We start from the raw sequence: 121,025 nt of genomic DNA, 5'->3' as shown, positions 1-121,025 counted from the left end.
TAAGAGAAATCTCTAAACGTGTACAGAGCTTAACTTTTGTAAAAACCTTTCCACCGCACATGCCTATATTTGATTAAGTTAAGCCTTCAATTACATTTTACATTATTTAATTGTATAATTGTCAGATAAATAGCAGACACTGCAGGATTTCAGACTATTTTCTCTGAAATACACTAAACAAATTACTAGGATCTTCTAATTGCTAACATTTGTGACAGCTTTCTAAGAAACTGGTTGTTAAGCCACAGCCAATCAGAATGCTCCTTGTTGGCTGCTGGTGTGCAAAAGGACTGGAAAACAGCTGCTGGAGGACTGTGACAGAGTCAGTGGTATGTTTTTATGTCTTTTTTTTTCAAGTGTGTGTGAGCAGGCAGCCCATAAGAAAATACAAGAACTGTTGTTAATTTATCTCATACACAGGCACAACAACTCTGTTCTAGGCCCCGGGGCAGATTTTTTGTTTTTGGAGGGCCCCTTATTGCCACCTTATAGCATAGAAAATGCAGTGTGAATGTTGAGAGCTGAATGATTTGACCTTGCTTTGCTGTAATTGCTGAAATCTTTAGGAAACTTGTTGAAGCTCCTGGAATGCACTGAATTGCTGACCCACAAGCCTGAGTGTAAAACTGTCGAAAGCTGAATGTTATGCACAAAAATGCAGAAAAGTATGAACATTTAATCTGCATTTAAGAGAAAAACTCAGAAAAACTGCATCACTAAACACAAAAGTGGTTGCAAAACTTAGCTGCGAACAGCTTTACCCTTGAAATGGTGCAGAATGATACAGCAGGAAGCTGTAGGAACAATGGATACAAGAAGAATGAATACAGAAAGCCTGAAATTAGCTGAATCACAGAAACCCATGTTACAAAAAACCTGACTAATTGAAAAAACAAAACATGTAGAATCAAAAATTGTTGAATTGAAGTTTATGTGGTTTGAAGCACTGAAAGACTTGATACTGAAATTGTTATATGCTGGTTTTTGAAAATGAAATACTGATATGGACTGAGTAATGTGTTAGGAATGAAAGGATGCCACATCGTTTGATGGCACTTAAAATAATCAACCTACAGAAGGCTGAATTCAAAGACACCCTGAAAATCATAGTGAAAGAAATGATACAGCAGGCTAGTTCTTTTTGAAAAAATTTCATTGTAGCAACTCAAAATTATACTCAGTAGTTTGTAAGGCCCCCACGTGAAGTGGCAGTCCATTAAATATCCATGTCCCTACATGGATATGCCTCCCCAGACCATCACTGATCCACCACCAAACCGGTCATGCATGTTACAGGCAGCATAACGTTTTCCACGACTTCATGTCTGTCACATGCGTGTAGGGTGAACCTCTGAAAAGCACGGGGCACTAGTGGTGGACCTGCCAATTCTGGTAATCTGCCATCCTTGAGGAGCTGGACTACCTGTGCAACCTGTGTAGGGTCAAGGTATCGCCTCATGCTACCAGTAGTGCCAGTATTGACACTGACCCTGGCCAAATGCAAAACTAGTAAAAACTCATTGAGAAAAGATGAGGAGGGAAAAAATTCCTGTTTTAGGGGTTGTCTCATTGTTACCCCTCTTGTTCGTCTGTTGTTAATTTTGTTACCACCAAGGCAGCCGAAACAGATTAACAACCCCTTCTGCTACTTAACCAACTAGATCAAAATCACAGAAGTTTAACTGACTTGGTGCTGTACTTTGATTTAAAAGTGTTTCTTTACTCAGTGAGCAAAATTCTTAAAAAAAAAAAAAAAAAAAAAAAAAGTTAAATTGAGATCTTTCTTATCTAGAATTTTGCATTTGTCAGCATTTGGGTTTTTTTGTTTGTATAAGTTCATGTATTTTCTGTCTCAAAATCATTGTAAACTTTATTTTGAATTCCATTTCTTTATTTGTGCAGCCCAAACTGACCTGGGTAGACACAAATCCAGCAGTACATCACAAGAGGGCAGCAGATAACATGCTTTTGCTTTTCGAGCCTCCCCCCCAGGTTCAATGCCCTATGGTGGAAAAACAAAACTTAGAAAAGCAGCAATAGTTACAGATGTATACAGTTGTACTTAATGAAATCATTTAGTCTTGTCATTAGGTCATTTATTCATTGTGACGCACAGCCTCTTCATTATGTTCTCTTCTGTAGGTGTGTTTAAGGCCTTTGAAACAAAAGGGAAAAAAGAATGCCTGAACTGCTTTTGTTGCCACACCTATAGTTTTCCCCATGTTGCATACCTGTGGGTGAAATCCCTTACTGTGTAATGCATGTTTGAGCTCTTACACACTAGTTTCGATTCATCTTTTTAGGGTAAAACCAATAAATTAGCCTGGAATTATAGGTGGCACTAATTATCAGGGTGTTATCTGTTTAGAAGGGCACATGTGTTAATTGGTTCATAGCCACGCTGTGCCACATACCGTTTCAGTGAGCATGTGAAGTTTGAAATTGTTTGCAGCTCTACACACACGAGGCAAGAGTAGATTTAAAGATACTCTTATAATCTTATATTTCTGTTTAAATTTGTGTACAAAAAAATGGGGTCAAATACGTTCTTTCTTTCTTTTCTTGTTTGTTAACATATCAGGTCAACTGTGGTACTGTACCCAGATTTACTGTAATTTACAGAGTACTAAAGAGAAGACAACTGGTCAACCTGTTTGTGACATAAATACACTTCCGCCAACCTCTTTTACACACACACACACACATACACGTGCGCGCATGCAACACGAGTGTTAAATTTATTATGGCCTTCCTTCTACTGAAAATTGATTGACACAATATGCTCTTGTATACAGGGAAAGATCCAGTTTTTGTTTGGAATCTGCACATTTCATTGCAAACATTTATGTCACTCAACTGATCTGTGAAAATGTGCAATACAGTTTGGAGGACACTCAAAATGAAACTCATTTCAGGCTTTGTGTTTTCCCACTGTGAGGTTAGTGCTTTTGTTCCTCCTAATGGCTTTGTCATTTCTCTGTAGCTCATAGAATGTTTTACATGATTACATAAATTTCAGACTAACTGCATGAGTCGTGACCGTGCAGTCTTCCTCTTCTTCCTCGCAGTCTCACGTTAGAGGGTTTTCTTTTAAATCCGGAGAGGGAAGTAGCTACTGCACAAAGCAGCATCCAAAATATGTCAAAATACAATAAATGGCATTAAAAATGTATACATTTATTTTTTATTTAGATAGAAGCAATTGAATGTGTTAGTTTAGGGCAGACTTTTATCAGAGGCTGTTTGTTACTGAATCCTGAGCCAGTAGATGCATGTGAAGTTCAAATGGCACTTTTAAAACCAACATCATTTCTCTGCAAGCATGAATGATGAGGGACTTGTTTTCTGCTTTCCAGAAAATTGTGAGGAGGTGAAATAAACACCTTGGCACGAGAAAAAGGAAAGTTTTCACAATCCTGCATACAGTCCTGTGAAAAGTACACCCCATGATTCAATAGCTTGTAGAACCACCTTTAGCAGGAATAACTTGAAGTAATTGTTTTCTGTTTGACTTTATCAGCCTCTCACATCGTTGTGGAGGAATTTCGCCCCACTCATCTTTGCAGCTTTGCTTCAGTTCATTGAGGTTTGCAGGCGTTTGTTATGGACAGCTCTTTTAATGTTTTGCCACAGCATTTGAATCAGGTTGAGTTCTGGACTTTGACTGGATCATTGCAACACCTGGATTATTTTCTTTTTTAGCCATTCTGTTTTAGATTTGCTGCTGTGGTCGACTCAATGGCTCCAAGGTGCCCAGGTCCTGTGGTTGCAAAACAAGCCCAAAGCATCACCCTTCCACCACTGTGCTTGACAGTTGGTATGAGGTGTTTTTGTTGATATGCTGTGTTTGGTTTTTCATCAAACATGGTACTGTGCATTATGGCCATCATCTCTGAAGGACATTTCTCCAGAAGTCTTGTAGTTTGTTCAGATGCAAACCTACACCATGCTGCCACGTTCTTTTTTTAGAGGGAATGGGCTTTCTCCTGAAAACCCTTCCAAACAAGCCATACTGGTTCAGTCTTTCTGTAATTAGGATGAACTTTAACATTTAACACACTGATCGCTGTGGAGTCTGAAATGTAGCTCTTGGGTTTTGTGCAGTTTCTCTGAGCTTTTCAGAGCCTTAACTTGGGGTGAATTTGCTGGGATGTCCACTCCTGGGAAGATTGCGGCGTTGTGTTCACACACACACACACACACACACACACACACACACACACACACACACACACACACACACACACACACACACACACACACACACACACACACAGACACACACACACACGCACACACGCCTGAATGCTCCAGACCAGCAAACTGCCAAACCTTTGGCTTTTATAGAGACCCAATCCAATAAAATCACAGGTTCTGTGTGGGATTAAGTGCAGTCAGGACCAAACTTGAGAGTTCATATTGAAGACTTTGACACAGTTACCAACAAAGCGATGATATGACAGTGAGGACTGTTTCCTGTGGCTATGCTCACTGTCATTTTGAAACCTATCAAATGACAGATATTCATATATCTCGACATTCATGTCACAGCATACAGCAGACAGAGAAAGTATGTAATTCATGCAACTTTAAACTTCCCTTTTCTCTTTAAATCTCCAAAAAGCCCAGAAGAAGAAGCCACCATGGCTTAGTAATTTGCTAATTCCAGGAAATGCAAAGGAGTCTGGTACTGCAAAAACAGCATGCATCTGCCTGCATTCACCACACTGTCAATTCACATCCTGTGCCTCGTGGTCATGTGATATTTAAAAATGCCACTGTAAATGATAGCACAGTGCACGGTGGGTCCCCGATAGGCCCCTGAAGTGGACGGCAAAATTCCATACGCTTTGCATTAGTAGCAGCCATTTTTCCCAGCACTGAAGGAGCACAGAGCTCCATGTGTGCCTTTGATCGTGTGCATATCAGAAATGTTAATGCTTGAATTTAATGAAAGCTACTAACCCGTAGTTCTCTTTACACTGCTTTACCCTAGCCCTGCGCTGCACTGTATTTGACCTGGTATTTTAAAAACTACAGGTTCTTAATTTATTCAGATGTCTGATCAGAGCTCCGCAGATTAAAACTACTGATCAAGTTCAGCACTGTAACATCAAATCGATTGTTATCTATATCAACAGCCTCTGCTGTTGTGTTTTTATCAGATATTTATATACTGTTATGTAATTTATTTTGAAGGAGCAGTCAGAGTTTAACAATAGTAAAAAGATTAGAGAATATAACTAGTCCAGTGTTTGCCTGATTGCAGATTGTCAGACTGCACTACAATTTCCATCTTCAGTCCGCCTGGTGAAAAAGTGGACACTTTCAAATGTCCGGACCCAGTGTGCAAATATTGATGCCTATCGTACACTTGCTGTCTTTAGGCCTCTTAAAATTTGTCTTAAAAGACAATGAGATAAATTCTGCTTTATTTTAAAACTTCCATGTATGCAGTTCAGGATTGCAGGAGCCTATAGCAGGGCAAGAGGCAAGGTGCACCTTGGACAGGTCACCAGTCCTTTGCAGGACTAACACAGAGACACACTCACATTCACACCTACAGCCAATTTAGAATCACCAGTTAACCTAACATGCATGTCTTTGGACTGTGGGAGGAAGAGAACCCACGTGGACACAGGGAGAACATGCAGACTCCACACAGAAAGGCCGCAGCTGGCTGGTGGATTCAAACCCAGGACCTTCTTGTTAACCACCCCATGACTGTGCCGAACCAAACCTAAAAGTGCCAAGCTATCGTTCAGTCTGTTGTGAGAGATTTGGGACACTTGCGAATGTCTAGTGTAGTCCTGCATGTTGGAAACTTAAATAATCGATAATGGAATTAAAATGTTCTTCATCAATCAGCCAGCTGGGGCCTATCCTGACTTTCACTGGCCAAAAGGTGAGGAACAGCCTGGGCAGGTCGCCTGTCCATCACATGGCGAAGACAAAGAGATGGATGACCAGTCTCACATCCACAGCTGTAGCATATTTAGAGTCATCAGTTACCACTGATCATCAACCTAACGTACACATCTCTGGACTGTGCAGAGCAAAACCCACCCTGGCCTCAAAACTCCCCAGATTCCAATCCAGCAAGGATCTCTGGGTGGCACCAGAACAAAAGTTCAATCAATGCAGAACCACTAGATCCAAAAGGTCAAACGCCAGTGTCCTTGTGCCAGACACCATGCACCAAAGGCAGCACCGAGGGAACTGACACAATATTAGGCAGGTGGTTGTAATGATGTGGTTTATCAGTGTGGATTAAACAGGAAGTGATTTTGGAGATCCAGATTTAACAGTTTTGCTCTGTTGCCTGTGTTGATCTTAAGACTGAAGAATTTCTCAGTGCCTGACTGATGTAAATGTATAAAAAAAAATATCAAATTTCTTTGTTTTAAATATTTATTGCAAGACTCAATATGCAATTTTAAGATGCTTTCAAATGTATCGACTGCTTCTGCGAGCAGCCCTTGGGCAGTTTCTGATTTCTTGTCCCATCAATCAGTTGATGGTATTACATGACATTTAGCATGAGGCCTTTGTGTACCCCCCCAGAAGATCCTCCACCAGCTGTCCCTGCTTAAGAAAGATGGAGTCACTGGATCAGCATCTTTGGCCTCTTTGTTTGAAGTTTGATGGCAGTGTGTTATCAGCAGCATTGTAAATCAGCTGTGCCTGCGCTAATGTAGTACAGCTGTCAAACAACTAGAAGGAGACACACACAGAAAAGCATTCCTCTGATGCTTGTAGAAGGATCACAACACTAATCCGGCAGCAAACATTTGTCATTATGTTCTGTGGTAACACAACTCTTCAATAACAAAGAAAAACTCAATACACACACACACACACACACACAATGGGATTTATTGCTTTCCACTCTGATTGTTTCTTATTGTGTTATCTCTCTTATGAGCACTAATATTCAGCATGCAGTATTGTATTCCATAGAGATTTGAGAGTGGTGTTAATGGAAATTACTGTTTCTTGGAAAGGGACCACACCTTGGCTCTGTGAAATGAGGAGCTGTTCGGGCACATGCTTCACTGAAACATTTCATTTTTCTCCACGGCACTTTACTTTTAGTGTGTCTGTTTCTTTGTATCTGTTAATGAAACTATTGCTTCACTGCAGGCGGTTGAGGGAAACATGATGCATTGCTCTCTAATGTTGGGACAAACACAGAGAGGAAAAAAAACACACGTGACTGACAGGCTGTTTTGCACCCGTACTCTACTGTTCCTCTCGTTGACAGCAGATTGAACTGACAGACCCCACTCCCCCACCTCCCCGAGTGCACGCACACACACACATGCACACACACACACACACACACACACACACACACACACACACACACACACTGGAACCACAGGCCAAACAGAGCTCCATGACAAGTCCTGGCAGTTCAACCATAGTTAACTTAATGAGGGTAGTAGAGACCTCGACACATACACATACAAGGGCATGCTATCAAACATGATTATCATGCTGTTGAGTGAGACAACCAAAACATCATATGAGAAGACTTGATCGGGTTACCTCACTCTGCAGTCTGCAGCTGCAGAGCAGTGCAGCATATCATAATCCACTGAATTATTTTTGTTTGCTGCAGACTTAAAAAGATAACCTACTGAGCCACGTACATTGTAAAATAAGCTCAAGTCAATTTGCTTTCGTACCACAGCCACAGAGGTTTTGAACTTGTTAACACAGAAACAACAAATGTACATGAATACAGTGTAAGCAGTAGTGTTTGTTGCTGTTTATGCTTCTTTTGGCAGTAATCCTTTTATTTCAGTTTATTTGTACAGCAGTAGAGCAACAGAAAAACACATCAAGGAGAAATGAGGATCGTATCCATGGAAGGGTCATCTTAGGCTTGCAGTTAGCTGGGACATGACTAGAAATAGTCTGACTTATTTGGCAAAATCTGGTCTAAAGAGGAGTTTTAAAAAAAATGGGGGCAGATAATTAAAGAAAAACCACAAATGAAAAACAGAGAGAGAAAAAAAAAAAAGGCCTCCATATTAATGCAGTCCTCCCCACTGCCCCTCCCTTTGCAGGACCATGGTGACTTTCAGTGTTTAGTGCTGCTTCTGCTGCTGACACAAGGCTTTTGTCTCAGCCTGGCTCCAAAACAAGAGGAACCCAAAGGACCATTAGAGCACAGGAAGACAACAAGTCAACAAGTGAACCAAACTCGGTCGTCCCACTGACTTCTGTAACCCAGTTAGCAGAGGAAACTGTAGCACAAGCAGAAGTGCATGTCTGCAATGTGTCTACTTTCCCCATGTGAATGCCTTTTTTTTTTTTTTTTTTGCTGACAGTGGAGGACTGACTAATTACAGTCCAACTACTAAAGCCACACTTTGATAGGCAGCACATTGCTGCAGCACACAAACATGCTTTTTTTTTTTTTTTTTTTCCTGTTCTGCAGCCTGTGGTGTCTAGGGACAAAAACAAACTGTTTTCTGGTGAGAAACTGTTGATATGGTATGCATTAAAAAAAAAAAAAAGAACTGGCTGATATTGAAACATGAAGCCTCTTTTCCACTTGCGCTTTTCTATGCCACACCTGCTTTGGGTGCCACAACATGGAGGCATGCTTGTGAGGAATACTTTTGCAAACACCATTTAATTGTTTCTTTTTTAGCTCCTTTTTTTTTAATGACAAGACACTTCTCTCAAGTAATCTGGTGTCTAATTTTGCCCTCTTTTTGCTTCTGTGTGGATTCGTTGCTGCGCATTTCAGTCCATTGGATTCTTGGCTGCCCTCCACTGACTCTCTCTCAGTTTTCCCTTCTACCCTTTCTTTTTTCCCTCTTCTGGAGTCCTGAGACACAGTGACCCACTTCCAGTTCCTTCCTCTCTCTGAAGCAGAGTGTGTGTAAATGTTAAAGTTAACGGTTTTTGTTTTTGCAGCTTTTTTGCTGCATACTCCCCCCCCTCCATAAAACAAACCCAAGCCCACTTACTCTCTTTCTCTCTCTCTCTCTCTCTGTGTGACTGAGAGAAGCGTCCTGTTTGGGAGTGGGAGTGGATATAGGGAACTTTGCCATGGGTGATTACCAGGGGATCCCTGGCAGTCCACTGTACCCCTCCTCTGCATGCAAGGAATGCTGGCTAGATGCACTCCAGCCTTAATGAAAATGGGTGTTCATTATAATGGAGACAGAAGAATTTTATGAAAGTTTAGAATAAAAGATATGGTTATTTTCAAGTAGTAGTACGTTTGTCCAGAGAAGCAGACATTTTTTAGTTTTTCTTCTACCATTTGTCTTTCTTTTAAAAGAAAAAAAAAAAGATGTGCACATGTGCTTGTAGCTGTGATGGAAAGATGTGCAAGCACTCACACAGGTCTGGTTGTCTGACATGCCATGCAACCTTTTCAACCTATAGCTGTACTCTCTCTCTCACTCTGTTTTTTTTCCTCTTACTGTTTCTTTTACCCCTCTTGACTCCAGTGTCTCCTCCCTCTTGTTTTTCTCCCTCTACCTTCCCCCATGGCTGAGTTTGGCAGGGCCACGGGTTCAAAGATGTGCAAGCACCAGAATGTAGGTCAGCCATCGGTGCTGAGTTACCGATTAGAAACAGCTGTGTGTTTGTGGGCCATTTTCTCTGCTGAGGCCATTGCAGAGAAATGGTACAGAGAAAAACTTCACTGTTTGAACATGCTCTGCTGTGAAACTCCTACACTTCGTTTCATTCCCAGCCCCTAAAAATGATGAATCAGGAGATTGCATTGCTACTTTGGTTTTGTTAGGTCTTTTAATCTATTCTCCTAAACTGAAATATAAACAAATCTTGTCAGTTATTGCTGTCCTACCGGTCTCTCTGCATGCAAACACAATGAAAATCTGTTCACATGTTTAATTTCTTGTTACTCTTTTCCCTTGTTCATAAAGTACCCATGGTGGTTCCTTGCCCTTTTTTTTTTCTTTTTTCTTTGAGCACCTTAAAAATAGTCTGGCATATCTGTGGTTCTGCCTATTGTTTTCAAATGAAACCATTGCTCAACTGCAGAATGTGTTTCCCTCCTGGTGCTCTAGATAATAGCTAACGTGCAGCATGAATTAAGCAGCTGGGGGGGGGCAGAAGATGACACCAGTACTAGCATGTCTAGATTAGCCCTGGATGCCCCTCCAGTTGCCCTCATTGTCAATGCCAGTGGCCACACACAATAATTACCTTTCACAGGGGCTGTTGAAGCTACTACTGCTGTTGTGTGGGAGGGAAGCAGGGAAAGACTACGGCAGGAAAGGACCTGTGACTCTTTGCACATCCAAGCACTTCAACAGCCCTCTCAGCACAGGATATGAGCCAAACCCTGTACTTTGCAGCTGTACACCCAACATGTCAAATGGGGAAAATAATGCAGATACCCAAAGATATACATTTACATACAGCACACACAACAAAGCAAACATGCGTGCAAGCAAACAAAGAGCATATACAAAGGCTCACATGCAATAAGTGATGTAGTCATTACAGCGGCGTGTTGTCTCTGACATTTGTCCTGCCACGCCCTCTGACCACTTGTGAGCTGGCTAATGAAAAGCTTAAGATAGGCATTTCAGTAACAACAGTACACACATGAAAACACACACGCACACAACTAATCACTGGTATGGCACGTGTGCATTTTTTTTTAAGACTGACGGAGTCTAGCTGAGAAACTAATCCTCCACCAAAGAAATATTGTGCGCTGCTTTGTGGACTGTGTGGTTTGTTCTGGATCACACATCACTGTGCAGAAGTACTAAAAAGAAAATTCCATTGCAGAAGTAGTTGAAGCTGTTTCTGCTGAATATTAGATTAGAAACTTGATAGCACCTTTGTGTCAGTGCACGGGATATGAAGGCCTGATGCTGTCATCACATGCTCTGGGATGGTCCTAATTTCCGTGTTGGGAAGTTGCTCCACAGACTTCTGTGTGTTCATTTAAATTTACATTGGATTGTGGAAACAACACGATGGGTTTACATTTTAGTTTCTAGTAAAACATTACTTTGCAAATCAGGTGCCTAAAAAAAAAAATCCTCAATACTTTTTGAATAGTTGTTGAGACTTACAAAAGTATTTCCCCCCAACTTTTCTCAGTTGAGAAAGTTATTTGTAACCTTGTCCAGCTCCACATGAATGCACAATTAGCGTACAATTTGAAAACACTTATAGGTACTTGCCAAAAACTACAAATTTTGTGTGTGTGTGTGTGTGTGTGTGTGTGTGTGTGTGTGTGTGTGTGTGTGTGTGTGTGTGTGTGTGTGTGTGTGTGTGTGTGTGTGTGTGTGTGTGTGTGTGAAATTTGGCCTGTATCCAGATGAAATGAATGAGAATCCACTGTTTGACAGTTATTACTACAGTTGTTGATGGGTTCATTTTTGATCTCTGACAAAGCAAGTTTTTCCTGATTGGTCCTAGACTTTATGCTAAGCTAGGCTGGTGACAGTTTCCTAGGTTAATTGTCACACATACAGGAAGAAATTAACCTTGATGCTTTACAAGATTGTCTAATTTACTTAACTGTTTTTTTCCCGCTTTGCAAAAGCTTTGAAATATTCCACTCCCAGGCTGGCCTTCTTTTCTACAATTAAAAACTTCAAACCTTCAAAGCTGCCTTTTAAGCCTACAGGGGGGTGATACTCAGAAAGACGGATTTTGGGTGGTGTCTCGCTTCCAGTGAATACATGGAAGTGCACAGTCACAAGTCACAACAAGTCCAGAGGTTAGACGCAATGGCACAGCAGGGATCTGCAAATCCAGACATCCTGACAGGGAACCTCGGCAGGATATCAAACTCACTTCTGAATTGTGAGATGTGAGCCTCAGTTTTGCTTTTTGTTTCAGAAACAGAGTGCTTTCATTTACAGATATTCAGCCATTATGAGAAGAAAATCACATCCACTGCTGGGTGGTCTGTCCCCATATGTCTGTGCTGCCCACCAACAAGAGAAGATCGGCCTGGTTTGCATATTTATAGGGAGGATGTTTGCTGTTAGAGCCTGCTGTTTGAGTGTATGAATTAATGAATTAGCTTAAGTTCACCAGTTGCCATGGTCACCAATATGGTTGTTTTATTTGAGCCCCCCCCCCCCCCCCCCCCCCCCCCCCCCATCCCCCCAGGCTTCCTTGACTTTCTGTAGCTTGTGTTGTTGTCTGTGTTTCCGCCTGGTGGGACATTTTTCCTCACTACTTAACCACTCCAACATGAACATAAATATTTAATAAAACTGAATGAAGCAGAAAATCTATTATGATTTACACATCCTACGTGGCATATTACAAATGCAGCAGTGCCACGCACTCAGGCTTTAACACTGCATGAGATCATGGAAGACCCATGGAGGACATATGCCACAGCAACATGGTGTTGTCAGGACAGCACAGTGCCCAAGAGGAGAAAGAGGATGTGACAGTTGCTCTACCACATGCTAGGTAGGCAGAGGAACCCAGGAACCCAGAGGGAGTCCAAATGAGAAGAGCCAGACACGGAAAACGGTCCAGGTTCTACTGCAAAAAAGAGGTCGGACCATAAGACTGGGAAAGGCAAAGGATAGCCGAACAGTTTGTCACCTTTCAGCCTCTTGTTGTGTGGACAGCCGTCAGCTCTGTGGGAGGAAGTGCACAGACGGAGAAAGCTGAGCATACTGTATGAAGGGACATGGGCTGAAGAGGAGGAAAGACTCATTTTGGTGGTGTCAGTGGGCACGAATGAACCCAGTGCAATAAACAAAATTACTAACAGAGATATTTAAGAGCACTCACCTCTTAAATAATGAAATCCCCATCAAAATTCAACACGTATAAAAGATTTTTTTTTTGTAAGTTCCAAACCTGTTTCATCATCTGTTAAAAAATTTTTTGTCAAGACTTATACGCTCCTGAATTCATCCAATCTGCGAGCATGTGTACATCATATGCCCACCACACATGGAGAGATTAGCACGGATGTTATTCAAAGACATGTGACAGCCAGCACATTGACTGTGTACTTGGACTGGAAAGCTGACAGGGTGAATACTCACTTTACAAAATAGGATGTCTCCTCAAGTCATCAGTAACACGTGATAAGAACTGATGACTCGCCACAAGTATTGCAAAACAAAAAGATTGACAATGATGATTGTGGAACAAAAATGTCTAAAAAAAGAAAAGTCAATTAGATAAGGAATAGATATGTAATAGATACCATCCACAGAACAGTAGCATGGATGTTTAACACTATAGAAAATAAAGATGACAAAATATGAGCGCACGCACACAAAGAATAGGATGTGAGAGAACCTGAAACAACTTCAAGGTGAAACCAAAAAGATAGGATCTGAGCCACGTGACCTCATCAGGACCTGGAAAGTAGACTGAGAGACTGCATGAATACACAAAAGCCAAAACCCAACACACCACTTTGAACAGAAATAAAGAGAGCGACAAGGAGTGGCATTTGTGTCTGGGACTGCCCAACACATCTGAGAGAGTCTGACTGAAAGATGGTTTGAAGCCTGCCAACATCAAAGGTTTCAAGTCAGAGCTGAGATGAGTCTCAAGCATAAAGAGGTTTTGTTGTGTGACAAACTGCGATCTTCACCATGAGAGCGTCCTGCCTTTAAAGCAAAGTGATGTGACGCAATAGCTCTCAGCTCACGAGAGCATAAACATTTGTTCTCTTTTATAGTAAAATGTTAAAATATAAAACACTTTTTCACTTTTTTTTTTTTTAGCACTTCATTTGAATGCTAATATGTAAATAATACTAGATGATGCAATCAGACATTTGGCTTACAGTAGTGCCTGTTGTGGACACACCCTGCCTCACCCTTAGGAACATTTCCAGACAGTTATTTCATTGGTATTTCTCTGCTGCATCAACACCTATGACACACAAGATGCTTCAGAAAACACATCAGGATGGACAGAGGAACGTGTAATTTCTGTGACTCAGGCTGTTTGTGTCGGTGTCTGCCGCGCAAACCTGGTGGTGCGCTGCATCACGCTAATACGGAGTGGAAAATTTTGAATGGCAAGTGTGAAATCACACGAGGCGTTACTGCTTTTTAGTACCTGACTTAAGTAGTCATGTGAATATGAGGTGATGCTTGAAACCAATCAGAGCCTGCTCATAGTCAAAAAGAAATCACCTGCGTGCATAAGAATGAACACCGATTTTTTTTTTTTTTTTTTTTTTTTTTAACCTCAGCTTTAACCCTGCTGCTCATGAGTTTGTCTTTAAGGCTTGATTTTGTTTTTCTTGCAAAAATGACTTGTATTAAAAAAAAAAAATCTATTTTTTTTTTTTTCTTGCAAAAATGCCAGAAAGCAGATCACACTAATGACCTTTGGCGCAGAGGATGTCAGGGAAGATGGGAGGAGGGATGAAACGGAAGGAAGGTAGCCCGTAAACAATCAGTGTCAACAAGATAAACAACTCCCTAAGTCTGTAAATCCCTCTCCCCTTGTCGCTCATTAGCGTTCTTGATTTACAATCACACTGGAGACCCATGAGTACACTGTAGCAGGGCTGCAGGGCTGATAACACTGCAGATAGAGGATTTTAATACTGACACTCGGCCTTATATGGGCTAAAACTTTATGAAGTTATTTGCACATTAAATTATACATATATTTACTGAAATAACACCACCCTGGATAATGGTTAAGGTTAAAGAAAGATTAAATAACCAAACATTGACTGACATGTCTTGTAATTTCTTGGCACGTCTTTGCTCTTTGCTGGCTAGGCTGCTCCAGATTATTAATTATAGAAAACATCTTTATGACTCATAGACCCAACTGTAAGTGTTGCGAGACTGACATACAAGTCTCAAGTAAAAAAAAGTGACCGCAAATTCAGTCACATATTGAAGGCATTTTAGGCTGATTCCTGAGAGCGCCTCTCTGATTGGAGGATTATCACTTTGAAGCTGGTTGCGGTGGATGAGGAAGAATAAAAAGAAAATGTGTTTTTGATATTTCGTTTGTTAGTTGTGACTAAAAATGGAAAACACTGATTAATACTGAAACTTTGCCATTGTCATTTCACTGAATCTTTACCTTCTTCAATTTCTTGTCATTACGCTTCAGCCTTCACTTTTGGTTTTCAGTCATTATGGGTGAAAGGCTTCTGCAGATTTGCTGCATAGGCCTTGTGGAGCGTGTGACTTGAAACAGCCCATAATAATCTCTCTATGCTATGCAAAATGCCTGTGTTTGTTTCTTTGTCTGCAAAGTCCTCCTAGATCATCAGAAGTTGAGCAACCAAACGTGGCACACAGGTACATCTTGGGCTTCTGAAGGTTCTCATCTATATATCAGCTGCCATCATGTTGCCTGGCAACCAACAAAAATAACCCATTTTTAGCATTTATGTACCTCTAACACTTTTATAAAAGCACTATATAATTTTTAGTTCGCAACATTAACATCTCATTTATAGTATATCTACAAAGGCTAAATTATGCATGATATATTATGACGGCACGACGTTGCCTGGTAACTACCAAGCAACAGGCCAAAATGACCTGTTTTTAGACTTAATGCATGTGCAACATCTTTGGAAAGCTAAAATTACCATTTTTTTGAGCATATAAACAAGATCTACCATGTCTGTGTTTTTATTTTTTATTTATGTATTTATTTATATTTTTATTTTTTCTCCAATGTGATTAGGTATATCAGTTTGCCAGCAGTACAAACAAGCCAAACAATACTGTACTAGCAATAATAATATTCAAGAAAGCACAGGGAAGAGAAACAACTTGAAAGCCCCAAATGAAGAAGCAGGTAGTTTCATTTTAGATATATGTATAGAGATATGTATAAATAAATTTTTAAAAATTTAAAATCACAAGCAAATATCATAAATAGTGGCATACACAATTCTTTGTAGTATTATTACCTTAACAACATAAACCAAATTAAAAAAAACCCTGATATTAGTTCAAAGCAACCACTGTGAAAAATGTCCAAAAAAGGCTCTTCCTCAGTTGACTCTATGACCTAAATTTCATAAACAGTCATAATGCTCTTATTTACAGTTCAGCGCTTTTAATTTGCAGCACAAATACCATTGGTCTGAGGCCAGCTGGGGCTATAGTGTTGAGGCATTTGACTATGATGGATGAGGAAAAAAGAAAGAACAAGTGGAGAGACGTGTCATTTGTATGACGGGCCCGAAGCAATGAGCAATGCAATGCCTGGGCCACTGTGAGCATACAGCATGCAGATGATAAGTCTATAAATAGGCATGTGCAGCAGGAGGGACATAGGCTATTTCCTCTCAAATGATGCAAAGGGATAGTTGGACTTTTGTACTGTGATGAACACTTAAGAGGCTGACCTCGCTCTCATCACTTTGAGATTTAGGTTGAGATATACAAAATGCGTGATCCCAGTGACTGATTTGGCTGTATTTTTAAATTTAACATCACAAAATGAGACTAATTTCTGTCTGTAAAAGTACTCTGCAGATGTCTATAGTCTTTCCGGTTTTAATTTAAAATAAAATGATGTCAAATTCAAAGCATACATCTCACATTGTGCACAAAGAAATTTGCTTTAGTTTCCTTTATGTCTTCTGAAAAGTATTTACTAACCATACTAACCTCTTGGTGAAATACATATTGGCTGAATTTTCCACTGCAACGAAAAGGGTTGTCAAACTGTGCCACTGAATAATTACAGCAGCCAAAAAGCCACATCTTTCTACTTAAGTGCACTTTACCAAGAGAGGAAACAGAAGTGATAATATGCACAAGATGATGAATGCACGCTCGCATGAAGGATCTTTGCAGGATCGAGGTCAGTTTACTTGCAGACATTTGTTTTACAGCACTGACCTCCCCCTGAGGTCAAACAAATGCTCACACGACAAAACCCCAAAGAGGCAAACACCCACTGTGACTGCACACGCCCGTGGCCTTCTACGATCAGAAACAAGCTACAAGATACACAGAGTTCAGTGGCACAGTCAAATGGACATGTGGGCCTGTGATAAGAAGTGCTCATGTTGCATAACTTCTCTGTAATTACCCAAGGAATAGTCATGAGATGCAGTCCAAACGCAGCATCAGGCACGGCCGGAGAGAATGCAGCAACTGAGCTGTTGTGAAACACTTGCATTGTACGTGTGATGGGGTTATATTCTCGCTATGACTGTACACGGACGAAGCGTGGCTAATTTGGTCTCCTGTTTACTGTGTCTGCTGTGTCGATATTCTGCAGGGAATATCTCTCAGGCCTCCTCATATTATATACATTCAAAGAAAACATACAAGAAAAACAAATGCCTCCTGTTTTCTGATCTGTGTATAATTGCATGGGGGGAGAAATCTGCTCCCTCACAAGTGGCCCTGTCCTCATAAATGGGTATTAAAAGGACAAATAGCATAAAAACTATTCATGTGATCCTGACTTGAACATTTTTTTTCTGGAAGCAAAAAAATGCAATATTACACAAAACAAGAGTTATTTGAGATGACACTCAAATTAAGTCATGCAAAACACAGGAAATAAAAGCTCTGGATGCCCATAAATTCATATAAAGCTTGATTTGCAGCTGACTGTGGTTTCTGCATGGCTTGAGCCGAGTGAACCAAATTCTGAAACCATTTTTTCTAAATGTCAAACGATCTAAAATCACCCACGTCCTTTATAACTTGCGCAGTTTTGAGTGGACTGAAAATGTTCCCAGTGATAGCAGTGATAGTAGATTTAATGTAACGTATTAGTTTTAAATATGATACTCAGGTCTGTTCACCACGTGTTTCATAAAGATGGAAATAAATTTCAATTTGGGCTGGTTTGGCTGCTCACAGCAATTGTACATAGCTTCACACATTTTAGCTGTTGCTGTTTTTGGTTGTTTTTGTTTTTTTTGTCTTTGCACATCACTCTTGTAAACATGCTGACATTTCCAAAAGTAACAGCCAGCCTTAATGTGTACTGTATGAAATCTTGCAATTTATGATATACTGCCTGCAGTACAAGCCCCATGAGGACCCTGTGTGACACACAGTACCAGTAAAGTACAGCAAAAACATTGTTTGTGGTTCTCGAGAGCCTTTTCCCTCATCATCCATGCTGAAAGTCACTTCCCTCATTGGGGTTTCTTCAGAAAGCACTCCAGCATTCAAGTATCTGGCTGCTAGAAACATAAACTGCCAGCCATGCAAAGCATCTGCAGGCACCCGCTATTGCTCCGGCTATTGCAACACCCTGTCCACTCCACAGGTTCAGCTGCAAGCCCACACAGCTGAAAATTAATAAACACTAGGCTTTTGGTTCTGATAGAATTTTGCAGATGAAATTATATTGGTGCTGCAGCCACAAATAGCTGCTATCAGAGGTAAGACTTGAGTCACAGGATTTGGACGTTGTCATGAATCGTGACCTTGAACTTAAAAAAAAGAAAGAGAGAGAGAAAGAGAAAAGTTAATTTAATGGCACTACATTTGATTATTTTTAATTTTGAGGACTTGGATTGGCCAAAACTGGAGACTTTCTTTATAAACAACCTGCGTTTTTCTTTTTAAAACGACTTGAAAGTATTTCAAAGGAACTATCTTTACTATTTTTTTCTTAACATGAAACAAGAAAAGTAGCTCATCTTTTGCACTAGCAGCGCTGCATAGTTTTTGCAGCCTCATAAGACTTTCACAATGACTCGGGCAGGAAATGAACACAAAACACCCTGAGTAATTTTCTCATGTCACATACTCATACGTGAAATTGCTGACGTATATTTGAAGAAGGAAAAAAAGACTTGTTGACTGACAGCCTGATGAATGCAGTTTACGCTAATGTCCAAGCCCAAAAGCGTACGTTTTTTTGAGAAGTTATTAAATTTGGCAACCAAAACAACATCCCAAGTTCAACCGTGGTACACGCCTAGATTCCCCCCCCAGCCAATCAGAGGGCTCTGTTTTCATGTCAACCCAATCAGGGATGGCGTAGGCGGGCCGCTCGGGCTTGTTGCTAGGGCATGTCCCTGATGACTATAACTCCGCTTAGCCAATAATGTTGCACCTCCGAATTTCCACTACAATCATTGGTTGAGACGTACGCCAAAACCCCGCCTATACGCTTTTCCTATTGGCTAGAGTTTCCATCAGTCAAGTCCGTGAGTTTTAGTTAGCTGCTGTTGATATGTAGTTTGGAGTCACCAAAGACTCAGAAGTGAACGAAGCAGCTCATGCACATCGTTCTGAAAGAGTTTCTTTTTTAAAACGTTTTCATTCCATTCATTTTATGACTTGTACATCTGTGTAAATAGTTTTAATCTTTTTTTTAAAATAACAACAACTTGACAACAACAAGATGGAACTTAACTCGTTGTTAATTCTGCTGGAGGCTGCAGAGTACTTGGAAAGAAGAGACAGAGGTATTTCAAGATAAGCTGACAAGTTGTCAGCATTTCTACGCCAGTAATTATGTCGTGTTTGGGGAATTAGGACGGCAGCTAAATTCATTTTCTATCATTTGTTACGCTTTGACGTGCCCTGCCATAGTGCAGGTATGATGTCACTTTATAGACAATGGGACACAGACCAGGCGATGGGTGCAAGCTGGACCCAGGGAAGCTGTATGCTAAGGCAATAATAGGTGTAAATGTTTTAGTGTGTGTCATATGTTCATAAAAATGCGTTCGCATTATTTCTGGCAAAGACCATGTGCTCTGGTCACAGTTGAGTATGTGTATAACCCTAACCCTATATATATATATATATATATATATATATATATATATATATATATATATATATATATATATATATATATATATATATATAGCTTGTTTTTTGATACAAGAAAATGGGTAAACAACACTGACATTGAGAATAAAGGCCATAAATCGTTAATGCAGCGGTGGTTATCCTAAATATAGACCTCTGTGCTAAAAGGATGCACTGGAATCGATTATATTAATGATTTATTACGTGTTGTTCCTCTTGAATTGAGCCTCCAGTAGATATATTTCATATCTCACCATTTCTCCAAATGACTCATTGTCATCTATTATGATTATTTTCTTTTTGCAGACCTCGCATAAATTTAACACTCATGTTGCTTTCTGTGTTTACAGAAGCAGAGCACGGTTATGCGTCTGTTTTACCGTACAGCACCGAGTTTTCCCGAAAGAAAACGAAAGCCTCGCCAATTTCCAGAAAAACTCAGAACAATAGGTAAATATAATTCTTGTCCCTTTCTTCTTTCTATTTTTATGTCCATGCCAGCTTATAAAACACACGCTGTCTCCTTCTCTCTCTCTCTCTCACACACACACACACACACACACTCTCGCTCTCTGTGCTGCCTGGGTTGGGCTCTGTGTTTTGGGCTCGCCAATAAACAGTGCCACGCGTACACTGTCAACCCTGCTGCTTGCACTCTTCTCTGTTTCACTCACACCTATATCGCTGAGAGGAGAGAAAGCACCAGACATGCCTGTAACCTTTCGTTTCTGCACCTTGTCTCACACGGTTGCAGCTGATACTGGGACCCGTGCGAAGCTTCTTTTTTTTTTTTTTTTTTATAAAGAGTGTGTTTTTTATGTGGTTGCTGTGTTTAGCTTGGTGTTTCTGATGGAAGTAATGCCATTTTGCAAAAACAGAGGGGAACCCTCAGTCTAGTACGGCCAGAGTTCACGGAGGTTTCATTGCTGTTGGTTGGGGGGTAACGAAGTTGCTTTTACCGAGTTTGACCCCGTTATTGTGTTGAGCTGTAAGAAGATAAAGCGAAATATATTACATAAGTGGTTAATTTAGCTTTCAGTTTCGGTTTGTCTGTGCTTTTCTTTCAGACCAGCAGTGGCATTGCTGATTAAAGGTCATTTAAACACAATCGGGTTAACGTGTAGCTGTCACCTATAAAGTTAAAACACCTGTGCAGGCTGATCAAACTTATCCTTGCTTTCTCCAACTAAAAAAAACTCCCAAACCTTTAACTAAAAGTGGGCCATGTGACAAAGAAAAGCAGGAAATCCTCACATTTCAGAGGCTGGATCCAGTTGATGTTTGGCTTTTTTTTTTTTTTTTATTTACACCAGGCATGGGGACTTTTACTTCCTAGGATATATTCAAATTTGAGTGCCCTTCTGTCTGTCATTTACAGTAAATGAACTCTTGTTGCAACTTACTGGGAATTTGCATTATGTGTCAGTCTATGCCTGAGAAGAGATTAGCTCATCAAGATCTGATTTAATAAAATAAGAGATAAAAAAAGTTGGCTAATAATAGTTTAAGGAAGCAAAGTGTGGAAATAACTAACGCAGTGAGTCTGATGGTTACGACACTGCACGTAAAGCATGCTAGAGAGTAGTGTCACTACAAGGGGTGACACAGAGCATTGGTGTCAGCAAATGAAGTGGGAATTACTGACAGCAGTGATCATTTTTATCCATGTTTATCTTCCATGTTACACCTGTTTTTGCGCCAGCGGGCTGTGATAAAGGTCATGTGATAAAGAGGATTTAAATCATTGCAGTTTCATAATATTTTCATTTAAGTGGCACAAAAAGGAATAAAAATACCAATAAATAAGCAAACAAACAAACATGCATCAGGCAAATTATTATTCCAAACATCAGTATCAGTCTTTCACAGTTGCTGCATTCCTACTCTCTATTAACTTCCACTCCTGTTTAGGGTGTGTAGGTGTTTCAAGCTGAAAGTGATACTTGCAGTCGTACGTCAAAAATATGAATGCAGCCCCTTCCACATTCCTTTTATCCAGTTGCACTAGCATAGATTATATTTTCTGTATGTATGCGTGAGTGGGTGAGGGGTGTGGTACCTGAAACAGGCACCTACACCCTGTGAAAAACACCAGACCGGTCGTTGGGCTTCATGCACCAGGCCTGCATTTCCCTACTGTTGCTCTTGACAGAGCTTTGGGCACGTTCACCCCTGATTCCCTTTATTCTCACCCTCAGCTTTTTTTAAGCATGGGCAGGAGTTGATGTCGACTGCTGGTTATAGAACAAGAACAAAGCTGTAATTTTTTTTTGTCAGATCTCCAACTTAAGACAGATAATGTGTTTTAGTGGAGTTGAAAGAAAAAAAAAAACGTGGTGTTTCCTCATTTACTGTTGTTTCCGTGCTTCACCTCTCTGTTATACCACATGTGAAAATTTAGGTCAGCTGACTTCTTTTTCATTCTCTAATTCCTTGATTTGTATGTAGGGAAACTTTTGAGCGCTCTGAGTCTTTTGGCCATTTGGATCTCATAAAAAAGTGATAAAAAGCTATTTCAGAGGCCTCTGATCGTTAGAGGATGACTTTATGACATCCAAAAGTCCTTTTCATGCCACGCGGTGCTTTTACATAACATGTAAAGGTGTGGGTTAATCTACTGTCGTTACAGGTCTGTGAGCATTCCCTTCCCCTGAATGATTTCCTGGTCATGCCCTTTGCTTTGACTGGAACATTTCCCTGATTTGTGCAGGTTTGAATAGCACAACTTCCTCCATGATGGCTCTTTGTGAGCCTCTCAGATCGTCCGCCCCACATCCTGTGCCATTTTTCAGTATGATTTTGTACAGATGCCACATTATAGCAGTTGCACTGTTAGCCGTAACCCTTTTTTGGTGCAGCGGACGGCATCGCGGCGCACAGCTGTGGGAACCAGTGCTTCGTGAGCACAAGGGCTCTCAAACAGTGGAAAATCTGAAAAGGCTTGTTGTCAGTCTGGCTCTTTTGTTGTTGCTGTTTTTGTTTTTATTGCCGTGGTATCCATGACGGTCTCATGAACAGAGGGCCTGTTTCAGATGGACTGCAGTGCCCTCACTGCTCCCGGCGACATGTCATAATAGAGGCTCTCCTCGGAATAGCCCACACACTGAGGAATTCTGCGGCGTCCGGGCCTCCAGACGTCTGAGTGTGTTTTCATCCCATGTCCACGCTGGTGCTGGTGTTTGGCCAGAACGCAGCAGCAGCAGCAGCGGCGGCTGTGCGTGCACGCTGTTTGTATACGTGTGTGAGGGGGCAGGCAGGGAGGGGTGTGTTGTGTCACAGATACAGCTCTCTCTCAGGGCCATTTTTGCCCTCGTCTGCACACTCGCTGACAGATGTCGCATAGAAATGGAAAAAGATTTTAGAAGTCGTTTATCACATATTCCCAAGCCTCCGCATGTCAGTGCCCTTAATCCACCAGACTGGAATCCATATACAACAGATTTGTCCCGTTTTAAGCATTAAAATACTGCATTCATTGCATACGGTACAGCAGCTCACGTATTCAGAAGCCCTACAGCCACCTGAAGGCAAAAGAGAAAAATAGAGACAAATCAAGGTCTCTCTTTGATCTCTTGACATGTTTTTCTGATTGTTTCTCAGATCTGTTACTAAACATTTTTGCCCAAATTGCTTTCATCCGTCTTGCTTTCTGATCAAAACATGTACTGACTAATCCTCTCACTATTACACTGAATCTGAACTCTCATGTCAGATGTTTTTTATTTTGGCACTTCCTGTCCTGACACTCATCTTTGTCGTTTCAGATCATCACACAACGAGCTGGAGAAACACAGGTAAGATGACATCTGATGCCCTTCGACCTTCCCCATCTTTCATTTTTGTCTGATTGTGTCTAAGTGTGTGTTTTTTAGTTCCCGACATAGGTAGCGAGTGAAGAGTTTCAAGGTGGCAGGTAGATGTCAGATATTTTCCTCCAAGTCAGAAACACTAGTACGGCAGATCGGATCAGAGGTCATCTTCAAAGAGCCAAAGATTTAATCAATTAATTCCTCGTGTCTGAAAAACGGATAATAAGCTGATTTCAAAGAGCACCTTCACACTAATTAGATCTGTCTCAGTTTCACGCATGAAACTCGTGTCCTTGTATGGAAGGGGAATCCTGCGAGATAATCCTGCCCAGACACTGAAAAGTGTGAGCGGTAAATCTCGACTTCACCTATCATTCAACACCGAAATAGATTGTTTTCTCCATTGTGGGGGGGCCGGGTGTAACACTTATAGTCACAGCTCATGGTGTGTTTTTTTTTCTGGAATTTCTTGTCAGGAAGCAGACTTCTCTTTGATATCGAAAAGGCCTTGCTGCTTCGCAGTAGATTCTTAAAAAACTGCCTCACAGAGAGGAATAAGGAAACAGCTGATGTAACTATCAGCATGTGAGCAGTGGCTAAAAAGGGTGTGTGTGTCTGTGTCTGTGTGTGTATGTGCGTGTGTGTGTGTGTGAGCATGACACATGCTGTCACCCACGATGAGGGATTGGGGGTTTTGCCAGTCACATGTCTGGGAGTGAGTAATGGATGCGTGTGGCAGAGAAAAACAAGCCGGGACATATTCCTCTCTGACCTGCGAGGCACAGGAGGCCCCGGCTGATTACAGTGCAGGTGTTGAGACACAACCGTTTCCTCATGTCCGATGATGGGTGTGGCTGGTTACCCAGTGCCATGACGTCCAGTCAAACTGACAAAAGTGAGTGCCAGTAAAGCGTTTACTCACTTCCCTTGTCATCACCGCCACCACGAGTTTCTAAAAAAGTTTTCCCGACAGACACGGCAAAGATGCGAGTGCTCGTTATTCGCTGATTCCACGATGGAAGAGGCCCTTTGATGAATAAAGATACGTTCAAACACGCTGTCACATTGCATCATCTCCTGTGACAAGTGAGGAGTTCTTCTGTATACTTTTATGTGTGCCTGTTTGCGTGGAAAAATTTCCGCCCTCTTATTTGTAATGACAGGCCACACGGTCCAACCTTGAGTCAAACCTCGTCTGAAACCGTGGCTGCACATTACACCGTCATCCGCCGCGCAGGTGTTACAAGGTTCACACTCGGTCTTTGACACAACCATGTGTGTCACACTAGCGACAGCTGTGTGATACTGAAGCTACTAATAGTAGGTAACAAAATCACACTTGCTGAGATCATTTAAATGAAAATTCTCAGATAAGCGTTTGAGCTTCTAAAATGAGACAATTTGCGCTTGAATATCTTTTGATTTTTAAGGTAATGGTGGCACAAAACAAGCGTCTTGAAGAATGCTTTCCTAAAACTTGCAAGCAAATATTTGCACATGAATACCAATAATCTGTAGGTAAGGGAAGCTGTCTGGTTTCTCTTTGCACTACAAGCGCTGTTTTACAGTAATATTGATCATGGTCCGGCTTTGGTGGCGGTCACGTGGAAAGTCTGCATCTGATAACGAGCAGCTATCATCTGATGAAGATTTAGCTTTTAAATTTACTTTTGAATTTTTAAGACTTCCTCTTTCACTTCAACGGCTGGAACATGAAGTTTTGACCCAGATATCTGCTGGCGACACAGGAAGCCTTGAATATTCAGCCACTGCCCTCGTAGTCTGGTGACTAACTGATAGATACCTAGAATACGAAACTTGCGATGAACCTTTTTTGACAGGTTTCTCACATTTGACTCACAGTTTTAAAAAGATTGAGACAAGAGATTTAAACTCAAAGCGAAAACTCTGGTGGCATGCTCGACAAAGATTTTTAACTTCTGATTCATAAGAAAACCAAAAGTCTTAAAGTGTCCTGTTCAACCAGTTTAATGACTGTATGACCAGTTCGGGGCATCAGCTTAAAGCATCAGCCCTGTTTGATCTTCTACAATGCCGGTATCGCCTCAAAAATCTGTCCCTCCCACACGCCCTTGGATGTTACTCCAGGGAGGTGCTGCTGTTTGAGCCTTGACTCACTGTCTTTGTTTGGCTGTGTGTTTTTGTTTTTGTTTCCCCCCGCTGCTGCACAGAGCAATCCTTGTGCTATACATTCACGAGGTAGATAAGGTGACTGATGAACATCTGGTCTGGAGGCCGAAAGGCATTTACATGTAACAGTACTGAATTCACGTTTTTTTGCAACGAGGGACAAGAGCACGAGAATGTCCTCTAACCAGGTTTTATATAAGAATATCTAAATATACAGTTTTTAACTTTGAGCAATAGAAAAAAAAACCCACTAAGTTATTTTGTTTAATTAACAGGAGAACGTTAAAATCAAAGAGATAACATTTTGGAAAATGTTGGTTGAAATGGGGAAAGGCCTGATGACAAATGAATTGGTAAATTTGACCACTTTTGCCAACAACCAGCCTGTAAACCAGTTTACAGTGTACTGAATGATTACAATGATTGTTTTCATTGTCTCCTAAGATCATTTTTATATGGTTATTATCTGCTTATTTATGTATTTTAAAAAAAAAAGATATCTTTGCAACTGTCTGTCAACAAAGATACTGAACTTTCCCTATGTGACCAAGACAGAAACAGTGTTGATAATCGATATATTTGCTGAATAATCAGCTAATCAGTTATTCAACTAATCATTGCTGCTGTAATATGAAGTTGATTAAGTTGGCTCTTTTTCATTTCCTGTGCACAGCAGGCTCTCTGGCTGCTGCTCAGTGACCTCCTGCATGCTTGGTGCCTCTCATGAAGCTGACTGCTGCCTTGGCAGCCGGTCGGGAGGCACCCTGCATATATTTGTGTCCTGTTATCAGAGAGAGATGTCTACTCGGTGCGGGCGCTGTCCTGACACAGCCTGCTTGTCTGCTGCAGTCTGATTTTTAGCTGTGACAGCTCTGTTTAGACCATATCCTGGATTACTCTGCTGCCCCCCCCCTTCCCTCCTCAGTGCTACGACACAGCCGAGAGCTGCGGATCATCAGCTCGTAGCGCTGCTGTGTGGTTGGTCTCCACTGGCATTGCTTCCTTCCCATTTCTGACTTCAACCGCTTTTGATCACGCTTATGACAGCTCATCGTGCCACAAGTTTCCTTTTCGAGCACCGCCAAGAAATTACGAAACTCGATGTTTTGCTTTCCCACATATCACCTGTTTACAGGAAACCTGAGTCCAGTCGCGTAAAGCAGTGCGTCTGGTATGTTTGCCCTGCGTGCCTCGATTGAAAAAAGCATTTGCGGTTCTATTTTTATCCCCACTCCTCTTGGCTCTCAGGTGCTCTCAGTTTCACTTTTTTGAGATCACTGAGATCAGAGCGATGTTCAGAGTTTGCAGGCTAATTTCGACAAACAGTATTCTCTTACACTACGCTCTGTATCACACTGCAGATAATGTGCAGCAACCGTGGAGCACCCATTGAACACAGCTTTAGATTTACATGCACTTCATGGACACAGGAGCAAACGCTCCATTTGTCATGGTCTAATCTTCTCTAATTAAATTTACTCTCCATGTGTCTTCTACTCCCAGCTGCAATAAATCACTTATTTGGCAGTGAGGGGCTCTTTTTTCCTCAAGTGAAGCTCACCTATGTGTATCTGTGTAGGCTGGGCAGCACCTCGCCAAGCTCTTTGAGTTATGGCGGTATGCCGGTGGGAGGGAGGCCTGTCCACAGCCCTGCTACTTCACCTCCTTGCCAGCCTTTCTTTGTCCCCAGTCTTTCTCCCTGAGTCCACATCTGTTTTTTCTGCTATCTATCTGTTTTTTTCTTCCTTCTCCTTATTCTGGCTCTCCTTTCCGCCCTACTAAAAGTGCCTGAATCAGCAGAAACTTGAGGCAGCGAGGAAGAGGAGGGGGGGCTCCCTTTTTACTCTTTTTTTTTTTTTTTTTTAGTGATAAAACTCATCTGTGCCTGTTTCTCCTCTTCTGAGGTATAAATCTTTTTCATGTCATTTAGTTTATATTGAAGTTAATCCTGTTAATGTGCACAGGCATTCTGAATGTAGCTGCATTTAAGGGAATATTCCAGCCTGCTGTACATCCTGCTTCTGCTTACTCCTTTTTTTTTTTTAAAGTTAAATGTCATGTTTGCCTCTTAGGGACTGCTACGTAATTAAAGTTTGGAAAGTTTCTTTTTTCCTTCCAGTTTTGGTTTTAGTGTGACGTGCTCACATGATTGCATGTGTACTATAGTTCCCCAGCTGTTACAATACCAGTTAAATTCCCCCTTTACAAGCGACATGGAGCCATTTGGCACAATAATAAATGATGTCCTGTACGCAGCCTAATTACAGAACTTGTTGAGCAAGCATGTTGTAATTTGTCACAAGATTAAATCAGCCAGCGCTGATATCCCACTAGAGTCAACTGTATGGATATAACTTCCTGTCAAAGGGTGTGTGATTTTATGTTTTAAATTGTGTGTGTCAGGGTTTGTTTTTAAAATTATTTTTAATAGTTTAAAGGCCCAAATTAAAGTTTCCCTTATTTTAGTTGATGGTTTTGATTTTAAAATGTAGAAAAAAAAAAGGAAAGAAAAGAAAATTCATGGTGACAGAACAGTGTAAAAAAAAAAAAAGGGATGTGCTGGAACAGGAGGGTGTTTGGCATTTCTGCTTAAATGACTTGATTTTCAAAGAATTTGATTGACAAAGTAAATTTTCTAAGAAACTGTTTGCAGACAAAAAAGAACAATCTAAGTTTTTAGGGGATCTACTGAGTTAAAGATGCCATAGGAAAAAAAATCTGGAAAAGCCAAAAAAACACCCAACTTAGTTTGAACTTTGCCAGCCCTCCTCCTGCAGTTCTCTCCTCTCTGATCTCATGCTGTTCCATTTGAAGTGGGAAATCAGAAATCATGACTTCCAAGTCAGAAATTTCAAACTGGAACGCCCCCTCAAGTCAGATTTCCAACTGGGGAAATTGGAGAAGCCTCACCGACCCCGGCATCACAATCCGAGATGTCGACGGTAAACATTATTAAAACTTGTCGTCTGTGCTGACGCTGTTGTTTATTTATGACTTGCTAAATAAGCCACGCACAGAGCAGTGATCAGGCTCTATCCTGAAACATTATGTTGTATTTCCAGAGATGGATGAATGACTCTACATTGCAAAGGAGAAAAAGAAATCCCATCTTTCTTTGTTCTTCCGACTACTACTACTACTGGAACGCAGTCAACTTGGGAGTGACACCACTCCCAGTTCGACATCTGACTTTGAGGATTAAAAATTCCATCATGGATTTTTGTCTAATGACACTAAAATCATGTTGCAGCTTTAAAAAAAAAAAAGCAGAAATCCTGTATATCTATCTGCTCCCAATAGGAATGTAACATAATGTAGTCCTTATTAGTTTTCATCGTTACCTGCAAGAACAGAGATAAAGATAGTAAAGTTTGGCTTAGCTGATGCTTATCTAGCTCTACTAAAATATATATGGCCATATTACCTTGTGAAAGAAAAGGTTTGTCCAGACGGTTTTGTGTGTGTTTACTTATTTATACAAAGGACAGTCTGGGTCGTAACTGGGCTGTATGTGAATAAAGGGTAACAAACAGGCCACAGCTGGACGTCAGCAGCAGTGGTCCCATGTGGAATTTCTCCACCCTGAGGTCGCCCAGCTTTGAGAAGTTCACCATCTCACTGGGGTCAAACCCGGTTGCTGGTGCTGCACATATGCTGTCTGTTGACGATTGTGTTTGTGCACAGCCTGTGGACGATCTGTTCTGCCTTTTTAAAAAAATTTATGCATTTTCACATTACCATGGATATTTCAGGCCAGTGCAGACCTACATTTAGTTGAAAATGTTCCTACTCCATCTCAGGTGTTACTGCTGCTGCGTTCTCTGTAGTAAACTGGGCTCATTGGCACAAAACAGTTGGTGCTCATAAAAAACAACAGTATAGGATGCACTTTAACAAGGTGTGTGAATAGCTTTGGGGTTTCCAGGGTAGGGGAAAAAAAAAAAAAAAGTAATTAAAGAAAGATGCGAAGCCGAGGCGAGTGGGGAGAGAAGTGCTTCGACTGAACCATTCATGGTTCGGCCCCAGATGAGGAGGAGGAGACAAAGACATTCTTGAGCGTTGCTGAAGGGAAGAACTCGAGGCAGTGTAGGACGTGGCTGCTGTGTGTGTCAGCCAGGCACCCTGAAATTCAGGTCAGCGGAGCATACACACATACACTGGAATGCAGAGTTAAATAAGAGAGGCGGCTTAGGGGGAAAGTTTGAAGATGGATGGCAGGTGGGGTCACAGAACTAGCAGGCTGAGTATTACTAGAATGCTTCACATTCGGTGCTGCCTGTTTTTTTTTTGGCAACAAATGAATGTTTGTATGATCATGCATTGATAGATAGGATAATAGCTGCAGGCATTCTGGTTTTGTACTTTTGTACAACAGTAGTTTTAAATTTTTTTATTTTTGTTTACAAACTTTAAAGCAGCTCCTAGGAGAAGCATAATTTTTGGGCAGTGGAAATCTCTTCTTTCCTCTTTTCCTGACCCCTGAGATTTTTTTCTTAGGCAGGCCCAGACCTTCATACTGGACCCCACCCCGCTGCTCTAAAACCCTCCTTCAGATGTAAACAGCTCCAACTTTTACAGTCAACATGGAGCCAGGAATCCTTTCTCATGCTACTAGATTCCTGCATGTTAATCATTGACAAGGATCATTATAAAAGCGTCCCGTGTCAGGGGAATGTGTTTATTGTGCTTGCTGAACTTGTCTCTGCTAGTCTGTCCAAGATTTGCAGATGTTCTTTGCATGGCACGCAGTGGAAAGCAATTAATGTCCAGGTCTGTCATTTGACATTGGTGTTGAAATGGGATGCGCAGAGAAACCTTCCTCTATTTTCAGCCCCACCATCTCTGTCTCACTCGCACGCTTTCCCCTTTAAAATCTGTTTGACATCTGTTTCTCAGTTAACACCGCAGTAAGCTGGCTGTGCTGAGAAAGGGATTTTGTAATGATCCTCGCTCGCACGGGGGGATTGTTTCAGTACACGAAAACAATCAAATGAATCTAATTACTTGGCATTCCCAAGCAATGCCCCATGGAAATTCCAGTTTTGTGGAAATTCTACTACAGTGAGTGTGCAACAAACTACTTCTACTCTTTCCTGTTGTTTAATCACCAGAAAAGCACGCTGAGCCTTTCCTTAAGTAATTCACCAATAAGTGAGGTAACCTCCCTTTGCCCACTGTGCTGTGCTGTGTGTGTGCGTGTCTATGTGTGTGTGTGTGTGTGTCAGTGTGTTCAGGTTTCTGTTTGCTCCTCGCGTGTGAGAGCAGAGTCATGTGAGAGCGAGCTCCATGTTCCTGCCATCAGGAGAATGTGTTTACGGGGGACTTGTATCCGTCTGTCTCACCTTACAGTTGTCACTGCACACAGTGAGCATGTGGGTGTGGCGTCCTTGATGACAGAAAACAAACACAACTCATCCCAGACGACTGACATTTCATACAAGAGCAATAAAGACATCTTGTCCCTGCGCCTCGGTGCAAGTCTGTCTTCTCACTGGCGTGGGCAGAGTGGTGAACCACTCTGTTGGTTTCACATGAGCGCTGTCTTATTTTTCTACCATCTTGTTTTTCATGAGATTGCTGTTAAATGGGAACACATTCGGGGCAGGCCTACAGGGTGACAGTGAGAGTAATAAAGGGCTGCTGAAAGGTTGGGTGTGTTATGCATTTGGTCAGCTGGCCCCTGGGCAGGGTCTCTATCCAACTCAAACTTCCCTTCCCTCTTAATTCTGAAGATATCATCCAGCCTGACATTAAGCTACTCCACTGGCAACTGTCTGCCACCTCACTATACCCACACAACGCAACTGTTATTTTCATTTCCCATAGCAGAGACATGCTGTAAAAACAAGTGGGGGTGGAGGGCAGGGCAGAACCCTCCACCCCTCACTTCCTATAGAGATGTATATATGCAGAAACAGTCGTGGTTTATTGCAGCATCCGTGCCCATAGACTCCCATGTTAAAATGCAGAAACTAGCATGTTTATAACTATCAACAAAAAATGGTTTTGATCTCTTTGTCATTTTTTTTAATAACTCACCTTAAAGCTTAAAGTGATGCAGTACTGAAGGGCGTGGCCACTTTGAATGGTACGTTTATGCTGATTGGGCTGCTTATGCTTCGCTGCTAATTTGACTCCCTGAGCCATACCCATCGATCGTGTTTGTGTTACCTTTTTCTGACTGTTAATAAGATTACAACCAGGTATCAGAATCTGTGTGATTTATCCAGTCAATCTGATTACTTAACACTTCTGGCTTTGAAAAACAAGTAGCCAAAAGGCTAAAAGCAGCTTTAAAATGGGACTTAAACCGATGGGTAACATCACAGTGCCTGTGTGCATCTTTCTTTTACAGTCTGTGGTCATGTCATATAAAAAAAGCAAGCAGTCAGATAGTCACATGGGTTTTAAGCAACACTTCAGGTTAGAGAAACTAAAAAAAAAATTAAACGATTACCCAAACTGACTAATGCAGGTTATTTGGAGGTAACTTTGAAGTGAACATGTCTAAAATTTCAGTAATAAGCCCATGTGTTTAAAGAGGACAGTGTGCATGCACAGCTTTGATAAATATACTGTCTTTCTGTAATTTATTACTAACATAACAGATGTGGTTGTTGCATTTTCTGCTCTTTAAACCCAGCTCCTGGGGACCAAGGCAGCCCTGGCGGTGAGAGGAAGCATTGCAGCGCTGCTTCTGATGACCTTTGACCTTTGTTTAGTGGGGTTGGCTCTGTGCCAGACAAGCCACTCAGTCCTGTGCATATGGGTGAAGGAATGTGCTGGGCTGCAGTGAGCTCATTAAACAGCACAGTGAGTGAGGGGTGAAGGTCTGTTGTTTGCACTAACTCGCCTTCTCAGGCCCTTTGTGTGCCGATGGAGCCTCCTGAGGGACACTGTATCCACCAGGAAAGTGTGTGTGTGTGTGTGTGTGTGTGTGTGTGTGTGTGTGTGTGTGTGTGTGTGTGTGTGTGTGTGTGTGTGTGTGTGTGTGTGCATAAGCACTGCACAACTGGCCATTGCAGCCTTTTTCCTCTGGTGTACAATACATCAGTATCTCTAACTGCACATGCAGCCTGCTGCAGATGCGCTTGAGCTGGAAAACAAGATATTTCCCGGCTGTTTTCCTTCCAAGGCCCAAAGTGTGAGGAGGTCTGTGAGAATGGCCTGATCTGTACCCAGCAACCTTGGAGCATAAGTCAGCAGTTTAAATAGCTTCTTCCAGTTTCAGCAGTGTGCAGCTTTCTGAGCAAAAGTTCCTGTATTTTTTCTCAACCCCTCCTCAGCCTGTGCTTTGTTTTGGCTCCGAGCTGCTGATGGAGAGAAAAGATGGAGGGGGAGGGAAGGCCAGAGATCAGACACAATCATCCCGTGGTGGCAGCACGTGAGAACAGTCAGGTGGTGATTTCTGTGCTGAACAAAGCAAGTTGCAGATATGCTATTAAATCCTCAATTGAAGACAAATTTATGGGGCAGTCTGCTTTTGCAGTTTTAACAGTTTTCATTTGCAAAGGAGACAAAACTTTTCAGTGCTCCAAAATAAAAAAAAAAATCTGCCTTACCTCAAAATCCTGTGACATCACACCAATAGTCTCGCATTGTGACACCGCTCATGACTGGAATATCAAAGATCATGCTATTTTCAAACCAGACAAATTGGAAAATGATTCAGAACCATGTGGGCAAAGCCGCGTGGGCACAAGGGGTGAAGACTGTCTGCTTTCCATCACAAACGCAACACACACATTTATCTCGTGCCACGTTTTGCATGGCAGTTTTAGGCAATCTGATAAACACTGCGTGACTGGGACTTGTCTCAGTAATAACAAAAGTGAGTGAAACAGGGTCCTAAGCCCCACTCTAAATCGGTTGCGTGCTCTTGAAGAAAAATGTCTCGTGGTGGGAGAAGGCATGCCGCCGCCGCTCCTGCAAGGGAGCAGTCGTGGACGCGTGTGCCAACTTTAACTGTCTTAATTATATGCAACAAAACATGTGCTGACAGAGACATTTCCGTGCCTGATTTTTCTTGGCCGGGGCGGAGTGCATCCTGTTGTCACTTTAAGGGTAACAAGTGGGGATGATGTGGGACAGGCTAGGTGTTTCCCCTATTTTTTTTACCTTTTGTAATGCAGAGCTAAACATCTGCTGCTTTCACCTTCATAGTTAGCGTTCAGATGTCAGAGTGGTATAAGTCTTCTCATCTCAAATGGTGTCGCCCCCCCCAATATCAAACTGTTTGTTTCTTTGTTGTGTTTTGCATATGAACAGCTTCTGTTACAGTTTCATGAGCTGAAGATATGTTCTGTATTTTTCCTTTATTCCTTTTTTCTTTTTTGACTGCAGAGATCACATTTTCAAAGAGTTTGTTACAGAGCAGTCTTCAGGTGTAGCCTGCAGGTACCTGTCTCCACCAGTCATTGTCTATGAATGCAGAAAGTTAAAAACAAAAGCTTCATAAAGACTGGATGGCCTTTACACGATAGCAGAAGGGGACTGTTTACCCATATGCATCCAAGATTGGCTCAAACTTAATTGAACAGGGGCTGTAAATGCACTACCTATATAAACAGAAAGTTTCTCAAACCAAGTATTTTGTCTCTTGCCTACTAATTTTTAGATATTAAGGTTGGGCATATATAAAAACTGTCCCGACACCTGTGATATTTATTGCTGGTGTGTGTAGCACAAGCCAAAGTATTTTTAAAGGATGTAGGCCACCAAACTGGCAAAGTAAAGGAGCAAAAGTTGCACGTAAATCCCTCCTTAAAAAGCTTCTAGCCCACATATTCATCGAATTGCCAAACCCTAGCAGATATCTGTTTAAAGAAATAATATTTTCATTTTGGTCCTGGCAGATTTTCTATTTTTTCCCAGTTGTGGAAAAAGCAGGTGTGGTCTTCTCCTTTTATTGGCAAGTTTGTGCGTTTAACTCGTAGCGTGATTGGAAAAAAATGGTTTTTCTGAAGGCTTGAGTGCAAAATAGTGCAAAAGTTGTTTTGTTTCTTATGTGGTCGAAGTGCGCAAGAGCATGTCTCTCCTCTGCATGCCAGGTAAAATATGTGGTGAGCATACATGAAGGGCCTGAGGTGAATAAGTTGGTTTAAAGCAAAAAAAAAAAAAAAAAAGAAGAAAATGCGGAAAAACAGAGTTTTCTAGAGGTGGGTAGTCGGGCAGAGTATTCAGGGAAACGCCTTGTTTTTGTTTTTCGCTACATGAGAGTGGTGGGGGTGGGGTGAGGTGCAAGATGGTTGCCCATTGGCTCAAGTTACCCTTTGGATGATGTGTATGGAGCGCTGCCCAGTGCAGCTGAGCACACTGCACTCAAAGGGCCCTTTTTCAAACCCAAGAGAAAGTCATCCACATGCTCGGACCCCGCTCTCTTCCCCAAAAACACGCCCCTTCTTCCCCCTCTGCTGCAGACCCCCTGCTCCTTCCTGCCTGCTTCCCCTGGCTGCAAACCAAGCGCTTCATGTGGCTCAACTGGGGTAAGTTGGAGGTGGACCCCCACCCCTGTCCTCAGAAGACACTTGTTTTCCAGTGGGATGAGGGTGTGTTAGTGTTGGCAGGGTGGAGCAGAGAGTTGAAGGGGTTCAGCGAATGGGGGGTAGGTGGACTTGCCCCCTGGGAGAGGAGGTAATAAAAGACTGAGAGCACTTTCACATGCCCTTTCACACACCTATGTTCACCTGTAGAGAGAAGACGCATTGTTTAAGAGCATATTTTTTTTACTGATCTTAATATTTTTAAGATTATTTTTTATTGGTACAGTCAAATCCCTCAAAAAGAAACCTGTAATTGTGATCGGCACTACGTATGAACTGAGACACGTGAGGTTTGTTGCTTACAGGATGTCTCCGGTCGAGGTCTAACTGAAACAGACGGGGCTACTGAGAGGGTCTTACTTTATGTGAAAAACACAGGTGACGCCCTTCCTGAAAAAGAGTCAGGGAAAACACTGTGTGTGCATGTGTAAAGACTGTGTATGCTTGTGGATTAACTGTGGTCTCCTCTGTGCTCTGCAGTCAAAGGCAGCCTCGTTTCTCTGATTAGGTTTATCAAAGCTGTGGTGATGGCTGGTGGAGACCTTGTATTGTTGGAGTTGGTTTACCATTTAGTCAGTCAGTCAAGGGAACATGGGGGGGGATTCAAAGGCCTTTTTGAACAAGTCTGAATGGACCGAAATGAGAGAGGGGATCTGCTGATAGGGTCTTCCTTTAAATAACATACAGTATCCATAAAAAGACCCTCCGTATCTGCAGAAAGTTTAACTCTGTCTACACTGTCTCAAATAAACATCCAAATGGCGCTGTTTACTTGAGGATCCAAGGGGCAGGGTTGTTGGCCTGCGGGGCTTTGGCAGGGATGCAGGGTTCACAGTTTGTGTCTTGATTTCAGTCAGCGGAGCCACCAGAAAAAATCGCGAGCGTATCGCAGCTGCCACTGTCGTCGGTGACAATTTTGTTGCACACTTTCTCAGTTTTAGTGTACAGTGGGTTTGCCATTTTGCGCGCACGAGGTTTGGAAAATGTCGGTCAGACAGCTGCACTGGAAAGTATTGGGATTACTGTACTATGCGCAGTGATATTTAGGTCAGTGTGTAGCAGTATGGCACTCTGCCCTTACATTAGTGAGTGCGTGCACATGTGTTCAGAAAATTGTGAGCAGGTTTTGGGAATTAATATTTGCCTCACCTCAATGAACAGGATGAAATGAAAACCAGAAAAGGCTTTTGACTGTGTGTGTGTGTTTGTCACATGTTGGTGTACAGTGGGAACAAATGCAGTTTATGAGGCATAAATTGTGGCTTGATTATCAACAGTCTAATAATTAACATATTATCGCTCACTGCTTTTCCTTTAATATTTGCAGTATGGGCAGTTGCTCTTGAACTCTCAGCTGATTAGTTCACTAATCACACTTTGATGTCGCTCGTCTTAGGTCATTACACACCGCAGTGAGTAAATGTAGGCCGGTAAAAGATTCTGAGTGTTCATTTTGCATAAGTACAGCACAGCCTGCGCTTTGTTGCGGATGTGGAGTCTTTCTAAGCTTTGAACAGGACTAACCACAGAGACTGTGAACCCCTCAACCCTTTGAAAATGTCTCACGGTCAAGCCCAAAGTCACAAATGAAACCAAACTTGCAGAGCGCAAGGGTGTGATCGCGCAGCACGAGGAGAGGTGTCTGTTTCTTGCCTTTTGGGGGGGGGGGGCATGTGGATAAGCTCTTCCTGCCCTGTTTGTGGAGGGGCTCTCTCACTTTGTGTTGGTGGATGTGTGCTGACTCACTCTGTGCTTGTGTGCTTGCAGACGTGCCAAACTACGGCTCTACTTGGAGCAGTTGAAGAAGCTGGTGCCTTTGGGTCCAGACAGCACGAGACACACCACTCTGAGCTTGCTAAAAAGGGCCAAGATGCACATCAAGGTACTAAAATACATGAACCTTATGAATAAAGTGTTCACATGGCACATTGCATGTTTGATGTAAGTGACACATTCAGAACTGCAGTTTATTAGTCTTTTCATACTGCTGCATTTGTCCAGCAGTATGAATGTAAAGTGTTTTCTTTCATTTTTTTAAATAAACCATTGGTTCTCAGACTGTGGGGGGCGCCCCCCTGGTGGGGCACAGAGCCACTGCACATGGGTGTGGACAACCAGGAGAAAAAAAATTGCACTGAAATTAAGCTGGATAAAAGAAAAAAACAAAAAATGAGTTTGCTGATGCTACTGTGTTGACCTTATTTCAATAAAAATCAAGTTAAATCCCAGTGAGAGCACTTAACTTTTGCTTTCAAAAATGGGGGCATACCAGAATAAGTATGACAACCTCTAGACTAAGCAAACAGAAATCTAAAAATCTTCTCTCTCCCAGCTTCATGCTCTACTTCTCCTGTTTCCTTTTAACCTTTTCTCCTACTTTGTCTCATTGTTTTCTAATCTTTCAATCAGAATGCATCAGTGCCTGATAAAAATAAAAATCCTAACAAAGTGAAATACATGGGAGATTTCGAGGCTGATCTGCAGATACTGTATTTAATATTTGGTTTGGCTTGCTTCTCCTCCACGGTTCATCAACCGCTTCAGTTCACAGACACCAAATGACGTGTAGGATGCTTAAAAAATGCTCTGCCTCCGGCCCAGTGAGAGGAACTTAAAGAAAGTCGTGCCTGCAGACATTATTCGATTTTTAACACTGCTGCAGAAGACAAACTGTAAGCAGTGTTCAGGACACGCTACACTGATCTTGCTGTTTACAAGCAGCAACAGTGTGGTCGGTGGAAAATCCAGACGTAGCGAGTTTTAACCCTTCATTTCCTGTTTACTGTGCATGTCCTCTCTGCTCAGACGATCTGTGCTAATTCTCGTCATTGTGCCGTTTCTTCTTGTGTCACAAAGGGCCACATGTGCGAATTTGCTTTGATTCACCACCGAAAACTTTCATATACAAATAAGTGCAAAAAATCGAATCCCACTCTGAGTCAAACTTTGACTTCGAGTTCAGGTTTATTTTTAGTTTCCAGCCCGTGAACTTCACGTATTAATTTGGCTACTTCCCCATTAAATGTTGAAATTAGATGTTGTGTTGTAACTTTGGCAAAGATCTGATTTAAAACAGATAGAAAATAAATCTGGTTTTATGATTTTTTTTTTCACTTGATGACATCAAGAACAAGGACAAATGTCCATATTTCAGCAAAAGTAACACTACACACTATAGCACTTACAAATTTGGAAATACCCTAATAATAGGAGGAAGTGCTAACTTTATTTCATAGTCTTATGTTTTCTTTTACTGCAAAGAAAATGTTTTACAGAGAAAGCTTTCAACTTTTTTCAGCCTGGATTGTGAGTTTAATCACGCTTTACTTTATTTTCTGTTATTTGCACACATGCATGTTATGTGGTGTGCAGTAAAGATTGTGTAGCATTATTGGTGCTGTTTTTGGAGCCGGCAAACAGTCAGAATTGATTCTTCTTCTCCCTCATCAGTGCAATAGCAAGTTTTGGCATCCTACTGCATTGCCTTGTGAGTGAAACAAAAAATAGACCTGCAATAAAGTGGCCTCTTGGGGGAAGTGTACATTACTTCAGTCACATACATTTAAAGAAGAACGCAAACAGGGAGTTGGTCCTATCCAGTGAGCATCGGCAGTAATTCTTAGCATTTTTGTGTGCGTTTTGTCTGCAGAAGCTGGAGGAGCAAGACAGGAAGGCTTTAAATGTGAAGGAGCAGCTTCAGAGAGAGCACCGCTACCTCAAACGCCGCCTGGAGCAGCTCTCCGTGTCCGGATCCGTGGAGCGCATTCGCACTGACAGCATGGGCTCCACCATCTCCACCGACTCAGAGCAAGGTAGGCTGGGCTTAAAGACTTAATCAGTGGCACTAAAAAAAAGGGTTCGAGCCACCATAGATCCTTTTTATTTTGACCTTTTCTTTGCATCTCTCTGGATTGCATATAGATGCGTGCCATATTATTAGATTATACCGTAAATGCCCTCAATGAGCTACTTTTTGTACCAGTGAGTTCTTTGTGTCACCGACTTCACTGTAGTACTTACTTGGACTGTTGAGGTATATTTACTAATCCTGCACTAAGTAACACACATGCAGTTTGTCAATGGTTGGGATTATCTGCTGAAGCACAAAGATCTGCCTGTTTGCTCGGAGGTAATGGATGCCTAAATCCAGGTTTAATCCACAGGCACAGCAGGCTCCCTAATAAATATGCCCACATATTGGCTGGGTGGAAATAAACAGTTTCCCCTCTGTCTGTGTCTGTTTTGAGCACTGCTGAAAATAACCTTGTGTATTTTTGTGTCTTCTTGTGTGCAGAGGTGGACATTGAGGGCGTGGAGTTCACGCCTGGTGAGGCAGATAGTGTGGACAGCATCAGCGACGGCGAGGAGGAGGACCAGTACAGCCTCCAGAGCAGCTCCAGTGACACCAGCTACACGGGCACACATTCCCACAGACTGCAGCCGCACCACTGTTAGACACCCAGCGGCCACCCATCTCTCGACCAGCTTCCCACCCATCCGTGCTCACCCCCTGCCCTCCCCCGTTTGTGTTTGCCTACACCGCGCAAGACCACAATGGCGGTACTCCCTGAACCTGTTTTGTCCTTCCCAGGAAGCACATGTGGCTGAAATGCCACATAAGCCTTCCTGACTTTTCCTCCCTTCTCTGACCACTGACCCTACCTCACCCTACTGTATCCTGCCTGAACCTGCCCCTCCTTACACGCCCTGCCCTTTTTACCCCTAAATAGACCCACCGCCGGCTCTGAGAGCACAGAGCAGAGTTTGTAGTTTTTATCTGAGAGTTCTGTGGTAAGGTGGACAGCTTTGACCTGTTAATTGGTTTGAGAGAAGTAAAGGGTGAGAGTTAAGCCTCAGCCATTTCCACACAGTTTGTGATATAAAAGATGCACTAATTGTTCTGCAGTATATACAATATTGGGAACCTCAAAAGTCAATTTCATCATTCAGATTCTTCCTTTTACACAACAAGATTTACAGGAGTTGCTATTGCAGGTGTCCTGCAAGGAGTTCCTTGAAACATTTGATTGCTGAAAAATGACGAAACCTTAGAGTTTTTTGTCTGGGGGGGGGGTATCTCTTTCTTGGTGAGAGTTTGATAAGAAGAGGAAACAGCGGGGGAGAGCCAAGCATTTTAAAGCTAAAAAAATCCACTACCACCACCCAAGCTCACTTTTTGTGCACATTAAACAAAAAAGGCATGGTATTGATCGGTAAGCTTTGGTTGAAGATAACAAGCTTGCTTGCAGCTGTAATTTCATAGTCACTGTGCACATATGAAAACACTGTTGATTTCGTTAAACTCTCCACAGAGCAGAGATTAAGTGACCCCCCCTTTAAATTTCCAGCTTCTTACTGACTCAGAGAGGACATCTTCCAAAAGCAACTCTACATATGTAGTCACACCGGGCTGAAAATGGAGCCAAAGACCACCTGAGAAGGTTTGAGAGCTGCAGCAGAGCAGAAAGAATGTAAATAGATATACAGTGTACAGTTACTGTCCCAAACCCTCATGTCTCCCTCTGGTTGGGTCGCCTAACCACTACTCCACACTACTGACCACTACACTATACCACCCTATGGTGTGGATGGACTACTATGTCAAAAAAAAAAAAAAAAAAAAAAGGAGTTTCCACTCAGCTAAAACTCTACTCCTTACAGATTGACTCAAATCTTGTGTTCCTTTCTCAGTAGCTAATTGATGTAGCAATAAATACGAAAGGCGGGTGCTTCCTCTGATTCTGGTGGACCACGAGGTTTTTTTGGGAGACCTTTTTTTTGTTTTTCTTTCTAGATGGCAAGTTGTCGCTCACAGTAAACGGACCTGTAGTTAGATGGTCTGTCTCGCTTTTTTTTTTTCCTCATTCACTAACAGATGCTTCGCTGTGCGCGCACTGCCATCTACCCAGAACTTGCATTTCTCTGCAGCTCTTGTCACCTTCTCAGTTGGAAGTGGTAGTGACCAGATTTTGAGATTATTTTTTTAAATTGATTAACAAGTCAAAGCTGTAGACACGCGGGGGGGTGGGGGCAGGCTTGTAGTAATTTGTTCACTTTAGAGGCACTCATTTTCAGCTATCTTAGCAAACTAATCACAATCATAATCTTATTTCCTCTGTTACTTATTTCTGAAGATTTGGGCTGTGCTAAACACCGATGTAGGTAAACCTTCTTCTCTAACTTGTCTGTAACTTATGCACAGTAGTCACTGTCGACGAACGAGGCGCTTCTGTTGCTCTCTGACCGTTTAATAACCCTTAGCCCCGGTCTCTGGCAGTCCTGTAGAGCTTGGCACTTTAAAAACAAAAAGGGCCCGTCCACCACGACGGGTCTGACCAAAAAAATAAAAAACTACAAAAGACTCGACCGAAAACAAAAATTCTTGTATACAAAAGAAGCTACTTGTCACTAAAAGTGATCTTAGCAAGTGTAGTCTATATTTCTTGTATTAAATTTTGTATTATATTTTCCTAAATGTTCTCTTGTAATGAAAAGACAAAAAAGAGTGACTATATCTATCTTATATATTATCTTATATATACAGTACCAGTCAAACGTTTGGACACACTCAATAGGTGAGTGTGTCCAAACCTTTGACTGGTACTGTGTATGAGACAGCCAGACAGACAGGAGGCCAGGCTTATTGAAGGGAGAGTGGGGGCAGGGGAGCTGATACACTGGCCCCTCTCCCTTTGGGTGACTCTCCTGCTGTCATTCTGTGCCTTGGTGAGCCTTCGACCTCCCTCATCCTCCTCCTCCTCCTCTTTGGCCCCTACTCAGGTCACCCCCCCTGCTCACATCCTCTCTCCTTCTCCTCCTCTGGAGGGGCTTTTGATTTCAACCCAAGACCCTTCCATGTGCAAGGGCCGCATGAAGAGAAGACCTCATAAACGAATAAAAACCAGTTCCTGTTAGTTTCTACTGAAGCCGCTGTTGTGCTACACCCTGTCCAGGCACTCCCCTCCCTGCCCCCTCCACCCCCACCCCACCCCACACCCTCTTGATGCCCACCCATCTGCCAGTGCCGCCTCTGTCATGGAAAAAAACACACACACACACACTGGTGAACTCCCATGGCAGCTTCCAGTTGCCCCGAATGGTCACCAACGGGGTTAAAACCTTCTGGGCTTGAAGCGTGTTTATCTTTTTTTTTTTTTTTTGGTCATTTTACTATTATTGTATGTTGACTTTGTGTTTGTTGAGTGGGAGTCACTGGGAGAGGAGCGATAAAAAGAATAATCCAATCAATGGCAGCTTAACGGTGTTATCCTCTGAACTCCCGGTGGTTCATCCCAAACAAAGTGTTACCCATTGATCAGGGGACCTCTTGAGACACAGCAATATTACCATCTTGTGCTTTCTGAGGGAGGGTTGGGGCGGGCGGGGCAGGGTTTTTAAGACAAGCAGGTGGTTTTGCTTTTGACTCTGTGGTGCATTTTTTTTTTTTTTTTGTGACCAACTTTTTTTTTTTTTGACCTCCTATCTGCACTCTCTCCATACACTGCAGGAGGGCAAAAAAAAAAAAGAAAATTAACTACAGATGAGAAAACAGCTGTTTGGTTTTCTTTTTTGTCATCAAGTTTACATTCATGTCAAAGAATTTGTACATGACTGTTTGTAGCAAAAATGTCCTTTTCAGTTTGTTGGTCAAATGAACAACTGAGTAAACCATTATTAATGGCATATTCTCTTGCACAGAACCTCCCAGAGCGATAATTGGCTTAAAGAGGGAGTGAATGGGGACGAGCACAATGGGCCAGATGTGAGATTATAAATTTTTCAGTGGCATCGTTGAAAAATGTAAACACACACACTCAGAGGGAGTGGGGTATGAGCAGCTGATTGGGCATGTTAACATTATGTTTGAATGTTGGATGGATAGTGTTTATGGAAACATTTTTAATGATGTGCCTTGGAAAAAGTTATTTTCTTTGAAGAGATTGTACCACTTAATGAAGACTGTTGGATCAGTTGCTCTTACTTTAAAAAAAAAAAAAAAAAAAAAAAAGATGTTCCGCTTCCCTTCTCGTGACAAAAGAAGCAAACGGTTACGCCAAGAAGAGAGGGGGCGGGCGAGGGCTCTTCATCAACATCAAAGTAGGATTTCAGAGTGGTGGGGCAAGATGGCCCCCCCCCCCCCGCCTAAAAAAAAAAAAAAAAAGAGAGCGAGAGAGAGTACAGGAGAAGAGATTTGATGTTTTGCTTTCATGCTACTGTTGCACAGAGATTTCTAAGAGCACAAAAGTTTGGGGAAGTCAGCAGGTGGAGAAGAAAGAGGGTGGTGGGTGTGATGAAGTAAGGACTGTCTGCACACACAGCCAGCTCACGTGCACACAGATGAAGTGAGAAACACATCTTTCTATCCCTTAGCCTGCTGGTTAATGGTGCTTCTAAAAACCCACAGAATGACTTCCACGAAATCTTATTCCTGCCAAATAAATAAGTCACTTTTAATCTTTCTGTGATTAATACGAATAGCTTTAACTACCTGTAGGCTTTAGGACAGCTTCCTGCTTTCTGCACTTCAGACTTTATGCATTTTCCTCCTTATTTTGTCCTACAACAGCGTTATAGTTATTTTATTTTTTTGTATCCACAATGAACCTAGAGGCTGAACTGGATTGGATTTAGCTGAGGGGAATGATGAGGGGTTTGCTTGGGCTGAGAAGGGGGAGTTCTGTGCCAGAGACCTGTGAATATGTTCCTTTTTAGCAGATGTTTAATATGCATTCAGATGTATAAGTTCCTTTTCCTTTTTTTTTTTTTGTGCATATGTACACGAGACCTGGTGCTGTTATTATTTTAGCAAATGCATCGAGGAGTCGTCTCATTGTAATATAATAAAAAAAGTTTTATACATAAAATCTGTCTGTGCCAGAGTCATAAGTGCCTGCTGGAAAACGTTGCTTACTGGGTGAAGGTAGCAAAGAAACCTGACAACCTACAGCTGAACAAAGCAGCAGGAAAATATCGGTGAAGACGTTGAAATGTTTTGGGGTTTCCTGTTTGGTTTATGCAGCTGTGAAACTGGAATATTTTTTAAAGTTCAGAGTTCATCTTTTGTCAGTGTGCCAGCACAGAGACGTTGAGTGACAGCATCAACAAAGAGGCACAAATAACTTGACAAATAGCTCGTCAAATTTTTTATTACATCTCAGATTGATTAACTAGACAAACACTGACAAGCTTCAAAACAGCTTTAGCTCTTCGAGATTCATGGACATCTTACAGTCTGGTTAAAATAAATCTGCATGAACACAGAATTACAAAGTCCTAATTCTAAAGACTTCTTAAAAATACATCACATTATTTTCATCACATGAATTATTTTCAACCATAATTCAAGTCTTGCAGCAAAAAAACAAAACAAAACAAAAAAAACTTTCAGTCAATTCCACCTTGAAGGGAATGCAGTTGTTAAAAATAGTTTACAACAGGGGTGTCAAACATAAAGCCCGTAGGCCAAAACCGGCCCGCCAAAGGGTCCAATCTGGACCGCTGGGTGACTTTAGAAAGAAGAAGGGCATAAAAGTTTGACTTTTCACTAGATTTTGGTCAGTGTTACTACCTTCTTACTAACAAAGACATCACCCATGGCCTAGCATGATGCACCTAAGCAAGAAAATAAAAAATAAACCATTAAATAACAGAACATTTGTTTTTTTTTTGGTTTTTGTTTTTTACCATTACTAAAATAACAAAAGTTCTTGTTTTTATTTATTTATTTATTTTTAAACAGTGGGTTCACTGTAACATTTTTTAAAAATAATGACATTCTGCAAATTACCAGAAAATTTCAGTTTTTACTTACAGAACAAAGAGCTGCCAATTCTTTTTCTGTAATTTTATGCATTTGTTTCTTAAAGTGAGGCATGCTGGCAGATTTTGTTTCCTATAGTTTCTTCATAATGCAGAAAAGCTGAGTTATATTGTTGACGTCACACATCTCAGGTATTAAACGTGCAGTTAAACTTCTTTACACTGAATGAAAGGGGAGACAGCTGGCAGTGTGTTTTTTTTTTAAAGACATTATGAGGCAGTACTGTAGTTCCACTGGTCCGGCCAACGTAAGATGAAATTACCCTCTATGTGGCCCGTGGCATAAAATGAGTTTGACACCCTTCCTATAACCCTTCCTTCCATAAACATCATATCAACAAGCAGAAAGGATCTACTCTCACGCATGCACCTTAGCGACACAGTCGTACAGTTAAAGTCTACTCACATTACACCGTTGCTCAAGGGTTTGGAGTTTATCTGCAGACAGATTTAGTACATGTACTACTCCACTCATATCACAGAGGCTGATGCTCCAGACACCACTATTTAATTACCACAACAGTTTCTAATGAGCCATCGACCTTTTAACCCGATAGACACAATGAGCCGTCATAACGCAACTGAAAATGAGATTTTGAACACCTACAGAGGCTTTTTTTTTTTTTTTTTTACATTAAAAATGATTCATGACGAATCAATCCTTGTTGTTGAAATAAAAAAGAACCATGATTTCCTTAAAAAAAAAAAAATAGAGAATTTCAAAGTGACTCCAAACTTTTGAGCAGCAGTGTGGTAAAAGTGCTCATTCTCACTTTTTTGTGATTATCCATACATCAGTACAGACCTGCCAGCAGAAGCATTTATGCTGTCTAAACATGCACGCACTATCACAGCATAGATTGTGTACTCAAACTTCAAACAGATAGTTATTTGCAGTTTGTTGTAGTCTCAAATCCAGTAAACGTAACCATTTAAATATTTCCTGCAAGCACATTAAGCATTCAATATAATCCTAGTGTGAGCTTTTAGCTGGAGCTCAATAAGTCCTTGATATGTTGAGGAACAAACTGGAAATACCCAGTGAAAAGAAAGCATACATGCTGATTATAAACGTAATTAAACAGAAATACTATTGTCTTTGACAGCAGATTTCAAAATTAATATAAATAAGACGCAGCATCCACAAGTTAAAGCAGAGAGAGGTGCTGCTGGTTTGAAAGGCAGCAGGTTTCACGTGAAGGCCGAGGACCTGAGATTTTCCAAAAGCTCAGAGAGACGCGAAGAAAAAAAGACAAAGTAAAAGTCAGTCAGCAGAGGTAACTCCACAGAGGATCCAGACTGTAGAAAAATAAAGACTGCCTTTCTTATTAAGAGAAATCGTAAACAACGACCATACAGCAAAACTTCATGATGACCGGGGTGATTGAAAGGCATCGTGCTGAATCCATTCTCTCACTCACTCACACACATGCACACGCACGCACACACACACACACACACCTTTCAGACAAACTGCCGGGGTTTCTGTGGGACAGCAGCAGCTGAAGCCAGTGTCTTGGCTGCTTCCTTGGCCTTCTCTGACGCGCCCTTCACTGTGTCCCTGAGTAGCCGCTGGGGCGTCTCTCCTGTGGGAACAGAGCGAGGGTGAGACAGGAGAGAATGAAGCAGACAGGGATGTGTAACACTTCGAGCTTCTTGTTTGAAGTCATGTGCTCACTTACACTTTTTAGGTAAATTTCTTGTATTTGACTCTCTTGAGTTTCATCATTTACTAGCTTGAAAATTCTCCTGTCCTTTTTTTTTTTCCCCCCTCAGCCACCCACAGAAAACAAGCACACAAAACAACCTTCTGTCTCCATTGACCTGCCAGAGGAAGACCGATATTTAAAGGCTGACCTGACATGAAAAGCATCAAAGAGGATCCTTTTATTAGAGTGAATGCAAAGTGAGCTCCTCTCTGTGAACCTTGTTAACCTTTATATTAATCTGAGTGTTCAGTGCAGAGCTGTGTCAGGTTACTAACTCAGACTGAATAAGGGAACAATCATGACTTTTTCCTGACAGCTGTACAGGATGGAAAGGTGACAAAAATGAAGAAGGACCTTCATAAAAAAATGAGACAAGGGTTCTCTGAATCAGTCTGCAAGTGGTGCACACTCCTCATCTGTATGCTGTTAGGAACTGCCTCATACTGGATTCAGAGCCAGAGGCTGCACAGTCTATTTGTGTCTGCCCTGACTATGAACCCCACCCCCCCAACCTCGTACAAGAACAACAACAACCTGAGTCACAATACGACACAGTGATTTTCCCACAAACATGAGATGATAAGGAGAGCCGTTCCCTTCCATTCTACACGTTTATTCTTTTTAAACCGAGACGCACACACGAACTGCGAGGATGTGTTAGTGCTGCCGCAGGGAGAGAAGGGCTCGTCACGTGTCTGAACGCTGACAACAGCAGCAGGGAGTGACCCTCAGGAATTCATAAGGGCCAAAAAACAAAATGTCACATTTTTACAAAGAAGCAATAATAAAGCAAAAATTGCTTATCAACTTTAAATGTTGCAAGCAATATTTAAAAAAAAAAAAAAAAAAAGTGTGTATGCAAGTCCAAAAAGCATTGATCAGTGAATCTATCAGCAAACCAGTACTATCACTAGTACTAGCAAACTATCAGTAATCCATAAAAGAGCTTCTGGAAACACAAGGTACTTTCTGATACCCAAATTCTACCCAAAGCCACCTGCCTGATAAAAGCACCTATAGGATGTCACAGAGGAAAAAAACAAACACATGGAAACATGGAGGAACAGGTTGCTGTACATGGAGACTTTCTGGAAGCTAAATGATTTCAAACTACCTGGGCACCATCATCAGGAGAGATGGAGGAGCGGAGAATGACATCAAGAACAGGCTGTGCAGGTTGGGCAGGTGAAACAGTTCAAGTTTGCCCCGGACCATTTCCTGTGCGTCACCCCCCCCCCCGGCTCCTGTCTACCATCTACTGCACTATGCAAAACACTGCTGAAAATACATTTCTTCTTTATAATGCCAAAGTGATGAATATCCATAAATGAGCTATTCAATGACACAAATTTCAACTTAGAAAAATCTGTTTCATCACATAACAAGATTTTAAAAATTTCTTAACCCCAGAGGTGTGGCTATTTCTGCTGTTGCAGGATTCTCCCATAGATTTCCATTTAGGACTCTTTCAGTGCCATGCCGCTCTCTTTTAAAATCTCTGATGCTGCCCAATCACCCGTAATCAAATAACTGCAGGTGGTGATACTGCTAAACAAAAAAATTTCCTCTTCAATAAATCACATTTGAGTCCACTGGAGTCAAACTTTAGATAAACAGGATCATTCTGAGTACCAGCTTTTCAGATATCATTTAATATTTTTTGATGGTAACAACAATGCTAATTAACTGATATCAGCATGAAGATGCACTGACTGAATGTTGAAAATAACACAGAAGTAGTGGGTCTGACACTCAGACGAAGTGCACTTGTGTTTTGGATCAGCTGGCAGCAGAGGCACACGGACTGAAGAGCACTGCACGAGCTCAGAGCCTTCTTAAATTCATCGTTCCCACATCGCTCCAACTTTCCCTGTCATCATCCCGTAATCAGAGATTTTTATTTTGTAAACAGGGCCGTTTCATATAAAATGCATACACAACCCAAACAAAGAAATAAAAACAATGGCTTCAAGCTTTTCAAAAAAATGCTGGAGGTGTTGTCTCTGTTTTGCATCACACATCATTGACAATACTGCCATACAATGGTAACATGCAGTAACTGTTGCCACTTCCCCAAATGGTAGAAGGTCTTTCTTTTGCCTTTAAGTTTCATGTAAATGGACAGTAATGCCCGACTTTTACCTTTTATAAAACCCCAAAGTGAAATAAACTAAATTCCTATAGCTGCAAAAACAAGAAGAGAAATCCACAACAAACTGAACACTTGTAGTGCAATTTGGGTTTATATTCTGGTAAAACAGCACTATTGTTTGTTTGGACTTTCGCTGTAGATTTTTAGCTGGATATTAATTAGAAAATTAATTTGACATAAACATAGTCAGTGACATATTGTGTGTGGGGGGTGTCACTTTTCTCCACTTAGAGATTTATTATGAGGATATTCTCCCTGAACTCTGTCACAACTATTACTATGGCCTCTATTGTTTTGTGAGGTCATAGTTACTGTGACCTATGATCACCAAAATCTAAAATGTGTAGTCACTGGTTACTGTGTTAGAATCCCTTTTTGCCTTCAAAACCACCTTAATTCTTTGTGGCACAGATTCAATGAGGTGCTGGAAACAAAGAATCAAAGATTTTGGTCCACATTAACATGGACCAAAGCATCACAATTGCTGCAGATGTGTTGGGCTGCACATCCATGAAGTGAATAATAATAATACTCAGGTAGGGTGTAGCATTTGAATGATGCCAAGTTGGTACTAAAGGGCGCAAGTTGTGCTAAGAAAATATTCCCCACACCATTACACCACCACCATGCTTTCATGTTGTTTGTGCCAAATTCTATTTTCCAATATGAGCCTGTGTGAATTGTAGCCTCAGTTTCCTGTTCATAGCTGACAAGAGTGGAACCTGTTGTTCTTCTGCTACTGTAGCCCAACTGCTTCAAGATTTGATGTGCTGTGCATTAAGAGATGCTCTCCTGTATATCTTGGTTGTCATGAGTGGTTATTTGAGTTACTGTGGCCTTCCTATTAGCTCAAAGAAGGCTGTCCACTCTACTCTGAACTCTGGCATCAACACGGCAAGCTCACTGGATATTTTCTCTTTTTCAGAACATTCTCTGTAAACCCTAGAGATGGTTGTGCGGGAAAATCCCAGTAGATCAGCAGTTTCTGAAATACTCAGACCAGCTGGTCTGGCACCAACGACCATACCACGTCCAAAGGCACCTTTCTTCCCCACTCTGATGCTTGGTTTGAACTTCAGCAGGTCATCTTGACCGTGTCTACATGCCTAAATCTGATGAGCTGCTGCCATGTGATTGGTTGATTAGATATTTCCATTAACAAGTATCTGCACAGGCCAACCTAACAACGTGTCCGGTGAGTGCAATCTTCTCTATGTGAAGGTTTGTGCCAAATTTGAAGGAATTCCTTCAAGGCTTCAATGGCCTGACGATCCAAAACTTCGCACCCGTGTTTAATTTATTCTAAAATAAGAATAACATCAGGACTAACTAAACAACACGTCATCTACTTCTATATGCTAAACTACTATTTAGGCCAATTGCTCAGACAGGGTAGAAAATTACTACCTCAGCTACACAGTCTACTCTGTGTGGCATCATGTGACAACCCTGGGCAAGGCCTGGGATGGCAGATGGATGCCTCAGTCCTAACACACTTACCATGACGCTCAGCCTGATGCCGATCCCTGCAGCGCCATGAACAAAGGGGCAACAGGACAGAACAACAACAATGGGAGAACACTTTCAGAGAACCGCACGCTGCATCAGCACAACACACAGTTTGGAATAAAGTAAACCTCACTCATCAGGGATCGGGGCTCAAACTGGGCACTAGCCTTCTCATCCAGGGCTTCATATTCTTATTTGTGGGAGGTTAAAATTGACTTTCCACACTCAGTGTATAAATTATTTGAGCATAACAACATAGGTGGTGAATAAAGTTAAATTTAAAAATTACTTCTATGTTCTTGAATGTGAGTATTTTCAGGTTTTCCTGGTCTTCCGTCATTTTAAACTAAATATCTTTAAGTTGTTTTTTTTTAATCCAAAAACAAGAAACTAATGAATCAGTACTATATATATAAAAAAAAAAGACTCATCTGAAGATGCATTCATCTCTAACTACTGCTGTTGTTTTTGTTTGTTTGGTTTTTAAAATACATTTCTTCAAGGACTTCATTATGATTTGCTCTATGATTTTCTGTTTACGCAACACTGACTACCTAAATTATTTTTGTCTGAGCCTAAATTAAGAAATTGTAACCATTTGTCACTGTAGCTGTCATGGTTTCACAGCCCCCTGCCTTTACACACGGCACACAGCGGAGTGACTATCTTCAAACTATTTAGTGCAAATGAGATGTTAAGACACAGAAGGGTTATTTATTTATTTATTTATTTACTGTTAGCTGTGTCAGCATCTCGGGAACATTAGTGTTGAGTCCTGAGTGCCAGGAGTGAGACACTTCAGGTTTTTTTTCTTCTTCTTTCAAGAAGCTGTTATGACAGCGGTCCTGTGTTTCTGGGGGGAAAGAAAGCTCTGTTTCCTGTTTAAGTTTTTTCCCCTTTCCAGAAATGGCAACAGTTAAAAATAAGCTGTTTTGTTTTCCTCTACTTTTTCTCTTGCACTCTGCCCTGTTTCTGCTGGAACACTCATGAAGCAAACATACCCTGCAGGTTGGACAGCGCGTATTCCAGCCCCTTCATGGCCTTCACCTGGTTGCTCTTGAAGCGAGCCAAACCAAATTCCTGGGAGAAGACAGAACAGGAAATGGCTTTACACGGGGGAGATGTCTGGGAAACAACACGGTCTTGTCACTTCGAGCCTCTGGGGATATCAAAACAAGTCTGACACCCTTCCATATTTAATGATACCAATTTTAGGCTGATGTATTTTTTGCCTCAATTTCATTTCTCCCACAACTTTATTTTAGCATGTGCACTGCACAAACTAAAAAAAAGATCTGAACATTCAGTATATCAACCTCTACAGTAAAAATAGTAGTATCTATTCTATCTGAACCACAAACATATATTCATACACCCTAGGTTAGATGAAAGTAGGTGAATTTAATTCATTCTAAGAGTACTTTGTTACTATCCTCATGCCATTACCAACCTGTGCTGATTAACTGCCATCTAACTCACATTAAGGATATAAAAACTCTTATTCAACAAAAAGCATATATTTAGGACCTTGTGTATATTTCACATAGGACAGCCAGAGTGCAGATCACATATATAAGATGGGAGAAGCCACCATGACATCATAGATTCTCATTTTGAATTTGCAAATTAAGTTATGCTAGACAGGTTTTGATGGTTTGAGCAAGGAGGTGATCTTACTAAACTGCACACTCATACAGTAGCGACTGGTCAATTAAACAGTAACCACACCCTAAATCACACCTCTCAATCTTTAATGTTCATTTTACTCTATATAGGACCATAATTCAAAAAAAAAGATCATCATGACTTGAAACTAGCAACTGAGACCTAAAACTTAGAAGGAAAGTGCTAACTCTGAAGTCATAAATCAATGAAGAAGTGTTGTAATTTTCTCAAAGATTTCTGTACAATCTGACTTCTTTATGCAGCTACATGAGCTGCCCTCTGCTGGCAATTAGAAAGAATGCAGATCTCAGGCACACTTATACACAGTCTATATTAGGTGGCGTCTGTCTGTACCTGAATAGGTCTGGAGAAGCCATAAATGCTCGAGGATATCCACGCCTCACGCTTCAGTTGTGTGGTTGCTGGATGCTCCACTGAGCCTTGGAAAACACAGCGCTCTTCAACAGACTGTTTGGGAGAGAAAAGTGACAGCAGATTACAGTAAATTAAGATGCAACTCGACAGATTTACTATGGAATTCATAATCTCAGGATTTTAAGGAACTTGTAGCCTTGACAACAAGATCCCTGGGGTCATAAATTTTACTAAAGACAATATTTCCTTTTACCATTTAAAACTGCAACAACTACAACTGAAAAAAGTGTTTTTATTTAAACATTTTTGTCAACAACTGCACAGAAATACTATTTCAAAATGTTTCTCACATTTTTCCATCAGTGTAGCATCTCTCAGACTGAAGTAGATTAAAAGCAAAAGTATAATAAATCCACGCTGCAGTGCAGTAATGCAGTACACAGCAGTATGTGAAAATAACACACCTTAAAGCCATAATGTACAAGCCATGGTGAGATTCCTTCTTTCTTAGGTCATTATTACATCTGAACAGCCTTCAAATACTCGCTTCCCATGAAGCTCAGAATAACTGAATATGTATTTGCTCCTACCAGATACGCCTGATTGCACTATGCAGTAATAGCACAGAGGTCAGTCCATGAGCAGAGTGGGCATGGTGTGAAGTATTAAGTAAAGACAATAAAAATATAAAATTTATTTGCGCATACAAATTAATGTGCAAAATAAGGACCTCTGTTGTTGTGTGAATTGATTTCTTTATTCCTGTTATTGAGTGTGCCAGACTCAGACAACCCACAGCACTGTTGAGTGCGGTCAGAAATGTGCTCTACAGCACCTGTAACCACAACAGTGATGTGAGACAACGTTACTCTCCTCATATCACAGCAACAAGATGAGAACTCTGAGAGGAGTCCTACACAGTTTCAGGTGTGAAAAAAAAACAAAAAAAAAACATCTTTGCTTTCACAGCAAATTCAGCAGAAAAACTGAGCGAATCAACTGGAAATCAGATTTCTCCAAAACACAGTGTCACAAAGGCACTGATGAAAACTGCAGGGAAAAAGACAACACATAGGAAATTGGCTGCACGTTACTTAGAATCTCAGTCAAATAGCTCAACAAGCAGACAGCAAAAAACAAACAAACAAACAAAAAAACAAAACAAAGCCTCACCATGAGAGTTGTGTGGTTGAGGTTCCAGGTGTAGGTGGTCAGGGTCCTGTTCACAGGGTCCACGATGGAGTCCTCGATGATGTACACCGAGCGAGACATGCCAGTGGGGAAGAACCGCTCCGCCCAGCGAGGCAACCGATTGGTCTTCATTAGAAGCCGTCTGGAGAGAAGCTGGTGGTCCGGTGTTACCTCTCGGTACACAACATCTTCGGTGAGAACATGGGTGCTGGGCAACACACAGACACACACACACGTCAGCTACATGGTTACTGTCAGATTTCTCATTTGTTTCTAGGGTACACTGTGTACTATCAAAGTATAAATTGAAACAAAAAGTCTTTCCTAAGACCTATCAGAAACTTGTATATATTATATATCCATCCATCCATTCGCTTCTGCTCATCCTGTTCAGGGCTGCAGGGGGGGGGGGGGGGGGGGCTGGAGCCTATCCCAGCTGTCATAGGGCGAGAGGCAGGGTACACCCTGAACAGGTCGCCAGCCTGTTGCAGGGCCAACACAGAGAGACAAACAACCTTTCACACACACATTCACACCTATGGATGGAGATTATATATATATATATATATATATATATATATATATATATATATATATATATATATATATATATATATATATATATATATATATATATATATATATATATATATATATATGCAACCAAGAGTCAAAACCAAGTGTCCAAATATTTTGATGTTGTATAAGTAGTACCAAAAAAAAAAAAAAAAAGGAATAAGCATAAATCACCCGCCCCTTAGATCAGCTAAACTTAGTTTTACTTCTCTGATGCATTGTCTCACTTCCCAATCTTTGTTTTTTTTTTTTTACTGCAAGCCTCCAAAAGTGAAACAATATGCATGTATTACCTGTAGGAGTAACTACTTCTGGAGATTGATTAAACAATCCAATAAAAAAAAAAAAAAATTGCACTTCATCCTTATTTTAACCTTATAAACTAACAAGACTGCTGCAGGTCTTTTTGCACAATTAATGTAATTCATACTTTCTGAATGAAGAGGAGATTTGGGAAAAAAGTATTTTAAAGATATGACAGCATTCAAATATAAACAAAAACTATCAGTCAGCAATGATAATACTAAAACCAAAATGATTCATCAGTAATTTATTAACTATCAGTAAGGAATTTCATGGCACTCCATGTGATAGCTAGCAAAATATTTCATCACACTGTTTTTGGTAACGTTTGTGTGCACGGCATTCTATTTACAGATATAGTGCTTTTCTACTCTACCTGAGCACTCAAAGCACGTCATACAAAATGTATCATTCACCCATTCACGCACATTCATACAAGCACTTATATATCCAGATTTCTGTCTAACATTCACACTGTATGCATCAGGAGCCCAAGGCTACTTTGGCATGCAGATGGCAGCAGCCAGGGATCACACCATCAACTTTCCACTTAGTAGATGACCTGCTCTACCTCCTAAGCCACCCTAAATATCTCAAAATGTTTTGTAGGGATGTAGAGTGGGGTCAAATAAGCACCTGAGAACAAGTTCTCTGCAGACACTACAAAACTGCTAAATATGCCTTATAATTACCATAGTTATGCATTCCAAAAACATTTTTTTCTTGGTGATAAAATGCTGATAATGAAAATGCTTGAGTACCTGAATGGGTTTGGGTACCTCTGCCAGAAAGCAGAGACAACATGGTCCCATGTACTCTTGATGTCGGTGTTATTACAGAAATACTTGACCATTTTCCTCTTGTTGATGTGCAGGATGGTGTGAATCCCAAACCCTGAGGTCCCTTGTCGTGATTAAATAAGTGAAAACGTTTGGCGCTGACTCCATCCACAGTCTGGTGTGATCCTGCAAAAGTGAAAGGAGCAATCAGTAAGAAGGACAAAGAAACTTTCTAGATTTTGAGTGGTGCAGTTAAGTTAAACTAAGTGACAAGCAATATTGGTTAGTGTTAGTTTGTTGTATAAAAAAAAAAAGTTTCACTTGATTTTTGAGAAAATTCATTTTAAAGTTTATTCTGCTTACAAGTTTTAAAATAGGATGTTAAATGTTCTTCATCTTGGATGCTTTAATCCAGCATCTCTATTAGCCTTCTCAGAATTTTGCTAGACTGTCAAAGCACGTTTTTGTTTTTAAAGGCAGTTTTACTGTTTCCTTCATTCCCTTTGTGCACTGTGTGCAAGTACACAGTCAAAGTTGATTCTTAATTCACTTCTGAAAGTCTTAAAAGGGTGCTCTGAATAAAGAGTATTTTACTGCACAGTGCACACTTACTGGTCACTTTATTAGGTACACTTGTTAGGTTGGACCCCTTTTTGCCTTTGGAACTGCTTTAATTTTTTGTGGCACAGATTCAACAAGGTGCCAGAAACATTCTTCAGAGATTTTGGTCTATACTGACATGACAGCATCACACAGCTGCTGCAGATTTGTTTGCTGTTCATCCATGATGTGAAACTCCCGTTCCACCACATCCCAAAAGTGCTCTATTGGATTGAGATCTTGTGACTGTGGAGGCCATTTGAGTACAGTGAACTCACTGTGATGTTCAGGAAATCAGTTTGAGATGATCTGAGCTTTGTGACATTCTGTTGCTGAAAGCAGTCATTAGATGATGGGTACAATGTTGTCACAAAGGGATGGATGTGGTCAGTAACAATACTCAGGTAGGCTGTGATGTTTAAGTGATGCTCAGTTGGTACTGAGGGGCTCAAAGTCTAACAATGAAATACTCCCCACAACATTACACCACCAACAACAACCTGGAATTGCTGACAGAAGGCAGGATGGACACATGCTTTCATGTTTATTCCGATCCTACCATCTGAATATTGCAGAAGAAATCAAGACTCATCAGACCAGGCAATATTTTTCCAATCTTCTACTGTCCAATTTTGGTGAGTCCGTGTGAACTGCAGCCTCAGTTTCCTGTTCTTAGCGGACAGGAGTGACAACCAGGTGTGGTCTTCTGCTGATGTAGTCCATCTGCTTCAAAGCTTGATGTAGTATGTGCTCTTCTACATCCCCTGGTTGTAACACGTGGTTATTTGAGTAGCTGTTGCTTTCCTGCTTCAAGCAGTCTGGGTTTTCTCCTCTGAGCGCTGGCATCACAAAGGCATTTTCACCCAGAGAACTGCCACTCACGTGATATTTTCTCTTTTTCATACTGTTCTCTGTAAACCCTAGAGATGGTTGTGCGGGTAAATCCCAGTGTCTGACACAAACAACCATGTCATGCTCAAAACCACTGAAATCACCTTACTTCCTCATTCTGATGCTCAGTTTGAACCTTAGCAGCTCGTCTTGACTATAATCTACATACCTAAATGCACCGAGTTACTTTACTGCCAGTGCATTTAGGCATTAAGGCCACTCATTAAGTTAATGAGACGTCGAACAGGTGCTGCTAATGTATGTGCTCCAATTTTGTTTTTAAGAATTGAAGGTCTCTGAAATATTTTTAAGTCAAATTACAGCACTAACTAATTAAATATTTTTGTAATCTTATTTATTTTTCATAACTCCACAGATCAATATTAAGTTGGTCCTTACGTAATAAGTGCGTATGTCACCTTGACGTATGGTTGGCTGGCTGTCGTCAACGTTAGTTTGCTGAATAGCTAAGAGCTACCTGGTTAGCTTAAGAAACGACTTAATTTGCCAAATAATTCAAGTGATTAACTTCTAAGTGCTATACTGAGCGTAAGTAAAAAAAAAACTACTACGACTTTTTTTTCACAGCCTAATGATCACTGCGTTGAGACTTTGACAAGTATTTCACAGCAATAATACCGCACTTCAAGTTTCGTTAGCCGTCCCACTATGTTTATGGGCAGTAACCGAAGTATAAAAGGGTTCCGGAAATAAGATCATCTTACCTGTAGTTGCTGCTACTGATATACTGTTCTAATACATATTCACTGTCTGTTTGTTGAGCCTTGAGCCAACAAATTAACTGACGTTAGCTAATTATATTCATAATGCTGTGTGAAATAGGCCGGTCAGTCAGCCCAGAGCCGTGTGGGTCGGACCGCTTGACAGTATTGCCACTTCCGGTTGTTGTTTAAAAGTAAAAGCATTCATAAACAGTTCTACTGCCACAGGTTAGAGGCAGTTGAGTGATGCAAAGACCTAAGTACTGCTAATCCCCGAACTTTGAACATTTAAAAGAAGACAATTAACGAGAAATCTATACAGTTTTCGGAAAAGTGCGCATGAAATACTTATATTTGCGTTTACAGTGTGAAGCGTCGTTGCAAGCGTAATATACGACGTCACTACACACGTGATATCACAAACCCCAATTATCAGCAAAACGTCATCACAATGAGTTACTGTGACATCATCAATGATGTCATGAAAGAGTCCGATTTCTATTTTAAAACGTCCTTTTTCAAAATAGAGGCCATTAAAGTGAGGAAATTCTCCCCAGCCAGGGTCACAGGTATGTTTCTCAGAGACCCGGAAGACCTCCAAAGTCTTCTGTTATCTGCAGGCCAGGTAGTGGTGCCCAGTGCAGGCATTAGTCAGAAAAAAAAATAAACATGAACTGCATGAATGACAATGTAGTGAAGTCACTCATTTCTAGAAGAATAGTGACAAGATGAAGCTAATGAACAAATTTTACAGTTTGCTTATTTGTTTATTTTGAATTCAAGTCCTTATGAGGTCACAAATCACCCTACTGTAGTATCTATGTGATTACATAGAAGCCCTTCCCCATTCGTTACCTCACACATGATGAACTTACCGAACCATCATCTGCAAAATAACACATGATGAATAAGCACCTACAATTTTACTATAAGTGTGCTTATACAGTAGATGAAGCAGCCTCTGTCCATGATGAGTATCAGTACAGGTGTTTGGTTTTTTTTTGTTGTTTGTTTGTTTGTTTTTTTCTTGCAGTCTTTCTGAGAATTGCACAGTCTGACCGTGGGATAAATTTGCTGGCACGTTTACTCCTCAGGAAGATTGTGGCATTGTGTTAACCCACACCTGAATGTCCGAGCAAACAGCCAAAATTTCTGCATTTATAGAGGAGCTCACATTTGCTGATGATCATTTAATCAAGTGCATTTGATTAACAGCACCTGGCTGCTACCTACCCTCTTAATTGCTATGGAAGAAATAAGAGTGTACTGCAGTGTCCTGTGAACATTTTTCTTTTTCATGTGTCTTTCAGCCCTCTCTGCCCAGACTCATAGCACAGTTTGCAACACAGACTTTTAGAAATCCATGGACTATTGTTACTACATTGTTCTTTTTTGTTTGTTTGTTTTGGTAAAACTCCTCCAAACCCACAAATGCTTACGACTATGGAGACACAGCACTGTCCCCTTAAAAGGCCTGTTAAAACTGGACGCTGTCAGTTTTGTGTTTTATTTTCTAGTGGATTGGATGACGCATAGACATGACAGTACCAAACATACAGTATCAGTATTAACTGTTGATGAAAACCACATTAATTCAGGTTCTGATCACTGCGAGGCTCTTGTTTGTACAGTGTTGTGTCATGAATATGTCATCAAAAACCAGTTTCTGGATCAGACCATTCACAGATGCTTGCACCTTGCTATCATTCTTATCAGCACATTTTTATGTTGATTTCCACAAAAATCAATGAGTTTTCTAACTGTAACTGTATTATAATGAACCAAGCAATCAAAGCAGCTTGGAGAGCCCTGACTGCAGGCATCAGAAGGGCAAAAGTCACATGGGTCCAGAGAATTAAGGGACCCAGCTCTGCCTGATGCTCTTAATAACTTTTGCACCTGCTTCATGGACTCCACAGACTTTGGTGCAAAAAATTTGCAATGATTGGTCTGAGCACCTCCCTCTGAAATTGTGTCCTGGACTTCCTAACCAACAGGACACAGTTTGTCAAGATCCATGACATCTCCTCCTCCCCCATCATCCTCAGCACTGGATTCCCTCATGGCTGTGTGCTGAGTTGTCTCCTGCTCACCCTGATGACTGTTCAGCAAAACTCCCCATCCACCCCTGCACACTGAGGGAGCAGCTGTGGAAGTGGTCTCTGGGTGTACATCTCACTGAGGACCTTACCTGGAGTCACAACACTTCCTTCCTGGCTAAAAAGGCACACCAGTGCCTCTACTGTCTCAGGAGGTTTGGCGCGCTGAACTCAGGAGCTCAGGCCTGAATTTATTCCACAGATGTGTGGTGGAGAAGAGTGTCCTGTGCTCTTGCATTACTGTGTGCAATGGAAGCTGCTCTGCGGCAGTAAAAAAAAAACCTGCACTGTTGACAGCAGCCCCCCAACAGCACAGACATCTACAACAGCAGATGCAGGAATAGAGTCTCCTGTATCTTGAAAGACACTGATTGTCCCTCTCCCCTCAGGCAGGAGGCTGCAGAGCATCAAGAGCAGAGCCACCAGCCTGAGGAACGGCTTCTTCCCGGAGGCTGTAGGACTGTTGAAATCTGGTGGTGCTCTGTAGTCTCGGCTGCTCCCAACCAAAGGTGACAAACATGAGAAACCACTTGTGTCTTTGAACTGTCCACCACATGTTCTTATTTATCCAGTCTCCAATCTCATTGTATGTCCTGTATAATGTCAGTAAAGGCATTCTATTCTATTCTATTATACTTAATTTATGTATATATTGCTATTGTGTGTTCTCATTCTTGTCAGCTTTTAACCGGGACCTGACTGCAGAATTTCATTTCATCTCATGTGAATGCATGCATTTGAATGGCAATAAAATACCTGAATCTCCCAATCTTTGAATCCTTTAAAAAATTGCATATGTATTAGTCCTCCAGTTTCAGCTCATCCAGTAGGTGGGGCACTAGAATGACTCGAATCGTACAATACGTGTCGCGTTTCCGGCTCTTCTTCTTCGTTGGTGCACTTGCCTGCAGAGACAAGTGTCCTCCATGGTGTCATTGTAGGTGTTTTAAGGTTGAATAACAGTAAATAAGAGATGTCTGGGTACACACCAGACGAAAAGCTCCGTTTCGAGCAGATAACAAAGCTCCGGAGGCAGTGGCTGAAGGACCAGGAGCTCAGTCCGAGGGAGCCCGTGGTACAGGCTAAACCACCGGGCCCTGTCGCCAAGTTCTGGGCTGGCTTTCTGGAGCCCAAGAGCCTGTGGAGGGTCTACGTGAGTTTTCATAAACAGTTTACCGCTTGTGATGGCATTTTGAATGTAAAGTAGCTGGAATAAAACCGACCGGTTTATACTGTAACTGTTGTTACTGTTACCGTTTTATTAAGGATAACAGCCAGGGTAGCTGTTTACGCTCCATACTATACACACCGTCTCTACCTTCAAAATACAGCTCACATTGTGATGTAAGGTAAAATGCCTCTGTTATAGCACGTAGTGTCGGTTCTTTTATTTTAGATGATCATTTAAACATCTGATACATATGGTATCGGTACACATGTAGGAAAATGGGAAGATTTGAGTCAGAATGATAATTTTATGCAAATGTCTTCCTTAGTTAGTGGCCCAGTCAGTTAAAGTCTTAGTGAGACTTTCCCCCCCTGATTATTAAAGGAAAACAGTTTATTTAGTCTACCCTGGAGTATCTATTGTTATATAAACTAAGTTGCGTTTTTAGTGCAACGATGGAATGATGAACTGCAGAAACGTAAATTTTTTTGTAATGAATTATTTGTTTACTTGCAACAAAAAGAAATGAGCAAAAAAATATTGTCCAAATTGGAGTTTTTAAACTTGGCATCACTAAAGTCTGAGGCGGCATTGACAGTGTACTCTGTAGTATAGTACATAGAACATATTTATGGTTTCACTGATGCACCGCTGAGTTTTGACTTGTGGCCTTCATCAGGGTCATTGTCAAACATATTACAGGCGAAACTTTAAAAATAATTGGTGTATATAAGAAAATGCAATGCACAATGCTATACCGAGCCTATTAAACATGTTCTTTGTAATATTTTATGATGATCCTGATGATGGCCACAAGTGTATAGCAGCTTTTACCTCTACAGATTTAGGTAGGTGAACAAACTTGCTGTATTCACGATTGGTGCATCCCTAGGTTTTAGAAATAGTGAGACAAGGATAGTCATTTAAAAGAACATTACACAGGAGGTACACTCTGGAGAGAAGAGGAATGAAAGTCAGTATGAGTAAGAGAGACTATACCTGTCTCCCTCTCATTCACACACGTAACTGAAGCTGCAAGGAGTAGAGGTAGTGAAGGTGGACGTGTTTAAATACCTGCGCTGAGCCATTCAAAAGCAACAAACAGTGCACAGGAGACATGAAGGAGAGAGTACAGGCAGGATGTGATTTATGACAGAAGGATAGCAGCAAGAGTGAAAGGGAAGCTTTACAAGATGGTAGTGAGACCTGCTATGATGTTTGGTTTGGAGACAGTGACGCTGAAAAAAAACAGGTGGCAGAGCTGAAGATGCTAAGGTTTTCATTGGGTGTGACTAGAAGATTAAAAATGAATACATCAGAGTGGATATACTGGAGAAAGGGTATTGGAGATGGAGCTGCCAGACAGGAGGAAGAGAGGAAGACCACAGAGAAGATTCCTGGATGTAGTGAAGGAGGACATGCAGAGGGTTGGTGTGACAGAAGAGGATGCTAGTGCTAGGGTGAGGTGGAGGCAGATGATCTGTTGTAGTGACCCCTAAAGGGCCCAAGCTGGAAGAAGAAGATGGTATTTAATAATATGTCACAGAATATCACAAATATGCTTGAGAGGGCTTACTTAAAGTCTTTAGGTTCTTGGTTTAAGTTGTATATAATGCAGAAATGTATCACAGTGATACATATTCTTTTATTTATATCAAGGTAAAACTGTATTATGTATTTTTGTTAATTTGATTTCATTCATACAGTTATACATATTCCACCTGTCTTTAGTAAACAAGTTCAGTCACTGTAAATGTTATGATTCATTATGTAGTACTCTTTGCTGATATGTGTCTGTGTCCTTACAGACCTACAAAGCATACAGAGGTGGAGTTTTCACATTAACACGGCTGTTGATACCTGCTTGGATTGTTCACTACTACGTGAAATACCACATTGCTGTAAGTTTGCACAGATGTTTGAGATTATTTGTGATCATTTATTGCACACATGTACATCTAAACTCTTGAAATTAGCCTTGGTTAAGTTTAGAAAGGGAAAGGGAAAATAAGTATCAGTATACACATCATGCTAAATATCAGTGTCATTGTTTCTCACAGCAAAGGCCATATGGCATTGTGGAGTTGAAACCCAAGCTGTTGCCAGTAAGTGTGACTCATTTATTACTTCCAACAATAGATCGTTGTTTCTCATGTAATAACTTTTCATTAATAATTATTTCTTTATATATTTGTGTAAATGCATCTGAATGTTTGACCAGCCATAGCTAAGACTTTTTTTTTTGGTTATTGTTTTTGTGCTCAGGGTGACAAGATCATGGAGACGGGCGAAGTTGTTCCAGAGCTCCCTGAGACCCACGGCCATCACTGAAGATGAAAGATTTCAGTTATTTCCTTGAATTTCTGTTGTAAAAATTCTGTATATGCAATTAAAATATTCAAAAGTTATGAGTGTGAACTTTCCTTTGCAAAATAATGTAGTGATATGTCCTATTAGAATTTTTTTTTCTTAGCGATTATACAAAGTGTACAATTTCTGTCAAGGGACGGGTATGTCCATAGAGTTCTGGAAAAGGGCAGCATGAGGACTAAACCAGTGCATGAAATTTTGAAGCATATATATTTTTTTGGAGGGAAAAAAATCTTAGTAACTGATGTAGAGATCAATAGTCATGAATGGTTGTGAGCTTTTATTTTGGGATTTATGAGCACACTGGATTACCAGGAAGGAAACATGGCAATTAAATTGAAAATGTGTGGTTGGTAAAATTCAAACTTTACAGTTCAGCTTGCAAATACAAACATGACATATTAAACCATGAATCGCTGCACTGAAGGAATCCTGTCATCAAACCATCCATCCATCCGTGAGGTTTTACCTTTCTGGTCTATAGATGCCAAACCCACAAGGAGTTGAGCCATGAAATTGGGCATATGTATTCTTTACTCTTCAAAGATGTGCAACATAATATTCATATTCCTGGATGTTTAGTACCCTTTGTATACATTGGCTGTATATATCTGAAGTGGGGAGTTTTCAGGTTGCTAATGCTATGGTAATATATGCTAATGATATGGAGTCTCTTTCACATGTCTAATTGGCTTAGCATAATCATGTGATCATATTGTGCTGTGTGATTGGCTTTACCTACTTGATCATTATTGACTAAAATGGAGAAAGTGGGGGTTCCCCATATCTAACTGACCTAGGTCACTGAACAGGTGGCAGTAGCTAGGTAGTGAGAAACTGGGGAAGCCCAAATTTCCAGTTATTAAAGAGCCAGTCTATTTATACTAACAGGTCTAGGCTGCAACCTTATTAGTTAGCCTGTGATGCCAACTTCTGATTGGCTGAGCATTGTTTATCATGTTGTTCAGGGATGACTCATCATTGAGCAATATTAAAGCCATACCTACTGCTCAACAATATTGCTCAAATGTAAACAGCATGGTTGCATGATGATTATAGTGCTGTTGCACATAATTCATTGATATCAGTAGATTATGTAGTATCAGTGCATTATGTAGGTATATTCCTGTATAGACATGATGTGAATACCTTATAAGTGAATGTGAGCGTCGATGGTTGTCTGTGTCTCTGTGTTAGCCCTGTGACCTGTACCCTGCATCTCGCCCTATTACAGCTGGGATAAGGTCTAGCCCTCCAGCCTTGAACAGGATACGCGGAAGAGAATGGCTGGATGGAGTACTGTTGATACTGAAAACACATTTTTGTGTGTGTGTATATATATATGTATATATATATATATATCTTTACTAAGCCAGTGGTGGCTAAAAGAATTTGGATCAAATGTTAGGGCAAGGCCTCCAAATGAGGGTAAAATAGTTTTGCAGAAGGTAATAAGATGTCTGTTGAAGGGGTTTCTGTTATGAAATGGGGCTGTAATATCTGCATTTGTTTGATATTTTTATTCATCATGGGAGGATGCAATCCCCTATTAAACTAAATTGAGAAAACTTGAGAAAAAAGAAAAACCTGAATATTTACAGTATATGTGCTGATCATAAAAATGATAAAAAATCAAACTCAGTGCCCTATTTGTAGTTTCATAGAAAATTATCCCATGCTTCACCGCTCCCTAATGAAACTGTTGTATACTCTTGCTACAGGTCAAGGGCACTGAAAATATACCAAACTAGAAGGGCACTCACCCCAAATGTTCTATGTGCCAATATTACTGTACACTCCAGTAGATACCACCCAATGTTGTCATCCTCCATCATAAATTACAAGATCAGAAGACTAGAAATTTATATACAGTAATTGGCTTTTAAAAAGTGTAAAATATGTTGCTCTCATAGTGGTAAAGAATCCTTTTACAAACAGACAAACGCGACCAAAAACATAACCTCTCTCCACCTATCGGTGAGGGAGGTAATAAATATGAAGATGGCGCTTAATATTATTGTGAAGGGCGCAAGTTATGTTTTTTTTTAAATCTGAAAATTGCGCTTTTATTGTGAAGGGCGGAAGTTGCTCGTTGAATTCACCGACTCAGAAAGAGGGGTTCACAGTCCTGTCAACAGACGCTCTAGGAATGACAACTGTATAGTAACTAATGGGTTTCTACAAGAAGGGAAGGAGTAATCAGTTGCCAGCCGTGTTCGTGATTGTCTGAAGGATTCAGAGGTAAATATTACCCAACTTTTTTCACACGTTCTGAGTAGCCGCAGAGTTCCCAGCCTCCGTGTAGCCTACGCGGCTAGCCTGCTAACTTGAGCTAACCAAGTTAATGTGTGCTCGAAGTACTGTTGGCAGTTTTGGTAGTTCACGTTAGTGTTTATGTAACAGTTTATATAACACAAGCCGTTATTTTCTATGTACCAGCTCTTAAAAAGTCGAGATTTGTGCTACAGTTTCACGACAGTTTTCATTTCTCTAAAGGAACCATAACTGATTGTAGCTGCTAAGCTAACAAAATGATAAAGAGAAACAAAGTGGAAAACGTGGAAAGAAACAAAAAGAGTGTGGAGTCAGCCAGTATTAGCGTCATTGCGATATATACATGTCTGCCAAAATTAGCGATGGCTATGGAAGAAATTTTTGGGCTGTAATAACGGTGATGTAGCTCCTTAACAGTTGCTGCGTTTGGCTGACTGTAATAACATTACTGTTAACAGTGTTGCTCGCCATGTTCTCCTCAAGCCATACTACAAATAAATATAACGATATAGCAAAATAACAATGTTATTTTGCTATAATAACATGTTATTTTGCTATGTTATTTTGCTCATGTTCGCTGAGCAGGAAAACAACACTTTAGTTTAAGTTAGCTTTTAAGTGTGGACATACACATCTTTTTTCCTCCATACCTAGAGGGCCACACGTTAAGATTGTATGTGGTAATGATGTGATATTGCAGCAATTACAGATTGTTTGAGAATAAAAGTATGGGTGGAAAGTAATTGCTTGTTTTCTGAAAATTAGAAATAGTTTATTATAAAATTTAACATTTAAGCCTTACCAGTATATCAGTGATCAGATATGATCCTGTCATGATGTGGTGTCTTTACCTTAAGTTAATACTCTGAGAAATCCTTCACTAGACTGACATTAACCCTATCATTTACTCTTTTAACAAATATTGGCCAAAACATCAGAATTTCTTTACTTACTCAGCCGTAAAAAGTCCACTACAAGCTAGAGTGATAAACCCTGTTTTAGGATCATAATGCTCAAAGAACAACAAAGTTGTTGTAAAAGTCTTTGCAGCCAACAGAAAGATGGTTCTAAGAATATATATATTTAAATTTTTATTAATACTAGTACTGATCACCAGGGAAAGAAAGACTTTAGATGCTGTTTTAGGTTATGTTCAAGAGCATAAATTACCATGGAGAAGTGAGCCTCCTTCATATTAGAGAAACCCAGGGTTAACCCTGAAGTTACCTGGATAATCTGCTGCTGAAAAAGGTGTATACAGTATATGTGAAAAAATGTTTTTAACTTTTTTATTGTTTTCTGTGTTAAGTCTGACACAGAAAGCAACTGAAAAGTCAGCACATACATGTCTACAATGTAAAATGTTATCAATGTATAATTTAAAGTGACCCACTCAATAACGTTGACTGTATAATTTAGTCACAGTGGAATAAAGTGCATAAAGTTATACTGTTGTAACAGAGTTAAAATAAATATAAGTAATATAAAATTAAGCTAGTAAAGTTTATAACGCTCAAAACTTAACTCTGCGACTGCCTTTTTAAAAATGTTCGCAATTGTATTTCCAAATTGCTAATTATTTTAATTTGTTTTTGTCATCATGTCAGATCATGTCAGCAGTAAAGATTGCCCTGCGTCTGAGCCAAAAAAATGGCAGAAAAAAACCCTCTGAAAAGACGTCTGCGGAGGTGTCGCCTGACTCCAAGTGTCCCATCTGTTTGGACACATTCAGCAACATTTCCTGCCTGGACCGTTGCCTTCACAGGTTCTGTTTCCGCTGCATTCTTGAGTGGTCCAAGAACAAAGCAGAGTGTCCACTGTGTAAACAGCAGTTTAATTCAATTTATCACAGTATAAAATCGGAGCAAGACTTCAAGAAGTATGACCTGCAGCCAGTGGACAATGGCTCTTTTGGTTATTTTCAGGGAGTGCGGTTTAGATACCGTACAACTCTCACCGCAGCCCAACGACAGATGCGAGGAAGGATGTCTCCAGCTCAAGACATTGGTATAATGTCTGAAGGCCCAACAAATTCTTCCCAACAGCGGCCAGACCGTTACATGCGGCGCATGATGATGAGGCTGGCAACCCAAAGGAGAGCGGCGAGGGAAGGCAGGGCGGTGGCCAATGTCCGAGAGCAAGAAATGATAAACTTTAGACGGGAGCTATACCGACGCGGGGTGAGGGTTCGAAATGTTCGGGATGGTGGCCGCTCCCGAGACACCTCAGCTGAGTTTTACCGAAGAAATCCAGCCTGCCTTCACAGACTAATCCCCTGGCTGAAAAGAGAACTAAATGTGTTATATGGGACCCATGGCTCTTTGGGCAACATGGTTCAGCACATCATCATGTCACACATTACACGTTATGACATGGAAGATGGAGCTATTCAGGAAGAGCTCAGGCACTATCTCCATGGTCACACAGAGCACTTTATGCACGAGTTCATCAGCTTTGCAAAGTCCCCATTCAATATGGAGGCGTATGATCAGCACGCTGTCTATGACTGCCCAGCCCCTTCCTCAAATGAAGACAGCAGCTCCAGTTCATCTATAATTGCCATCTCAGAGGATGAAGAGAACTCTATGGAGGTGAACCATCCAGAAGACTCCACTTTGAGCCACGCTGTGTGGGATGATGAGACACCTGGGCCGTCATATTCTACGACAGCAGAACAGGGCAGAACAGAGCGTCTGTCAATCCCAGACTCAGACTCTGACAGCAGTTTGGAAGAAGAGACACAAGAATTTGGGACTTCTCCACAGCAAATGAGTTCTCTTAACCAAACAGACCTGACTCAGGGCGAACGCAATAATGAAGAGTGTGTGTTTTCTGACAGTGATGACTGTGTCATCGTGGGTTTTGTTAAACCAACAGCAGATCGGACTCCTGAGGTGGTTCAGCTCTCCTCTGACTCCGAGTGGTCTGCCAATGAAGATACTCAAGAAGTGCCTCTTCAACCTCAGCATATTCGTTTCACCAGTTGCAGTCCAGCAACTTTACAGAGCAGTGATCGCAGTGGGGCTGGATTATCAGAAAATATAGAAACCGATGATCATCGCCACTTGGGTTCAAAAGAAAGATCTAGCAGCTGCAAGACATCCAGCAAGTCAGACAGAAAAGGTTCGGGTAGAAGATTTGACAGTAAAGAGAGATCTAGGGAGAAGCACAGATCAAAGGACAGACACCATAGGAGAAAGAGGTCAAAAAGTAGAGAACGCAGGCACTCTAGCAGAAGCCCGATGATCTCCCACAGCAGTGTCAGCACTTATTCTGCTGAAAGAAGTTATTCTTACTCCGGTGGCAGAGACCACTCCAGATGTGACAGATATAATAGGGACAGTGATTACACCTACCAGTCATATAGCCATTACACCCAAGAGAGAAATGATAGTGGCCTGCATTACACACAGAGGCACTCCTACTATTACAGTAGACGCAAGTGCTCAGTTTTCCGTTCTCGCTCCAGGAGCCGCAGCAGAGACACTCAGAGGTGGGACAGGAGGCGCTCTCGATCCAGGACTTATTCCAGCAGTTGCTCCCCTTCTGCAAAAAAAAAATATCACCATGACAAGCCTGGTGGGAAGAGGAAATACAAAAGAAGACATCTAGAGGATCCTTCCAGTACCACAGTGTCTAACCCCTATGCAGAAGGCGACTCCTCAGCATTAAAAAAACATAAGAAAAAAAGCAAAGAGAAGCACCGTAAAAAATCCAAAGAGAAGTCTCGAAAGACCAGCAGGAGTCTCAGCGTGGAGCTCCTCAATGAGGAAAAGGCACACGAGCGAAGCAGGCGTCACCATAAGAAAAAGAAGAAACATAAGAAGAAAAGCAAAAGGCACAAGAGTAATGAACTCACGGAGAAGCACTCACCCGCTATCATTACCATTGATAGTGACAGCGATTCTTTTGCCAATGATACTATCATTCAGGCCAGTAGTGCTGATAATAAGCCCATGGAAAATTGTACAGATGACACAGCAGACCCTGCCGTTACAGATTCACTGTTGTAATCATATTTCAGATTTACCCTCAGCTGCTAAAGCCTGCCACCAGTGTTTTAAGATCACAACAGTGTTCAGTAGGGTGAAAGCACATATCATTTAAATGCCACGTCAAATGTTTGCTACAGTGATGTTTCACAGGACACTGAGACAAAGAAAGAATGATGTATACATAATAAGAGATATGATCTTTTTAGGTCTCAGTGGTCTGATTTCTTCACTACCACTTGAAACAATCCTTTTTATGTGCTATGTGCTACTATAAGTAAGACGAATGGAATAATATTGAGAATGTCCCATCTTTTTTTTTTTAAAGTCAGTTCTTATTCTGCGAATTCTGTTGTATTATGTGCTGAGGTTTTCTCAGGGTTAATGTTGATTACAAGTTGTGTGTTGTCATAACTCAGCTATAATCTGGAGACAAAAGAATATGATGATTTGATTTCAGAATAAATTCTTTTGTATTAAATTTTATTTCTAAATAAATTTTAAAGAATCATTGTGTGTCTGGGAAAAGAGTGTTTCCCCTCGTTTATTATATATCAAGACATCTAATAAACCACACTATTAATCTTTACTTTAAAATGTGGCATATAGAAGAGTCCACAGTTGAATCAACAACTGAATGGTGCCCAGGTCCTGTGGCTGCAAGGCCAAATCATCACCCCTCCACCACTGTGCTTGACATTTGATATGAGGTGTTTGTGCTGATATACTGTGTTTGATTTTTGCCAGACATCTCCACTTTGGTTTTATCTGTCCAAATGACAGGATATAGAGGAGATATATTTTCTGATTTCTCTGAGCACTGCACAGTCTGACATTGGGATGAATTTCCTGGGTCCACTTCTGGGAAGATGGGAAGATTGTGTTGAGATAAACCTGAATGCTCCAGACCAGCAAAATGGCCCAAACCTGCTTTTATAGAGGTGCTCACACTTGCTGATCAGCAATTAAGTGCATTTGATTAGCAGCAGCTGGCTGCTACTTACGTAATTCTTAATTCCCATGGAAGCAGTAAGGATGTGCTTAGTTTTTCAGAGGACTAAATACAATCACATGATTGTAGGTAAATGTAAATATGCAACCAAAATGAAAGTTAGTAAATCGTCTTTATTGATCAAACAAAATCTTGCATTACCAGTTTTTCATTATATATTTAATGGATGTAGACAGTGTCTGGCTGATGAGTGTAGAAGTACAGTTATTTTTTTGGCAATGGACGTTTGACGTGATCACTGAGTAATATACAGATGTAAATTCTTTGTGTGAAATTCAAACATACAGTCAATGGCATATTTAACTTCTTGTCATTTCATATATACAACCCTACCTTTTTTCTTTTTCTTTCTTTCTTTTTCTTTTCTCTGTGACTGAGTTTCTAAACATTACAGCAGCAGAGATATTTACTAGTATAGATAAAAATTTTAAAAGTTGCTTTTATTTTGAAAATTAACAAGCAGGAAGAGAGATGTGATGCTGTGCTTGCTAACGGATGTTGTAAAAGGTAGACTATAAAGCATCGATTTTTCATACTTCATTGTTAACGGCAAGAAAACTGTCACAATGGCGTCCCCTCTGCCTATTAAGGTAGTAGTATACTTTGATATCGCTTAACAAGTTTTAGTAATTGAATGTTGTGTGTTTGCTCGCTCTGACAGAAAAATCCATGAAGAAAGGGAACTTAAAGGCAGATGGGTCACTGAGGAATGCGGGAAAAAGCTGTTAGCATCGTGTTAGCAAAGCTTTACCGGTCGGTAAAGTACACGCCCTGGGTTAATAACACAAGCTAACATTCAGGTACTAACGGACTGATTTTTGTGCAAATGTGGCACTGTTACAGAAAGAAAGAGAAAAAGGTTAATCGTGTCAATTACAGTTGATGTGGCACGTGGCCAAACTAGGTGCACGCTGTAAGGTAACAGCTGTCAGCAGGTTGTTTAAAAGTGTCCAGGCCACAAAACCTCAGTAAAATAAGCAGTTGCACGTGGAAAACGTTGCATGACTGCAATTCTTATAAGTACGAGTTGAAATGGGTAGCTGTGTTTATTTAGCCCGTTGTTAGAGGCATTTAACCTTTATTTTACCAGGAAAGATCCCATTGAGTTCATGATCTCTTTTTACAAGGGAGGCTTGGCCCAATCTGGCAGCAATATAAAAAGATTTATAAACACAAACAGTAAAAATAAAAATGAATTAAAATTGTTATACTTAAAAAAAAAAAAAAAATCTATTTTTAGCCAAAATATCGTAACAATTACAACCAGACACCTTCACCTCAATTAAAAAAAACAAAACAAAAAACAACAACAACAAAAACAGGTCTTAAAAACATTTAATTATACCAACTCCTCCAGATTCAGATCAGTTTGTAGTTTATTCCATGAGGATGGAGCAGTAAACGGAACTTTTTGTTTTCTTTTTTCCCCTGAAGCTGTGTACACACTTTAGGTACTGCCACTAAGGAGTAATCATGGGAGCAAAGAAAGAATCCAGCGTAGATTTCCAATGGATATATGACACAAGATGGGAAGGAAGTCCCAGATCAGCCGTGTATATAAGAAAATGGCAGTGATTCAGTCTGTGGGTATACAAGGAAGGCCATCCAAACTGAACGTACAACACACAGTTATGTGTCAAAGTTTTAAAGTTGGTGATAAAACGCAGAGGTCAATGGTAAACCGAATCCAATGACTGTAACCATTGGGAAGATGCAGGCATGTGTAAAACATCACCATAATCTTTATTTCCATGGCATTTAACATATAAAAACTAATGTTATGACATGTTACTGAGTTAAGTAGAATTTTAGTCAAACTCCTAAGGTCATAAAGGAATGTAGACCTGTAGTTCTTACCATAATAATGCCAATCACAGAAAGTGCCTGTATCCGCAGCAGTTTATAGTTAAGATTTTAGCATTTCTTATTCCTGGTTCTTACTTAGCCATTTGCTTTTGAATGTATATGGTGAATAAAATCACTGAGGCTAATATGCACCCCATTAAGATGTACTGAGACCTGGTGGTAATGTGTTTTTAGACCTTTTACTTCCAGGGCATTTGTTCCCCCTAAAGATTCTACTGCCAGGGGGCTGAGGGGTATCAATGGTGGCTGACAGTATTTTTAAAATTGTTTGAGGGATGCTGTTGATCATTTTGGACAATGTAGGTAGTGTTTTAAATAAAGGCACCTGACAGCCTAACACAATACAGCTCAACAGCACCACAACCTATAGCCTTCAAATGCTACAGGTTGCATCAATACCTTCATAAAAACAGGATTTATTGTAGGATGGCTGTGTTAGACATTAGCTGTAGGCCATATGTAGCAAGTAAACGGCCAACTAAGTGTAAATCTGCCGGAGTAGAAATAGTTTATTTTTCTAGAGGTGTAGTGATAATGAAACAAGCTGTTGGATGCAGTATTTTTTTTTCCTTTTGAAATGTAATAAAAGCTTAAGTATAAATACAGTAATTAAATAAGTAGACTTGCCTTCAAACATTGCTCATAAGATGCTGTTGTTTCCTCTAGAGGAAATACCATCAAGTCCCATTTGGCAGAGTGTTTCCAACACCACATCTTTCTCTTCTGTGCATATAAATGAAGGGTGTCTGCAAATGTTTATAAGCCTTAAAGAATTTAGTCTCCTCAAAGCAATATCGTAGAGAGCATTAAAAAAAGACTTGCATGTTTTATCACATCTGCTTTAATCAGTAATGTTGATTTACAAAATATGTTATATCTCTATTGGGCTGTTTTCCTATTACTACTAATAACTAAAAATAGGATTGTTGTGTCAAATATATTGCATGCAAGAGATTTATTCCTGAAGTTCCAGACAAGACTGTCTGAAATGTTACTATTGCTAGCTGCTGTTTTCTTTTTTCTTCTGGCCGCTCCCTTAGGGGTCATCACAGCGAGTCATCTGCCTCCACCTCACCCTATCCCTATCATCCTCCTCTGTAACACCAACCCTCTGCATGTCCTGCTTCACTAGATTCATAAACCTCTGTGGTCTTCCTCTTTTCCGCCTGCCTGGGCGTTCCAGCTTCAACATCTTTTGCCCAATATATTCTCTGTACTTTAATTCTTTGTAGTTATGATAGCAAATATGTCTTTAGCTGCTTTCTGATGAACTCTGTAGAAACTGGTTAAGAGATTAATTCTATTAAAATGAAGATGTGAACTGTTCTCACATTTTTCATACAGATTGGAATAATTGGGGGTTCAGGTCTTGATGATCCAGATATCTTGGAGGGAAGAACCGAGCGCTATGTTGACACACCGTATGGAAAGGTTAGTTGTAGCTTGTGAATTTGTGATGCAAATAAAGTAGTATATCTATCTACTTGGGTTATGCCCTGTTTTGCCAGTGAAATATTCCCCTACAATGAAGTTTTATGAATTATTCTGCTCCTTTTTAAACAGCCATCAGATGCCCTGATATTGGGGAAGATTAAAAATGTGGACTGTGTGCTACTGGCGAGGTTAGAGGTTTTCTTTTTCTTAAATTTATTTTTTGCAAGAGAGATGAAAATCTGTCCATTTGCGCCATCTAGTGGAAAGCTATATGCATGTCCTAGATATTTCATATAATAATGAAATGCATGTTAAATCTGTGTGTATATATTTATTTATTTTTAATCATTCTCACACATCAAATGCTGAATTTTGCCATTCTTAGACATGGGAGGCAACACACAATAATGCCATCTAATGTGAACTACCGAGCCAACATTTGGGCCCTAAAAGAAGAAGGCTGTACACATCTGCTGGCAACCACTGCCTGTGGCTCTCTGCGGGAGGAGATCCAGCCAGGAGATATTGTCCTGATTGATCAGTTCATTGACAGGTTAGTGGGATGTGAGTCCATCAGTAGGTTAAGATTCAAGCATGCAGATATGTTTTCTGATTGATCTTGAAACTAGGTTTTCTTTCAGGTAAAGGAGAACATTAAAGGTAGGCAGTGTGTCTTTTGTAGGTAGAATAAAAACCTGGTAATAATTCTAGAGAGCAGTTCCCATATAGAGTGGAAAGTTGATCAACAGTATATATGGATGGCAAAAAAATAATGAAAATAGTACCTACATCTTTTTTTCTAAAATGGGCAAAGCAGACCTCCACTGTTCAAATGTGTAAAGTAGCATTTCACCAATTTCAGGAGACTCAATCAAACTTGTGTTCAGACATGTATATAACCCAACACAGGCATTCTTGTGTGGCTGATTTGGTCTTTTGTAGCATTAAAATAAGATTGTAATGTGCCATACCACACTAACACTGAGCATACATTGCATCTCTGCCTATGTGTTTGAATTCACCTCACAAAACCGGTTCATCTTTTTGAGTTTTGAAGAGTATGTAGAGAGACCAGTTTTGCTAAATGTTTTATTTGTGTTCCTTTACCTAGAGCAAACCTGCCAGAGACTGTTGTTAGTGGTTTTCCTGTCAGTCAGTTTTGCATCTTCACACATATCACATGGATGTAGCACCGAGTGTCCAGGAAGCTGAGTAATAAATGGGGAAGGAAGGATTAGTTTACTATCCTGTGCTTTTATTGTTATCTGTGCTTAATATTTTGTCAGGCTCTCATATATCACATTTTATTTGGGGCTTTGCTGAGAATGAAAAATCTTCATGTTACTGTCCATCAGTGGCATCACCAATATATGTTGATGGATAATCTGGAGCCCCAAACTTGGCTACAGAGAGAGTTCTGTGACTAGAGTCATTGCATAATAGTTTTCACAATTTTTATTTTTTTGTGTGTGTCAAAAATGGCTCTTCTGGTAGTACAGGTTGTCAACCTCTGACTCACAGTTGATTATGTTAAAATAAATACAATTTGTTCAGCCATGGCTAACGACATATTAACCAGGTTGAATGTTTAGTCTTTATGATCTATCGTAAATACCTGTAGCTTGTTGCTGGAGCGGTTAACAGACTAATCCTGGACTTGGTCTTCTTGGTGTACATGCTAAGTCATTTCTAGCTACGGCATAAAATGTTACAGTTTTGCAATAGGAAACATTAAACATAGCCACAGAAGGCTGGCCTCATAAGGCTGCGTACCGCAGTGACAGAATGCACCTGGGAAGCTTCTCTAAGGGACTGTTTCTGACTTTGTCCCCTTCACTGTCTAAACAAAGCTAATAATGGTCATTAAAAAGACATTTCCTCTTTGAGTTCACTGATGCTTTGATAAGCACAGAGAGACAGTCTTATATTATCAGATATAGATTATTTCTAGGCCTGGACTATTGTATCATTATTATCAGGCTGTCCTAAAAGCTCCCTGAAAAGCCTTCAGCAGATCCAAAATGCTGCAGCTAGAGTACTGACAGGGACTAGAGAGCGCACATTTCTCCCGTATTGGCTTCTCTTCATTGGCTCTCTGTTAAATCCAGAATCTAATTTAAAATCCTTTTTCTTGTATACAAGGTCTTGAATAATGAGGCCCCAGGTTATCTTAAAGACCTCAAAGTACCATGTCACCCAAATAGAGCACTTCAGACTGCTGGCTCACTTGTGGTTCCTAGGATACTTAAGAGTAGAATGGGAGGCAGAGCCTTCAGCTTTCAGGCCCCTTTTCTGTGAAACCAGCTCCCAGCTTGGATTCGGGAGACAGACACCCTCTCTATTTTTTTTTTTCTTTTTTCTTTTTTCTTTTCTTTCTTTTTTTTTTTTTTTTTTTTTTCCTTTTTTTAAGATTAGGCTTAAAATTGTCCTTTATGTCCTTTATAAATACATTGGATTGGATTTTCTCTGTATTACTATTATTTATTTATTTTGCATTTTTGGCCACAGCGGCTTTTATTGGCAGTGGAGAGAGACAGGAAATGGGGGAAAGATACAGGGGAGGACACGTGGGCAAATTGGCGACGGGCCAGGATTCGAACCCACGCTGTCTGCACCGCAATGCCGCATATGTATGTGGTCGCCGGCTTTGCCACTAAGCCACCCAGGCGCCCCCTTTTCTCTGTATTATTGTAGGAACTTTACTTAACAATATAAAGCACCTTGTTGCTGTGATTTGGCACTATATAAATAAAATTGAACTAAATTGAACCAGTTGAAAATCTAAACGTTCTTTGAATTGCCACATAAGGCTTCAAAATAGAGTCAATCCCCATAGACTCCAGTGTCAAAATTGTCAAGTTTAGAATAAAAATAATGTTTCCTACTGAGATGGAGAAAATCTCACTTTCGTTTTTGGAAGAGCTCATCAGTTATTTCATCCTTAGTTGAGCAAGTGTGGGAAGTGGGAGGAGGAAAAAAAAAAACCCAACTAATAATCATGCTCCAGTAGCATGATTCATGATATTGCCAATGGGCAAATACAAAGAAGAGCCTCCATTTTAATCTGGTGGAGCTAGAAATCTGAATGTGTACCCTTGCAGACCATAACTTATACCATTAAAAACAAAAGTGGAAAAATAATAAAGTAACACCTTTGCATTTTATTCAGGGCAATCTGCTCCTTAAATACGTGACTTCAGTTTTCCTTACTAGATTATTTAGATGGTGAATTTAGGTGGAATCATACCATATAGTTTGGTTATTTATATTTTTATATTTATTCAGCTGTAAGAGAATAACAGCTGGATAAAAAAAAATGGATCAAACTGCTGGACCTGTGATTTTTGAAGTGCTAGTCTGGTTATAAATATTTAGATTTCCATTTAAAAAAAAAAAAAAAAAAAAAAGAAAATGTCAAGGCTCAGACTGATAACTAATAAAAATACATTAAGACTGTATGCCTCTTATGTGCAATCCGGTTTTAGGATGTTTGTTTCCATATGCAGACTGTGACAGAAATGTTCAGTATCCGTGCAGCCGGTTGTAGCATGACAAGTGACTCTGTCTAAAGCCACGTACAGTAAATATTCAGGTGCAGGGGAACTGGTTAGATTGGTTTACAACCTGATGGTTTCCATTCATGTCCACAGAGTCACAATTTTACTCAAGTAAAATTTTAGTTTTCCCTAAGAATTATTGGATAATAAACTAATATTTCGCCAGGATTGTGGTTATTTTATAGATGTAAGCTTCTGTAAATGAATATATTCAGATATGCACTTTGTATTGAATGTTTGAATGAGGAAATGAAAGGTGAGACACAGCTGTTTCAGGCTTGGGAGGAAGATTTAGAAAGAAACACTCCAGTTTTTCAGTAAAACAATTTTCTGGAATGGACTTAAACATTCTAGATCGCAAAAACCATCTAGCCTAGTATTTCTTTGTTTTATCGCTCTCAATCCACAATAATTCACAGCTTTCCCTTTAACCCTTATTTTAAGGTGAGTTATATTGTTTAGTAAAGACCCTACATTACTTGAGAACTAACGATCTCTGAATGAGCATATGGTGACATTGGGGGAGGAAGAATACCATTTTTAACAGTGGTTAAAAGTGGTTTAATTCAGAGTACGTTACTATGAATTCTTGCTTAAACACACTTGCTGGTAAAACCTGATAAATTCTTTGTTTCATGGGGAAAAATAGTTTGTCAGCAGTTTCTGACCTCAAGGCATACACATGCACACTTCTGCTGTAGCGTACATGAACATGACCTCGTGGGAGTGTTGTGCTTGGCTGCAAATTAAATGGCACAATGTGTGTATTGAGAGGTGCAAACATTAAGTTTTATTACCCATGAGTTGGCATGCAGCTGGTTGAATTGAGGCAAGTTGCAACTCGCCTTCCTTAATTTATGTCAGTGTGTTCTATTATGAATTTCAACATGAATGAGTCTGCATGTCGCTTTGTCTGTTTTGGTGAAGTCGATGAACTACCGACGAACAAGACCCATTTATCTGAAATGAGGAAGTTGCTTGTTGGGACATGCACAGACTTGTCCCACAGCATGTGACAGCTGATTTTAATTGTGTTTAACACTCTGCTAAATTGTACTTTTTAAATACGTCTACAAATTCTCAAGTACTTGGTTTAACCCTTGAATGACGTTCTTTTAATGTTGTTTTATGCATGCTTAATAATCCTGGAAAGGAAGTCCCAGAAAGTTGAGTCTGTTTATAGCGGTAGAAAAATTTCTTCACTCATCCAAGTGAATTTATTTTTTATTTTTACATATTTATTTATTTTTAAGTCTCATGAAGAAGTGATTGGCCGGTTTCCCCAGTCTCATAAAGTTTAGTTTCATAATGACCAAAATTAGCACCATTGCAGTGGGATCTGCTTCATTATTATTAATATGCAAATTGTGTATTTTTCAGAGAATGGCTGGAACCACAGCATTGAAAGATGGGGAAAGATGTACTATTAGGCCCCCTCCATGGTCTTGATTCCCTTCTCAAACCAGCGTTCCTCCCTGACTAGGATGTGCGCATCCTCATCATTGAAAGAGTGGCCACTTGGCCGGTGGTGGTTCAGTTTCCCCAATATATAGTTTACAGCAATTCTCTTGGCATTTAATCACGTACACTGGATTGCTCTATTTGTGCTGGGGGACCCAATACTTGGGGTGGACCAATTTTTGGCATAGTTTGTTTTGGGGTTTGAAACCCACAGCAACATGGTGGTCTTTGAGCTAAGATGCAACACACTGGTTTGTGATCACCATGTCATGACACTGAGCTTGTGGCCTGTCGTTAGGCAATAGTGCTAGTTTCTGTCATTATGCAACTGTACTGCTCATGTGGTTGGGGAAACCTGCAGTCAGCTGAGACTGAAGAAGTGGATGAGTGACAAAATGTTTTGTCACTCATCCACTTCCAAAATGTTTTGTCACACTGAAAACCCCGTGTCCAGATACTCAGAATCAATGTTTTGCAGCTGATCTTGTAATTTTCAAAACAGTGAACTTTTTTATACTGGTCTACTGGAGGTTCAGTGACATTAACATTTAGTTGTTTTAGTATATACACTATATTGCCAAAAGTATTCACTCACACATCCAGATCATTGAATTCAGGTGTTCCAATCACTTCCATGGCCACAGGTATATAAAATCAAGTACCTAGGCATGCAGACTGCTTCTACAAACATTTGTGGAAGAATGGGTCGCTCTCAGGAGCTCAGTGAATTCCAGCGTGGTACTGTGATAGGAGGCCACCTGTGCAGCAAATCCAGTTGTGAAGTTTCTTCACTACTAAATATTCCACAGTCAGCTGTTAGTGGTATTGGAGCAATTGGGAATGACAGCAACTCAGCCATGAAGTGGTAGGCCACGTAAAGTAACAGAGCGGGGTCAGCAGATGCTGAGGCATACAGTGCGCAGAGGTTGCCAAATTTTTACAGACTCAATCACTAAGACCTTCAAACTTCATGTGGCTTTCAGATTAGCTCAAGAACAGTGCACAGAGAGCTTCATGGAAGGGGTTTCCATAGTTGAGCAGCTGGATCCAAGCCTTACATCACCAGTATGCAATGTGTTGGATGCAGTGGTGTAAAGCATGCTGCCACTGGACTCTAGAGCAGTGGCGACTGGACTGTGTTTGACCGTGTTTTCTGGAGTGATGACTCACGCTGCTCCGTCTGGCAATCCGATGGATGAGTCTGGGTTTGGTGGTTGCCAGGAGAATGGTACTTGTGTGACTGTATTGCCTCAAGTGTAAAGTTTGGTGGAGGGAGGCATTATGGTGTGGGGCTGTTTTTCAGGAGTTGAGCTCAGCCCTTTAGTTCCAGTGAAAGGGATTCTGAATTTCATCCCAACTTTGTGGCAGCAGCCTGGGGATGGTGCCGCCCTGTTCCAGCATGACTGTGCACAAGTGCACAAAGCAAAGTCGATAAAGACGGTTTTGTTCACATCCACAAGTAGAGTAGAGATTTTATTTTAATCTGAGGATGCAGCCACGTAAGTGATCCAACTACATTCTTGATACATTTTTGGAATAATTACACTATTTGATAATTGGGGCATGGGAACATTTTCTGCAACAATGATTCAGAAGTGAAAATGCTAATGAAACACCAGACCACGATAACTTCATTTCTGTAGCATAAATGAGCATTGTGCTCAGCTCCCTGTTTATTCCACACACCATTGTTGATGGCTTTAAGCAGAGCAGAGTTGTAGATTTCTGGAGGACTTTTCAAACACTGACTTTATTCTTCCACTGCCAAAGTTATGAGTAAGAGATTGGGTTGGGCATCAACTTAAAAGACCGTTGACAGAGACATTCATATTTTGCATGCCTGAGATAATTATGGAATTAGGATTTGGTAACCCCCTTGGAAAACAAAAATAAAATCAAAGCTGTGCCATGAATCAGCTCTACTGAAAAAGGCATTATAACTATTAAATGACACATCTGGATTTATGGATGGAGTTATATTAAAAAAAGGATTAGAAAGCATAAATGTTTTCAGATATTTATTTTTTTTTATTCTTTAATGCTAATGGTGGTTCGATTTCCCAAATTGCAGAATGTTAGCACAACTTGTGATCTGCAGCAGAAGGAACTCTGTCTTCTGTTTCTTGTTTTTTGTGTCTTAAAGTAATGATGGAGTGAGATTTCTCTTAAGGTGTGCACACGCTTAAAAAATAAGCTTGAGTAGGGTGCAATGTAAGTAGGGTGCAGTGAGACCTGAATTGTCAGATTTGACTGGAATTCCTCTGCTTTTTGTTTTTCTTCTTAAAAAAAAAAAAAAAAAAAAGTGCTGGTATCCCATTGACGAGCATATGATTTCAGGCTGCATTTCTTTTGGTTGGTTGGTTGGTTGGTCTGAATCTATCATTGCAAGACTCTTACTTATTTGAAGCCACAAACAAAGGTGTCGTCACACTTCTTTCATTTAGGCCAATGGATTACTAGCACTCACACGGGTCTGTTTGCTGTATACCAACACAACCTCAGCATGATGCAGCTAATGCTCTCAAATACATTAAAAAGGTAATGATGGGAATGTGCACCAGGTGACTTGGCAAGCTGTATAAGATGTGTAGACGACAGCGTGTAAAGCTGTCATGAAGGCAAATGGTGGCAACTTTGGAGAATTAGTAATCTGAAACACATGGATAAGCAGAAGAGAATGGATGGATTTCTTCTAAAAAATGAAGAAAATGGTTGCTGTGTCTTAAGTTTTGACCAGTAATATATGCACGTCATAGTTGCACCCACACAGAATTCATTTTATACAAAAGAAGCTAAGAGGCTACATGGGAGCACAGAAATCCTGATGTTTTCAGGTCACTGGGAAAAGTGAATCAGTCTCTTGTGCACTCCTGACCGATCTCCATAAAGAACGATGGGGAGACAGGCTGGCACTTTGCCTCTTGCAACAGTACTGACTCAGCAGAAGGGGAAACTGGAGGACAATTGTTATAGTGAAGCTTGAGACCAGGCTTCTGCCATTCCATTAATGCTTATATGCCCGAGTGCTGTAAAACTGATCACGTCTGGTTTCAAAGATTTCTGCCAGCCAAATAGTCGTGATTATGGCATAAACAATGAAGTTTGCTGCTTGGTTCTTGACATCATTCATGTCAACGTGTTATTTAGAATATTTTGTTTCTATGTAGACATCTTTTCACTTTTTTTTTTTTTTTTTAAATTTGCTGAGTTCAAATTTTCAGTCATTTTTTAAAAATTACCATAAGTTTTAGAATGGTATAAAAAATAAAGAAGGAATTTGCTTTGTGGATTTGACTCATTGACTCACTAATGCATCTGTGTTTAGGCTGGATTTTGACTGACCACAGGTTTCACTACGCCCCATCAGCTTGTTTTAAATTTTTTGTTTTTTCCCAGGACGACCAAGAGATCTCAAACACTCTACGATGGGCAGCCCACCAGTCCCCCAGGTGTTTGTCACATCCCTATGGCTGAGCCTTTCTGCACCAAAACTAGAGAGGCAAGTACATAAACTAAACCTGTCCCATGTCAAATGTGTAATTTCTGTCCCCCAGTATTTAGTTTTATTGAAATATTCTGATGAGAACATTTTAATTCAATGCCAAAATGTTGTTATTTATAGTATTAGACACACAATGTCTCTTTCTAACTGTGTAAAGGAGTTAATTTTTTTATTTATTTATTTTTTTAATACTTTTCTAGACATTACATGACTGAGGTGCATATGAGAGCACAAATATCCAATGCAGTCATACTGGACATTAAATGGTCTTTAACCTGCCAGCTCTCTAGTACCGAGTCTATGTGATATCCTATTGGATGGGAGATTAATACAGGTAATAGTCTGAGTGCTGTGTCCCGCTGCCTGTCAGCTTTTCTCTGACTGCACCCTCAACTGAGCCAAACGCACCCATCCTAACAAATATTAACCTAACAACATTTCCACATGTGAAAACTCGACTAACATCAAAGATCTGCTGCTGAAAACTCTTAACAGTCGACTTGACAGACTACAACTGTTTCCATACTGTTTCTTAGGGTCACAAAATGCACTAGGTTGACTCAAACCATAATTGTCTTTAAGTTTTCATTTCATTCATTATACTGAAAACTTCTCCTGGTCACAAAACATAATGGGCCCACAGAGATCATGTTTTCCTGGGGTAGCATCTGTGTTTAGAATCAATATCAGCTTATCTGCAGTAGACTGAAACGGCATACAGATAAGCAGTTACCACCCAGCCTAGCAGGCAGTGATTTATTCCAGGATGAATGGCTGTTTAAACCATGTAAACGGTTCTCACCGCTTCTCTTATTAGCTTAATGAAGACCGTTACTGACTCTGTGTCCTGGTGCAGGTTTTGGTGGAGGTGGCACGGAGTCTGGGGATCAAGTGTCACGTCCGAGGGACTATGCTGACTATCGAGGGGCCTCGCTTTTCCTCACGGGCAGAGAGCCTGATGTTCCGCCAGTGGGGTGCTGACGTCATCAATATGACCACCGTGCCAGAGGTGGTCCTCGCCAAGGAGGCCGGCTTGTGCTATGCCAGCATCGCCATGGCAACAGACTACGACTGTTGGAAGGAACACGAGGAGGCGGTGAGTGGCGGGCCAGAGGTCCTAACTGTCGTTTTTATTACTTTGATGTTTTGAGGATCCTTTATTTGTCTTGTGAGTCAGTGGCAAAGGATGATGCCCTGTTATTGTTTGAACGACAGCACATCCTGCCTGATCTGTCCCACTGCACAACAAACAAACTAAACAGAATTTTGATTTTATCTGACATTTAGATCGCATTATTTGACAACTTAATCAAGTTGACAGTGTTTAGCATAAACCATCTACTTTTAGGCCTGAAGATAACTGCAGAACTTTGAGGAAAGGGGGTACCATTAAGCTAATGACATTAGGTAGCATTTGGCAGCTCACTGATTTGCAGCTTAAGCATCAGCTGTTTTTTTTGTTGTTTTTTTTTTTGGTTTGTTTTCTGAGATCCTCAAACTGGCAATCTGGTTTTCCTGCTTTATTTTTACTAAGCTGTGATCACCAGTGTTTGCAGATGGAGTATTTCTCAGTTTGTTTAAAACAAATAAACAAAAAACAATTTACCAGTTTTTTTTTTTTTTTTGGAGATAGATTGAGGAACAGGGACATCATTCTCCTGTGCCAAAGCCCAACAAATGACACAGAAATTGCTTTACAAAGTATGGTGAGCCATAATAGTGAGACTAAAAATTGCTGAGTCATAATATTCAGCTAAATTTCAACTGTTCCAGTTAAAATTTACATTCAGAAAGTGCAGCAGACTGTTTAGGAGTTTGCCTTTCAAACCCCCTAAATGGTAGTTCTCAAATTCAGTCTGATCCAGTGCATGCCCTGTTGACCTATGACTTATGTTGATTCATTAAAAAAAAAAAAAAAGAGGACACTAGCAAGCAAAGTCTGGCTTATCAAGGCATCTTTTTACTCAGTGCACAAAGTGGTTTCGTTTCTTCACTTATCAACAAATAGAAAACTGCTGTGCACCACAACATCAGATCTGGGGACTTTCCTGCTGGCTGGTCAGCCAGGTAGAAGCGGTGGCAGCGCCAGAGATCATCAGCGTGTACAAGCTTTTTTCTGCAGTCATTCTCAGTGTGCTCTCCAGAAGCTCATAAAAAGGCCATCTTGGAAAGCTGTGTGATGCCAGGCTTGGTCAGGTCACACGATCCTGGAACAACTGAGATACTGACAGACAACCTTTTATTGTACAACATGGCTCCCTCAGATACAGTTGTGCAGCATAATTTAAATACACGTGGACCTCTTGCGCTAAATTATGCAGTAAAACAATTGTAGTGCAATTATATCCAGTCCTGCCAGGTTAACTCTTGAGATAATAGGTCTGATATGATTATGACACCAAGGCAATAATCATTGGTGTCATACAGAAAAATGTTGGCACATCTGCAGTGTTCAGCTCTGGGATCAAAATAAACCTTGTCTTTTTAATAATGAAAGCGTTTAAATGACTTGGAAAAACTATTTTTTTTTACGTTTCAGTGGTGTCTGTATTTTTTTTAAAGTTTACTGTATCACTGAGCTTCTTGATCAGCTGGTTTACTTAGTATAAATGATGGGTTACAGAGGTTTTTACCAATCTGTGCTCCATAAGTAGACAAAAGTATCTGTGGCTTCTTATGGCTTCCGAGTGACCTGCCCTGTGTCAGGCTCTCTGGATAATGCAGTTGATGTACTGCGTGTGGGCGAGCTTTGGCTTATGTCTAACTAATCCAGCCCAGCTCACAACTCCACTTCCGAGTTCCTGCAGCTGACCTCTTCCCCCTCCTGTTAGAGAAGGCTCGCCACATCCTTCCGCGCACCCCCCCATCCCCGCTCCCTCGCAGCTTGATACTACCTCCCAGCCCCCCCGCCCCTCTCCAACCAGTCGACTTGCCTGCCAGCCTCCGGTGGAAGCCCTGCCAGAGGAGGTTGAGTCACAGTGAGTCATCGGCTACACTGTCTTCATCCTGACAAATACCACAAAAACATGAACCTAATCATTGACTGTGACATAAAAACAAGCACTCAAGGGAAGGGTTAATGAAGGTTACAGGAGGTACACAGGATGGAAGTAATGTTGTGCAACTTACTGTAATGTACACTGTAATTCTGGTCAAGTAAATTTTAGAAAAATGTAGATGTCTAATATTTAATCACATATATACAACAATTATGTAACTCAGCGCTCCAAGTTTGAGCAGTATAACTACTTACTGCCCTATTTTTTTACATTTTTTTTTAAATGCCCCTATTGTATCGCATTAGACATGTGAGTAAAATGATTGCTAGTGTCATAGATATGGTTCAGGTGGCTCAAATCTGAACCATGCAATGAGTCACCAGAGTACAGAGCACAGGTGACTGTTGTAAAATGTACGCAACAATCCAAACACAGGTGCAAAGAGCAAAATATTGTTTTTCTACCTACTGCTGTGGCTCACTCACAGGTCCTGACGTGACTGTGATTTGGTTTAAGATGGGACTTTCACAATCAACTGCTCTCTTTGTTGTCCAGGACGTAGCTTCACTTAACCTACTGCACACATGCATGATGGTGTTTCTTTTTATTTTATTTTTTAAGTGAAGTGGTATTTCATTTAAAGGAGTTATTTTTAGTAGTTGTACAGTGATGTTAGTTTACATAATTCTGTTTTCTAATGTCAAAATGCGTTGTTTTTACTTATGACCTGTAGAAGTGGTCTTTTTTTTTTTTTTATTTAACTTTAATTTTTTTATACCTACTTGATTCTTTCAGTCATTCAAATATATTTTCATAACCTCATTTTAATGTTTTGTATTTTTTAAATGGTGATAATAAACAAATACCATTTACAGTGCTGGTGCAGGTTAGTTCGACCTTGGTGCCAGATTCAGATTTTTAATTTATTTTTTTTTAATATAACATTACCAAGAAGAAAAGGATGGGCTCCATTTGGCAGACACTGGTGAATTTCTTGCTCACATAGCTCTCATTTTGGTGGTTTCAGCTTTGAGCTCAGCAGTTCTGTGATGCTATATTGATGCCAGCTTTTTAGCTTCAGTTCCAGTCATTTGAGGAAATGCATGGAGCCGATCCCACACTGGGGACTACCTATTGTACACAATGGTCTTGTTAATTAGAGCCACACACTGCCTCAGTAATTCAGAAAGTATTTTCCAATTAAGATTGTGTTTTGTTTTAAAATTGTTACAAATGACACATGTAGTCCATAATGGCAAAATAAATGGAGTGCTGTGGCATGTAGAATATGAAAGTGCATCTTTCTTGAGAAAAGCAGACTTTCTCAGTAACCACACTTGCCGTTTGCCTTTTATGGGGTGGGGGGGTGGGGAGGATTTTCTAACAGAGTGCAATTATTCAGTTATGTTGAATATTGTGTCACAGTAACAGCTCTGATCTTACAGGACGGTGTCTCTCTTTACATCGTGCTTTTCATCAAGATGTGTATTGATGTCTGTTTACTTCATACAAAGCGGACAAAAATACACCAAGATGCTTATTTTCTAAATGTGTGGCTGTGAAATTTTAAAGGAAGTGAAATTTGCACCATTTCAAGTGATTCCTCTTACTTGGCTGCTGTTTTTTCTTTTCTTTTCCTGTTCTTCCTGTCCTTAGGTCTGTGTTGACAATGTACTGAAGACGATGAAGGAGAATGCAAACAAAGCTAGCAGTATCCTGCTAACGGCAATACCCCAGATTAGTCAAATGGACTGGGCTCAGACAGTAAATACATTGAAAGTAAGTTGTCAGCATTATGATGATTCATTTCCATTCGGCAAATAGTGAAAGAGGGTCTGTCTGCTTGCTATCTGGTTATCTTAAACTGTGACCTCAGTTATATTTTTGTCAGTATTTTAAAGAATAACAAAACCTGATGGTGCATGGCCACTTTGGAGTGGGGGTGGGGGGTGGGGGTGTGACTATGATTATGAAGAGTCTATAAAGGGGAATTCACTCAGACAATGGGAGACATTGTGCTGCATTGCACCTTTTACATGCACTGTAACTGACTAACGTAATGCATATTCTTAGTATTACTTGTACCATGATAACCAAGTATTACTTGAACATTTGAAAAACACTTGACATTCCTGTGTTTTTTTTGTTTTGTTTTGTTTTTTTGGCACTGAATATACCTGTAGGACTTCTTAGCTTCTATTCAAAACTTGCTTTTCTTTAATGGAAATGCTTTCTCTTTAAAAAGACGAGGGCTTGCTAAAGAAAATGTAAACAACTTTTCCCTAAATATAGAAATTGTTGCTCAATACTGTGTCCGTGGCATATTTTGGGAAAAATGTTTTCTTCTCTTTGTTACAGTCGATGGCCCAATCTTCAGTAATGATACCAAAGCACTAAACAGGGCGAAAATACCAGGAAAGAGACCAGACAACCGGCCACATGGAATCCAGCACGACTACAAACTCAGACCTGCCCGTCGAATCGCCATCAGTGAATCACAAGAAAGTGCCTCACATTAAATAATACAAAATTTCTCTTTTTTTTTTTTTTTTTTTTTTTCTTTTCCCTCCCAGTGTTTTGTGGTGACTCAGAACACACAAATAAATCCCCCCCACCACCACCCTGATTCACAGATCACTCATTACATCTGGAGCATGTTTCCTCTTGCCCAGTTTTAGGTAGGCTGGACCCTCCAGCTTACCCCTGGTTGGAAAAAAAATGGATGTCGTTTGTATCCGTTATCACATATTTAGGGCCAAAACATTTCAGGGTAGGATAAAAAAGATTGAAAAAAGATTTAAAGTATTACATTTATATTCAGTATTTTGTGGATTTATATTTGTGGCTGGAAAACATTTCAAATGTATGGATTTGTTGGCTATGGGCTACTGGAGTCTACCTTTCTGGTAATCTTAAAAAAAAAACAAACAAAAAAGCTTTGCAAGTTTAGCACATAAATACTCTGTTACTGCCTTAGTTACATTTACACTTTTACTTTTCAAAGTTGAATCCGTTGTCTTCAGCACATTTGAGTGACAGTAAAATCTCATGTTACATCATTTGGACCACTTTTTTAATATTTTATGGAATCATTTCATTTCTGTCTGTTCTTCATGGCTGTATGTTTATTTCATTTAGGACAGCATGCTGCTCTGTACATGCAAATACTTTTACAGCTTTTCACTGACTTGGGCGACCGGCAGTAAACATGTACTGACAGTGACGGTGGTGGAAAAACACACCCAGAATGTTTGCTATACTAAGATGTTTTTCCAGCATGTATTGAAATGGGCATTTTTATATGTGCTAGAATTCATGTTAACATCATGTTAGTCATTTCAAGATTTTTCCTGTTTACATTTTCTATCTTGAACTTACTCTGCACATTGCACAACATATTTAGCCTCTTCTTCCTTGCCTGATTTTAGCAGTATGAATCTCAATAAAAACTGAGATTTTGATCAGACTTGAGTTTGTGTTTAACCAAGTAATTTGGACTTGAAGCAGGAGTGTGCTGGAAATCAGTTTGCCACTGATTTAAAATTAAATACATTAAAGACACTTTTTGTTTTACAGGATCAATTAAACAATCACTAGAAAGGACTTACCACGGTTACTGTAAAGGTGAACACTGGACCCACGGGTGGCTTTCTGTGTGCTGTCAAATACCCATTTGGTTATTAGCTGAAACTAAACTATTCTAATGTATAACACAATTATAGCCCTTTTTTAAAAAAAAAAAAAAAAAGTTTTTCTTTTTTGAGGGAGTTGGTAATGTGAATATTATACTCCAGGTAATTATACGACTATACTGCACAAACACGACTAAAGCACCTTTAGGCAAGCTCGATAAACGTTCTTCACTGAATAAATGTTTGCAGTTACCTCAGGCCACAAATACCGGTATTATAATCCCTATCGTGTTGTGTGCATTCTGCAAAACCGTCTGCTTTATTTCGAACATGTAAATAAAGATAAGCAAAATAAGCAATAAAGATGCATCGTAAACAGGTAAACAACGAAAATGGACAGCGAGTTCCCTCCAGCAACGCTATACCGCTCAGTTCACATGCTCGAAAAGGATTGGGATGAAGTATAAACATTTAATCCTACCCCAACTTTAGGAAAGTTTAAATTATCCAAAAGCCGTTAAACTAACAAGTCACGTATTTGATTGATTTTCATGTATTTTTTTTTATTTCTCCAGTACGCATCCTACAGCAGCCCAGCCTTCACAAACCAGTGTTTCAGTTTATCAAAGTGCATAATAACCTTGATTTGTATTGCCAGATAATAGGACTCAGTAGTGCGCATCCTGGATAAAATGTTCACATAAATCCCGCTAAACACGTATGTCCAAATGTGCAAAACAAAAGTATTTTGTATTACAGTATTTAGTTAAATATCTGACACGGAAAGACGCGATAATATTGAGATTTTAGCAAATAAAACAGCACCAATATCTGGGTAAAACTGTACATTATAATTACATGAAAGTTTCTTAAAAAGAGAAACCAGGTTGTCTCTGATACAAATTAAAACTGCATGAAAACATGTAAAGCTTATCCTTTAACACCAACAAGTGTGGCGATTTGTAGTCTATATTTTTACGGACCGGCCCATTGACAACCCTGATTTCGTTAGAAATAAAATAATGATACACACTGAAGATAAAAAAAAAAGACATAAATAAAAATCATCTTAAATTTTACAGCAAAAGTTTCAATGTGTAATTTCGGCTTCAGGCCTCTCTTAGGCCCCTGTTCCGCAAAGTCCCCCTTCAGAACCAGCAGCAAGGAGTAAAAAATATATATCACAGTCAGGGATTATACCCATTTTGCAGACTCTCCAGGAAATTAACAACATCTCCATGACCGCGCAGTCTGGCCAAATCGATAGGCAGACGGTTGAGCTTGTCCTTGGCCTGTGGGTCAGCATGGTGTCGCTCTAATAGGCGTACAGTGTCCAGAAAGCCCTCCCTAGCGGCGTCGTGCAGCGGGGTTGTCCCTGTGCTGTTGTCCGCCACGTTGGGGTCCGCTCCATGATCCAGTAACAACTGCGCCACCGACGTGCTCCCCATCATCATTACCTTCACAAGAACATGACCGGGAATTATATTACTCTATTTTAATTTAATTCAATTAATTTACTTCAAAACACAAAAATATTTGATTTAGGCCCACCCTTCCACACTAAAACAGACGCACTTTATTACGCAGAGGGATAGCGCCAGTTTGCCTTCAGATAATTGCACAATTTTGACAGAAGTCTTTTTTTTTTTTTTAAATCATGCAACTGATTTTTAGTTTTCGGCGATGGCAGTCCAAGTAATAGACTTCTTCCTGAGAAGCACAGAAATCGCATATGTTAAATGTTATCTTCGCTGACTTTCACTTTACCTGGACCTTAGTTTAAAATGAAAACATTAGTGACTCTTCTACATCTAAACAAAACAATGCAACTGCAGTACAAACCCTACACACTATACTGTGACTGACTCAACAGGTTTTTAAGAGCTCCTACAAATGTGGTTATGATGCATTATTTTCTGTAGTGACAAGAAAGGAAAGGACAGCAGTGTTTCACCACGCAACTTTAACCTATTAGTCTACACTACTGATCAGTGCAGCCTGAATTAAAAATGTAAAAAAATCTAAATTTATATTATTATGCATCATAATATTAAAATATTTTCCCGATTTAAAGTCTTCAGATTCCAGTCTTTTGCAATCAATACGTGCCAGATATACTAATATAGCCTAACTTGCGCTGCCATTCAAAAGCTAGAAACAAAATGATAGTTTCGTTTTACTTGAACGAGATTATTGTTTTTCCTCAATTAAAAAATACGCGTGATTTCTCTAAAGCCCACAAAGCGCGTCATTTTCAGATGCGTCGCGTCTTCATCATCTTCTTCTTCTTTTTTTTTTTTTTTTTTTTTTTTTTTTTTTTTTTTATAAAAATACAAATTTATTTTCCAGAAAAAAATATCTCTAATAGCTCGGCTATAAAGCTGCTCTTCTGTGGAAAGTTAGGACCTATGCTCGCGTTTACCGTTTGAAAAGTTTGTGTTTAAGAGCGAGAAAGTGTGCTGTTCCGGTGGCACTGACCTGCAGAGCGCTTTGTCCAAAACGGTTATTCCCGTTCACTTGAGCGCCTTTCTCCAGAAGAGCCCTCACATCTGCCGTGTTTCCCTTCGCTGCGGCTGAGGTCAGTTCATCCTCAAGAGTCATTGTGGTGTCCTGAAATCTGCTGCGATAACCTCAGTGACGGGCTGCTCTGACAGGTAGCCCGGTGATGCTCCTATGAGGAACAAAAACAGCTCTAAAAAGCAGTACGGCGCGCGTGGAATCGTCCCGGCTCCTTGCCGGTGTGGTCTACGGCTTGGTCTTCCACCGTCCCCGGGTCAGCAGTTTTTCTGGGTCCCCGCCGGTTGCCTGTATCGGATAAGTAACGCCACACATCGCCTGCCGGTGTGTGTCCGGGCTTGCCTATCGCTTGAATTGGGCGACGTCACCGTCTCGATGCCGACTGACTGCAGTAGCGCGATAATGCGCATGCGCCTCTGCAACGGCGTTTGACAGAGCAGACTGCAGCTCCCGGTTCCCACTCGGCTTTTCACTGTTGGGTTGCGGGAAACTAACTTTTCCCGATAAATGTGACTAAACTCGCTTAAACGGAACTGTTTTCGGGGCATTTTTTCTGGTTTGATAAAAAAAAAAAAGATTATCAACGGATTAAAGTAATTAGTGAGGCTACGTTTTATCAAATACTGCTGTAGACTAATGAGGAAGGGTCACTTTAGGCCGGTTTATAATTTTGGCCATAAAGAGGCTAAATGTCACTGTTCTGCTGTATATTTCATTCAGCATGTTAGTGGAAAAATATCGTACTTTTTACTCCGCTAACAATACTGGTGTACATGTATCTATCTATCCACCATTGGGCCAAACATAATGGAATAATGAATTGAATTGAATTCTATAGCAGCACCAGGGATTTCAGTACCACATGATCTTCATTAAGGTGGGCATTTATGCTCGGATGGCATTAAATAGACATTTAGATTATCAGAATCATCAAATCCAGGAATAATGTCAATACAGTAAGGAAAAAAGATAGTAAGAATTAAAAGTCATTTTTTCAATATAATGGCAACTGCTGTCATAGTGAAGCTGAAATGCTGTGCTTCTTCATTTTTGAACCAGCTTTACCACATGTGGTCATAGTGGTTCTACCTGTCAGATGACAAAATCTTTTCTTAACCTGTTCCTGTCTCATTCATTCAGTCAACTCGACTGCTCTGTAGTGTCTCTCAAATTCTTTCTCACCTCTAACTTGTACCCCGGATAACCTTAAATTCCTCCTTGAAAAGGGAAAACCTCAGTGTGCAGGTGTTTCCACAGAGGGCAATACCATGTCAAGTTTGGACATGGTTCATACTTTAATCTTGACCTTGTGCTTGGCATGTGAATGGCCATGATGGAGGAGGGGCAAACACAAACAACATGTAAACAACCTCTATAAATAATATAAAAGGTTAGGGTTAGGATTATGCTCTGTATGAAAATAAAATACACCATGCCATTCACTGAAAAGGTTCTGGGTTTAGACTTGAAACGTAGTTTACACCCAGCGTGTATGAAGGCAGAACGGGGAAGGTGTGGTTTGTGTTGCTCTCTGTCACGCCATTAATGGTCTTATTTTGTGTTTTGGCCAAGAGTGTCTTAAGAATAAACAGTTTTGAAACTCTCTTTCGCAGCATGTCACACACAGCAAGTCTTGTGATTTGATGAATGATTAGTAATAGTTTTAGGATGCTGACTATTCAGCATTGCTGTGGGTAGTATGCAGTTCCTGATTTCATTCTTTGAATGAGTAGTGTTGAGCGGCGCTGCATTCAGATTGATACATACAACCACACAAATCGAGACAGAATTACTTCAGGGTATTTTTTTTCAGTGCGTAGGTATCCAGAGAGCTTTAAAAACTTCAAGCTTTCTCTGGGATTCAAACAACGTGTTTCTGATGAAACCCTTCACTGTGTCCCAGTGTCTTACTTCCTCGTCTCTGTGTATACGACTTTCACCTCGTCTGAAAAAGTCTCCCTTCTGTGGCCAGATTTTCTTAAGCCTGAAAACAAAGCCTGAAGATGTGTGGGAGTCTTTGTCTCACTCAGAACAACTGAATTGCCAAAAGTGCACCACAGTTGTGGTTGTGGGGAGCTGAAGTAGTTCCTGGTTTCATTTTTTGAATGAACCGTGTTGACCATTACTTCATTCAGGCTGATTCACCATACACAAATTAAGAGAGAAAAGCTGAAGTGATCATGCAGGAAATCAGACGTGTTTCGGCGCTTGGTCTCAGTGGTACTGAGTGTGTTCAAGGCAATAAAATGCATCTAAAATGAAAAGCAAATTTTAAACTTCTCAGTTAATTCTGGGCTTTGGAAATCACTGTAATCTACAGGCCAAGAAAGCATCAATAGTAACTTATAGTTTTGACTGCACAGATTAAACTCCTGAGATATATTGTTGTGTTGAGTCATTTTTACTACACGTTTGTGCACTTTATGCTGAGTAGCTTATACCAAATACACTTCTCATTTTCATAACATGTTCATACGGTTTGCAAGCAGAAGTTTGCCTTCCCCGTGAAAATTCTGTATTTGGTTGATTTGTGAAGTGAAGTGAAGTGAAGTGAAGTGAAGTAGGCACAACCTCTGCAGTAGATGCACCTTAAAAAGGAACCGTTCTTCAAATATTTAATACATGCAGTAACGACTCCCACAGTTTCCCCTTTCTTAATGACATTTTGGACGAAGGAAATTGCAAACTGAAGATATATGGACTTCTTTTTCAGCACTAAATTCCCAGCTGACAATTCCTAATGGCAATTTTTAGCTCATCCGGCTGAAAGAGTGATGAGCTCACCCTTTGTCTGTCCATCCCTCTGCAGTTCACAAGAATGGCTACTGCTCCTACAGTGTTAGTCAGAACTGAATCAAACTCACACACAGTGATCACCTGACGGGTCTCTGCCCAAACTGTGCTCACGGTCAAGGTCACATCTGTTGCTTTATGCTTCTTTTTACGGCTGTGGTTACTACTGACTGTGTGGTCATAACACTGAACTCAAACACTTTAATGTGGCTGTGATCTGACTGTTTGTGAGGCTTCCTAACTTCACAGTGGATTTGAATCCTCGTAAGTTAGTGTAATACAGCACTAACTAATGATGACAACAAAACTTTCATTCTGTACTTCACACATTATAATAACCTGTGAATTGTGACTGACTGATGAGCTTACTGTGTCTGTTGTACAAGACCTGACGGGCCGAATATGGCCTGAGAAGTTAACTTAGGTTCAAAGGAGTTTCCAGGCTGCAGGTGGCCAAACTTTTACACAAGTCACCATTGTTGTTAGTTAAAAAAAAACAAAAAATAAAATGAACTTGCGTAATCATTTGAATAAAGTCTTCTTTTATATTTTTTGCTGCAGGTTTTTTGCTGAGGGTGACTACATAACTGTTCAGTAACTAGGGCATGCTTTTTTCCTCTCTCTTTAAAATAAATAAATACGGTGTGGGCAGTGTAGTGTGTTATCTGTGTAAATTGAAAGCCGGTACATAGGGCTGCAGTGAATGTGTCATCATTTAGTTGAAATACTGTTGAGTGTGGGTGTAGGTGTGTTGGCCTGGAAGTCCCCTGTATGCATGCACACGTGTATTTGTGTCTGCTTGTAAATGTATGTGTGTGTGCATATGTGTTTGGATACTGTGACTGAATGGCTCATGCACAAATTTAAAGTATGAAAAAGTAAACAGGTCACACAGATTTAAAAAAAGAAGACATTTAAAGTTGGCTTTATAATAATAACGAAGGCCATGATCAAAACATGTCTTATTCAGCGGTTTTTCTTTGTAGGGATTAACTTTGTGACATCATTGCAGCTGGAATGTCCTTCTGGTCAGAAAAATGCTTTGAGAAGAAAGGCCTCCTTTTCAAAGGTAAATTTAGCGACTTAGTTTGGGGGAAAACCGGTCAGTAGTAATGTGGGCATCATTGCAATCTGTTAATTATACATAGAACTAAATGGTGTTTCCCACACAACCTCATCCAAGTTATATTCCTCGGTTTAGGAATTTTGTGCTCTGTTTGATGTTTGCTCTCGATGGCTTCTGAACATGAACAAATCCCTTATTGATTCATTTTTTTTTCTTCTTACCATTTACACTTTGCTCTGTGCCTGCTAATATGGCTTCTGTCCTAACCACAGTCCTCGACAGTAGAGAAGGGGAATACCTTCGCTCTGATTCCCGGCGAATGAAATCACCTCCCGCTGACGGTTTGAAATCCCCCTTTTTTTTTTGTTGTCTGCTTTGACTCGTGTCTCGACTGCCTGTTTAATTGCGAAAGCTGCCAGCTAATGAATTTAACACAGATTTACTCAAATATAATTATTCTGATTGCACACATTGCTGGTTTGCAGAGGCAGGTCTGTCACACACCACCTTCATGTTGCCTCCACCCAGTGGCATCAGCACACACTGTGGAGCTGTTTTCTTTATAGAACCACATTTCTATTGATAGCCTCTCAGAGCTGGTAAACAGCTCTGCACAATATGTGGTATTTCACCATGCTGTGATGAATCCCCGCCCTGCTTTTTTAATTGTTTCACTTTATTGCATCATCTCGGTGTTATCGGCGTGTTATGCCTTTCTTACACTTCCCCGAAAATTAATGACCAGTGCAAACTGTTTTCAGGGTGGCATTGGATCGGTGACTTCTCTGTGACTTGTGTACCGGCTGAGCCAGCCTTTCCTCCAATATTTACAGACTGCACATGACATCAAAGACACATCTAAAAACCACGACTAAGTTTAAGCACACATAATTCAGTAAACTGTATTGCTGATAAAGACTCTGTTATGTCTGTAATTTTGCTTTGAAGTCTGTGCATGAGCAGAGGAGTAAAAGCCAGACAGAGGGAGGCTTTTGTGTATTGAGGTTACTTTTTTTAATACCAGCATAAGCCATTCACTCAGAGTATTCAGTTAGTCTTACATTCTTTTTTGCTTGCTAATCGACCTCATCACCCCAAGTACAGTAGAGCTAAGAATGCTATTTTGGACATTAAATGCTTTGTGGGAGTTCTTTTGAAAATGATTAATATATATTTAGTTAAGGACGATAAATTAAAAATAAACAGTACTTATTAGATTGAAAGACCTTCAGTAAAGCCAGTATATGTAAAAAAAAAGTGGAAAATACTCAGGGTTATCTACCTGCAGTGTACTATTTTGTGTTTCTGACACATACTTTGAACTGTTTACGTCTAAAATGACAGTTATCCCCTATTTTGAATTTTGCTCACAAGGTACTTTAGAGTAATACAAAAGTTTATGGTGGTTGTAAATGACACTGGCACATTTACTGTCCACTGAGGACAATAATAGAGTAGATGTTGTTCTAGTGCACATCTACTGGCTCCCAGTAAAATCCAAAAATTCTTCCCATAGTTTTCAAAACTAGAACTGAAGGTGGCTCCTCCCACTATCAGGCCTCTCTCCTGTTTAACCAGCTTTCAGTTTAGGTTGAGGGGACACACACCCACTTTATTTTTAAGATTCTGCTGACAAGTTTCCCTTTTGATGAGGCTCAGTTAGGCCTGGATCGAGTGCCCCGGTTCATCCCTTTGTTACGCTGCTATAGGTTCAGGCTATTTGCCCCGAGCACTTCTCTTCTGCTATCCACTCTTCCACTCCTCATGAGTTTATATGTCACTATTGCATGCCATTAACTTTGCATTGTCTCTGCTGTGCTGCATCCTCCCTGATCCTGGATCTGCTGGAGATGTATTGCTGTCAAACGGGAGTATACTCTCCACACTGCTGCCAACACTCTTGCTCATAGGAGTTTGTGGAGATCCTCTCTGTACTACTTGAGATGACTATTGTTAGGCTCCAAATATCAAGCACAATAAAAAGGTTATCTGTCCTCCCGCAGTGACTGATGTGACTTCACACATTCATCCCTAATATTTTTAATTTGCTCTAAATATGTTTTCATGTTGTAAAAAAGTACACCTGAAATGACTTCTGGTCCTTTTCTCTTTAATGCAAAAAACAAAACAAAAACAAAAACAAAAAAAACCAAACAAACAATCTCTGTGTATATTAATTCATGGCCTTAACAACAGTGTGGGTAGTAACTGGTGAGCACAAAAGAGCGCTCCACCCTTTATCTCATTTCATCACACACAGGATATCAGTGTGCTGTTGGAGGCATATGAGGTTGGAGATTTTCGGGACTCCAGATGGAGAGCAGAGCGTGAAAAGAGGGAAGGATTTACTTCCGCTGACATTTTCATGTTGTGCTAGTCACACACATACTCAGCAGCCACCACCCACATATGTATGACTGCACTGAGGCATTGGGCCACCCTAATAATGATGCTGAAATAGATAGACAAATGGAAAGAATGAGAAAGCACATGGGAAAATAATTAACCGTCAAAATGCTAACTTACAGTTTTTACCGTGTTTAAACATTTGACCGCTCTAACAACGAGTCTATTGTGCATCGGCATGAAGCATCTGCCTGGGGTCACAGTTAAGGCACATGTTAATATTTTAGTCCTTTTACTCTTACTAGAGTTATTGAAATGTACTTCATAGTCTGCTTATAGCTGCGTGTTTTCCAGATTTGGAGAGGATGAACACACACTCGGGGTAATAAAGGCAGCATTGCTTCCACTGTTGGTTAGTGATTAACAAGGTGACATCATTCCTTCTTATTTTGAGAGTGGTTACTGGCAGCACCTTAAGATATGCTTACACAAACAAAACCAGCAGCTTTATGAAGTCTTTATAACCCGGTGGAAGCTCTTTCTCATATTGTATCCTTATAATAAAAGTTTATTATACTGAGTTAAGTTTTTGTGCAGATAAAGTTGCAGTTCTTCAGATATTTTTGCAACAAAACAAAACAAAACAAAACAAAACAAAACAAGACAAAATAAAACAACAAGGCCATACAACGCCACACACTTAGTTAGCATCTTGCAGCCTTTCCTAAAGTTAATTTTAGGGCATGCACATCCTCACTGTAATTATGCTAGCAGAGAAGCACATAGGCTGGGGCTGTAAGGACTCAAGTTGTAGATCTCGCTGTCACCTTTAAAAAAAAAAAAAATCTACTCACTTGTTTCCAGCAAGTAGACAACGTGGTAAAATAAAAAAATTACAGTCCTCCTAATCTGTGTTAGGAGTTATTCCATACTTGGAATCTGTATTTTCCTCCACAGTCCCACAGATGTAAAAGTATCTTGAGGTTTTTTTTTGTATACTGTTACATCAGCCCTTCCCCTCAATGAGTTCCTGCCAAAAGCTAGTCATGTCCGCTCTCAGCGTTGTGTGGGTGGCCAGAGGGCCTTCATGTTCAGCTGAGAAGCAGCTTTATGGATGTGTGTCATATAAATGGAGATTCACAAACAGGGAAAGCTGTGAGTATTTTTATGAAGTTTGGGGAGGGAAATACCCCTGTGAAAATAATTATGTGGAACCCATATTTTCTGATAATATCCACACGCCACCCTTTTTTTTGCATTCACAGATTAAAGCATGCTGAGATAATGGGTAGCTTTGATAAAAGGTGGGGTCCAGTGGAGGTGTTTGCTCTGTGGTGAGGGTGTGTCAGGCAGTTGTGTGTGTGTGTGCCCCTTTGTTTATCCTGCCGCCAGAATTTGTACTCTACTCTTCATTCGTCTAAAAGCAAAGAAAAATATCTCTGCCTCAGATTTTTGTCCACGTTTTCTCCGAGAAATCTAGTTCCGCACTCTCTGTACTCCGTGCTGACTTCCTGTGTGTTTGTGGAGGCGTTTAGTCAGTGCGCTCTGATCGAGGCTGAATTATTACCCTAAAAATGATATCAGACATGGAGGAAGTGAATGTAATAGATTCACAAAGAGGCTGACAAACACCATGAACAACACCCACTATTGAAACAAAACTGGAAATAATATTTGAAATAAATAGGTCAGACATGAAATGTGTAGGTACTGATTTACCTTATTATTAACTGGCTGAATAAAGGAGTAGTGATAGGGGACAGTTTGTTGTGATTTGGCGCTATATAAATAAAACTGAATTGAATTGAATTGAATTGAATTGAATTGAATAGTGGGGTGTATTAATAGTCTCCTGCTTTCTTGTGATAGTGTGATTTCTAAGATGAACTGAAAGAGAAACCTATGGCTCTAATAGAAAATAAGGTCACATGATAAACCAGTCTCATGATTGCCTTTAAAGGTGCCATCACGCATACCGTTCATGCCATCACAGCTTGTTATCAATAAAGACCTTTGCTTTGTGATAAGAGCTAACTATTTATATGGGCATTTATATGAATAATTCCCTAACAACAGTCATTGCATTTTAAATGGCAATTATCTTTTATTATCATTATTTTACAGCCAGCAAACCTTAGATTACCATTTCACTGTTATGGTTGACTATGGGGATTTTTTTTAAATCACGTGGCCACTAGGGGGCAGAATAATGACATTCATTTACAGTGAAGGCGTTCAGTCGAGGTCTAAAAGGTCATGTATGGTGGAAAGTGCACTGGTTTTTGGTGAGGCATACTCTGCTTTGAGGACCAGCCATGCATCCAGGCTGCTGATTATCTAATTGAGCTTTCTGAAATATAATAAAGGACCTCACCGTTGTCCCTTATTTGCAATTGAGAGTAAGAATGAGGAGGTACAAAAAAAATATATAGAAGTCATTGTTTTTATCTTTACATCTGTGTCTCCTGAAAGGAAGAAGAAACCTGTTCTCAATATTTCCATAACAGCCAAAAAGAAAATTGTATCATAAATAATCTGCAGTTGCATACACGCTCACAGGACACTTTATTAGGTACATTTTATAAGTATAGGGTTGGTGCTGCTTTTTGACTTCAGAACTGCTTTAATTCTTTGTGGCACAGATTCAGCAAGGTGCTGCACACATTCCTCTTAGATTTTGGTTCATACTGGCATATATTTTGTCCTGTCTCTCTCCCCTCAGCCCCAACCGGTTGTGGCAGATGACTGCCCCTCCCTGAGCCTGGTTCTGTCGGAGGTTTCTTCCTGTTAAAAGGGAGTTTTTCCTTCCCACTGTTGCCAAATACTTGCTAATAGGGGGTTGTTTTGACTGTTGCGTTTTCTCTGTATTATTGTAGGGTCTTTACCTTACAATACAAAGCGCCTTGAGACGACTGTTTGTTGTGATTTGCTGCTATATAAATAAAACTGAATTGAACTGATCATATCACAAAGTTGATTTGCCAGCTGTACAGTATGAGTCTCCTACTCCACCACATCGTAAAAGTGCTCCATTGGATGTAGATCTGGTGACTGCGGAGGCAATCTGAGCTTTGTGACATGGTGTGTTATCCTGCTGGAAGCAGGGACATGGATGGACACGGTCAGCAACAATACTCAGGTAGGCTTTGGTGTTTGAGCAATGCGCATTTGGTATTAAGGGGCCCAAAGTGTGCCAGGAAAACATCCTGCACACCATTACACCACCACTACTGGGCCAGAAAACATGTCTCCTGTCTTCTATTATTCAATTTTGGTGAGCCCACGTGAAACTGTAGTCTCAGTTTCCTGTTTGTAGCTGAAGTTACACCCAGTGTGGTCTTCTGCTGCTCATTTGCATTAAGAAATGCTTTTGGACATACCTTAGTTGTAAGAAGTACTTGGGATTATTGTTGCCTTCCTATCAGCTCGAAGCAGTCTGGCCGTTCTCCTGTGACCTCTGATCAACATGGCAATTTTGCCCAAAGAACTGCCGCTCACTGGATATTTTATCTTTTTTGGACCATTCCATGTAAACCCTAGAGATGGTTGTGTGGGAAAATCCCAGTAGATCATCAGTTTCTGAAAAACTCCAGCCTATCTGGCATCAACAACCATGCCACGTTCTGAGCTACTTAAATCACCTTCCCTCCCCATTCTGATGCTGGTTTTGAGCTTCAGCAGTTTGCCTCGATCATGCTTACATGCTTAAATCCATTGAGTTGCTCCCATGTGATTGACTGATTATGCAACTGCATTATTGAGTAGGTTGAAAATATGTACATAATAAAATGGCCAGTGACTGTATCTCTAAGAAAAGTAAAATATACTAATGAAACACAGTCCAGTAAACTCTCATATGGTTATGAAAGCCAATTATCTATATTTGTACAGGATGAAGGTGGTGCTCAGTGGTGCCCCTTCATTCATTTTTGTCTCAGCGGGTAATGGATTTATCGGTCATCAAAACAAACAATTCGCAGTTCGCAGTGAACAAAAGCAACGTGAGATTACTGGGTCCAAATGTTAGATGTTGAAGTCAGCAGAGAGGAGATAGAGGCTACGGCCGTGCAGTTTGAGCTCTTCTCAGACAGATAATGTGTGTAGTCACCCACCCTTTCTCCCGCCTCCACCTCCCACATCAACACCATCCCTCCGGGCAATATGAGACGTCTGGGAGAGCAGAGGGGTGAAACTGGAGAGATGCCGCAGTCACTGGCCCATGTAATAGAACGATAGAGGAGGGTGCTGGCATGGACACACACACACACACACACAAGTGTGTTTTGCTATCTTTGTGGGGAATTTCCATTGACTTCCATTCATTTCTACAGCCTAAACCTTACCTTTACCCTTTTCCTAACCCTAACCATCACATACCTAACCCTAACCCTAACCTAAACTCAATTCATACCTTAGCCCTAACTCTGACCCCTGACCCAAAAACAGGGTTTCCCCTTGTGGGGACAAGGTTCCAGTCCCCACAAGGAGCAATTGGTCCCCACAACGTAGTATATGTCAGGAAAATTGTCCCCACAAGGTATTATAAACACACGCACACACACACACACACACACACACACACACACACACACACACACACACACACACACACACACACACACTTTTAGATGTTTTATGTGAATATACTGTGAGTGTTTAGACAGAAGACTAAGCAGCAGTCCAGTTCACATTTTTGGCAACATTAGTTTTCCTTCTTTTAGTGCTGATAAGAACAAAAATTAAAACAATGCAGGCAAACAGGGGTGGAGAATTTGGGGGGGGTTCTATTCAAATACATTTATTCTTTCCAGTTGTACTTATATTCTATGAAAAGCTCTAAAAATACAGTGAAATATGCCCATCACAGTTTTCTAGCACCAGTCTAACCATACATATCCTTGTTGGAAATGTGCAACACAAGAGAAGCTAAACCATTTAAATGAGAAATGACAATGTTTCTATTGTGTCTCTCATTTACAAAGCAGGCATACAGTATCTGAGCTTGCTTAAATTTATTGAAAGTAATGATAAAAGCTGTTTTTCTGCCAGTTAGGCAGGCTTCATGCATACTGGAGCTGGATTTGGAAAGTGTAAATAAGCAAAGATAAAAAACTCTGTCAGACAGTGTTAGGTTAACAAAATAAAACCTTTATGGAATACTGATTGAAATTTGTAATATGCATTTTATTATCATCCATCTAGTTTCTTAACCACTTGTCCAAATCGTGGTCGTAGAGGGCCTGTATCAGATCCCACATTTCACAGGCAGGGTGCACCTGGACAGGTAGCCAGTCCATCTTATACTGTATGTAAAATATGCTATTTATTTAGCTGTGATGTCTAAAGAAAAGTGAACAAACAAATCTTAAATATGCCTATACTGTGCACACTAATATGTGCTTCCTGCTTATGCACCCGTAAATAATTTCCTTGGGTTTTAACACATACCTGTAGATTTACAGTCCGTGTTCTTGAAATTGCACAAACTGGGGCGTGCAAATGCAGGGAGAGAATATTTGCCGGCCCAGGGTGGTAGTAATTCTGCATTTGCTATGGGCCCAACAGCTTTAGCAGCTTCTTCTCATGTGATCTGCTTGTCTCCAAGAGGTCTGGACAAAACACCTGCTATAATGATGCAAAGAGCGAAGGCCTGGATCTCTGTTTAGGAGCTATGATCGTGCTATAGCAAACATGAAAATGAAAGCTTTAAGAGACATTATAAACGTGTGTGCCATCTATCCGTGTCTCCTGCTGTCTGCTATAAATTGAAATGTTGTAAATTATAAGCAATCAAAGCATCAGCTGGAAAATCATTGAAATCAGGTGACCATCTCAGCACAGAACCAGCATGGTGACAATGAACAAATGCCCCATTGTCTGGCAGTGCATGTGACAGCAATACTACGGAAAGTGTGAGCAGCAAACAATCACATGAGAAATTCCACTCGCAGGCGGTGAAGAATATGTCATAAATCATTGTTAACTTCTAATTTGATCCCTATTTGTTCCACAACTGTCCACCTGAGGATTAGGCTTCCCATTTATTATTGCACCACTAGATGGCACTGTGCCAACAGCTATTACCCTCTCTCAGAGCACACTGACCTTATTCCCTATCTATCTAATTACACATTAGACCGGTAATATGCCATTCCACATCCATGGGTCTCAGATGAATGGTTTCCCCCTCCCTTCCTCTCTTCATCTCTCTCTCCTCCCATCCTTCCCCTTTTGCCCCCCCCACCCCCTTCCATCCTCACTCTGTTCCAGCCAGCTTCCCTCAATTACTGTCACGGGTAGGCCACAACATCGGGGGAGGCTCTGTGGATGGATTGGAGGGTGGGGTGTGGAAGAGGAGGGAGCAGAAGGAAGGTGTATATATGGATGTGATGAGAGGAGGAGACAGTTGGTGACATACCAGCACACGGTATATGTTTCAGGTGTGTCATATGTGTGCGTGGTCATGTGTGTCAGTTTATGTGCCCGCGCATCTGTGTGTCTGTGTGATATGCCCATGTGGCAATTGCTTGCCACACGTCGTAGCTGTTGTAGCAACGATGCTGTGGCAACAACGCTTTGACATTTGTGAAGGATAAATATATTCCACTTAGAAGAGAGCTATTACCTTCTACTAGTTGTGGTGAAAAAAAGTGCTGAAAAAAAAATACAGCAGCTGTGCATATTCCATTTGTGGCATTCACTGTCAAAATTAGGCGGAGCACTTTCTGTTAAAGATAGTTTTGCTTATATTTCATATCTTGCAGACAATTAAGATTTGACATTCAAAGTGAAGTTTTTGATCATCCGAACCATGTATGAAATCTAAGCAGTATTAATATATTTTTTTGCTTTATTATATAACTTTTTTGTTTGTGTTCACCTTTAAATATTAAATACTTATTAATAAGTCTATCCACCTTTCACTAGTATGTCTTGACCTTTTGCCTCCTTCAAGGTTTTTCCTTTACTTGATCCTTTTCAACATTTGCCTGCCTTATTTGCCATTTTTGATTTTTGCCTGCTCCTGACCCGCATTGTTTACTTCACTGACTGGCATCTCATGCACGAGGCGTGCCTGTGAAGAATGAGAACAATAACAATGTGAGTTAGACTTACAACCCCAGCCTTCTTATTCCAGTGCTTGTGAGGTCTGCAAGTATTGACCCTCTTCTTGATTTCTTAGTTTTGTGCATATTTGTCACATATAAATATAAACATTAATATTGGTCAAAGATAACCTGAGTAAATACAAAATGCAGTTTTTAAATGATGATTTCATTTATTAAGTGGGGAAAAAAGTTGTCCAAACCTATCATCAAACAATGCTGTGAATTTTTACATATTTTCCATGAAAGAGGAAGTTGTCACACAAAGGAACACTGTCCAGTTTTCCCCTCAAGTTCCCCCTGAGCACATCTAACAGCGGAAATATGGTTCTGTCCTAAATTTAGACCGCAGGGGGGCGCTAGTTTAGCTCGCTCAGGTAACCCATATGCTGTAAGGCTAAGGCCTGATTTAGACTTCTGTGTCAGGTCTTTGCGGGACCTACGTATGCAACTGAAAATCCCCTCTGAACCTTACACCATAATCACTATCCGTGCGGGCTCAAGAGATGCACGTCAGGATACTGCGTAGGCTTCAGAGGGGTTTCGGGTTACGTACGTAGGTCTGACCCAGAAGTCTAAATCAGGCCTAATGCAGAAGCCTGGGTTCAAGTCTGCACTGAAGCCATTTACGATGCTTTCCTGCCTTCTCTCCACTGTCCTGTCACAATAAAGGCCAAAACCCGTCTGACGGGGGATTTATACTTCAGTATTAAATCTATACTGTAGGTATGTCATAACCACAGACTCCTCTGAAACCCTGGGCCCTGGCAATGTAACTTCACGTAGACTCAGTGCAGCCCACAACTGCTGCGATTGGGCCTGCTCAATACTGTTGTTTCCTCTGTCACATTTGCAGCTACTTTTCTGCTGCAGCGAAACAATAGCAATCATTACCTCAGTATAAGGACTCACAGATGTCAAGCATATTTGTGTAAGGAGATTACTGGAACAATCGGAACAGATGTGAGGAAATATACAAAGAAGTGGAAAAACTTGAGAGACAAATGTTCATTTTTGGAAAAAAACCCCCCAAAAAACAGATCACAGCAAAGATTCACTGAAGTCTAAATCAGCCACGAACGCTAACAACAGCCGGAAAGGTCAATAATGAGTTATAGCACCACTGTTGGAAACTTTTAAAGGACCTCTTGGTGTGAAATTTAACTCATAATTTTTCAGCATACAGGGTTAATGTTGTATTTGAACCCAAACTGTAATCATTTACTAACCCTGACCAAGCAGTTTTAGTGCTTAAACCTAACCAGCAAGTAAAAGGTAAAGAACTAATGAGACAAAGTGTAAAAACATACAGTTCCCAAACCGGACACAAACTGCAGTCTCCAGGCACTGATGCAGAAGGGCATTATGTGCTGAGATGCCATCTGTATCTAACATAAAGGCAGAATTTAATGCACTGGGACGAGAACGGCTTGGCCTGGAATACAGATGATGCTGTATGTGTTAACAATCTGATTTCCGGTGTTGCTCCCCCCTTACTCGCCACCCCCCCACCCTCCCAGTATTTCAGTTTCAGTTCAGCTCCAATGCAAACCGGTGTGTAACATGGACACGTTTATATGTTTATATGTCTGAGATATTCACCTACCTGTTTTTGGTGGGATTGTTTGTATGTGCTTTTACATGTTGCCCGAGGGTCTAGAGTTCAGGTTGCAGTAAGTCTCCCATTCCTTAGATATCGTCTTTATGAACCCAGGCAGGTCTGCTTCATTAAGAAGCCTTTTCACGCCCCTACCCCTGCAAAACACTTCATACATAAAATCCCTAATTTCCTGTCTGGGTGAGTGCAAGTAATTGAATCGTTTCACACAGAAGAAAGATCAGTATCACTCTGCTGGAGGTGTCCTCACAGGCTCAGGGACACTGTGGACACAGGTTTTAGTGTATATCTACTGAATGGAGTCAGATTTTGACTGCTTATGTTTGATTAGAGCAAGCAGAAAATTTTTTGGGCCTATGGGCCTTTGTTATTCATATTGCTCTTTAGGTCATATATCAGGTATGGTGGGGAATTGCCTTTCTTTTAGGTTTCAGTTGAGGAAGTACCCCCCCCCCCCCCCCCCCCCAAAAAAAAGAAAACCCCCAAAAAACAAACAAACAAACAAACAAACAAACAAACAAACCCAACCAAAAACCAAAACACCCAGCGAGTCTGAGCCTCAGAATGAAGATGGGGACAGGACCTCCAGCCAGAAGATAGGACCTCATCATGGTAAACCTCTTTCACTTATGGTGGAAATTGCTGCTTGGGCTCAGGAACAGAATCCATGGTCTGTTCATACAATTTGTCACTGCATCCAAAAGGAAAAAAAAAAAAAAAAGAAAAAAAAAAAAGATAATACTAACACTGCCTCTATGCTTGTTTAAGATGTCCTCAGGCACAGTGGAAAACTGTGGCATGATGAAACAAAATTTGGGCTAACAGGGGGTTTACACTTCTGTGTCAAATCTATGCTGTAGATACATTTTAACTGCAAATGCATCCGAAACCCTACGCCATAAACTATGCTGTAACCTTTTGTGCACCTCCTCAGGAATGCAACTACATGTCATGTCGGCACAGCCTGCACAGGTATAAATGCGGACGTTGGTGTCGGCTGCTTGGGTAGGCTACGCAGATGTATAAATGAACCCCAAAGAGGTGAAGAACCATCCAGCTTGTTGGTTCAGGACATGCTTCAAATGCCTACATCTGTGATGGTAATTGGGTGCACATGGCATGGGTAACTTGCACATTTTGCGCATTCTGCACATATTCCAACAACACTGCTCTGTAGTCACAGAGTTTGGTTGCTGTTTTGTCCTGTCTGCTGTCCAAAATCATTTGGGGCATTACGAAGTGGAAAATATGACAACTGAGACTCTGCAGCTAAAATCATATATCGAAAGAGAGTGATCAGTTATCATGTTTAGTAGTGTATGTCCAAAATCACTAAGCACAAGGTTGATGCCTCTCTTAGAGAAAAAGAGGGTGTGATCCAGTCTCTTTTAATGTTAGCAAGGAAAACCATAATGGTGAAGTGGGTCGGAGACGATCCTCCCTCTATTTCCATGTGAAATCTCTGATCTCAGAGGTTGTGAATACAGAAGAACTCGGACACTATATCAGTGGAAGGAGTCACCTTTTTCTGCAGAAATGGGGGAGGCCACTGGAACTTCTGGTGGTAGATTATCATCTAGATTTAGCCAGATGACATGGACAGTTGCCACATTTTTTAACTAAAGTCCATGGATTGGACTCATGTATTACTTGGATTTCACTCTATAAAATGAACCACTGTGGAAGTGCAGCAGTTTAGCAGCATCTCTGTAGCACTGTTTGTTTGTTTTTAGTCATTTATCTTTAAAATTTTAATAAATGTAATAAACATAATTATGGAAAAATCACTAAGCACACTGATGAGCTTTTTTTTTTTTTAGTCTGGACACTAGACACGCAAGTGAGGGTGCAGCTGACCAATCACAACAAACATTCCAGTTGTTTGTCCACAGTCCAACAGGAACAGTCACCTCAATCTATGCACAAATGATACTGTTAAACAAAGCATCCAATATATTTGCTATGGACATTACATCAGTTCCCAAACACGCACACAGAGGGTTTGTTGAAGAAAAGCGGGTGGCTCAAAACCGTGATAAACTTTCCCCACTTTTTTAAAAAAACACGTTTTTAGGTCAAAATTCAAAATTGGCATGAATTTGTTTTAGAAGATTATAGTACATATTTTTTGTTTTTGATATTGAACATCTTTGTATCTTTGTAGAGTTTTTAAATTAAAATTTGGGTTTAAGTGAGTGAGAAATCATTGCACACACTTTTTATTAACATTTTCCTGAAGATCCCAAAATTTTTTGGAAATTGCTTTTTATGTTTGTTTGTGACCAGATGCTTGTAAAACCATTTCCATCAAACTTAGAGGTAATCATAAAAATGTATATTTAGTACCAAAATACAGCACGCCAAAGTACAGCCACACAGAGCCACTAGCATAACTTTAAATAAAGATTAATTACTAGATTAATTTCTCTGTGAAAAAATGTGACTTTGGAAAAACTGACCTGACCTGATACATCGATTTATTTCACTAAGAGAGTCATCAGAATGCTAAATTAACAGTTTACTAAATGTTTGAATCTTTTGGTGCTACAAAAAATTCAACATATTTTTCTAAAGAATTTCCCAAATTCCCAGATCGACTCCAGGAAAACTTTCCTTGTACTCTTTTGGCAGTTTAGTTGTCCTCGTAATTTTAAAGCTAGCCACAATGCGACAGCACAGTAAACAGGACGACAGTCTGTCAATGAGCTCCTCTGTCAAAGCAGATGGGGGTTAAGTGCCTTGCTGGAAGGTGAATGATGATGAAACTGTAGTTGCAGATAGTTTGTCATTTTCATCACCCTGCCCAGATTTTCACCACCAGTCCATGTACTTGAACTGAATGAGCGTGAGACCATTTGTCTTTAAGCATTTTTAACATCATGGCTTCAGGTCGTCTCATTCAGAAAGGCTGCATTCATCACACCTCTTTATTAAGTCATAGTCATGTACTGTGAGAAATGTAAAAACATAAATTCAGTGCCTACCTCTACAGTTCAGGCAATAAAAGGGTATGTAGCATTGACTTTAGTGCAACCTGCTACCTTCACGCTGCCAGTTTTAAATATATATATTTGTGTGTGTGTGTTTATTTTCAACATCTTGTGAGGTCATTTTTTTTTTTTTTTTTTTGCTAAATTAGCTCCAGATTGATAATTATAATTTACTAAAAATAATTCCTGTGCTCTCAGCACTAATTCCTTTCCTAACTAATTCCTCTTACCTCATTCCATCTAATGGCACTACTGCAGAAGGGGTTGGAAAGGGCTTTTCAGGGCTAAAGGGAGGGGGTGAAAGGGTGAAGAGCAGGGTGAGTCTGTGGTGCTTTGTTGCTGCACATTAATTGAATGGGCCTGGGTCCTGAATCCCTAATTAGGGACAATGGCTGTGACATGGGCAGTGCAGAAGCAGAGAGCTCTTCTGAGAGGTAAGTGGGGAATTGAAGGACAGCCACGGGAAAGCACCTCACACTCTCATACAGCATCCTTCAAAGCCTTAAGAGACTATTGTGCGAGTGTACAAGAGCGTGCGCACGTACGCATGCACGCACGCACACGCACACACACGCACACACACCCACCCACACACACACACACACACACACAAAAATAAAGAGAGGTGGGGTGGAGTAGGGGATGGAAGCGAGATGGCGCTCCAGCAGCCTCTTTGCGTCGCTTCCTTCTTCCAGCTCATTGACTGATGTCACAATAAGAGACTGAGAGGGGGGGCAGAATGACGTTAGAGTGAAAAAGAAAAAGAGAAGGAAGAAAATAAACATCTTGCTGAGAAACATCAGGCTGTGGCTGTGTGCTTTTTTGTGCCCCACGTGCAAAATGAAATTGGTCTGTTTCCATGCGAGCATTTTGTTGTCCAGTAGGTGTCTTTGCACCATATTTCAGCTTAACAAGTTCATGCGGACATATGTCTTCATGATGGACAATCAGAACATTGTTAACAGAGTGCTGAATGACAGTTACATACTGGTGCTATTACACTAATTAATTTAAAACACTTGAACCATTTCAATTTTACCGCACGTTTTCAGAGAATATTTAAGTTAGAAATATAAAACTGATGATTGGGTTTTTGGTGTATTACTTGATGTCAGGAGTCAACAACAGCTGTGCTATATGCATTATATTTCTGCAGCAGGTGTGAGCCCCCCTTCCCCCCCATCATGTGCACTGCAAACATTTCAAGACACTACTTTAACAGAGCTGTTTGTGAGCATGGAAATGTTCACCTGAGATGAATCAACATTTGAATGGATCTTACCCTGCCCCTCCCTAGTACAAAGTTTGAATCATGTCCAATTGTGCCCAAGTGAGAATAGAGCAGGTAATTGTCTGTTGAATGAGTGAACCCATTGGTGACAAGTGCCAATTTTTTTTTTGTCCTGAGATCTGTCTGCTCTGCACAGGCTGCAGCCCTGCCTAAGCCAAATATTTTCAGCATGTTCACAGTTGTTTCTGTCATCAGACAGCAATGAAGTACTCAGCTGTGTATTTGACTATATTTGCATTTAAGGTAAACAACCTTTTATAAAGAGAGATAATAAAAGATTGTCTTAACTTTACGTGTACAGCGGCTCGTCGTACCCTGGGTTATGCAATCGTTTTGCAAACCACACCAAGGTGGCTGTTTTTAAAAATCTCTCTGAGAAACATGCTTTTAGTCTGGACATTCAAAGTGAAAGAAAAATATGAATTAGAAAATGTAACAGTTGATATAACAGTTGAACAAGCTTAAGTAACATTTTCCCCACTTTACGAATCACTGCAGCCCTAAATGTTCTATAGACTTGTTATATAGAATGCAAATGCCCGAGTCATTTCCATCATATATTAAAGGGGCTTTAACCTGCCAGCTGCTTGGTGCAAAACATCCCCAAGGTAAAACCCGCTGTTGTTACAATCTACAATAACATTTTAAAGTTCAGCAATCTCTAATGGCATACACAAAGTAAATGTAAAATGTATCCTAGCATCATCACCTTTACAGGGTTAGCTCAAGTAGGAACTCCCCTTGGTGAGGAGCTGGGCTAACTATGATTCAAATGACCCTTATGAAGGTAAAATCTAGACACCAAGTACCCTCACCCAGAATAGGGATACTGGGGTCTCATCCTTTATCAAGTCCCTCCCCCATGGGGCCAGCCACCAGGTGCTTAACAATGAGACCATGCAGCCCGGAGTGCCTGAAATGAGTTGCTGCCCCAAGTGGAGGAGTCCAAGTATCATGGGGTGTTGTCAGTGGTAAAAGTAAGCCGGTACGGTCCGGTACTGTGTACCACTAAAAGATTCTGCCCTGGTACGCAGTACCTGGAAGAGGGGGAGCAGCTGTCTGCTGTAAAGCCGTCATTCAGAACCAGTGACAGCTGCAGTTTGGGTCAGAATAGATCCCTTGGCTGTAAGCAGTCTAAAAGACGACTTAATCAGTTAATAAATAGCTTTTTTTTCTCACTTCAAATTGTTCCTGAACAGTTCGCGCTATGCTGGAGCCTCAGTTCTCTAGTTTCTCTCCCCTCAGAGCTCAAGGCTTTCTCAATAGTTTTTTTAAGGTGATTTTGCAGCGGCCAGTTAACAGGTTAATGTCTGTCTGCTTGATACAAAATATCCCAATTAAAAGCAAAGATAGATTAACTAATAGTGTTTCATGTTATTCTGCTCAATTTCAACAACACAGCACAGCTCGAAAACGCTGCTTATGACCGGAGATTTCATTTATGCTACACGAGAGCGCATTTACCTCAAAAACACAGTGTTTGCCAAGGGGATTGAGAAAGTTTGGTGATTATTTCTTTCCAGAAGTTTTGTATTGGTGGACAGAGCCAGAATTCGTGGAGGTGGTCATCAGTTGTGTTAAGTGTACAGTGTGTACAAACATCCCAGTTCCTTAACAAATGAAAAAATATATTCGATATTGTGAAGTGCTTCTAATTTCTGCCTCATACAGGCAGGCAACAGTAAAGTTTAAAAATATATGGCATTGTCATAGTACTGGCAAGAATTTAAAACTACTTTCACCCCTGGGTGTTGTTCGTGAAGGGAGTGGGAGATTTACAGATGGGATGTGGTAAAGAGAAAGCTGAGGGTCAAAGTGAAGCTGTTCTTACTCTCAGTTACTTTCATGTAGAAAAAATGAGATTGCAGATACAAAAAGCACAAATAAGCTTTCTCTGTTGTGTGTCTGGGCTCTTCCTTAGTGACAGGGAGGAACCCGGTCATTCAGTAGGGGCTCAGAGTAGAGTCGCTACTCATTTAGAACAAACAGAGCCAGCTGAGGTGCTGGACTTCTCCTCGTTGAGGTGTTTGGAGCATGCCCAGCTGCGTGGAGACCTCAGGGAAGACCCCCAGACATGCTGGAGAGATTATGTTCTCAGTTTGGGAATGCCTTGGTTTGCTTGGAGCTGGGCATCTTGGCTTAGACTGCTGCCACAGCGACCCAGATAAGTGACAGAAAATTGGCATCGACTTTGTTACATTTCTGCTCCAGAGCTTTACAAAATCTGACAAATTGCCTCAAGTGATATCACATGAGTCAGCTTTGATTGTGCCAGGAGATTATAAATTTGAAAAAGACAAAAAAAAAAAAAGCTATACAGTTAAAAAGAAGGCATTTGTCTGTAATGGGTTGAAGTGACGTTAGCCACAACTTCTACAGCACAACCACAACACCCCACAAACGGTTCACTGTTGAGCTGCACTGTAGATAATACAGATTCTAAGTTTTGACAAAGAATAGAAGTGAGCTGACTGAAAGAGACGACACCTCTGCTTCTGCTGGTTTCTAGAGCTCTACGCTGGTTTACTTTGTACCTGTGCCACAAATAAAATGAACTGAGCACAATGCAGTGTGTTGTGTTTGAAAAGATGAGTGTCATTATTAGAGTCTGTTAAAACAAGTTCTACTAAACTACTTTTTGAATTCATCCACATCCTCACCTCAGTTCTCCTTGTAGTTTTCTAGGTTTCCCCTTCAACAATTTTATCCTGTTCTCATTCTGAGTGTGTCAAATTTGGCATCTCACCAGATTATAGCAGTAGTGAGTCAGCAAAATGTCACATATGGACTATAAAGGACTGCTTAAATGGGAAAGCATATAGGATTAACATTGTTAAGGTGGATATTCTAACCCAAGCAGCAAATGGGACAGAAATCTCTGTTTCCCAGCGGACACGTGTGCCTTATTCCAAAGTTACACCGTTTATCTCGCCGCAGTCATGCAGGCCTAGAGACTGGTTGGCAACTGCCTGGTAACCACTGGTCGCTAGTAAAAAATGAATATTCCCCGACTGGTTGTGAGTGGTTGCTGCCAGTTGCTGTGAAATCAACTGCTAAGCCCCAGTCACACAGGCCAAGAGACCAGTTAGTGACCCCTGGTAACCACAGGTTGCAAGAAGTTACACATTGCTGCACCGAAAACATCTTTGCGATTACTCTGGGCACTAGCAGATTGCATCTGTAACTTGTGTGGAAGACGCTGACTGGTCTGCAAACAGTTTCTAACCGCTTGCTAATCGGTTGTGAAACTGTTAACGAAGACTGCTTGCATTCAGAGTTTCAGCAGAAAGGCATGACTTTTACTTTGAAAGCGCCTCTGTTTCTGGTTTCAGTACCGCTCAGTGGTTAGTTAGTGAGTGTTTGCAGACAAGCTGACATCTTCCATGTCAACTCTGGGTGACCAAAGTAAGTTTTTGGTGCAGCACCCTCTTTGGGACCGATTTCGCCCAGCAACAGTGAGCAGCCTCCTGCAACTGCTGGCCAGCCAGTTGGGGAATGCAAAATTCCTGGGGTGTCCTGGGGATCCTGGGGATCGCCGGCCAGTACAGACTTGATTCAAAGTCTAGTCATCCACTATTACATGTCAAACCACTGACTCAACGTACACCTTGTGCATATTTCTGCACAGATTGTACTCCTGACAGAACAGCAGTATCTGACTCTATGGGATGACAATGTGTTGGACATTTGAGTGATTCTGAACAATTCTTAGGCAACTGGACAAATTAAGTTTCAGCCTAAACCCCCTCTAACGAGCTGAGTATTTACAATAAACAGTTTCTTTCTTTACAAAACTGGAAAAGTAAAGTTGAGTGCAAATTGTGGAGTGCTTAGACAACAGCACCCACTGTGTGCTGTAATGAATGAATGTGAGACATGTAAACACCAGTCTAAACCCGTCCATGACTCCCAGCAGCTGATTTCTGTGCTCTTAGCCTGGTCAGTCAATACCATCACCGATACTCTCTGCTGTCCTCCAGGTGTGTAATGAAGATCAGCAGCAGAAGTGAGGATCTAGGCATGTGTGAAAACGTTTGTGTCCTGCAGAGAGACACAGCTGGATCCTTTAGGCCAAGTGTGTCAGCCAGCCAAACAACCAGCCAGGCGGCTCACCCTCCCTCCTCAACTCTTCTCCCCTGTTGTCCTCCCTCCCCTCACTCCTACGGGCCTCATTATGAGAGGGAGAAAGCTCGCAGATACCCTCTCCTCCCCCAACTCCTACTGCATCACGGCCATGAAGAGAAAGAGGGAGGTGTGTGTGTGTGTGTGTGTGTGTTTGTGTGTGTGTGTGTGTGAGGGGGTGGGTGGGGGTGGTGGGGGGTGTCAGGTGCTAAATGTGAACGTGGATTAGTTTCTATGCCAACGGCAGGAGGACGCACTCACGCAGCCAGCCAGCTAGGGTCCCTGCAAGACACTTGTTTTTGTCCCTCTTGTTTTCTCTCCTTGCCTGCCCTCCCCTCCCTCCCGCTCCCTTCTCTTCCGTGCTCTCTCTATCAGTAGGGGAGATAAGACTGGGCCCCGGTATTAAACCTTATCTCTCCAGCTGGGGCTAAGGCCTGCTGGATTTGGCTACACAAGTGCTCCAGTTCAGCTCAAACATGCCTTGTTTTAATGGCCACCCATTAGCATCACTTGTCACCAGGAAGCTTGTTGTGGCTCCAGATGGATCTGTGGAGCATTTTCTTTTACTGTTCATCCTGCACATGCACTGGCTCCTGAATAAGTCCTAGAATATACATCATCTATATTTGAACTTTTGTATGCAGGTAAATAAATATTTTAATTGATCAATGACTTTTTACTATTCAGTTCACATCTCCTTTCCACTGGCGCTACAATCACGTTTCCTTTGTGTGATATTTCCTCCTGATGGTGCTGTCCCTCTCTCTGTAAGGGCTGAGAGAGAGAGAGAGAGAGAGAGAGAGAGGGAGAAGCTGGGTGGGTGGAAGGGAAGGAAGACGAAGAGCGACAGACAGGAAAGAGGAGATAGACGGAAAAAAGAAAGACAGAGACAGAAAGCAAGGGGAAAAGGCAGGAGAAAGGAGACAGGAGAGTAAGAGGGTGGGAGGTGGAGGAAGGTGCACACACACACACATGCGCGCGTTCAGGCATGGAATCGGGCAGGAAGGGGTTAAGGTGAAAACAATAACAAGGGGAGCAGGGAGCGTGCGTCTATGTGCGGCTCCCTGGAAGTGTCAGGCTCTCTGTTCATTGACAGTGTCGTGCACCCGCCGCCCTGAGAGCGCCGGCAGCCTCACAAAGACAGACAGCTCGAATTAATCCCACGGGGGGAGTGCGTGACAGTTTGGCAGAGCGGAGAATTGAAAGGGAGGAGGATGCCGAGAATGGGGAAGGCGCGAGCATTTGTCAAATCATAATTAAATGATGAATCACTATTCCGTTATTAGCGATATGCCCACCCGAACCTCCCTTGTTAGAAAAAAAAGATGGAAATGGAGAAATGAACGACCACCAGCACCGTGGACGCTGAAAAACAGGCGATTTATTGCCAGCTCTGCTTATTTTGTAGGTTTGCGGTTGCTGGTTTGCTGATGGTTGTCGGTGATGTTAATGCAGGCTTTTCTATACTAAAGTCAATACAGTTTGAAACCATATGGAACCAAATGTTGAGAACATCTTTACAGTCATGCATAAATATTACAGATGTCATTTTATTACTACATGCTGAAGGAAGCATTTCTGATTGAAAGAGGATTTTGCTACAGTGTGTGGTATTATTGACTGCTCTCACATAGTTTCATGCATTATCAGACTAGAAGGACATTAAAACCAAATAGTAAATCTGAACTTATACAGTTCCAGTCTCTTTGTATTTTTAAATACAGTGCAAGACCAACATCGTGGTTAATGACACTGAGAGAAGAGTTCAGTGACTGAAACATGATCCCAGTTTGAATCTCACCTTCTGTTGTACAGCAGACTTTTTGGCAAGTCCTTCAGGCTCTAAATGGACTGGTATTTATATAATGCTTTTCTACTCTATTTGAATGCTCAAAGTGCTTTCTTACTACAAGACTCATTCACCCAATCTCACAAGCACTTTTTTCTACACCTAAACATTCACATACTCACACTGCAATGGCTGCATTGGGGGCAGCTCGGGGGTTCAGTAGGCTATCTTGCCCAAAGATACTTCTACATACAGATTTGAGGAGCCAGGGGATCGAACCACTGACCTTCCGAGTAGTAACTCTAACACCAGAGTGACAGCCAACCGCATAATAACAATCCAATGCATAGTGAATTCCGCTTCACGATGATAGGAAGAGCTGACAATGAAGAATCAAGAAGTAACATTGCTATGAACGGTTGACTGCCACATGCCAGTTATCCCTGCGGTAACTTTTCTGCTTAAAATTAAAAAAAAGTCAGAAGGATTGTGAGGCCCTGCTTTCACGGTCTGTATTCAAGATGAAGTGGCTTTTGCCCTTCTTCTCCACTGGTGGTTTCTGTCCTGCCTGAGCTTGCCTTAGGACACCATCAGTTTAACAGGTGCACCTTTCCAGTCAAACTCCCCACCTGTCACTGTCCCCGGAGCGGGTCACACAAGGTGGGTTCTGGGCGCTTGACACCAGAAGCAAGAGCCCGCTTGAAGCTCGCCACCCTGCCTCACAGAGTAAGTGGAAGAAAGAATAAGATTTTATATATCAGTAAGTCGCACAGATGTTTAGCACAGGGCCGTGCAGAGACCTTTAGAGGGGCAGCTGCATGGTAAACACCATAAACCAACATCAAACCAGCAGAACGTAACATGGACTCCAACAAGAAACTGAATCTTTTTCTTTCACCTGATGAAGTCTAGATTACAATAGAAAATATGCATATTTAAAACTATTGTTTGCAATCTGTAGACATTTCTTTTAGAGTTCTCCTCTATTAACATGCTAAAACCTATGAACCAATTAAGTAGAAACAGGTAGAGCCATGTTATGGAAAGCACCGGATCAAAGAGGATGATATTCTGTCCTCCAGCCCTTCAAAACAACAACAGCTGGAGAACTGCTGCCTACAATTTAGCTTGAATGATTTGAAGGTGATGCTGTGTAACACAAATACTCAGGCATGTGACTGACACAGGTTAAAAAAAAAAGCAGGAAATTATATATAGAGCGCTCAGCATGGTGCACACAGTGCGCACAGTGATAGTTCATACCTTTCCCAGAAATCTGCTTGGTCCACATGTTTGCTTAGTAGACTTTCTAATTTATTTTATGGCATAAAGTAATCAATAATCCTGTAATGTGTTTATGTTAGTGTTTGGTGTGACTTTTTATCTGCTTTACACTCCGTCATCATGACACAAACTGACTGACTGCAGGTCAGCCATTTCTTTAATTATGGTTACTTATTATTAATTGTTAAAATCCATTTGTAATGACGATTGCATGCATAAAATAACCTTGACAAAAATGCACTTTAAAGGGGGAAAGGAGCAGGTGCTCAGAAAAGCTGAATGAAAAATCAGTATTTTTTTGAATACTTGTGTGTTGTCATCAAACCCATCAAACTAATAATTCCTGATGACAAAGTTAATAAGGTTTTTTATAAACAAAATCACAACTCTAAAATCGCTCCTGTACAAAAACATTCAGTAAAAGCAGTAAAATCAGGCTCAGGAATCCTATTATCTGTTCTTGAGATTTGTTAAGAGTTTCATATTTTAAATTAAATGTATTTAAACTGCTTTTGGGGACTGCTATGAACATCCATCTGTTACTGAAAATATAATACGATATGCTGGAAATCCAGTGCGCACTAAATGGAGACACACAGTTTAGATATTGCACAAATTCTTTTCAATACAGAAGGCGACCGTATTGTGTCAAAGTACATAAATATATCTTAATAGTTTCAGATTGAAGAGCAGATGTAATGTACCAAAGTTTTTAGTTGTAAAATTAAACTCACTGTAATACACAGATCAGTGTCTTTGTCTTTTCTGGTTTAGACATTTATATTGTCTTTTTTTCTCCTTTATTTTATTATGTTTCATTGTTTTTGTCCTGTTTTGTTTTTGCTTTCAAGTTTTTCAAGGACATAAATGAAAAAAAAAACAGTTATTTTAGAGGGACTCGTGAATTTGTCGAGGATCGAGTGTAATTGTTCATAAATCAACATTTATTGTGCTTTGCAGATTCTGAGGTCAGGGCTTATTGTGCAGCATCTATTCTAGCATGAAGTTTTTCAAGAAGCAAACTGCTGGAGCTGGAGACTGAAATGTCAAATTTTCGTACAGTAGAATTAATAGTAGTAGCTGGAGGGTAATAGTAGGCTGCTTAAAACTACATCAAGTTTTTAAAGGCTACCAAACTGAAATCAAACCTCAGCACTGCTGCACACGTGCTGTAATAATACCTTTTAATTGAAAAGTACTCATTGACGTCCACGTGAAGATTGACATCGCATGTGGTACTTTGATAGGATACTACTGTTTCGTCAGTTTGTGACATTTCTTCACTCCTAGATATTCTACAGTCAACTGTAAGAGGTATTATCGCAACGTGGAAGCGTTTAGGAACCACAGCAACTCAGCGACAAAGTGGCAGACCATGTAAAGTCACAGAGCGGGTCGCCGAATGCTGAGGTGCACAGTGCATAAAACTTGCCAACTCTCTGCTGACTCAATAACTGCAGCGTTTCAAACCTCCTCTGGCATTAACATCCAGCACACAAACTGTGCTCCAGGATCTTCGTGGCATGGGCTTCCATGACCAAGCAGCTCCTGTAGGTGTAATGTGTAGGTGGCCATATAGTGGCAACTTGATTTGTATTAGAACAAAAAGCAGCCAGAGGTTACTAGGCTCCACAGCGCGTTCTCCTTCCAGCTTTAGTGTTACTCAGATGCCTGAATGGACAGTAGGGGATAACTTGTTTAAGTTATGGGTGTAAATGTGAGCAGCTCCACAAAAAAAAGCAGTTTGCTTTCTGTGTAACAGCTGATCTCTCATGGACATGCCTGGATCTGGTTGCTTAGTTTATCTCTTGTATAATATTTCAGTCAAGGGAATTCTTTGCTCCAGTTGCTCGTTATAAAGCTGAGATTAGTTTAACTTTGTATTTGCCCACTGCTAGTCTCTTCCTGTGCATATGCCTCTTTATTCTATTCTATTGAATCGCATTTGCCTGTCTATATTACTGCATAAAATAAAAATCCAGCTGGACTGCTGTGAATGATGTAATTTGAATGGCTTTTTTACTTTTTTTTTTTTTTTTTTGCATTTTACAATTGTCCTGCTTGTCAATTAAAAAAAAACAAAAAAAAAAAACGTTGGCAGCATTCCTTTGGAAAAAGTACAAACCCTGCAACCCCAAATCCCTGAAGCTACTAGCGAAATGGTAGCAGTTATTTTCCTATTGCTTTGGCACACGGTGCCTCTTGAACACAGAACAACAGACTTTTCCCAAGATCACCAATAGATACCTAGTAGGCCTGCATGGACCCCTGACATTTTGCTGACTTATACAAAATCATAGGCTACACGTGCATGCATGTACATTTTAAAATTTTGTATACAAGTTCTTCTTTACTCTCAATATACATCTGTGCACATGACTTTTTTGTTTTGTTTTGTTTTTAAATATATATTAAAATGATGTTGTAAAGGAAAGCACCTTTATTCAAATAAACTGAAACAGTAAAGTAAAAAATAAAAAATAAAACCTTGGTAAATGTGGAAATGAATTACACTTCTATCCTGATCTCGTTAGAGCCATTGACATGTCTGATCACTCACTGAGCTTATTTGCAGCTGTTGTGTACATCTGATAGCAGAAACCTGTGTAAAAATGATTTCCAATATCTGTCTGCATGGCAGTCAATATCAGAAGAGGAGGGGGATTCTTGCTACATGTCACTGAGCCCATAGATTAGCATTTTACACAGACAACTTTAAACTCTTACCCTTGATGATTATGTGCATTTTCTTTTCAGCTGATTTTTTTTTCTTTTCTTTTCACATAAAAAAATTTGTAAATCCAAAAATAATTGTAGAATATCACCATTGATTATAAAAGCAAAACCATGTACAATGAATATTATTATTATTACCTCCGCCAAGGAGGTTATGTTTTCGGTCGTGTTGGTTTGTTTATTTGTCTGTTTGTCAGCAGGATTACTCCAAAAGTTATGAATGAAATTCATAACTTTTGAAATTTTGTGGAGTGGTTGGAAATGACAAGAGGAAGAAGTGATTACATTTTGGCGGTGATCCGGATCACGATCTGGATCCAGGAATTTTTTTTAAGGATTCTTCACTATTGCGGGATAGGGGGTTATTGTTGTCTGGTAAAGACGAAAGATTATTTCACAGTATTTAGATACACGTATTACAGCGTCAGTGACCCTATGGCCTTGGCGGAGGTTTGCGCCAAGTGATCAA

The 121,025-nt window shown here is 40.7% G+C and overlaps 6 protein-coding genes across 7 annotated transcripts; 4 read left to right on the top strand and 2 right to left on the bottom strand.

Moving 5' to 3' along the window:
* Nucleotides 1-19,163: 19,163 nt before the first annotated feature.
* On the top strand, nucleotides 19,164-40,882 carry mxd4 (MAX dimerization protein 4). Its single transcript, XM_030742014.1, has 6 exons — nucleotides 19,164-19,387; nucleotides 20,090-20,189; nucleotides 23,504-23,533; nucleotides 37,009-37,123; nucleotides 38,891-39,053; nucleotides 39,536-40,882. Exons 1-6 carry the CDS (start codon nucleotides 19,324-19,326, stop codon nucleotides 39,694-39,696), a joined length of 633 nt encoding a protein of 210 aa, XP_030597874.1. The 5' UTR covers nucleotides 19,164-19,323; the 3' UTR covers nucleotides 39,697-40,882.
* Nucleotides 40,883-45,173: 4,291 nt separating this feature from the next.
* Nucleotides 45,174-57,917, bottom strand: LOC115786449 (PRELI domain-containing protein 1, mitochondrial-like). Of its 2 annotated transcripts, XM_030738609.1 has the most exons (7): nucleotides 57,536-57,917; nucleotides 55,302-55,505; nucleotides 53,644-53,869; nucleotides 52,450-52,563; nucleotides 51,432-51,510; nucleotides 50,422-50,447; nucleotides 45,174-46,646 (listed from the first exon to the last, which is right to left on the bottom strand). In XM_030738609.1, the coding sequence occupies exons 2-7, from the start codon at nucleotides 55,391-55,393 to the stop codon at nucleotides 46,611-46,613; spliced, it is 573 nt and encodes a 190-aa protein (XP_030594469.1). In that variant the 5' UTR covers nucleotides 55,394-55,505; nucleotides 57,536-57,917; the 3' UTR covers nucleotides 45,174-46,610. The 2 variants fall into 2 exon arrangements, with proteins under 2 accessions (XP_030594469.1, XP_030594461.1); XM_030738601.1 differs by lacking the exon at nucleotides 50,422-50,447 and having other exon boundaries at nucleotides 57,536-57,914.
* A 2,586-nt stretch (nucleotides 57,918-60,503) lies between these two features.
* ndufb6 (NADH:ubiquinone oxidoreductase subunit B) lies at nucleotides 60,504-63,207 on the top strand. Its single transcript, XM_030736466.1, has 4 exons — nucleotides 60,504-60,784; nucleotides 62,608-62,700; nucleotides 62,860-62,904; nucleotides 63,065-63,207. Exons 1-4 carry the CDS (start codon nucleotides 60,605-60,607, stop codon nucleotides 63,128-63,130), a joined length of 384 nt encoding a protein of 127 aa, XP_030592326.1. The 5' UTR covers nucleotides 60,504-60,604; the 3' UTR covers nucleotides 63,131-63,207.
* A 2,040-nt stretch (nucleotides 63,208-65,247) lies between these two features.
* Nucleotides 65,248-69,963, top strand: toporsa (topoisomerase I binding, arginine/serine-rich a). The gene is made up of 2 exons (XM_030726913.1): nucleotides 65,248-65,410; nucleotides 67,051-69,963. The coding sequence occupies exon 2, from the start codon at nucleotides 67,054-67,056 to the stop codon at nucleotides 69,454-69,456; it is 2,403 nt and encodes an 800-aa protein (XP_030582773.1). The 5' UTR covers nucleotides 65,248-65,410; nucleotides 67,051-67,053; the 3' UTR covers nucleotides 69,457-69,963.
* A 956-nt stretch (nucleotides 69,964-70,919) lies between these two features.
* Nucleotides 70,920-88,049, top strand: mtap (methylthioadenosine phosphorylase). Its single transcript, XM_030737547.1, has 8 exons — nucleotides 70,920-71,037; nucleotides 73,658-73,744; nucleotides 73,877-73,935; nucleotides 74,133-74,300; nucleotides 82,162-82,264; nucleotides 83,124-83,363; nucleotides 86,923-87,045; nucleotides 87,625-88,049. Exons 1-8 carry the CDS (start codon nucleotides 71,014-71,016, stop codon nucleotides 87,661-87,663), a joined length of 843 nt encoding a protein of 280 aa, XP_030593407.1. The 5' UTR covers nucleotides 70,920-71,013; the 3' UTR covers nucleotides 87,664-88,049.
* A 986-nt stretch (nucleotides 88,050-89,035) lies between these two features.
* On the bottom strand, nucleotides 89,036-91,787 carry cdkn2a/b (cyclin-dependent kinase inhibitor 2A/B (p15, inhibits CDK4)). The gene is made up of 2 exons (XM_030738373.1): nucleotides 91,377-91,787; nucleotides 89,036-90,355 (listed from the first exon to the last, which is right to left on the bottom strand). The coding sequence occupies exons 1-2, from the start codon at nucleotides 91,497-91,499 to the stop codon at nucleotides 90,086-90,088; spliced, it is 393 nt and encodes a 130-aa protein (XP_030594233.1). The 5' UTR covers nucleotides 91,500-91,787; the 3' UTR covers nucleotides 89,036-90,085.
* Nucleotides 91,788-121,025: the final 29,238 nt, after the last annotated feature.

Source organism: Archocentrus centrarchus, chromosome 1 (assembly GCF_007364275.1).
Source record: "Archocentrus centrarchus isolate MPI-CPG fArcCen1 chromosome 1, fArcCen1, whole genome shotgun sequence".
NCBI classification, from domain to species: domain Eukaryota; kingdom Metazoa; phylum Chordata; class Actinopteri; order Cichliformes; family Cichlidae; genus Archocentrus; species Archocentrus centrarchus.
Note: the sequence above shows the minus strand (reverse complement) of the source record. Positions and strands in the feature narration are given on the sequence as shown.

Coding starts and splice junctions, on each gene's coding strand:
- ndufb6 (XM_030736466.1), top strand. CDS start 60,605: ATGTCTGGGTACACACCAGACGAAAAGCTCCGTTTCGAGCAGATAACA. Junction 62,701..62,859: donor ACGTGAAATACCACATTGCT/GTAAGTTTGCAC, acceptor TGTTTCTCACAG/CAAAGGCCATATGGCATTGT. Junction 62,905..63,064: donor TGAAACCCAAGCTGTTGCCA/GTAAGTGTGACT, acceptor TTTTGTGCTCAG/GGTGACAAGATCATGGAGAC.
- mxd4 (XM_030742014.1), top strand. CDS start 19,324: ATGGAACTTAACTCGTTGTTAATTCTGCTGGAGGCTGCAGAGTACTTG. Junction 19,388..20,089: donor CTTGGAAAGAAGAGACAGAG/GTATTTCAAGAT, acceptor CTGTGTTTACAG/AAGCAGAGCACGGTTATGCG. Junction 39,054..39,535: donor CTCCACCGACTCAGAGCAAG/GTAGGCTGGGCT, acceptor TCTTGTGTGCAG/AGGTGGACATTGAGGGCGTG.
- toporsa (XM_030726913.1), top strand. CDS start 67,054: ATGTCAGCAGTAAAGATTGCCCTGCGTCTGAGCCAAAAAAATGGCAGA.
- mtap (XM_030737547.1), top strand. CDS start 71,014: ATGGCGTCCCCTCTGCCTATTAAG. Junction 73,936..74,132: donor GACTGTGTGCTACTGGCGAG/GTTAGAGGTTTT, acceptor TGCCATTCTTAG/ACATGGGAGGCAACACACAA. Junction 87,046..87,624: donor AGACAGTAAATACATTGAAA/GTAAGTTGTCAG, acceptor TCTTTGTTACAG/TCGATGGCCCAATCTTCAGT.
- cdkn2a/b (XM_030738373.1), bottom strand. CDS start 91,499: ATGACTCTTGAGGATGAACTGACCTCAGCCGCAGCGAAGGGAAACACG. Junction 90,356..91,376: donor TTGGACAAAGCGCTCTGCAG/GTCAGTGCCACC, acceptor GTTCTTGTGAAG/GTAATGATGATGGGGAGCAC.
- LOC115786449 (XM_030738601.1), bottom strand. CDS start 55,393: ATGGTCAAGTATTTCTGTAATAACACCGACATCAAGAGTACATGGGAC. Junction 53,870..55,301: donor AGGTACCCAAACCCATTCAG/GTACTCAAGCAT, acceptor TGTGTTGCCCAG/CACCCATGTTCTCACCGAAG. Junction 52,564..53,643: donor TCAACCACACAACTCTCATG/GTGAGGCTTTGT, acceptor TCTCCCAAACAG/TCTGTTGAAGAGCGCTGTGT.